Source organism: Hypomesus nipponensis, chromosome 4 (genome assembly GCF_054491055.1).
Source record: "Hypomesus nipponensis isolate SF chromosome 4, ASM5449105v1, whole genome shotgun sequence".
Lineage (NCBI taxonomy): Eukaryota > Metazoa > Chordata > Actinopteri > Osmeriformes > Osmeridae > Hypomesus > Hypomesus nipponensis.
This window is the reverse complement of record NC_140364.1, coordinates 13,252,501-13,377,500: the sequence shown is the minus strand read 5'-3', so window position 1 is coordinate 13,377,500 and position 125,000 is coordinate 13,252,501. Positions and strand designations below refer to the sequence as shown.

The window sequence follows — 125,000 nt, the reverse complement described above, 5'->3', positions numbered from 1 at the left end:
AGCAGAAAAGATCCAAATCCGCCGTGACACTGTGGTGCCAATCGATGGGAGACTTGGCTTCCTAAATGGCAGCTAATAGCATCACAATGGAGGATGGCGAGCCGCATCTATCCATCCAGCTCTGATTGATCTGTTACTCTGTGACTCTGAGACCCCTGGGACGTCTTGTCGTGTTAGCGTGCACACACACACACACACACACACACACACACACACACACACATGGAAGCAGACTACCTGGGGGATGTCCACATGCATTAGCTTCTCACCGCAGAACAGACACACATGCTGCACACACATGCTGCACACTCGCGCACACTTGAGAGGTCGATGTCTCTGACCGCGAGCACACACGGTGATCTCAGGCAGGGGTCTTTAGCTGCACAGCAGGAGCAGAGTACTGGAGGAAGAAGGAGAATGAAACATGTGTCTTTTGTGAAATATCACCCTTTTGCTAAACACCGTTAAATGATGAAGTCTAGTTTTCTAACAGTGGTGAGCAGCTATGCAGGTGAAACTCGTCTCTGTAGGACGGGATCCCTCACTGAACTGCTCCTCCCAAGGTTTCCTCCATTTTTTTCCCTCGTCTTCCTTGTGAGTTTTAGGTTGGTTCAGGTGCTTTTTAGTCGGCATCTGTGAAGCCCTCAGTGATATTGATTGTATAGAAGGGCTAGGCAAATAAATGTCTTCACACATGCGCGTGAAGCGTGTAAACACACGCAAACACTTTAACAAAACGCACCAACTTGGCAACGCAGCAGTTTGGGAGATTGATGATAAGTCAGAGGGATGTTCCCTGAAAAAGGCCTTAAAGGTAGCGGGGGTGAGAGAGAGAAAGGAGGGAAGGAATCAGCAGAAAAGAGAGTGAGCGGGGCAGGAAGTGAAACGAGCAAAAAGATACTCTGTAAAGGATTTCTGTCTTTCATCAGCACCTGGAAAAACTATCACCTCTGCTGCTGCCCCTGTCAGCACAAACATTGTGTGTGTGTGTGTGTGTCTGTGTGTGTGTGTGTTTGTCACTGTGTCTGTGAGTGTGTTAGTGTGACTGTGTGTTTGTGTGCACATGTCTTTGTGTGTGCCTTTACTTGTGTGTGTGTGTGTGTGTGTGCCTATGTGCCTATGTGCAGCTGTGTGATTGTGTGAAAAACTCTAGAAAGCAAGAGAAAGCAAAAAAAGTGAGAAAAAAAAAAAAAGATACCAGCATCCTTGCCCCTTTGACGTCTCCTCTCTCCTCAACACTTTTATCTTCACCTTCATTAATTCATCAACTGGTGAGCGAGGGAATAAAACAGAGTGAGAGAGAGATACGGAGAGAGAGAGACCCTCTCCTTCCCCTCCCGCACACCCCTCCCTCTATTCCGGGGAGAGAGATAAACAAGAGTTTCTACACCATAAATATTTCAATGTTTAATTAGAATAGGAGTCACATGAGTAGGCCCCAGAGAGTGTTGAGAAGAGGAAAGGTACAAAGTCAAATGCAAATCCATTATGTCAATAAGGAAGGAACATCTTCAGTCACAAGGCACATATGTGCCCAGCTACCAGAGCAGGCCCACATCAGCTCTATTCCACCTGGGGCTGTGCATAGAAATTGCTTACACAGATCAGGAGCACACACACTGTCCTACATAAACACACACACACACCAGCGATAACATCTATACTGTCTTCTTTACATATGTCTGAACGTCTTTCTATTTGTTTCTTTTCCCTGTTGTGTTTACTGCGTGTGCGTTTGCTTTTGGTTCCCCCGTACATTATACAAAGTCACCTGACTTGATTTTCCTGATAATAAACTTATTATTCTTATCAACATCCCTTTTTGCTCTTTTTATCCTCCATCAGTTATTTTCTTCCTCTCCCCTCCCGGTCTCTCTAAGCCCTTGTCCTGCCTTCCCTCCAGTAGTCAGAGCGTCTGTCTGTGTATCTGTCCCTGCCTTCCCAGCTTAGCCCTGATCCCTCTTCCCTAATGCCCCCAGCGCTGTGGAGATTCCCAAATGTTTCGACTGGGCAGATCTCAGTATTCCCATGAGCCAGTGGGCAGGTACAAAGGAAAGGAATGCTGGTAATACCAGATAAGCCTTTCCAAGGACAGGTAAACCCCAGCCCCTTTCCTGCTGACAAACACTGACGTGAGAAACATCCGCAAGTCTGCTCCTCTCTTCCCCTCTCATTGTCTCTTCTTTCTTTTCCAGTAGGATCAGTACCGTGGTGTGTGTGTGGTGTGTGTGTGGTGTGTGTGTGGTGTGTGTGGTGTGTGTGTGGTGTGTGTGGTGTGTGTTGTGTGTGTGTGGTGTGTGTGGTGTGTGTGTGGTGTGTGTGTGGTGTGTGTGTGGTGTGTGTGTGGTGTGTGTGGTGTGTGTGTAGACTGCCAGCAGCGTTGAGGGAGGGACAAACAGCCAGACCTGTGTACAGCAGCAGGGCAACACCATCACTCACACACTCACATAGTTTCGACCACTGTCTACAGACACACACACATGTCTGTGTGCACAGGTGTGTGTGTGTACGTGTGTGTGTGTGTGTACATGTGTATAGGGCGGATTTGTATCGACATGCTACAGTGTCGCTGATGGCTTGCTGGATTGAGACCAATGTAGAGCACAGGAAATCAATGAACTGGGTCCTATCGAATCACGGAGCAGAAGATAGAGATGAGAGGGACAGAAGGAGAGAGAAAGAGAGAGAGAGCGTGAGAGAGAGAAGGAGAGAGAGACAGCATGAGAGAGAGAAGGAGAGAGAGAGAGAGAGCGTGAGAGCGTAAGAGAGAGAGGAAGAGAGGGAGAGAGTGAGTAAGAGAAGGAGAGAGAGAAGGAGAGACAGATTAAGAGAAGGAGAGAGAGAGAAGGAGAGAGAGAGAGTAAGTGAGAGTGTGAGAGAGATAGATAGGGATGTGGGACTCTCAGAGAAACACAAGATTCCAGAGAGCATCAAGGTCCTGTGTTCCCAGACCTCTCTTCCTACTGTCATCTGGATTCTCTCTGGTGGATGAAGGAGAGCGAGGCCTTGCTGGGAAACTGGGGTGGCCAGTCGATCACAGCGCAGGTAACAAACAGCAAATCAAATCAACTCTTCTCTGATTAGATTCACCAATACGATAGGCCTGGAACTCATCGCTTGACTCCACATGTTCACTCACACATGCTAACACACACACATACACACACGCGTGCACATCCAAAAACACACGCTCACACACATGAACACCTACTCACACATGCCTGCATGCATGGTCTCGCACACACACACACAAACACAAACCTGAAACCAATCAGAATATGCAAAGTAGTAGCCCCTTTTTATTCATGCGGTGAAGTGAGGATGAGGAACACTTGCATAACACACTGGTATGTTTTTCAGAAGAACACTAATAAATTAAGATATAAAATATTCAAACCAAGAATTCTAACACTTCTCGCTAAGATATGGCGGGTGTTCGTGGGTGTATGTGTCTGTTTGTGTGCTTGTGTTGTTGTGTACGGCGTGTGTGTGTGTGCACGCGCAAGAGTGTGTTTGTGTATATGTGTAGGCGTGTTAAATGTGCCTGTGTGTATGCTGGGTTGGATTACCAGGAAATTGGATTCCTGCTCACCCTGCTGTAAGATATGCATGACTAAGAAAAGAATAAAAAGAATCGATCAGCAAAAAATGCTTTTTCAGGGTCGCTGTAGATTCCATCGAAAGATGCTCAACTTCAGTGTCTGGCCGCGCGCCAGTGTGTTTTACATATAGAGTGCATCTATTTTTCTGTCTCTAGAAAGTAATGGGAATTACAATAGTTTCTTTTCAAACCAGCAGCAACTGTTCATGCCACAGTTTTTCCTGTTTCAGCTCCATATCATTTGATTGTGGGCCTTTCTCAAACTAAATTATGATTGAATTACTAGAAATCACTCCTTACTGTCAATACGGAACAAATAAATGATCTGGGAAATAACACTAAAGAATTCATCATCACCTGCAGCGGTTATTTCTGAAACTGAACAGTGACATTAACTTCCCTTCCCTGTGTCAATCAAAGTCTGTCAAGTGATTGAATATGAATCAGTTAGGAAGGTGTGGACGGCCAATCGGCTTCAGTCACTTGTTCTGCAAGAGCGAACACTGTTCCCTCAAGTGTAATAGAGGCCCTGCCAGTCACAAGTGACATTCTCTAATAATCATCATGCTAATAAAACACCTGATTAACATTTTTAACACTAGACCCCCTCCCTCCCCCCCCCCCTCCCTCCCTCCCTGCCTCCCTCCCGCACCACCTGCCTGGCACTCTCCCCCCCCCCCCTCTCTCTCTCTCTCTCTCTCTCTCTCTCTCTCTCTCAAACCCCCCTCCACATCCCTCTGTTCTCTCCCCTTTCTGTCTGCCTCCCCCCTCCCCCCCCCTCCCTCCCTCACCAGACTGGATCTATAAGGCGCTGCTGTCAGTCGATGGTTTACATCTGCAGTGTTGCAGATGCAGGCCTCCTCCACCACTGAGGCTTCTCGTTCCTGACCAGCCCTCGTCTTGTGTTCCCGTGCGTGTTCGTCACTGCCTTCAGGGAGATTATTACACAGTGACATAGTCTCCTTCAGAACCATACATCACTTCCCACATTACAGTGAATACCCCAGTGTGAGCATGAGGTGAGCTTCTTCCCTCCCAGCCCCACAGTGCTGTCTGCAGCAGCAGTGGAGAGAAGCAGCAGGGTTGTTGGGATGGAGGCTGGAAGTGTCAGAAGAGCAGGTCTGGTGTTGGCCTTGTGGAGAAGATGGATGTGTTGTTGTGCTTTGAAAGAGTGGAACATGGCAGACGGAATAATATGCTTGTCACTGGAGGGCTTATCTCCTTGTGAAGCAGTCGGTCTTTTCGTTTTGGATCTGTCTCTGCGGTTCTGTACATCTCTGTCTCCCCTCTTGCTCTCTCTCCTTTTCTCCCTCCTCTTGTCTTGACATCTTTCTCTCTCTCTCTCTCTCTCTCTCTCTCTCTCTCTCTCTCTCTCTCTCTCTCTCTCTCTCTCTCTCTCTCTCTCTCTCTCTCTCTCTCTCTCTCTCTCTCTCTCTCTCTCTCTCTCTCTCTCTCTCTCTCTCTCTCTCTCTCTCTCTCTCTCTCTCTCTCTCTCTCTCTCTCTCTCTCTCTCTCTCTCTCTCTCTCTCTCTCTCTCTCTCTCTCTCTCTCTCTCTCTCTCTCTCTCTCTCTCTCTCTCTCTCTCTCTCTCTCTCTCTCTCTCTCTGTGTTCTGGGTGAGTGATGGTAGTGTCTCTCCATGGGTGTCATCTGAGCAGTGTGCGGTGTAACCACACAGCTGGGTCAACTTCTCCCAGAGAGCATTCTGAGACGGGACGACTCGGAGGGAAACTAGCACTGCACAGCTGACCGCTGGTGGAAAGTTCACAGACACTGTCAACAAACACACACACAAACATGGACACACACACACATTTACACACATATACTCTCACACACACACACACACACACACACACAAGCAGGCACTCACTTGATTTCTCTCCTACATGAATTGTGTTCAGCTTCTGCTCCAGAGTGCCCTGAGGGGTCAGTGTTGGGGAGCAGAAACACATTCATCATTCCCTGGTGTGCAACCCAACATTCAGTAAACATTAGCATCTAACCTCTTATCTGTCCTACAGCACACACACACACACACACACACACTCAATCCCATTCGGTGCTTGCAGCGAGGGGCTGATATTTGGTGTCGATTTCTATCACTTTTCCTGTTAAGATTCTTTTCTCCTTTATCTTTCTCATGTCCTTTTTCAGTCGTCCCATATACCTTCACACAGAAGTTCTGTTCTTCTCTCCTCATCGGTTTCACCCTTACTTTTACACACGTTAACACACACACACACACACACTCAGACAGGTATACACAGGCACACACACACACACCTGTGCACACAGACACTCGTACACAGACAGAAACACACACAGGCATGCATGCACACACACAGACACACTCCACTGCATTATCTATTAGCTGTGGGTTGTCAAGGCTTTGGTCCTGTGTAATAGGAGACAGGTGGGGCGGATAGCGTAGCATCAGATTAATTTGCCGTAGCTAACCATGGCTCGCAGGGACCGGAGGATGTGTGTGAGTGCGTGTGTGGGGTGACACATCGATTCCTGCTCCCCTCTTTGCCGCATACACATATCTCTCGGAGCTTAACAGCAGGCATGCACCCTGTGTGTATGTGTACACACACACACATACCTGTGTCAACAGATTTACCGCTATCTTTTATATATATTTAGTCTTTATATCTTTTTATATTTAGTCGTTTAGCAGACGCTCTTATCCAGAGCGACTTACAGTAAGTACAGGGACATTTCCCCCGAGGCAAGTAGGGTGAAGTGCCTTGCCCAAGGACACATCGTCAATAGGCACGGCCGGGAATCGATCTGGCAACCTTCAGATTGCCAGATCACTTACCCGATTCCCTAACCGCTCAGCCATCTAACTCCCCTACATTTGATAGCGAGTGTGTGTGGATTTGTGCGTGTGTTTATCAAGACTCGCAAAAAGTGTTTGATCAAGTCTACATCAAACACACGTGTATCTGGCTTCCACTTTGCCTTCCAAGCAACGAAGGCTTTTACATCCAAGGAACAAAAATGGAGGGCACCATTGTACGTGAGGAGACACTGGGGGAATCTCCCACTTTGAGGTTTGTGGCACAACCACATAGAACAGTTGAAATCTTATTTATATATACGTCCAAGCTTCCTCAGTTGGAGAAAGTAAGAAGAAAATAAAAATAAAAACACGTTAGAACATTGGGCCAAGGAGAAAACGGTTTGCAGTTTTCACTTGCTCTATTCTCTTTGAAGAGGATGCAGTACTTAACTTTATCATTCCCTGTAATGAAATATTCAAACGTCACTGTGGGCAAAGACTAAAAAGAGATTTCAATGACAGACTTTCAATGAGCATCTTGTTTTTCACATGATGATTAGTACATTGTTTCTTCATTGTTTATCAGGAGGGAGAGAAACTTTCCCAAACTATTTTCCAACTAATGTGTGACATGGAGTGACTATAACACATACAGTAGACCACAGGTATTTATATTATTTATATTCATAAATATCTAACAATCTGTGTAGACTGTCAACTCCGATAAGCAGTTTAGTAAAAACTTTAGTGGAAACTGATTACTTATAGTAAACAGTTTTATGTAATCTAATCTCTCATCCACATAAAAAAAGAATGGAATCACTTAGTAGATTCCGTTCTTAAGTAGATTAATAGATTGTGTAACTTATTATTCATTCAAAGAAATTGCTCCTTTTACTTGAATAGTTTGATGGGTTTTGTAAAACACTGCAGTTTTGTGACAATCTCAAAGACAGGACCATGGACAGTGTCTGGTGTTTAGACCAGCACCATGGACAGTGTCTGGTGTCTAGACCAGCACCATGGACAGCACCCATCCAGTCTTGCACTCACATCCTGACAGAATATCGACAGCCTTTTGTCCTTCTGTGTCTCTCATGCTTTCATAACTCTAAATTAGTCAGCTATGCCTGCAGAAAGGTGGGGGTGAGCAGAATCTGGCTATAAACATCAACTCTTTCTTTAAAAAGTACACACAGTTCTTCTTACCATTCATTGGCAGGTGGGATGTTGGGGGAGGGACTGTCTGCCACAAATTGCCGTGGTAACAAAGCTCAGGGCAGGAAGTGAGGCGGTAGGGGAGGAGGCGGAGACACGTCTGGAGGCTTGACAGCGAGGTTAATTAGCAACCTTCCACCGAGATTAAGATGACGAAACAAACATCTCCTTTCTCCGAATGGATTAGATAAATGTGTACACACACACTTGCACCCATGGATACACACTCACACACACTTCAGCACACTCTCACACACGTGCACGCACACACACATGCAGACACGCTTCAAAGTATGACAGTTAAACACACACAAAGGCTTCAACTTGTCCATTTGGAGCCTAGATTAAGATAGTCATTGCATTCCATTTATTTCCCTCTCAAATGGACTCCCTTCTCAATCAGCTCCTTTGACACCAGGCTAATAGCCAAGTAGGTAATGCATTCATACACATGTGTGACTTATTGCAAATACCCAGGATGCATTACTGCGAGATGGTTCTCTAATCCTCAGGAAAGCCCCTTCGGCTTCTGAAGAAGCAGCTCGTCTCTGCGTCCAACGCCCTTGAGAATCAAAATCTCGTTATGTTAAACTGCTGTTTGAATTGGCAAATTCCAGTGGACTTCTTTAAAAAATAATAAAAATTATAATAAGCGACTCATGTCCGAACATGAACAAAATCGTATAAAACGAAACCCAAAACAGATTGGTTGGGTTTCAAGCAGACATGCAGGGGAAATGGCAGGGAAAGGTCACATTCAGTGAGGAACAGGTGTGTCGGAGGCCTGGGCCTGCCCATACCTCCCTCATCTGTGATGTTGTCTGGCAGAGATCCCTCAGGAGACTCTTTGTCTCTCAGCTCGGAGGTTTGGCTGATTGGACAATGTAGACGGTACACACACAGACAAATGCACACAAGGGGACTTACATGGTTAATGCAAACGGCAAACAAACTAATTCTCTCCCCCTCTCTCCCTCTCTCTCTCTCTCTCTCTCTCTCTCTCTCTCTCTCTCTCTCTCTCTCTCTCTCTCTCTCTCTCTCTCTCTCTCCCCCTCTCTCTCCCTCTTCCACCTCCAGTTAATGTGACACCTCCCTCGCTCATTCACATGCAGTAAGTGTGGTCCCCTCCAGCCAGCTGTCCTAATGTGACTCCTTCACAAGACTCCATTTGGACGGAGAGACTGCATGAATAAAAGAATGTGCTTCTCTCTCTCTCTCTCTCTCTCTCTCTCTTTCTCCTCCTCTCAGCCTCCCCCGCCCTGACCCCAGGGTGGGGAGGGGCCTCTGAGGCTGACTGCTGTGGGGAGGATCCTGAACATCCTGCTTTCTCTTTCTATGTGTTTGCCCCAGGTGGTGGACAGAGAGGCAAGGGAGGTGTGAGAGAGAGAGAGAAAGAGAGAGAGAGAAAGATAGAGAGAAAGATAGAGAGAAAGAGAGAGAGAGACAGAGAGAGAGAGAGGAGAGAGAGAGGGAGAAAGAGAGAGCGAGAGAGGAGAGAGAGAGAGAAAGAGAGAGCGAGAGCGAGCGAGAGAGAGAGAAAAGGAGAGAGAGAGGGAGAAAGAGACAGCGAGAGAGGCGTTGTCCAAACAGCTGATAAAGTATGTTTGCTTCCCCCCAGCTTCGCAGCCCGTGTGTGTGTTTATATAAAACACAATCAATTAGCACGGCCCACGACATCCACATCCAGCAGAGGACTTCCTACTGAGACGGCACAGTGATGTACGATACCGGCCTGCAATATTTCACCAGGACCAGAGAGAGGCCGTTGAAAGGAATAATTCACGGTGGCATGTCTGCTAACAGTTTCCTACATTAGCACCACAAGAGTCTTGCCACGGTGACAGGCACCTGGAATGAAGGAGGGAAGGAGAGAGGAAGGAAGGAGGGAGGAAGGATGGAGGAAGGAGGGAGGAAGGAGGGAAGAAGGAGGGAAGACAGAGAGAGGAAAGAGGGAGGTGCACACGGAGGAGAAGGCAGAGGGGGAGTGAGGGAGTGTTGGAGAGAGAGATGGATAGGTGTCTTGGCCCAGTTTTAAAGTAGGAAAGACAAGAACCATGTAGAAAGTGACGGGAGAGAAGTTTGGTGAGAGCAATTAGACGAAATGAGGGAAAGACAAACGATTGACTAACATGAGGTAAAGAGAAACAGGAGATGTGAGGAGAGAGACAGGAGAGGGTGAGGGAAGGAAAAGGCTGAACGAGCTGGAGAGAGGAGGGAGGGGGGGTGGAGTGGCAGGGGCAGGGGCAGGGGAGAGGGTGATGACAGCAGTGTTGGGGTTGAGTGAAAGCAGGGTGGAGGAGCGAAGGAAGATGTCAGAAAGGAGGGAATTAGCAGTGAAGAAAGCCTGAAAGTTTCATGAGCGTGTCACAGAGTAAGCAACGCGGTTTTTCTCACCATCTGTGAAAAGAGCATTCCTCAGGGTAGCTGATGCTGTGTGTGTGTGTTGGCATCAAAGTGTGATTTTGTGTCAGTGCATGTGTGCGTGTTTAAATAAAAGCGTGAGTTTGTGTGTGTGTGTGTGCTGGTGCCAAAGTATACATTTGTGTCAATGCATTGTGAGAGTTTGTGTAAAAGTGTGTGTGTGTACTGGGAGCACTAAGTCGGGCCTTCGCGGAGATGCAATGTTCTCCATTATTCAGATGTCAACAGTCTGAGACTCAGTCACCCAGGAGAGACAAAGAGGAGAGAGAGAGACAGAGAGGAGAGAGAAAGGAGAGAGAGACAGAGAGGAGAGAGAGAGACAGAGAGGAGAGAGAGAGAGAGAGAGAGAGAGAGACAGAGAGGAGAGAGAGAGGAGAGAGAGACAGAGAGGAGAGAGAGAGGAGAGAGAGACAGAGAGAGACAGAGAGGAGAGAGAGAGACAGAGAGGAGAGAGAGAGAGAGAGACAGAGAGGAGAGAGAGAGGAGAGAGAGACAGAGAGGAGAGAGAGAGGAGAGAGAGACAGAGAGGAGAGAGAGAGACAGAGAGGAGAGAGAGAGACAGAGAGGAGAGAGAGAGAGACAGGGGGAGGCGTCGCTGTCAGACATCCATCCATCCCGAACCAATCACATTAGACTAACTAAGGCCGCTGTGGATCTGCCTTGTGCTCTCGAGGTGTGATCTGTTTAAGTGAACATCCCCCACCCTCTCTGTCACATCCTTAAGCCAGCCATGTTCACTTAGCTTCTCCGGGAAATGGATAGGCCCGTGGATAAGGAAGTGCTCCTGATAGGCCCGTGGATAAGGAAGTGCTCCTGATAGGCCCGTGGATAAGGAAGTGCTCTGGATAGGCCCGTGGATAAGGAAGTGCTTCTGATAGGCCCGTGGATAAGGAAGTGCTCCGTCGCAGTACGTTGTTCCAGTGCAGTTGTACATTACTGAACATGACACAGTCTTTCTCCATGAAAATCCATCCTTGTGACCGCCTTGGCAGAGATGCAACAAGGTCAGAGCTCTCGGAGAGAAGCCAGTCGATACTTTATTGAAGGAAAGATCCCTGTCTGTAGGCCAGGGTTGAAGAGGTGGAGGGGTGGAGAGATGGGAGGAGGGAGAGGGCGAGAGAGCGAGATAGTTCCTATATATAATAGAGGAGCACGAGAGAAACGCGCACAGATGGAGAGGTAGATAGACGAAGAGAGGGAGATGTCTTGGCCAGTTCTTCTGGTAAGGAAATAGAGAGAGAGTGAGGTAGGGAAGAGAGAGGAACAGAGTGATGAAGGGAGAGAGATAGAGAGAGAGAAACAAGATGGAGGTGATATCTATCATCCAGCCTCATGTGTGGATGTGTTGTGGTGGGTGTGGGCGGAAGCACAGGATCATTCTGCTTGCGGCATGATGTCCAGAGAGTGCTAGTTTCTCTCTCGCTCCCTCCCCCTCTCAGTCGTTCTCCTCCGTCTCTCTCTCCCTCACTTTCTCTCTCCCCCCTGCCACCTCCTCTCACTTGCGTATATGTGTGTGTGTGAGACAGAGACATAGTGAAAGTGAGAGCAAAATGGGCAACAGGAGACAGATATTGCCAGAGGCGCAACAGGACAGCCCAAGGGGGTGTTTGATAACACACAGCACCGCGTGTGAACGTGTGAGAGAGTGTGTGTGTGTGTGTGTGTGAGGCTGCACGCGTGTGTGTGGTGAATGCATGATCAAGACACTTGAGAGTCTCTTCTATCCCTTCAAAGCCAGCTAGCACAAACCTTCTGCTAGGCATCCTCTCTTTCTCTCTCTGGTTCTCTCCGTCCACGCCCGGGCCAGCTTGCCCTCGCTCACTCGCACACCTCCGCTGCCCAGCCCTGTGCAGCGAGAGCAGGAGAGGAGGCAGGGAGACGAAGCCAGGAGGCAGGTTGGGGGGGGTGTGTGTGCGTGTAGAGATATTGTAAGCTGTGTGTGTGTGTGTGGGGGGGAGATAAGGCGGTGCACGCTGTTTTATTCTAATGAGCGACATTGCTGCTGTCAGACGAGCTTCTGCTTCTTCATCAGCTCTTGCAGCCTGTGAAACACACCTGTGAAACACACCTGTCAACTGTCAATCCCTAGGGGACGTCCTTCAGACACACTAGCGCGCTCCGCTCTGCTCTCAGAGCAGGGGCCTGGAGCTGGGCTGGGTCCTGGGCCTGGAGCTGGGCTGGGTCCTGGGCCGGGTCCTGGGCCTGGAGCTGGGCTGGGTCCTGGGCCGGGTCCTGGGCCTGGAGCTGGGCCGGGTCCTGGGCCGGGTCCTGGGCCTGGAGCTGGGCTGGGTCCTGGGCCTGGAGCTGGGCTGGGTCCTGGGCCGGGTCCTGGGCCTGGAGCTGGGCCGGGTCCTGGGCCGGGTCTTGGGCCTGGAGCTGGGCCTGGAGCTGGGCCTGGGAACAGATACCTGATGACACGGTGAGCTGATGTTGGTCGGATCCCATTGGGAGTGCTGCGCCCGACGTTCAGGATTGTTGGGGTACGTTTTATCAGGGGTGGCTAAGTGATGGCAGAGGACTTTGATTGGTCCCCTGCACGTTTTGAGACGACCCTCATTGCCTCGAAACATTTTCTTTCTATCTTTTTGCTCATAATATATACATTTTATGTATCCCAGTCAATTTCTCCATCTCCATGTCAATCTGTAAACATCTCTCGCTCGCTCGCTCTCTCTCTCTCTCCTCTTGTCTAAATGGAGGTTAAGATCATTTTGGGTCAGAGTACACACATAAACACAAACACAAACAAACGCACACACACACACACACACACACAGTGGCCCTCTCTTGAATATGTAAATCTACATCTGCTCCAGTACCCCATCTCCAGCCCCTGCCATGTGTCTGATATGCTAATACTGCCAACAAGCTCCTCTCCCTCCCAACTTCCCTTCTCTATTCCATCTCACCCCCTCTCCCACTCTCCCTCTGTCCCTCTCTCCTTCTCCCTCCCTCCTTCTCCCTCCCTCTCTCCCGCTCCCTGAGCCTGCCAAAGATGAACAGATGAAACCGTGGAAGGAGAGGAGGGATAAACATCAAACAAAGCACTGATAATGATGTTGTTCTGTATGGGTGTTACCCCGTCCTGCTGCAGAGCCGTCTGACGAGGGGCCAGGCTTATTAGACAACAATAGCAGGAGATCCAGGAGCGGAGAGGGAGAGGCAGAGAACAGACCCCCCGTTCTCTCTCTCTCTCTCTCTCTCTCTCTCTCTCTCTCTCTCTCTCTCTCTCTCTCTCTCTCTCTCTCTCTCTCTCTCTCTCTCTCTCTCTCTCTCTCTCTCTCTCTCTCTCTCTCTCTCTCTCTCTCTCTCTCTCTCTCTCTCTCTCTCTCTCTCTCTCTCTCTCTCTCTCTCTCTCTCTCTCTCTCTCTCTCTCTCTCTCTCTCTCTCTCTCTCTCTCTCGCGGTCGCAGTCAGTCGCAGAGGGACTCGCCGAGTTTCTCGTTGTCACGCCGACGACTTATCAGCCATAATGAGCGCAGAGGTCTACGATCAACGCACACCAACACATCACACGTCTCATTTGCATCTTGACTGTTTCGCAGGTCTAAGACGGATGATGTTCCATTTTCAGAGTATTGTTCTCGATCCAAGTTTTGGACGAGGCTTTGATTTATAACGGATGAAATGGGACACGACCCGCTTTTCAGCTGCGTTCTCAGCACTCACTGTTCACACGGAGGGGTTAAGGAATACATGAATCCTAAACACCCGGGTTTGGTCATATTCGCTGGGATGCAGTTTTTTTCCGCTGTTGTCGTGTCGAGAATGGAGCCAGGATTGGATGTTTGGAAAGGGTTAGCAATCATCTCCAAAGTATGGACACGTGTTTCATTGTCGTAACAAAACAGCAAAAGATGTTCCCTAAATACAGGACAACCCCCCCAACACTATATTTTTTCAAACCATGATGCCAAAATCGACACACTGCAGCAAACAAGTCCATGAAACCTTGTGAAAATTTGATTTGTTTTACAAAAAAAAACAATTTGACGGTTCTCTCAGAAATGGAAGAAGAATAGTCTGATCTTGACAAGCTACCACGGTAAGATATGTCCCCTGTCACCTGGTGGGACTGTAATGAGAGGAACCTGGGATTGATCAGAGACAGATCATTGTCGGTATTGATTCTCCTAACGCTGGCACAGCCCTGCTGTAGCGTACAGCCCCACTCAATCACGTCAGGCCCCACAAGGAAATGCAAGATACTCCCTGCTAATTGTACTGTGGGGCTATTTTGGTGTGTGTGTGTATATGTCTGTGTGTATCTGCACGCGTGCATGTGTGTGTGTGTGTGGGAGCGTGTGTGTGTGTGGGAGCGTGTGTGTGTGTGTGTGTGTGTGGGAGCGTGTGTGTGTGTGTGTGTGTGGGAGCGTGTGTGTGTGTGTGTGTGTGTGGGAGCGTGTGTGTGTGTGTGTGTGTGTGTGGGAGCGTGCGTGTGTGGGAGCATGTGTGTGTGTGTGTGTGTGTGTGCTCTTGATGTTTGTAGGCCATTGGGCCCTGATACAGAGATCCAGTAATCAATCACTCTAATGAAGACTTCCTCCAGTCACTGGAGAGCCTGCAGACACTGTCACTCAAACTGCCAGACCTTGTCTCATTACCGTGCACTGGACGTGCGCGTGTGTGTGTGGGTGTAGGGGGGGGGGGGGTGCATGTATGTGCTGTGTATGAGCACAGCATCAACTGCCTGTCTAGAAATGTGTGTGTATAACGTGTATTTTGTGTGTCTATATATAGTGTTTGTGTGGTGTGTGTATGGTGTGAATAGTGTGCGTGTAGTGTGTATATAGTGTGCATGGCGTGTGTTCAGTGTGTGTATAGCGAGTGTGTATAAAGTGTGTGTTTGCATTCTCATAATAATAAATAGGCCCTCTTGGAAGCTGGGCTGTAGGTGGACAGCTTGCAGACAGCCTATCAACCTTTACGAAACATGCAGCCCTATCATTAGAGCTTTCGACTGGCAGAGAGAGGTGGAGAGAGGAGGGGGGAGAGGAAGGGGTGAGAGAGAGAGAGAGAGAGAGAGAGAGAGAGAGAGAGAGAGAGAGAGAGGGGGGGGGGAGGAGGAGGAGGGAGAGGAAGGGGTGAGCAAGAGAGAGAGGGAGAGGGAAAGAAGGAGGGGGAGAGAGGAGGAGGGAAAGGAAGGGGTGAGGGAGCGAGAGAGGGAGAGAGGGAGAGAGGCAGAGAGGGAGAGAGGCAGAGAGGGATGATCCACAGTTGGATCATTAGAACCAGGAGAGGAGGAAGAGAACAGACGTGGAGAGAGAGCAGGCACAGAGAAAGGACACCTGACAGACAGAACGTCAAAAAAAACTAAATAGAAAGACCTGAAAATTTTTTGCGGGAAAAAGCGAGACGGCGAGAAACGAACCGAGCTGCTGTTTCACGGTAATGTAACTGATGAACGTGCTTCAACAGACAACTGAAGGATTGTCTTGACCAACCCGTCATTAAAGAAGGCAACAAAACCTAATTAACTGCTAACCACATCAAGTCTTAGTGTTCACTGATGGTTCAATCCTGAACAGAACCCTCTGGAAAGCAGGAATGAACCAAATGGAGGGACTGACAGTTGACAGATCTGCGCTCCCAGCCCCCTGGCTTAGCCTTATCACGCTGAACGGAAAAGCCCAGAAATAGCTTCCTTGCCTGGAGTTTGATTAACTTTAATTCATTTTAATTTCCTCCCTCCCCATGACTGAAACATTCATGGCGGATCATGAATTATCCCATGAATATCTCAGATTGCGTCTTGAGCAACGGACTTTACAATTTTAAACAGAACTCAATATTTCAGGTTGGCACTCCAGGAAATGACATGTAGGATTCATCAAGAATCCGTATGTCAATTCCTAACCACGGCTGAACTTTGGAGAGGAATGATGGAGGGAGGAGGGGAAAGGTGTTGGGGAGGAATGGAGAAGTAGAAAGGGAGAGAGGGAGGAGGGGTGGAGTTGGGTGGAGTCAACTAGACCAGGCTAGTTCTGCAACCCAAAAAGTGGGTAGTCATCTCTTTAGGGTATATGCGGCATATTATACTGCACATCAATTCCATCTATGTAGAGGCAGGAGAGAACATGACAGGGTGGCATAAGGGACAAAAAGGAGGAGTTGATAGGGAAGTGATGTGTGGAGAGGAAGAAGAGGAGAGGGGAGACAGGAGGAGAGATCAGGAAGAAAAGGGTGGCGCTACTCTCAAATTATGAATTGGTAAGACATGAAAAATGTATAAATACATGTGTGTGCATGTGTGTCTAAGGGTGTGTGTGTCTGAGTGTGTGTGAGTGTGTGTGTCTGAGTGTGTGTGTGTGTGTGTGAGTGTGTGTGTGTGGCAAAGAGCTGTCAGGGACTTCTACAAGAGAGTTTCAGTAAAGTGTCAACCTAATGGCCAAAAAGTGGGGCACAGTGAATTATTCAGCAGCTTTTTAGGGAGGAGATACTTCCAATATCATCCCCTGGGACAGAGTGGGGACCTTGCCTCCACACACACCCACACATCATGTATGCACACATATAATGCAAACACACAAACTATAAATACACACAAAACCAGCAAACTTGAGAATCGCAACAAAGTTGCGACCGCAAGTGGAACTGATGTAGACACCTCAACAAGGGATTGGATTAACATTTTCTGAAGTTGACAAACTGTCAAGGTCTTCAACAGGATTATACTGGGCCTTCCACTAAAAATCAGCTGCCATTTAGAATACTGGGCTTGTGTAACATGACATTTACCACGGGGTCTCTCCCCCCCCCCCCCCCACCTCTCTCTGTCTCCTCTCTTTCTCCTTCTCTCCCTCTCACCCCCTGTCTCCTCTTTCTATTTCTCTGTCTCTCTCCTGTCAACCATGCCACACCTCCACCACCCTCTCTCTGGCTCCACTCTCTACCTCGCTCTCCCTTTTCCGCTCTCTCTACCTCCCTCATTCTCTCTCTTCCCCCCCCCCCCCCCCAGCCTCCCTCTGACATTTAATTAGGTGCTGAGTGGAGCCTGCTCTCCTCTCCGGCTCGCCAAAGTCTCTGACCTTTCCAGGCCGGGCCTCTGGGCTGTCCATCACACTCTCAAGCAGCCCAGGAGTACTCCTCCATGATCCCTCCTGCAGGAGAGGCTGGACCGCTGGAGATCTCCTCTCCTCCAACGCCTGTTCCCGTGTCGTAAGTATCGTCTGTTTACCTGCAGCTGGTTACGTCTGATCGGAGGAGACTGATTCAATGTCTTGCAACCGGGGCTGGCAGTTGTTGGTGTTGACGAAACGCGAGACGCACTGAGACAACACTTTCCTTACGGGTGATTTCGTCAGAATTACCGTCTCATCTTTAGTCAGGAGAGGGAAGTAACTGTTGGGAACCTTTCATCTTTGTCCAATGAAGATGTCCACAGCTCGCACACAACGACCTGGTACACACACACACACACCTCACCCTGGCAAACCCACACACTCCAACCCAATCAAAAGTTTCCTCTGCAGTGTGACAGATACCACACATATCAACATCAATCGCAGAGAAGGCAGAACTCGCTTCCTATCAGACCCAGTTTGTGGCCTTTTTTATCCCTGATGGAAAAAAAAGCAGTTTCCTGTCACAGAGGGAGACGCGCCCTCAATACCAACGGCGTCGAGCGGGGAGCCTGGCCGATCGCCTGGCTCAGAGCGCTACCCAGCTGGCTCCAGCTCTTCGGGCTTCGGCTCAGCGAGTTGGAATGTTCGAAAATCACCGACCACACAGATGGAGAATAGCTGAAAAATAAGCTGGTTGTCGGTGTGTTTCTGTGTGTGTGTGTGATAAAGTAAACTAAAGTGTGACGGAGGTGTCTTGAGAGACCCCGGCGTTTACGTGGTCTGTTGGCTCAGTGTTGTTTGCTTCCGCTGTTCCTCCACAGGACCGGTTCAGACGAGCCTCCCTCAGCCTCGTGTGTGATATCTCCCCCTGCCTCCTTTTCCAAGACCACGGCTGACCAGAAGCTCCAGACCTCCAGAGTCTCCAGAGGCTGCTTTGGCCCGGGTCATGCCCAGCCAGGCTGCCTGACAGACGGGCTCGTCACGCATCCCACCAGCCCTCCACGACCGGTCTGGGGTACACACCAGATCCTGTAAGCCATGAGTCACCAGACCAGCCTAGTCATCACACACACACACACACACCAGTATGTCTGAGGGGTCACAGACAGCTGAAGTTTTTCTGGAACCTTCTAAAACTCTCAGCACTTGATGTAGACAATGCCGTAAAATACGTTTTACAGTCGTTAAATTAATGGGAAACTCAAATGAAACGCTGTCAATGTTCACATTCCGAATGCGTCCGAAGAGACCTTGGTGGGATGGGTTGTTGTTTCCATACTTGGAGAAGGAGAGAGGAACCGAGGCGATGTTTGAGAGTGAAACAGAAGATTGGATTCAAACCGTCCTATTCTACTGTTCCCATGGTTCCCTTGATCCTCACAGCTACTGTCTCATGTATGGAAGATCCCCGCAAGAACTGCACACAAACACTGCACATCGCTAGCTCTCTCCACAATATGTTATGTAATCACAAATGTATACACCCTCTCTCTCCCTCTTCTTCTCTCATGCATTCTGTTTTTCACTCTCATTTCTTTCTTTTTTTCTATCCATCACTCTCTCTCCCTCTCTCATCCCAATCTCGCTCTCATTCCTCCATCCCCTTAATCTCCCTTTCCAGCTCTGTCTTTCTCTTTCCCCCCTCTACAGAGCCATTCTCTCTAGTGACTCAGTCTTCCAAAGGATGCTCTCAAAATGGCACATAAGAGAGCCTGAATTCCCTTGACTGTGGAGATGAGATCTGGGTTCTCTCTGGCGAGATAAGAGATGAGAGGAGATGAGTTGGAGGAGCTTTTTCTGGCCTCTTTGGGTCTGGCTCAGAACCACAAATTGGCCCCTAGTTGTGGCCCCCTGTGTAAATAACAGAACTCATTAAAAAGAAGAGTTATTAAAAAGTGATGGAGCAAAGGATGGTTCTGAGAGAAAAATGGATTCTGTTTGATAAGAGGGATAAAGGGGAGGGGAGAAGAACACGGCAGTGTTGAGAGAGGTGAGAGAAATAAACTGTATGAAAATCAGGACTTGGGAGATTCTATTTAAGGACAGGGTGGTTGAATTAACTCACTTTCCTGCATCTTCCTGGAATAAATGTTGACAGGAAGGTCGAATGTACTGGTTAGAAGGCTGTGAAAAGTATTGTTTTCATTTTCAACTAGGAGTTGTTTACATGATAATATGACTCCTTGATCATTCCTTAGTATATAATTAACCGTAGCTTGGGGATTGTGCAAATTGCTGGGCAGATGGGCAGACTAATAGAAGCAAACATAATCATCTTTTCTTCCACATAAAATGTGTCCATATTATGATTTTGATCTGTTGTTGATGATTAGATATTGGAATCCAAATATTATGTTTGCCACTGGACGTAGAAATCTGAGAATTGCTCAGCTGCGAATTCATGTGGTGTCTTTAAAGCTGTTAAAAAGAGAATCTCTTTTCTGTACTTTTTCTGTACTTTTTCATCCGCTAAATCAAGAACCCTGGTCTCACTCTCCTGCCCCGCTTCTGTACATCAATTATTCAGATGTGGTGATTTGGACAACATGTATGACATGAGAGAAACTGTCTCCAGGAGAGATGGGATCTAGAGATGGAGAGGCAGAGTGTAAGAAGAGGAGAGAGACAGACAGAGAGTCAGAGAGAGAGACAGAGAGAGACAGAGATTCAGAGCCAGAGAGAGAGTCAGAGCCAAAGAGAGAGTCGGAGCCAGAGAGAGAGAGAGAGAGAGAGAGACAGAGAGAGACAGAGAGTCATAGACAGAGAGAGTCAGAGCCAGAGAGCCAGAGCCAGAGAGAGAGAGAGCCAGAGAGAGAGAGAGACAGAGAGAGACAGAGAGAGAGCGTCAGAGAGCCAGAGCCAGAGAGAGAGTTCTCTCATCTGAAGGGACTGAAGCAGGGAGCTAGTGAAGAGAGAAACCCACACACATCAATATTTACCTCCTGCAAATGTACTCAAAAAACACTACACGCCTGCTCCCCTTGTCGATGTCCATCACGGTTCACTGTTGACTCACTGGCAGGCTGAACCACGCTAAAGCTACTCCCCCCCCCCCCCCCTTCGATATCCATCAAAGCTTTGAGAGACGGGGCTCAGATTTGGGTTTGTTCTGCTTTGATCATGATCCTCCGACTGCATGAGTCAGGTGGACGCTGAGAAGGGTGTGTGTGTGTGTGAACTGTGGGTGTCTATGTCTTTGTGTGTGAGTGTGTGGGTGGATGGGCACTGTGTGTGTGTGTGTGTGTGTGTGTGTGAACTGTGGGTGTCTATGTCTTTGTGTGTGGGTGGATGGGCACTGTGTGTGTGCTTATGTGTGTGAGTGTGTGGGTGGATGGGCACTGTGTGTGTGTGTGCTTATGTGTGTGAGTGTGTGTGTGTGCCAGCTGTCTGGGTGACTCTTTGCCTGCAGGAACAAGGGAAGGGAAAGACCTCATTCTGAAAGTGGAAAGTGACTCATCGCTCCTCCTTATCTCCACATCTCCTCCTCGCTGAGTCACTCTCCTGAGACACCAACAGCCTGAGACAAGGACCCCTAGCCCCCGCTAGGTGGCCAGTCTCCTGCCTGTCCAGAGAGAACATGCTTTCCTGACACCAGTCTCACCTGCATCCTGGGACCCTGTCAGACATCTTTAGGATCACTCCCAGGAAAACCAAATGTGACACGGAAAGAAAAACGACCACGTCATTTTGACCCGTTTTAGTTGCAGCTGTGAGGATGGGTGAATCTGCTGTTGACTGGACCGGGAAACAATTGCTTGTTTGTTCATTTGAAAGGGCGTACAGCTGGAGAGGCAGACGGCCTTTTTCAAACTGTATGACCGACAAACTATGGAACCATCAACACAAGGCATTACAAGACACAGCAAAAATTGTCTATTTTGGGATTGCTGTGAGGATGACAGGTTGAGGAGAGAGGGAAGTCTGTCATCGGCCCGGCAGGACTGAGAGAGGAAGGAGGGTCACTGAAGTGTGTCGCTGAGCAGACGATCTCGGAGCGCCGCGAGCGAGGAGAAGAAGAAGAGGGGTGCGCTGACCGGACGCTGAGCTACGGACGCTGGCGTGTGAGCGTGGAGCCTGGCGGCAGTGAGAGCCGCGGCCAAGCATACGCACTTAAAGAAATTAGCCTCAACAATTAGCCAGGGTTAGCACATTTTTTCCCCAAGGCTAGTTTTTTTGTTTTTGTCATCTCCCACTCATTTTCTCCCTCCCTCTCTCCCTCTCTCTCTCTCTCTCTCACTCGCTCTCTCTCTAACTTACTTCTTTCTCACTCTTTCTCTCTTCCCAGGAAGGAAATCACTGTCCTATTCTCAATGTCTTTCTATATTACTTTTAAAATATCCTTCCTTATTATCTTTCTCATCATAGAACCACTGGGAGGTTAGATGACTCAAGATGTAATAGATTGTTCTCCAGAGATAGATCTGTCCTGGGGTCAACGAGAAGAGAAATGAACAAGCAGGATGGAGAGCTGCCAGCCTCCTGTCTGGCTCTGCTTTGTATCCTGGCCTCTTCTCTGTCCTAGCCTCTCTAGTCCTGTCCTAGCCTCACTAGTTCTGTCCTAGCCTCTCTAGTCCTGTCCTAGCCTCTCTAGTTCTGTCCTAGCCTCTCTAGTCCTGTCCTAGCCTCACTAGTTCTGTCCTAGCCTCTCTAGTTCTGTCCTAGCCTCTCTAGTCCTGTCCTAGCCTCACTAGTTCTGTCCTAGCCTCTCTAGTCCTGTTCTCTCCAGTCCCAAGGTGCATCTCCATGCTTGGAGGTTATGTATGTCAGAGATTAGGATGTGCATGTCAGAGATTAGCCAGTGTGTGTAAATGAGATGAGTAGCTGTGTGTGTGTGTGTGCTTCCCTGAGGGTAGAGTGATGCTGTGTGCGTGTGTGTTTGTCTCAGAACATAAATCGGCTTTTGCCGATATGCTGTCAAGGAAAGTAATTTGTGAGAGACTGGGTTGGTGCGTGCGTGTTTGTGTGTGTGTACTGTATGTGTGTGTGTACTGTATGTGTGTGTGTGTGTGTGTGTGCTCAGTGTGGGAGAAGCAAAGAGGTAGATGACGGTAACACTGATTCCATCAGGACACACACACACACTTACACAGTCTCAGACACCGAGGTGAACGAAGATTTCTTAGAGTATCATTACTGTATAGATACAGATATACAGTTGCACCTTCAAAACCCCTAACCCTGTCAGACCCAGTTGTGAAATTACAATGTCACTTTTAGCTCTCCAAAAAAACAAACATTTGCAAATATATATTTTTGGGAAAGAGCAATTATAGAGCTAAAAGTGACATTGTAATTTTACAACCGAGGCTCTTACAGGATTAATGCGATGTGCTGCCATTCCCGGACCGTCCAGACCATCCAGATTATCTGCATCCAACCACACTGTGAGAGGTTAAGCAGCGCCACGCAAAGGTCAAGATCAAGAGGGGTTATTCATGGTATTACTGGTTATTATTGGGGGTTATTATCACCACAGTAATCCACAACCCCTGTTGTTGTTGTTGTGTGTGTTGCTGTAGCAACCCCTGCTGTTTTCTTCCCCTGTGGTTCTGTGCTCTGTCTCCTCCGTCGGGTGCCGAGGCAAAAGGTGTGGATTCAACATGGCCACCAGCCGCTCTTCTCCTCCTCCGCTCTCCCCTCCCCTCTCCTCCCTTCCTCTCTCCTCCTCTCCCCTCCCCTCTCTCCCTTCCTCTCTACTCCCCTCTGTCCTCCGCTCTCTCCCCTCCCCTCCCCTCTCTCCTCCTCTCACCTACCCTCTCTCCTCCCTTCCTCTCTCCTCCCATCTGTCCTCTGCTCTCTCCTCCCCTCTCCACTCTCTCCTCCTCTCTCCTCCCTTCCTCTCTCCTCTCCCTTCCTCTCTCCTCCCCTCTTTCCTCTCCCTCCCCTGCCATTCACCCTGCACGGCGCCAATCAACGCTCCACTCCCTCCCCGCAGAGAGGAAACGGACTCTGAATGAAAGGATGGAGAGAGCAGGAGAAGGGAGATGACAGGAGATAAAGGCGAGGAGGAGAGGGTGGAGAGAGAGAGAGCGTGCGAGAGAGGGGAGAGAGGGGGGGGGGGAGAAAGGAGAGAGACAGACAGACAGACAGACAGACAGAGGGAGTGAGAGGGAGAGAGACAAAATGGGAAAAAGCTGCTAAATATACTCCGGCTCGTACTGCTGTTGAAGCTGCCTGTGGTGTTAGACACTTTGTCAGGAGAGCCTCACCCCAGCTGAGCTGAACCACCCAGTCATGGAGCACAAACACACACACACACACACACACACACTTGCGGGCACACACACTCACACGCATACATACTCACACACACACACACACACACACACACACAAGTATACGCTGTCATCAGCACAGGGTGTATCTAATGCTTAGTTTAGCACCCAGGTCCAGTTGAAACCCTCCCTTCCCCATGCCTCTTTAGAGGACATGAGGCTGATTCTGCAAACGCCTGTACCCAGGCTGACCCCCGCAGTGACAGGCTCTAGCCCATCTCTGTCAGGCTGGGAACATGCACAGGCCACAGTGAGGACTGTCCCACACTGTCCCCACACCAGTGAAAGGAACCCAGGTGACGAGTGTTAACTGTTTTGTTCGAAGATCCTCAAGAAACTGTAACTTAAAGGTTGGTATGACGATGAAACTGTAACTTAAAGGTTGGTATGACGATGTGAATTAAGACTGCCGTGGATTGAAGACTATCCTGCCTCTCTGGAAAAACTGTTCTTCTTTATTTTCTCCTTTGGTCCCAGCTGGAGTGGGTTGCTTATGTTACTAAATAGCAAGTCATTTTATTGATTTCCGCCAGACTATCTAATTGATGCACTCGTCGAACTACACCATGCTAAATATCACATGCCCACACCAGGGTAAAACATCGAATGGATCAGACCACACTACAGGAGAAGGAAGAGAGCATTCTGTACAGTGCTCAGGAGAGAAGAAATACAGTACCCACCCCCGTCTTGCTTTCTATGTCATGTTTATTTTTACATTTACATTTAGTAGATTGTCTTATCCAGAGCGACTTACAGTAAGTACAAGGAAATTCTCCCCGAGGCAAGTAGGGTGAAGTGCCTTGCCCAAGGACACAACGTCATGTGCACCGGCCGGGAATCGAACTGGCAACCTTCAGATTACTAGCCCGATGCTCTACCCGCTCAGCGACCTGACACTTTTTATGTTACAAAGCGAGAGAGTCAAGGCTGTCCTTGGTTAGATCTGTGTTCACAGTGGGAACAGGAAGACCAAGTGTGATGCGCTGTTACCTTGAGGGCAAGGTGGGTACACATACGTGCTCCCGGAATGTTCTCTGAAAAATGGAGAAGTGGAGGGAACACGTCAAAGCTACAAAGGAGGGGAGTCAGGGAGGACGATAAGAGCAGAGAGACAGAGTGAGAGATACAGAGTTCTGAAAGAGTTCTGGACTCTTTCAGAGAACAGAACCAAACAGAAAAACGTAAACATGGACGGCAGGGGGAGAGGGTGGATCGAGGGTAAACGTTGAGCGTGAAGAAAGAAGAATTGAGACGGAAGAGAACAGAGAGAGAGGAGGCAGGGGCTGAGGGGAGATTTTGAGATGGTGAATGTGTTTTCCGGTTGTGTTGTGCTTCCCTGTGGTAAGTTATTCCAGCCTCGAGCCGTGCAGGGCCTCCGAGGAGGAACACGGAGGAGGAGGAGGCAGTTGGTCATTTCACACCACCCTGCCTCTCACCAAAACAACGTGGAGGCAATCACAGCTAATTGCGCTCTAATGTCTCCCTCTCCTCTTCGCGGCTCTAATTGGCTGAAAGGCCGTCTGGTCACATCTCACAAACCACACACACACGCTCATGGACCTTCTACCGGTTGATAAAGCCCTCTTCTCCCCAGGTCATCATTTTCTCGACTCGTTAACCCTTTCATGGGCCTGCTGGTAGCCTGTTCGGTCATCTCTGCATTCTTTCACCCCCGACATCTTTACTTCTGGACATGTGACCCTTACGACCCCCAGAATAGGGAGTGGTGTCTGAAGACGAAACGAAAACACAAAAAACGGAGAGAGAGTCGCGGAAAGTCTTCTTTCTTCGGCGTTGTTACGGGAGTGCTTTTGTTGCCATGGGAACCGCTTCTGCCCAGAATCCTCCTCACCCTCACCTACCTCTACAGCAGCCTCCCCTCCCTTCTCTGTATCTACGGTTTACAGTAACACACACGCACGCACACGCACAGACACACCTTTGCCTGACTTGGTTCACACCTCCCTCCTCTGCCATGCTGTAAGGACAGGCATTTAAAGACAGAGGCATTTGCTAAAACCTCTCTTTGTTTTGCTTATTGGCTCACACGTTTTACACCTAGCTGCTGCAGGGGGGAGAAAGGGAGAGGAGGAGGAGGAGGGAGAGGAGGAGGAGGAGGGAGAGGAGGAGGAGGTTTGAGGTCTCGACAAATACCAGATGTGTGAGTAAGCTGTGTTCCCCACAGTCTGAGAGATGAAAAAGACTGAGCGGCTTGATGGTGAACTCAAAGGCCTAGGCCCTCCCCCCTGCCTCTCTTCACCTCACCTCACCTCCCTCCACCCAACCCTACCTCACCCCCCACAACCTCGCCACCTCTCTACTCCCCTGTATCTATGAGAACCCTGTCAGAATGTTGAGGACAAAAGCTGGGTAAGCTCAGCTCACTGTTTCAGTGGAGGGCGAGAGAACAGCCTCGCGAGGCTGAGTACTGCATTGAGAACATTCATACCGTGGAAGATTTCAGAGGTGGCTCCACTCTCAGAGATCCAGCTTCATCGTTTAGCTGCTGTTCAGGGCCTTGAACGCTACTTGTCGCATCCTCATTTTAAAGGCAGATCGACAGATTCCATCTGTGCCTGCTTCTGTTCTGCTCCGTGTCGGTCGGCATGCGCCCGTCTGGTTCTGCGTCCGCGCACGAGGTCTCTGCTCGTGCGCGCGCGCCGAGCTGTCGTCTGACGTGTCGCGGCGGCGCCCTGACGCCAAGCGCAGAGACTGTGAGAGACTCAACCAGATGCTAAACCCAGAGAGCGCCCTGGGCTATCAGCCCTCCGACGATCACAGACGCACACTCTCCTTCCACGCGGGGAGCGGCTTGCGGAGGCGGAAAAACTCCACAGACCGATGAGGCCTGTTCATGCATTGTTCATCATCGTCCTGAGGTCCGCTGCGTCGCACGCTGCGATAAAGGAAAACTAGGACAGAAGTTCACGGCGGAGTTTACTTTGGGGGGGGTGGGGGGGTGGGGAGGGAGAGAGAGACAGATATCCGCCACTCCCTCCGAACGGCGTTCAGTTGACGTTGACGCCAGCGCCTGTCACAAAGGAGGCCAGCTGTCACCCTGATGGACAGGTGCAGGGGAAGATGGGTACATTCAGGAGGTAGGATTACTGAATGATGGACAGGTAGGAGTGTGTGTGTGTGTGTTACACTCGCAGGTAAACCTTGTTGAAATACTGGATCCGTATTTCCTGTTTTGGCCACTGGCAGAGGGAGGCTGTTTGGCGTGTGCTTGGCGTTGAGTTGGGGTGCGACAGCTGGGTGGGGTGCTCGCGCAGCAGACCCCGGGTTCCTGGGAGGGGACCTCGCCCTCGACGGCACCCTGGTGCAGACCTCCAGGATCAGGTGGCGTGATGCACTCTTACAGGCAGGAAACACATGTAGCCGATGGGAGTTAGACCATCTGTCTCTGTCTGTGTGGGGACAGCATCGCACACTCACACTTTTACACACACAAGCGCACACCCAGCCACACATGCACACTCACAAACTTGCAGGCATACACTCCCTGCCTCACTTTCTCTCTCTGTCTCCCGCACACACACACACACTGTCCACAAAGTGAGAGGCGAGGCTGAAGTGGCGTTGATAAACGAACCCTACAGTGCCAGAGAGAAGGCCAACAAGATGGAGTGCCTGATGGATCACAAGACCAAGCCTGCCTCCCTCCCTCCCTCCCTCCCTCCCTCCCTCCCTCCCTCGATCTCCTGCTGCTCTAGGAGCCAAAAGAATGTTTAATTCCTGGAATCACACTGATAATCACTCCAACATGGCTACAACATCTCCTCTTTCCTCTCTCTTCTCCTCTTCCAATCAAATCTTCCTCTATCTAGTGACTCTTCATTTGCTTGTTTTCCTCCCCCTTAGACTTCCCTTCCCCCTAGTCTATTCCTGGTGGGGGAGAGATGGATGGTGGGGGGGAGAGAGATAGAGCAGGTGGAGGGGAGAGAGGAGGAGGTGGATGAGATGGGGGGAGAGAGATGGAGGAGGAAGATGAGATGGGGGGAGAGAGGTGGAGGAGGAAGATGAGATGGGGGGAGAGGAGGTGGAGGAGGAACATGAGATGGGGGGAGAGAGGTGGAGGAGGAAGATGAGATGGGGGGAGAGGAGGTGGAGGAGGAAGATGAGATGGGGGGAGAGGAGGTGGAGGAGGAAGATGAGATGGGGGGAGAGGAGGTGGAGGAGGAAGATGAGATGGGGGGAGAGGAGGTGGAGGAGGAAGATGAGATGGGGGGAGAGGAGGTGGAGGAGGAAGATGAGATGGGGGGAGAGGAGGTGGAGGAGGAAGATGAGATGGGGGGAGAGGAGGTGGAGGAGGAAGATGAGATGGGGGGAGAGGAGGTGGAGGGGAGAGAGATGGAGGAGGAAGATGAGATGGGGGGAGAGAGGTGGAGGGGAGAGAGATGGAGGAGGAAGATGAGATGGGGGGAGAGAGATGGAGGGGAGAGAGGTGGAGGAGGAAGATGAGATGGGGGGAGAGGAGGTGGAGGAGGAAGATGAGATGGGGGGAGAGGAGGTGGAGGGGAGAGAGATGGAGGAGGAAGATGAGATGGGGGGAGAGAGGTGGAGGGGAGAGAGATGGAGGAGGAAGATGAGATGGGGGGAGAGAGATGGAGGGGAGAGAGGAGGAGGTGGATGAGATGGGGGGAGAGAGGTGGAGGAGGAAGATGAGATGGGGGGAGAGGAGGTGGAGGGGAGAGAGGTGGAGGAGGAAGATGAGATGGGGGGAGAGAGATGGAGGGGAGAGAGATGGAGGAGGAAGATGAGATGGGGGGAGAGAGATGGAGGAGGTGGAGGGGAGAGAGGAGGAGGTGGAAGATGAGATGGGGGGAGAGAGATGGAGGGGAGAGAGATGGAGGAGGAAGATGAGATGGGGGGAGAGAGATGGAGGAGGTGGAGGGGAGAGAGGAGGAGGTGGATGAGATGGGGGGAGAGAGGTGGAGGAGGAAGATGAGATGGGGGGAGAGAGATGGAGGGGAGAGAGATGGAGGAGGAAGATGAGATGGGGGGAGAGGAGGTGGAGGGGAGAGAGATGGAGGAGGAAGATGAGATGGGGGGAGAGAGATGGAGGAGGTGGAGATGGTGGAGGGTTCTCACCTACAGCAGGCTTCATTACAGTGCATCTGTCACTGTACCGACGGAGGTTCAGTTGCCAATGGCGATGTGGCAAGCAGTTGAATAGATCAGCATCTTGCCTTCACATATTCTCTCTCAATCCTCTTGCTTTCTCTTTCTGGCTCCCTCTCTCTTTATCTCTTGCTCTCTCTCTCATGCTCTGTTTTGCACTCTTTCTCTCTCTATGGATCTTTCTCTCTCTCTTTCTGTATCTCTGGTGCTCTCTCTCTCTCTCTCTCTCTCTCGCCCTCTCTCTCCCTGACTGAGAGGAGTTAAATATACCATGGTGTCTGTCATCACTCTGCCCTTGCAGCCTGAAGACATAGACATCGTGCAGACAAGGAAAGTCCATTATCGCTTCTCACACTGTCTATTTATCTCTCTTCTTCTATCTCCCCTTGTCACTAGCCCTCTCCCTTACCTCTCTCTCTCTCCCCATTTTTCTCTATCCCTATCTATCTGTCTCTATCCCTCTCTCTCATTCCCTTTCTCCTTCTCTCTTCTCTCTGTCTTTGTCTCTGTTTCCCGCCTGTTTCTCTGAGAAGACATCAGCAGTCACTTTCCTGCAGCTCACTCTGGGGGGGTGCTGTGCTCTGAGGGGGGTGCTGTGCTCTGAGGGGGTGCTGTGCTCTGAGGGGGGTGCTGTGCTCTGAGGGGGGTGCTGTGCTCTGAGGGGGGTGCTGTGCTCTGAGGGGGGTGCTGTGCTCTGAGGGGGTGCCGTGCTCTGAGGGGGGTGCTGTGCTCTGAGGGGGGTGCCGTGCTCTGAGGGGGGTGCCGTGCTCTGAGGGTGGTTAGAGTTTCAGAAATCACCCTGTAAAAACAAAGAAGATGTGCATGGCTCAGATTATTTGCAGATTCAATATGCAAGAGAGAAGAGTCTGATTTGACGTACGGCTTAAAAATGTATGGAAACACGAACAGAAACTCTGCGCCTCCAAAGAACCTTGACCCATGATCCCCGTTCCAGTTACAACCAAACTTTTCTTCAGGGAAAATTGTTCCCTATTGGAACACACCCAAATCTCTTCTGGCAGATAGTCTCTTGTGTGTGTGTGTGAGAGAGAGAGAGTGTGTGTTTGTGAGTGTGACAAAAAGAGTGTGTGTGTGTGTGTGTGTGAGATTGTATGGGTGTGTGTGTATGAGAGAGAGAGAGTGTGTGTTTGTGAGTGTGACAAAAAGAGTGTGTGTGTGTGTGTGTGTGTGTGTGTATGAGATTGTATGGGTGTGTGTGTATGAGAGAGAGAGAGAGTGTGTGTTTGTGAGTGTGACAAAAAGAGTGTGTGTGTGTGTGTGTGTGTGTGTATGAGATTGTATGGGTGTGTGTGTATGAGAGAGAGAGAGTGTGTGTTTGTGAGTGTGACAAAAAGAGTGTGTGTGTGTGTGGGGGGGGGGGGGGAAGTAGGGCGGTTGTTCCAGCAGAGAGTCTAAGTGGTGTAGCTGGCTGGTCAGACAGCCGGGGCGTGTTGAAAGACCCCATCAGCCTTGTAGAGACCTCTCTCTGCTCAGGCTACAGGCTACAGGCACGGGAGAGGACTACTTTTAAGACCTCTTTTAAAGGCCTTTCTTTAGAGATGCAGAAGCGTTGCACTCGCATACAAACACTTACACACAGTGATATAGAGTGGATCCTGCTGATTCACTCAGGGGGAAGTATACCATCCACCCACACAAATGCACTTGCACATAAATGCAACACACACAATGCTTTAAAGTGTATGATTCGAGGTGGGTGAGGATAAACAGTTGAGGTCTGTCGTGCGGAGCTACTGCCATTGAAGAGGAGGGAGGGAGGGGGAGAGAGAGAGAGAGAGAGAGAGAGAGAGAGAGAGAGAGAGAGAGAGAGAGAGAGAGAGAGAGAGAGCAGTTCTCTGGCAGAGAGAACTAAGAGCAACAGCAGCACACGCCAGTAAAGCAGAGAGGTCTGATCGAGAGTGTTGATGTTTCGCACCTCACGACGACACCGTGTCCTATCTAGGTTCCTCAGAGTCTCAGCCTATCATTAAACAACCCAAGTAGCTCCGTGTTGACCTGCCATTGCTCTTAATTGTTATAACTGCAATCATTCAACGTGCCCCAACTCAATCGCCAAAACAGAATCCCACAGAAGGAGGAGAGGATCCAGAAGAGATGGGGAGCGTGTGAGCTACAGGCGGGCCTGCATCCGTTCTACAGACGTTCATGAGGACCACATCTATTCCACCTGTATTCATCTCCATCAACGCCAGGTTCACACAGCTTGATTGGCAGGGTGTGAGTAATGACAGCAGTTGTCAGACAGTACAATTTAATTACGGGTGCGAAGGGGGGACGTTTTCAGACGGGAGATTCTAGAAGGGAGCAAGGAATAATGGAACGCCGTGCTCGCTGTGTTCCATCATGGCTATTTGATTTATTACTTAACTATGGTTGTTTCTTCTATTCACAAGATGCAAGATGACGCACGCACGCACACACACACACACACACACACACACACACACACACACACACACACACACACACACACACACACACACACACACACACACACACACACACACACACACACACACACACACACACACAGACAGATAACAATCCATTCGCTCCCACTGGGTGGATGTCCAGCCATGGGATTTGTTGAATCTGAAGGTCTTGAGTCATGGACTGTACTACAAATATTTTGTTTGTGACGTACGTAACACCACAGTCCCAAAAGAGTCACAGCTACACACAGAAGCCCCCCACACACAGATGACCCCACACACAAAACAAACAGAAGCCCCCCCCCCCCCCACACACACACACACACACACAGAAGACCCCCCACACACACACACACAGTGAAGACCCCCCCCCCCCACACACACACACACACACAGAAGACCCCCCCCCCACACACACACACACAGAGAAGACCCCCCCCCCCCCACACACACACACACACACACACACAGAAGACCCCCACCCCCCCCCCCACACACACACACACACACACAGAAGCCGACACATGCCACATCTGAATTAAAGACAAATAAACTTCTTGTTTGAGTGCGAGGCCAGCCTGATGTCATGTACTCTGCTTACTGTGTGTGGCTCCGTGTCGGTCTGTGAGGGCCTGAGAGAGAGACGAGTAAGAGAGCTGAAACAGGTCTCCCTTCAATCCACAGTAGCTAGACGCCCCAGGCTCGGATTACTGCCTGATCTCGCTTCAGTCCACATACTGTGACACACACACACACACACACACACACACACACACACACACACACACACACACACACACAAGCTACAATTGTCAGATGAAAGCCTGTAGATATATGAGTCATCTAGGCAGCGTACTGAAGTAGATAAGTAAATGTTATTTATAAAGACACTAACACAGCAAGGCTTACCGAGGTGCTAAACAAAAGCACAACAAAACCATCAAATACATATAAAAACAAAATACAAACAGTCAATAACAGTAAAATAAGTAACAATACAACTCAAGAGGTAGTGGGAAACACTAGTGCATATAAATACAATTGAAGTTTGGATTTAAAAACAGACAATGAATGAGCCTGCCTGAAAAGACAACGCAACTGCGACCCATATCACGATGTAACGTTTGGACTCAACCACCCCTACCTTCCAATGCCCTCCCTCCTCCAGCACACTCCGACACATATTGTATAAATATTCCTGTGTGACTACCAAGCTGCACCCCCTCCTTGTCTGAACCCATCTTGAGTCAAATCAGCAGTCTGACATGCAGGATCTGAGGTAGCCCCCAGAGACTGTGACACTCTCCAGACACCAGCAGCACCAGACACACTGTTTCCTGTTTGATCTAGGGAGAAGGGCTCTCTTTCTCACTCTCTGTGCAACTTATTTCACTTTTATTCTCCCTCTCGCACACACACCTTTCCCCCACTCTCTCCGTTTCCTGCACTTTTCATATCACATGTAGATCACACACATCACACAACACCCACTCTGTCTTTCTTAAAAGCCCTGACTTCTGAGGTTGCGTCACGTCACATTTCCAAATCGACCGTGTCATTCCCCGTGCCAAAGTCCTCATCATTCATCCTGGGTGTCCACAAACAAGGCCAGGACACAGCAGCCCATGCCATGAGGCACCTGCTGTCTCTGTTTATCTGGGAGAGAGAAGGAAAACAGGATGCCCTATCTTCAGCTTCTGTTCCCAGTGGAAATATACAACACCTTCTGAGGCTGACTTTCATGCACTATGCTCTTTCTTTCTCTCGGTTGTCTTTCCACATTCTCCAGTGGAATGGGGATGTGCCGCCGGTGGAAAGCTGAATACAGCTTTGAGTCACCTATCCATTACCATGGCCCCTAGGAAGGAACGAGAGAGGTCCTTCTCCTCTAACTCCTCCTCCTCCTTTTCCTCCAACTCCTCTTCCTCCTCCTCCAAGTTCTCTTCCTCCAAGTCCTCCTCCTTTTCCTCCAAGTTCTCTTCCTCCTCCTCCAACTCCTCTTCCAACTCCTCCTCCAACTTCTCTTCCTCCTCCTCCACATCCTCTTCCTCCAACTCCTCCTCCAAGTCCTCTTCCCCCTCCTCCAACTCCTCCTCCTCCACGTCCTCCAAGTCCTCCTCCAAGTCCTCTTCCTCCTCCTCCAACTCCTCCTCCTCCACGTCCTCTTCCTCCAAGTCCTCCTCCAAGTCCTCTTCCTCCTCCTCCAACTCCTCTTCCAACTCCTCTTCCTCCTCCTCCTGTCCCTGAGTTCACGCCCCGCTGTGCTTGATACTGCAACACAAAGCTTGTAATCCTGTCGCTGGGTTTTCTGCCCCGGTGGTTGGTTCTCCAGGGCCCCCAGGGTCTGAGGAAATGACTCGCTCCTCACTCGCACAGTCAAATGAACACGGTAAGTAAGTGAGCTACCGCACAGGCAGTTCATTTGTGAAACGTATTAGGATTTATGAGCCAATGAAGTGTAAAGGTAGTTTATTAGACGGCTGTCCGTGAAGGGGGAAAATGCCAAATGACATTTTCAAATCTTATTTGCTTTTTGTGCGCTTTATAACGACAGAGAACGGGGGGGGGAAATAGAGACCGCCGAGTCGTTGACGGCTTTACATGCTGTGTGGGGAGATTGGCTTTGGCATTTCGTGGCGCCAGTGTCAAACGCAGAAACGTTCTCCTGGAAAACATTCTCCCATTCATTCCAAACTGAGCCCCCCAAAAAAACAAAAACCACTCCACATTCATGCACGCCTCAACCACCTTTCATACAGCCTCCTATTTCATTCTGTCACACATGTCCATGCTCTGTGCCCTCATCTGAGGAGCAGAGCAGGTGTGGCGAGGAGCCAGCCAGAGTCTCTCCAGCCAGCCAGAAGGAATAGATGGGGGGGGGGGAGGGGGGAGCCCAGACTGAAGGAGGAGTTCTTTTCCCGGTTCACTGCATCCTGACTTTGCCGGGAATCAACTGTGTAGATGAGATCTCCTGGGAGGGTAATAGAGGAAAAAAGGACTGCTTGGTTGGTGCACAGTGTGTGTGTGTGTGTGAGCATGTACACGCGTGTGTGCGCACGTGTGTCTGCATACGTACGCGTGCACGTGTGTGTGTGTGTCTTGAGTCCTTGACTCTGCACGCTGCAGGGAGTCTTTCATTAGCACCTTCTGAGAAGGGCTACTCCACAACACCAGGACATCTCAAGACTGCTGGAGGACACTTGAGAACCTGCTGATCCTAACAGGCGGTAGTTAACGTGATGAGACCCTCACACAACGCTCATTCACATAAATATGTCTTAATAAGACGAGTGTTTAGAACATTTGTAAAGGTTAGGGTTGTGGTTAGGGTTAACATTAGATGAGATGAGCATTCGTTAATAAGTAATAAGGCCCTTGTAAGACGTTTATTAAGATTAATGAACGTTAACAGGCCTTACTTACTTACGAAGGGCTTATTACTTTTTAACCACGCTTATTATTAGCAGCTGGGTCTAACCTGTAACCGACAGTGGATCAAGAGAAGAGTCAGGAAGTGGACCTCTCTCTGGTCAGCCAACACGGCTGCTCCCACTACCTCCACACTTCGCTCATACAGCGAATGTAATCTCTGTCCAGTTCTCAGGGCTCATGGTGAATAACGGCGACCATTCAGCCGTAACCGCATCGTCTCTGAAAGGAAGAGAAAGGGGTGTTGTGTTCTTTTCTACTGGAGAGAGGGCAGATGAAAGGCTTCACAGGTGATTGTGGAGAACACGGCCCTTATCAGCAACACGAGTCAGAACAGTGCAGAGGCAGGGAGCAGAGCAGCTAATTATCACCCTCCTCTTAGTCTCAGCTGTAACATCAATACTCCATTACTGAGGGCTGTCTGCAGGGACCCAGAATGGCCCCTGCAGACACACACACCTAGACACACACACACCTAGACACACACACACCTAGACACACACACACCTAGACACACACACACACACACCTAGACACACACACACACAAATCGAAGAGTCAAACAGCTTGAAGTTAGGAGGCATTCAGAAATAACCCGTTCCCATGCAGCCAAGAGCAGAAGGTGCTTAACAAGATCACTTGGCCTCACGTTTCCCTGGATCCTGGTGTTCCTCCAACCAGGTTAATGACTGAGGTTACCTGCATCCCCAGTATGCATATACAGGCCTACAGGCTTACGCTGATATGCACCCACATCTCTCATGACTCAGTGCTGTAAATCTTGGGACTCAGACAGTTAAAATCTCGTCACTCATCTCCCACTCAAGTATTTCAGTCGTCGTATTCCAAACAAGCTGTACTTGAAGAGTGGGCGTGTTTCTCCTTTGATGGGGATCGAGTGGGAGAGGAAGAGAGAGGAGAGAGACAAAATGACCACACCTCAAGCACTTCCATTAGCGTGTGTAATGGCGCTGAAAGCTTTTGTACTGATAGCGATTCAGAGCTAAACACACACTCCAACCTCCCCACCATCACCCTCTCTCCCTCTACTGCGTCTCTCCCTCTCCGTCTCCTCCGCATCTGAATCTCTCTCTACTGTTATAGCTCTCCCTCCCTCTCAGCGTGCCAACATCCCCGTTTCACGAGAGAGAAAAAGACGGTGGTTCTTAGCATTTGAACTTTGGCCCCAAAATGAAATTACACTTGCTAACCTTGCTATGTGACCAAACTAGAATGTCAGGATCCCATTGCTGGCTCTCGGTCATGAACACGACATTCCTGGCTCTTATAGAATCTTTGACAAATGATGGCAACATGTCAATAATGACAGATTGGTGAAGGTAATTGTGGTTGGTTGTGCTTTTGTTCACTCACGGCTGAATTCGAGGCCCTCTGATAGCAGCAAGGGCCTCAGGCACTGCTCCCTGCTCTAATACAAGACTGAATGACACGCTAATCAATATAGGTTTACCCTGACTTAAGTCCTGTGTCAAGGCAGAATCCATGCAGGCTGTCAATTTGCTTGTCTGGTGAGAGCACTGATCTGTGACAAGTGTTCTGCTGCATTCATATTTTCGTTGTTTAATGGCCTAGGTAGATCAGGTCATCTGCCCTTGGCTGGCTGTGACCTCGGAGGTCATCTCACGCTTACGACAGTCACCGGGGAAGGTCAAAGGTGAGTTCATGGGAGTTGAGTGCCTTGTGGGCGCGACAGCCTCATATTCATAAAAGTGAGATTTATTACCCACACATCAACCAGGCAGGGGCAATCCACTGGACTCAATGTCATCTATGCACAAGGATCTAAGGCCAAGCCAATCACTGTCTTTTTATGAGGATCTCCTTTGATCTGTTGTGATCCTCTGGGGGGGATCTGGACGGAGGGCCTTGCAGAGCGAGGGTTCTGCATCCCAAACGCTGCAGCTGAGCTTGCTGCAGCTGAGCTTGCTGCAGCTGAGCTTGCTGCAGCTGAGCTTGCTGCAGCTGAGCTTGCTGCAGCTGAGCTTGCTGCAGCTGAGCTGCGGGCAGAGCGTGATGTGGAGACGTCAGATGCGCCAGCTGCAGAGACACACACTACCTGTGCAGATGAGCAGCCCAGTGTGGAGCGTGAGCCGGAGGAGAGGGCACGAGACAAAGGAAGAGGGGAAGACTGAGCGAGCGAGTGAAGAAAGAGTGGAGCCAGGGAGAGAGAGCGAGAATCTCATTAGCAAGGAAGAGTAGTCGGGGGCCTTGGCCTTTAATGTGAAGCTATGTTTCTGAATCCTTGCCAGCAGTCTGCACAAATCCCCCCTTCTCTCTTTGTCTCTGTCCTCTCTCTCTCTCTCCACCACACTCTCCCTCTTTCTGTCTTCCTTTTTTTTCTGTCTCTCTCTCTCTCTCTCTCTCTCTCTCTCTCTCTATGACCCAAACCCCCATCTCCTCCTTCTTTCATCCTCTCTCCCTGCTGTTCTCTTGAGAAGACAGGCACAACTTATTTATGGCCCTTGTATGGTCTGTGTGCGTGGGTTTAAGTAATAATGGTGGCTGCTCGGTGGATGGAACAGAGACTCACTCTCAGCCCACATTTGAAGGATGAAATGGGAGCGTTGGAACCTGCCAGAGGCTGAGACCGACCGTCACGCTGAAGATGCAAAATGCAGTCTTTTTGTTTGTGTTACCCTTTCCCTCTCCCTTCATCGCACTTCCATGTGTCTCTCTCTCTCTCCCTTTATCGCACTTCCATGTCTTTCTCTCTCTCTCTTCCTCCGCCTGGAGCTGGAGGGTGGGTGAGATGAACCCAGAGCAGACTGCGGGGCACTGAGGCAGAAGGGAGCGAGCGCAGGTTCCTCCCATGATGCATCAGGATACAACACTGGCTGACCTATCAAGCGATGGCCTGCAGGACAAGGGTTTACTGCGTTAAAGTGCAACCTTCATTAGTTCGAGTTATTTTTCTCTGCGCGTACCACTCGAGAAACCTGCCTCCGGCCGCCCATTAAGTTTTAACGCGGGTTAAGCTTGCTCCTTCAGCACACCATCCCTGGCTGGGGGGGGAGAGCGTGCAGGAACAGCCCATGTCAAGCCACGTTGTGTCGGTTCTGCATGGAAGAAGACACACGTATGCACAACAAGTCGACTCCTGAGCAGGTATCAGATCCAGTGTTCGGGAGAGTTCTTCTGCCTTCCTTCCTCCTTCCCCAGTCCCCTTCTCTCTCCAGCTCTCTGACTCTGCCAAGCAACTTCTAATGATGTCCCTGGTGACAGGTGTTGGCTTATCCGGTATCCTTACACACACACACGCGCGCACACACACACACCAGCAGCTGGTAGCTTTGCCAAATGTGTCTCCCAGACTTGAAAGGGATGAGGAGAGCAGATGTGACTCTATTCTCTCTGACAGCTCAGGGAGGAGAGAGAGAGAGAGAGAGAGAGAGAGAGAGAGAGAGAGAGAGAGAGAGAGAGAGAGAGAGAGAGAGAGAGAGAGAGAGAGAGAGAGCCATGATCCTCTCTTTATCTGTTCTGTGTGGCTGCATTGTCCATCTCTAAATTATATAAAAAGGTCCACGACTTCATCTAATCAATTAAAACACAATTGCTATTAATTCATTACAGTACACAGTCCAGCTAAAGCTATCTGAAACTCAGTCCATCAGTGAGATGTGTTGACATTGTTCAAACAAACACACAGAACAGTATGTATTGATCCACAATACCCTGCTTCCCACTGACTCAGTCACCACACCAAGGTTTTAGAAGGTGAGTGTGTGTGTGTGTGTGTGTGTGTGTGTGTGTGTGCATTTGTGTGAGATTGATGTAGATAAGCCTAATTCCAAGCCAAAGATAAGGGCATGTGTATATTTGTGATGACAGTGATGACTTAATTTAGGTCTTTATTATATCTGAACTGTATTTTCACCAAGTCAACAGGCCACTGCTCATCAGAAATGCTTTACCTTAATGGCTGGGGGTTTCAAGGGAGCCCTGTTAAATAGGCTGGGGGTTTCGAGGGAGCCCTAGGCAATACAATATAGTGGACAAAACAAGTCCTTATCACCCTTAACACCCCAAAACATCCTTAAATATCCAATATGCCTGTTTGCTCTTTCAAAAGCATGTTGACCATGTCTCCCCAGTGACAGGTGGTAATTAGGATGTTAGCGAGAGCACCATTAGGACACACACACACACTCAGTGCTCCTTTCAGATGCAGACTGAAAACGAGAACGCACCCCGAGCTGAGACAGGAGGATGAGGAAGGGGGAAAAGGAGAGTACATTTACATCCATTTAGCAGACGATATCCAGAGCGACTTACAGTAAGTACAAGGACATTCCCCCCCGAGGTAAGTAGGTTGAAGTGCCTTGCCCAAGGACACAACGTCATTGGGCATGGCCGGGAATCGAACTGGCAGCCTTCAGATTTATAGCCCGATTCCCTAACCACTCAGTCATCTGGGTCCAGCGCATGGAATATTGGGGGGGAGGGGGAGAAAGATGAAGGCAGAGACACAGAGGACAAGACGATGTAGGAGAGGTGTGCAAGAGGGGGGGAGAAAGAGAGGTGTAGAAAGAGAGGTGTAGAAAGGGAGGTGTAGAAAGGGAGGTGTAGAAAGGGAGGTGTAGAAAGGGAGGTGTAGAAAGGGAGGTGTAGAAAGGGAGGTGTAGAAAGGGAGGTGTAGAAAGGGAGGTGTAGAAAGGGAGGTGTAGAAAGGGAGGTGTAGAAAGGGAGGTGTAGAAAGGGAGGTGTAGAAAGGGAGGTGTAGAAAGGGAGGTGTAGAAAGGGAGGTGTAGAAAGGGAGGTGTAGAAAGGGAGGTGTAGAAAGGGAGGTGTAGAAAGGGAGGTGTAGAAAGGGAGGTGTAGAAAGGGAGGTGTAGAAAGGGAGGTGTAGAAAGGGAGGTGTAGAAAGGGAGGTAGGGAAGAAAAACCCTAAGACAGTGGGGGAGAGAGGGCGAGCTCAAGCCTAGCCTTGAGGGCAGGTAGAGTTAAACGGTGGTTCTCTGTAGCAACACCCTGCTCCTATCTCGCTCTCCCTCTCTCCAGCAGCTCTCTAACATGGAAATTGATTTATAGGAGGGGCAGTGATGGTACCATAGGGACGCTAGCACAGGTGCCTCTAGTCAAGAGGGGGACATGCTAATGAGAGAACAGGGACTGGTCAGCTAACAAGAAATGAACGAGAGATGGGGAGAGAGACAGAACTGGAGAATTGGAGGAAGAGACGTAGAGAGAGAGCAAGAGAGACAGAGAAAGAGAGAGAGAGACTATGAAAACCAGAGAAGGAAAAGGTCTGGAGAGAAGAGTTTTTCACTCAAACCAAAGAGTGATTTGAGGGCAGCATGCAAATTTTATACACCATGTTTCAGTGCACCATGTATTTAAGAACACGCTGGCCTGATTTTGTAAGCCCCTGGGTAATTACTGTACTTTCATGTTACCATGGTAAGGCCTCCGCGACTTTCACTTCACAGACAGGTGTAACCAATTGAAGAGAACCATCTACCAGTTCTTCGGATGACTCGAATAAAACATTTATTTATGACACAGATGAGTAATAGTCTGTACTAATCCTGGCTCACATAAAAGGTGTGAATACGCAGGGACATGAAAGAAAGTCCTCTCAAGTTGATGTGACGTTCCACTTAAAGGGAAACTTAAGTGGTAAAGTATTTGGTTCACTTTAAAAACAGCTTTCAGCAAGTAATGACTAATCCTAAATATTGAAAGAAAAAGAAAAAAAATCTAATGAAAACAATGCAATTTAGTTGAAGATAGTGTGTGAGTGTGTGTGTTTGTCTGTACATGTGCGCCGTGCATGCGGAGGTATGTTTAACTGAAATCCTAACGTAAGCCATCAAGAAACAACGATGTCATCTTCCAGCTCAGTAGCCGTTCTCTCTGGAAGCTGTGTCATCCTAGGATGACACGAGTAAGTACGACGCATCATCGTAAACTCTTGACTGAAGACCGTTATCACCTCCTGGGACACGTTTTAACACGTGGTTCTTTCAATATTCCTTCTCTAGAAATGATATATTTTCAATTGGTTGGTGGAGTGGTGTGTACGTCACGGCCTTCCCTGATCGACCCAGACAGAACTCTCAGCAGAGGGTCTTACTCTTCTGCCTTGTTGGGAGCTAAACTGTGATTTACGTTGTGGCATTTATTTATTTTTCACCCCTGAAGGCCCGACGTGCTGTTGAGGAACGCACGTACAAGCCGGTAGCTCAATATCAACAGTATTACTAAAAGGTCTGGCTGTCGGAGGCTTCAGATTGTAAACTACACTAAAAGATGGCTGTGCTGCTCTTTAAATGTGATCCAGAGATTTGATAAATGTTCTTTGGGAAACAAGACAGGTATGACATTTCCCAGTAATCCTCCTACACAGATACCCAGACACACTCTCATGCTCAACGCACGCACACACAACTCCTTGAGCTACCTCTTTAATTAGTAACACACAAACAGTTTTTGCTTCAGCACTAAACTTCCACTCGTCTACTTTTTATGGGTGGCCTACATTGGTATCAGAAGTTACCGTGGAGACAGCAATTCCTGTCTCCACGTGTTTCTCCAGTTGTTCTGGATGACTGGTGAAACCTTTTCATGAGGCTAAATCGACAGTTTGATAACTAATATTTATAGTTAAAACATGCCCTGCTTCTTCTCACAGAACTCCAATAAGGGTGTTCATAATGAATTGCAATATGAGTCGCTAGGCTAAATGCTTGAAAATATCACTAGATGGGAAAACGGACCCACCTGCAAGTGCAACCGACTCAAGCCAGCACACCCTACAATTTCCCCAGAAGTAGTTTGGCCAGTTAACGTGAGCTTTCAAAATATATATGATTGAAAATATTTCGAGATAGTAGTGCTTATTTGAATGTTGGTATGCAGTTGGCTACTACTTAAATCAACTTGAAGACAAACTCCCCTAGCAGGTTATGTGGGGGAACGATTGCTGGTTAACTCCACCATCAACCGATCTGGACGTCGGTGCAGCAACTGCGCTAGCTAACTAACGACGTAGTTTGCTAACCAGCAGCTAGCAACTAGGCTAACACCTGTTTTAGCTAGGAAGGCACACAAACGCATGCTTGTTAATTGTCTGCATGTTTAGCACATAACGGCAACAGAAAAAACATGAACATGCTCGACGATATTCCCTTTCCTAAACAGTAGGCTACAGATAAAGATATTTAACTTACCCAAAGCCGAACGTTTCACGGCTGACGACGCCGCGGTGTCAGGAATCGCTAATGATTTATGGCATGTACGCCATGAAACACGAGTCAATTGTATTTCTATTGTCGGTTGTCTTAACGGAAACGATACGTTTGTTAATAGCAGTGTCTAACTTTCTTAATATGGAAACAAAGTCAAATGTAATCAATAAACACAAATCTACATTGCGTCCCAGCTTGATCTGATTTCCGAATGCGGACCTTTTTAAGAGCACGTTCGAATTTCCAGGAATACATTTGTTTAAATGACAAGGACACATTCAAATTAAATCTTTCAAACATGTCAAACATTAAGGTGATCAGAAAATCCCCATTTTTGGTGGCCTGTCCCCGGCTGGAGCTGTCCCTGGAAATGTCCTCAGTTTTCACTGTGACCAACAACAGATCCAGGACAGAAATTTTAAAAAGTGAGAAAGAAAACAATGACCAAACGTTTAGTTAGGCCTATAACCTAGGGCAGCGACATATTGTTAATGAAAAAAGACATCTGTCATCTGGTCTCTAAAATATATAATTTAGCTTGACACATAATACTTACACAAAGTATAACAAAAAATATATGCGCTTAAAATTCTTTCGTTTCAAACACAGCTTTGTCAGGGGGAGGTAATGGCCGATTTTACAAGGTTCCCTTCGGTGATTGTAGTTTACAGGATTATATATAGCCCATTGTAAATGACTCCAGATAAATAACAATGGATTAGCTTTTTCTTCTTCTAATCTTATATCCACTTCTGTCTGGGTAACAGCATATTGGTGAATTTAACCATATAGGCCTATCCCCATGAAGATGTGGCCATCTTTATTTTGATTCGACAGTTTGGAAGAAATCGTGTTTTTTGCCCTCAGTGATGTGCGAGACTCACTGCCTACCGCGTTGGCCTAAATGTAACCTGTTAAACAGCATACAACGTTTCTGTAAAATGATTAGGCATACATTTAATTGAGTGGTAAATCTGAAACTATTCCCATCCATATATTCACAACATCCATCATTGTTGACAGGAACAAGACAACCCAGCTGCCAACTGTCACACTATTCTTTTTTGACACATCCGACGCTGGCGTCTCTTTCTCAGACACCTCTCAGCACGTTCACACGTCCGCCTCTGCTCATGGTCCACTCGCTGGTGGGCCTGATTTTCTGTCTCTCATCCATTCTCACCTTCCCACGGCTCACCCCTCCACCCACATCCTCTCTGTCCTCGAGACCGCCAGAACCAGTGTGAAACCCTACCAGACAGCTTCGCTACACGGGGAGGGGGCATGGGCTGACGGCTTCAAGCAACTCCAGCTGGATATGGTGCCGACCCAGAATCATCACACCGGAAAAACGAAACACACAGGCTATGGATGTTGCCTCCATGATTCATTTATTTAATCCATTCGGCCTGTATACATGGTATTCAATAAAGAGAGGTGATATGAAACAAAATGATTGAACTGAACACTCGTGTTCAGACTCAGAATAACAAATACATTTGACATCGTTCAGCTGACTTGATGCCGTCATCACATTTGCATGCAACCCCGTGAGGGACTAAGCTCCCTCCATTCTCGTCCCGCTAGTAAATAGGGGCTCAAGTATTGGCTAATGCTGATTAAACTCAGCATGAAAGGTCTGAGTGATTGGTGTTGTGTGTGCTGCCTGGTAATACCAGTTCAACTATGGTGGGGATGCCATTGGTCGGAAAGGTTTAAATATGGTTTATAGAGGAATGTGCTATGGACATCTCTCACCCACTGTCAAAATGTCTATCGTGCAAATACTCCTGTTCCTCATAGCCAGATTCTCATATTTGGGGGTCAGGCTTCACATTAGCATTTGATATCCACGGGACTACATTGTCTGTGTTGTGCCAAGGTTAGTGTGTGTGTGAGCGTGCACACATGCACACTTGTGAGCCGGGGTGATTTTCAACGTGCCAAAGCAGCGGTGAATTTAAGCATAACAGATTCTCTTCTAGGGCATATTTTGTTCACATGCAAAGCATGTAATGCAGCATGGCAATTATGCATGGACACAAACAAGCCGCCAACAAAACAAAACTGGGTACTTAAGAACGTAATACAAAGAACGTTTTATGCATGAATCATACGTGGAAGATACAGCTTAGCTTGCAGAAAACATGACAACATTTCATCTACCAGTACACATTCAAGTTCGCAGGCAGCAAACGAGAGAGAAACTTTAAGCTACAATTCATCAGAACATGTGTTTTGCTAAATATAAAATTGGGTGTTTCAGGGTAATATTGTCCTTTCTTGAACTAATCCACTAAGGATCGGTACACTAAAGTAAAACTTGTATGTTAAAATAAATCAAAACACAGGTATTCACTGTGTGAAAGGTCCATGGGTGATCAATCTGGAACATTCCGGCCTTTCGATTTCCATCCACATCTCTTCAACAGCGGGCTCCGACGCTTCCAAGACTCCTTTGTTCTCCAGTCATCCATACCCTTCCCTCCCCAACGAACGGTGCTCCTTTCTGGGACGGTTCCTCACTGTGGAGGGCTGACAGCTTCCCGTCCAGTCCCAGAGTGCGGGGGTGTCACTGCAGGGTGGAGGGAACAAGCGAAACATCGCAATAACGATTCATTCACGCCGTCACACAAGCGGAAGCATAAACCTGTTATAAGAAAGCCCCCAAAATGGGCTATATAGCTCCCTAGATCCAAGATGGCGCTGCGAATGGCAGCCTCGACTGGTCGGTGTACTCCGTTTTGTCTAGTAACTCAGTGTTCTGACAAGATTCCCTGAGTACTCTGACCAGGGACAAACTCCTCAACTCCAAGGAAACAACTATCCATCTTCCTGCCACAGTAAATTCCTTGTTTGTGTGAACTTACATGGCGAATAAAACAAAGTCTGATTCTGAGAGAGTGAACAAGCAACTCGTACCTGAAGCTCCAACTTGGGCGTGTCCTCATGACTGGTCTTTTCATGTCCAGTCACTCTGGTGAGCGCTAGCTCTGCCTAGAGATAAGAGAATGCACACAGTCAGTCTTCTGAGAGTCCACAACGGCTCAGTGAGGTCACAAACATGCAAATTCTACAAAAGCAGTCATGCGAGTTCTCTTGAGGGTAACTTCATAGGGAGTCGACACGTCCAATATTACAGACTGAAACGTTTACACAAATATTGCAAAGGAAAGGTAACAGCAGCTCGACTGTTCTTAAGATATTGAAATAGATTTGGCTTTGCTCAGTTTTAGCTGCATTAACACTGTTCTTATATATTTTGTTAGTACACAGAAAAAAAGTTATTTTTATTAAATAAAATCCACTACTGCATAGGTATTGGAAGTTACGTTTTTCTTCTCGGTCGAGACGTCTTTTATTAAAACTAAAACTTTTGACTGAATTGCACGCATTTACCATCAAGTTTATGTCAAATGGATAAACACACTGCCAAATTAACACATTTAGGGTTAGGGTTACCTTTACACTGGAGTGCTCTAGGTTATACCCATCCTCTCCAGTGCACTGCATTACTCTGTCACTACTAAAGGACACCGTCGCGCCACGGCAACCGCGACATGAAAACATCGTACTGTGAAACCTGCGCTAGAATAGTGGTTTGAATTCAGTTAATTTTCCAGACTAACAATAACATTTCTCATTAATTATGACCACAGGTAAGAGGATTGAAAAAGTCTTATACATACCCAGGCACTCAATGCTTTAGAACTCTATACACATTAGGAAGCTATCCAGGTTATTTTAGAGGTCTTACCTCTGGGTCCTTTTTTAAAAAGTATAGAAAGAGAGAGAAAGAATAAGTTGTGCTCTTTTAAAAAAAATCCATCAAACATCATTTAGTAAGGGTTAACGTTCTCAGGCTATAATGCATTCATTTAGATTTAAAATGTGGGAGTTTTTTTTGGAAGGAGAAACAAAGCAAAACACCTATGACTAACTGATAAAGATTGTTTAAAAAAGGGCATTTCAAATTTTACTATGACAGAAAAAGAAAATAAACAAAGTTATGTTTCATAAAAAAACAAACTAGGCTTTATTGACAAACTGCTGCAAAACATCTTTTGGACAGATTTAGTTACCTATTTAGGCAAGCTTACACATGTAGCATAATGCATTTTATGGAGAGGGTACAGATACTACTGGCAGAGTAAGTACAATTTGGACGTTTTTGAGAATATGTACAGGAGGTTGAATTAAGCTGCAGGGTCCCTTCTCCATTGTGAAAGACTCATGTGGAGATTTTTGTCCCAATCCTTCATTGCGTACTTTGTGCATGCAGGTTAAAGAGAATCAGATCATCCATTGTAAATTGCTGAACTGACTGTTTTAGCATTACAACTCGTAACGACAGTTTGACTCCTGTCTTAAAAGTTACTTTTAACACAAATTTAGGATATGAGGACAGTCCATCTCAACAGTGTCTATTAGGGCTATATTTCAAAACTCTAAAAGTACAAATGACAAATATTGTTGCTTAAATCTACATTGACCAACTTTTAAGACTATTTAAAACAAATGGGAATTTAAATCAAGAATATATTGTCATGAATCCCATTAACATTTTTTTCCTTCATTTAATTTAATATTTTTGGAGTCTATATTACATCACTTTTATGGTTCTTTTATTACGCTATATTAAGCAGAATTTTGAAATGTAGCCTAAATGGGAATCTGCAACTGTCCCTCAACAGACTTTTAAAAAAAACAATTAAATGTTTTACTTAAGACACTAAAAAGTGAACAAGGAGCCGCCAACTTCACTAGAAATGACTCGTTTCAAACATTAAAAAAGGTTTGCGTTCAACAATGCAAAAAAGCTTAAGGAAGAGATGAGGCCAGAAAGAATAAAAAGCAAAATAAACCAGAACGGAAATAAGAAAAGAAAAAGAGTAAAAGGAAGAGAGGAGAGAGATGCTCTCTTCTCCACACCATCGAAAAATCATTTTAGGATTTGACGTCACTTCTCAAACATGCTCCGGTCAGTTCTTGAAGCTATTGTACTTTTGTTTGTTTTTTTTCCTCTCCTCACGGAATAGTCCAGCGTAGAAAATAGCAAAAACAAAAAAACAAAACTAACAATTACTTTTTGTCGGGTTGCTTTAAAGCGAGATCTGCCGTGGTAGACAGGCTGTTGTCAGGGCGACGCGTTAACCGCTAGGTGCAGTCAGTTCAGTATTGTCTATAAGGGTGTTCCCGATACGTAGTCTTCACTGGTCTGGCTGGGGGCACCTTCCCTCCCGCTGGCCTGGCAGTCCCGTTCCAGTCATCTTGAGCTACACAAAAAAAAAAAAAAAAGGTCAAGACACATTTATAAAAACAACACACACATGGTTCATTCACACGATCTGATGGGAGTTTACGAGAGGCCGGTCTCTTACTGTAGGAATCATAAGTCTCCTGTGATTCCCCGTGTCCATAATCATAATATTCTGGCTCTCTGGGGGAGAAAACATGAGGAGAGGGACATCAATGGATGGATTTTCATGGGTTCATTCATGTCAAAGCAAAACAGGAAAAGTATGTGTCTTCAAATACCAAACCAAGAACGTAAAAGTTCATGGGTGGGAAAATCCTGACAAGTCATTATGGCTGAGGAACTGGTGAACCCCGGATGAGTAGGGCTGTCGGTGGGCATCACTCACGCCTGTGGCTGGCTGTAGTAGCTGTCGTAGGATTCATACTCTGGTTCTGTGTAGGTTTCATCATAGGACTGGAGAGAAAGAGAATTGGAAAAGGGAGAGAGATGACGGTAAACCAGTGAGGCGTTCATCCCGTTAAACATTTCTACATTTGAATCCTGATCCCCGGAAGGATCAAATCGCAAATAGCTTTGAGACGGAAACGAAAGCCCGGTTTGTGTTTGTGAATAAACGAGATAATCAAAGCTACCGCAATGTCGTCGTGTTAGTGTCGTCTACAGGCCTTGAGGGCAGGATACATTACATTTAGTCATTTAGCAGACGCCCTTATCCAGAGCAACATACAGTAAGTACAGGGACATTCCCCCGAGGCAATTAGGGTGAAGTGCCTTGCCAAAGGACACAACGTCATTTTGCACGGCCGGGAATCGAACCGGCAACCTTCTGATTGGTAGCCCAATTCTCTAACCGCTCAGCCACCTGACTTCCATGCTTACGTAGTCCTCGTAGGTGTCTGCCGCCTGGGGGTGCTGGTGTTGATGCTGATGGGGGGGGGGAGGGGGCATTCTCTGAGGGGGCCCGGCCCCAGGGGGCCTGGCTCGGGGGGTGGCTGCCCCTCTGGCGGGGGCCGCTGGAGGTCCTCCTCGGCCGGCCGGGGCACCCCGGGCCTGTCCGCCCCTGGTGGGGCCGCCGCGAGCCACGCCTCCGCGCGGGGGCATCCCCCTTCCCCTGGAGGAGCGGAACACAGGATGTTAGCATTCTCACCCCGAGCTGTCATTCTTACCCGAGGGCTGTTCTCAGTCGTCAAGGGGAAGTAAGTCAGGAGTGTTACATTTTTCAAATTCTGACTTCATTATGTGGGTCTACGATAAGTGTAGGAGCTCTCTACAAACACCTAACGGTATTTATCATCAAAAATATAAATGATCCATTATTGGTTTGTACAGACCGATAGGGATAGCGAAGAAGAGCAGGGCCAAATAATTCTAATGTACCAGTTACTTGTGGCAAACAAACCTGAAATTTGAACTAATGGGAAGATGTCTGTATGACATACTTGTATGCCGACTGTGTAGGTCAGTACGTGTGGTCTGTGTATTTGAGTAAGTGTGTGTGTATATATTACTGTGAAGGTGTGTGTTTACCTGGGCGCTCCTGTGGGGGGGTGTCCTCCGCGGGCCCTGGTGGGAGGCCCCCCGCGCCCCCGACCCACGTGCTCCTGGCCCCCGTTCAGGTAGCCCATCTCCATGAACTGCTCCTGACAGATATCATCCATCATGTCCTGCGCGCGCGCGCGCGCACACACACACACACATCAGAGACACAGTGAGACACACAGTGAGACACACAGTGAGACACACAGTGAGACACACAGTGAGACACACAGTGAGACACACAGTGAGACACACAGTGAGACACACAGTGAGACACACAGTGAGACACACAGTGAGACACACACACACAAATGGCGTGAGGAAGAGCAGAGGGGAGGACGGAAGGAAGAAAGAGAGAAAATAGGAGGGGAGACGGGAGGGGAGACAGGAGGGGAGAAAGAGTGAGAGGCGAGAAGTAACAAGAGAAAAAGAGAGAAGCAATTACCGAGCAGGTCAATAAACCACATTCCCCAAATGTCTAGCCGGCCCTGCCAGTTGAAAGCCCACGTCACACACATAGATGCTGTGTGAATGCTGGCTCAAACCTGCACATTCAGTAGCCAACTTAATTGTCCATTGTAGCCTTTCTCCTTATTACAGCGAGGGATGAGGAACTACAAAAGAAAAAGATACACAAGGCAGCATTCTCCTGGCTCACTAACACCAGCTTCTCAGGGGAAGGATTTTAGTGAGGCACTGTGACCCAATCAATTATTTTCATAAATCTCTCTGGGAGCAGGGCTTTGGACTGTTGTAATGATTACGAGTAGAAAAAAAAAAGAGACAAAAAAGAAAAACCCCTATTCCAGATCCACATGCGCGTGGGTCCTTCTGCAATTTGTCAGATGGCAAGACATGAGCGGGGGGTGGGGGGGGTGGAAGGGCTAGCCGTTTGTCTGATTAGGAATTAATCTATGGCCACAAGCACTGGGGTCTTTGACTCTGTCTAACAAGCCGGGCAGTTTATGCCCTGGTTGCACATTGAGCGTTTTCAGTCTGAGGAATAATGCAAACCAACCTGGGCCATTTCTACAGTGTTTTATATCGACAGCTTGATTTATTTAGCAGTCTCGAAAAACAATGAGGAAATGCCGTACCAAACATTTCAATGTTATACTACAGGGACAATAGCAAAGAGGCTACTGCAAACTTTAACTTGCCCAGTAACACAGCAGGTGCATCGACAGAACACAAAAGGTTACCAGGGAACAGAAAAATAATCCACCCACCATTTCAAACGACACTGGTCTGATCTTTGCAAAGTACACTACAGTGACAAGAGAGACAACATTGCATAACCAAAAGGATCAACTACCAGAGTTATTACATCGAATGACCCCAACAATGATATTCAACTAACCTCACCACACTACATCTGAAGCATTCTTACAAAGCCCCTGGATGAACTACATATTAACTTTCGTCAGATAGATAAGATCGTAAATTCCAATTAGGAGATTACAGTAGCAGAAGGGGGGGGGGGGGGGGGTAAAATCGTCCGTGGATGAGCGACGAACGGAAAGAAAGGTTTGTCCTGATGGTCCCTCTAACACCAGAGGGGCTTAGTGATGGGCAGACAGACAGAGATACCCTGCTGACACCGTGAAAATGACCCACTTCCTCCTGCTAAGCTGCTGAAACCTAATCACCATGACTGTCCCTTTACAGGAGCAGCCCCAGGTAAACACCCACCTTGTTCTACAAACAAGGTTCTTAACGTCTGACAAACAATTTAAAGTTAGTTTCACATGAACGTGACCACGGCATAAGTAAAGCTATTTGAAACCGTTTTCAAAAGAGAGTGCCTAGTTCTTCATTTGCATGCATCTAAATCGCTCTAGTCGCTCTGGATAAGAACGTCTGATAAATGCCTAAATGTAATGCATACAGGTTGAAGACACCCGTTCCTGAAGACCCAGAGCCACCTCATCCTGCTCCTGCTGCTCTAGTTTGGCCTGGCCTTTCTTCTCGATGGCTGTACTCACAGGAAACAGGAACTTCTTGACTTCCTCCATGGCGTGGGCCATGCGGACGTAGGCCTCGGGCACAGGAGCGAACACCTCGATGAACACGTGCAGGTCCATGGACAGGTGGGCGTACTTGGGCTCTCCTCCTTTCCTCAGACCTTCCTCCTGAAGCAGAGACAGAAACACAAGAGTCACACACACACACGCGCACAGAGACACACACACACACACACACAGAGAGACACACGCGCACACAGAGACACACACACAGATAGAGAGACACACACACACACAGCTGTTTTGGATGTGACTGACTTGCCTGGCACCGTGAGGGATAAACTGGCACCTCTCAACATGCCCTCCACACAGCATGCACGGTGTCTCACCTTGGCCTTGTCCCTCATGGAGCCCTTTCCCAGAACGGAGATCTTGGCCCCCGTCTCCTCCTGCAGACGCTTGATGGTGTTGCCCTGTGGGCCCAGGATCTTCCCCACGAAGTTGAACTGGAAAAACATGCAGCAACGTCAGGCTGGCAGTTACCATGAGAACGACTCGCCTGCCCTCGTCCAACACAACGAGACCGTGTCTATGGGTCTGGAGAGTTGTACAGGAGGCATTCCACAGAGCAACACTTGATTTATATTTTTCATTTTTAAATTATTATTATTATTATTTTTGAGACAAAACGGTGCATATTGCTACTTTCCACGGTTCAATAGATTTTGGGAGGCGTCACCATAATTAAAACGTACACAATAAATAGTCAAATTCCAGTGTATCCTGAATTACGCCTACACTTCAACACATTTGTATGCTTCTGACTCAAACATCATCTTGTTATGTTTAAACAACATCAAGCAACCCTGTTTCGTCATCCCAAATAAGAAGCCCATATTCTGCAACATGATATCCTGCTCAAGTTACGGGCTGCGTTTCCTGAACCTCTTAACACATGTAATCTGGTCAATAGGACACGACTTAATCCCACAAAACCCAAAGCCCTGGTAGAAGTCAACACAATACTCCATGTCTGTGCTATGTGAAGGAGTGTGGATGATGATCTACTTTTATAATATTGACTTTACATTCAGGATGGATTCCCACGGGTTTGAATGAGCAGAGATACGATCACCGGCCATCATAACACAGGAACAAACCCTTCCGTGTTCCTCCGAGGGACCACACACACACACCTCAAATATAGAAACGTAGGCCCCATCTACGTATATATAGTAGAATATTATTACAGAATATTGTTGAAACCTCAACATGAGGTCTTTATATATTCATCCCATTTACTGTATCGATAATAAACCGCAAACTAGCCCGACCCCTCTGCGCAGTTTGTTCTGAAAGCTGTGGAACGGTAGAAAGGTGGATGGACGAGGAGGAAGGGACGGGTTTGAGGGAGATAGGACTCACCTTTGGGTATTGTTTGACTGGGATCAGCACTCGCTCTTTCAGCTTGATGTTCTTGACTGTGAAAAGGTCCAGGTACGTTTCCCCCTCTTTCTTTGTCTCTCCTTTCTGGATTCTCTCGATTTCTAGGAAAAGGGAGAACAGGTCTTGTTGTTTTCAGCAACACGTTTCGAGCTCTGGTCGTAGGTAACCCTCTCGTGAACGACTACGGTATTTTACCACAGAGGGATACAAGGTGACACATGACAAGCCCATGGCGAGCGAGATCTCATCATACCCAACCAGTTCACTCCCCCACATCGTAATCCTCTACAGTGCCTGCCTTGACAACTTCTGAGGCTGCAATGTGCAAACCTGTCAACCACAGCACAGGGCATCTGCTGGGAGTCAAAGTTAGCAAGCTGCTGCACCTCAGGTCGTGTATGAACACATGACACACACTCCATCACAAGTAGGCTACTGTTCCATCGGTTTTGCCTGCATGCAAATACTGGTCATTTGTTTCCGTGAACAAGGTACCTGTAATCCAAAATCTAGCGGCGAACACCCTTTAGCATGGAACCCAAAAAATCTAATTCAGGAAAATAATTTGCACATTGTAGCTGGTTGCAAGTACCCAATGTACTTTTCCATCCGTCTAGAGCTTGAGATTGAAGTGCTGACTGTCTATCAAAAGGGTAGGCTACTTTTTTATAGGGCTGCAGCCATACAATTAGTGTGACGACTAAAAACGTCTGCCAAAACCAATTCCCTGCTCAGATAATGTGTCACAATGCATCTGAAAGTCCCGCAACATCCATCTGAACGGAGTAGTACACATCTGAAGTTGTCTGTACGGCAAACCTAGGTGGAACATCTGTCTGTCTGGAAAGCTACGGCAGCTGTATGCCTCCAAGGCGAACCACTGTTGCGGTGTTTACTGACGTGAAAGAAGTGACATGCCCACAATTGATTAAAACACACAATGGTGTTCAGGCCCCTACCCTGTCGTGTCGAGTTGACCTAAAGTGCTACGCTGTAACGTTAGAGCTAGCTCTAGTTCTTGCAGAGAACGTCAATGACAAATCACATAATGTCAATGACCGACATCCTTCTTACAACCTTCTACCCGCCATGTCTAAACAAAGACAAGACATAGCCGATTAAAAGTATTATGAGCTGCTTTGAATAAATTGAATTAGGTGGTAAGCTAAATTGTGTGTTTATGTGGTAGAAACGTGTTATGCACATGGACAATAATGGTTACTGTTGGTCAGAACGGAGAAAATAAGTCGTTTTCTAATGGTAATGAGACTTTTGTCAGGGAGTAGCGGTTGCAGCCCGTGAGCTAGTCGCAGTCGTCTGCTAGGCTACGCACCTCCTAGAAAATAACTTGGCTACAGACTAAAAGAGACTGTAGTACTTTCCCATTCAAACGATACATCAACAAATATCCTTTCAAATAGTTATCCTGGGAAGTTGTAATCAACTGTAACCTAACCCACCACGTGTAAACCCCCTGTACAACTGCGGTTAGCGCTTATGAAAGCGTTTATTGTTTGCGGTTAGCGGGCCAGTGTGTGCACGCCAGCTCCAATCCAAGCGCACACAATCCAACCATGGCGTGCCTTGTTCACACGACCGACAAAGAAACACTCTATCCACCAAAGGCAAATCCCCTCGTCGAAGAAGTCCAAACAGAAATTTTACCTGCAGATAAAAGTTTCATAGCGTGCGTAAACGATGTGTCCAGGCTGTCCTTCTCCGCGAGGAGCTCGGGGAGATACTTGCTTTCGTTCTCCATATTGTGTTTAAATACAGTTTCTGCAGATGGGGCGATGCAAAAGCTATAGAAAAAAAACAATAGCAAAAATAGTCCAGGTCTTTGTCTACTGGGTGGTATCCACTTTGCAGAGTTCGCTTTGCATGTGGCTGCTAAACGTTTGGTGAAGCTTCTGCCGTTTCCGTTATCAAGTTCGACCGTCGCCGCGCCTCGCGGAAAATGGAGACGCAATTTCTAGTGAGCACAGAAGGATAAAGCTGGCTGAATTGACGCCGCCCACTTTTGCCTGGTGTGTTGCTTTGACCCTACATACCAGAATATTTTTTACTAGACCCACCCACGGCATTGATTTTTACGGATTGGGATGAAAATCTTGTTCTTGTTTGTGTCTGTAATTATCTAGGGAATGTGGGGCCGTTTTGTAGTCCATAAAAGTTGGCCAAGAGACAGGCGGTCTATTATTTTAAGGGCATATCAACCATTTGTAGGAGTTACTTTTGTATATATATATATATATATATATATATATAAAAATATATTTAAATCACGATTTGGCACTATTGAAAGGACCAGCTCCAAGAACTGACTTAATTAAAATGGATTTACTGTGGATGGATTGTATTAAGTGTATCATGCTAGCTGGGAGAAAGGGATACATTAATCGGTTTTAACACTTAAGCGTATAGGGTAAGGATTTGATCAAGTGATTGACCGTGGACCGTGTGGTTACGTAGTACTCTCGATGGCAACTTCTGCCCTGAGGCGAGTGGCCAGTGGGAGAAGATGTAGTTCAGAGGTTCATTTCAGGATGTATACTGCCCCCCGGTGGTTTAAACACTAACTACACATACAATGGCCCTGGCTGCCCAAACTCCCTTCCGCTTGAGGAGTGAAAGTGTTTATACAGATTAGTCATCTGAAAATAATGTTAAATAGAGCAACTTTGTGTTTTATTATCACCTGGCTGTGTCATATTAAAAAAACCTTATTTTTTCTTTGTTTTATCTCTTTGTTATTTGTACGGTATATAAAAAAAAACACCTCGTGTAAACCAGTGTACGGACTCAGGTATGAGCCCGGCGACCAAATTGTGTGTACAGTCTGAAAAGTAAGGATGTGTGCCCGTCTGTAAAATTGTTTATATCATATTTTCGTTTTGAATAGGTGACGTTGCTTTTTGAACAAACAATAGGCTGTGAGCAATTTGTCTGTCACCTTTCACAGCGAAACCATTACAATCGACCTGATGTGTGCCCGAGCGCAAATCTATTCAAAACAAATGAAGGCAAATTCCGCGTGCCATAAATGCTTATGGGAGACCGCATCCTCCTTAGCTATCAGCTCTCAAGTTGATCTATCTCAGACCATTACAATGTTATTAGCGCTGGGGGTTGCAAGGTTGTCCTGAGTGCTCTTGTCATTGACAAAATGGATGGCCTCTGAGCTGAATATCAATTGGCTCATAAAAGGTGGAATTACTTTTCTTGGCAGGTGGTTGGGTCCCTATCAGATAGCTCTCTCTCTCTCTCTTTCTCTCTCTTCTCTATGCATACTCTTTTGACCTGACCATCCCTGAATAATCTTACAAAGGAGTCAACAAGGGCATATGGTATTGAGTGTGTGTGTGTATGTGTGTGCTTTTGAGAGACTAGAGAGAAAGAGACAGAGAGAAAAGGAGAGACAGAAAGGGGTTCTGTGTCATCCGTTGCCTTGCCCTCAGTACACGGTTTTCCTCTCCCCTGGCGAAGGAGAGCCCTCTCTGGGTTCAGAGGCAGGGTCATGCTCAGTTTAGCAGCGCTACCAGGCTACAGGAACCTTTCGGTCCTGTGGAAGCTGTCACACCTGCTTAGGTCTTTAGCATCCCCCCCCCCTCCTCCCCCAACACACACCTTTCTCCATCCTCCTTTCCTCTCTCTCCCTGTCCAACCCCCCCCCCCCCCCCCCCCCCCCGCAAGCCCTCACTCACGTTCCTTTCTCTTCCCGTCCTCGACCTTGCAGAGTAAGTGTTCCGATTAAGTGGTCCAGTCAGACAGGCAGTGGAGCGGAAAACAACAACAGGAAACAACTTCTCAATTTTGGCTCGTTAGTAGGGGTGGTAACGATACACTCAGCTCACGATTCGATACGTATCACAATACTGGGTGTGCGATATTTTGAACATTTTTTATTAAGCAAATTTAATTAACAGATTTTTTACAAAACATTAAACATTTACAATCATTTTCTTTGTTGTACATACAATTTAGTTCACTCAGTTCAAGCAATTTCTGTGAATGGAATGAATGCACGCATGACGCAGGTGCAGAGTAGGTTGGGTGCTGGTAGGTCAACCAATAGGATCAAGCGGACGTCATATTGTAAAAATATTGCCATAACTATACATATTCTAAAATGTTTGTATTGCAATATCTTTTTCCACAATATATTGTTACACCCCTACTCATTAGTGCCCCACAATTCTGTGGGTGTTGGAACTTGAGTCTTCCCAAACCAGGGTTTGGACCATCGGATCTGTGTGTGTGTGTGTGTGTGTGCGTGTGTGTGTGTGTGTGTAAAATAATATGTAATTTCTTTGTAAGACACTTAACATTTTGGGGTCTTCCTTCTCATGAAACTGTTTCTGCCCTAATCTGATGTAATTGATGCACACTGAACCATTGCATATGTATAGTTTTAACATTGCAGAAAGGTCACAAGGTCAGAAAGAGTGATTCGGTTAAAATTCCCCCCAGTACCATTCATTGCTTTGGATAAAAGTGTATGTTAAATAAATACATTACAAATGGGTTTTACTACAGGATAATCAACCATATTTACTATGCAATAAAGATGCTTTATAGACCAGTCGTGACCTTGCTTCAACAACTTGTGCAGTGCAATGGAGCATTTCAAAAGTGCACGTAACACACGTTAAACTTATCACGATTTCAGTCTCTAAAATGGTTTATGTTATTGATTGTATTGTGTTCATGTACTGGATGGAGTTTTTACACAACTTCATCATTTGCATCTGAAGTCTCACACTTGGAACCTGTAAGAAGCAGCTACAGCTACTCTGCGAGTTCAACAGTCCTGTCAGCAAATGTCAAAGATCGGGATTCTCTCTGAACCCTTTCTCCTGGAAGGGGACACTAATGACTGCCAAACCTCTTTCCAGTCTTGTTACTCTGCTCTTCCCTGAGGCCTGGAATGTTTCAAAGACATGTTTTTGAAACTTGTCACAGCTTCTGTTTTAATGATAGGCTACTGATAGACTTCGCTCAAACAACTTCAAAGATGCTGCTTCCTTACCAAGAAAAAACAAAAAGAAGGGGGATGTTTCCAGAGTGTGAGATGCTTTTCAGGTTTGTCTTTTTGATCGTGGTGTGTGTGTCTGTGTGTGTGGTACAAAACAACAAGTTCTGCTTGATGGAGCCAGGCGCGGGGGCTGAGGTTTCAACATCATGAACCTAATGACTTGGAGGTGATTGTGAATACCTTGGGGGAGAGAGAGAGAAACATAGAGAGACATAGAGAGAGAGAGACATATAGAAAGAGAAACATAGAGAGAGAGACATAGAGAGAGAGAGACATATAGAAAGAGAAACATGGAGAGAGAGAGAGAGAGAGAGAGAGAGAGAGAGAGAGAGAGAGAGAGAGAGAGAGAGAGATAACAATGTTGCTTCTGGTTTATATAGTTGAAGCTGCCTAATGACAGGCAACCCTAAACACCAATGCAGGAGAGAAAGGCATTCTGCTGTCAGCTTCTCTTTCTCACACTCATGACAAATTCACAGCATTTTTATTCATCATCTCTTTGCTCTGCATATAACTGAATATTATTCATAGAAATATACAATTATGGAGAGATGGCATTTTCCTGTTCACTTCCCAAGAACAATATTCTCTTTCAGTTGTCCCTCAGACTGTCACAGTGCCAAAGCATGACATTTGTGACATTTGGCTTCTGCATTCCACATTTAAATATCTGAATATTCAATACTAGCTAATCATTTAGTACACTTTTGGTTAGTGATTTGGTTATAAACTGCAAATCCCACAGAGAAGGTTTGTGAATAAAATGTACAACAATGCACTGTTATTACAACAGAGCAAGAATTGCATGAAAACGAACGAAATATCTCTGCATATCACAAGACACCTGTTTGTCTTACATGTTTCCGTTGACATAAAAAAAAAACATAAACGCCTTCAGGGTGAACATAGAGAACACTGAACGTCAAATAAAATCAAATCATTTCTATGCAACCTGATTGGTTGTCAGGTTTGGCCGCTCCTCTGCTTGGGTCACAAGGTCAGTCATGTGACTGTCCTGTCAGATTTGTCTAGTTTGGCCTTTAGTGAAAACACACACACGAGTGCCTCTAGGGAGATAGAGGGCTGAAGACCATGACTCACATAACACCTGTGTTAAGACAGGTACATGTGATTCAGCCTGATGCGTCATCTGCAGAGTTTTAGAATCACTCACTGAACACACGGCACATTTGTCTCTCCACATATTATCCAATAGCTGTTTTCTGTTTTTCCTACAGACACTATTGTAGTTTACACCAGACCTGAATTGAAAAAATGCAGCGACTCCATGTTTCAATATCATGTGTGTCTTCACAGCACTGTAAGCACTGAAAACACACTTGTTAAACCCTCTAACCACCACGCAATTATGGAACCATGTCTAATACACCAGTCTATCCACTATGGGAGTTCATCACAGTTCCCACCCGTATTCATATAGTTATGTATTTCATTAGAAAACTGTAGCCTGCAGTAGGTTTGTCCTAATCGTGGCCCTACTGGAGTTAATATCAGTTTTAATTATGTACCAGGCCCACTGTGGCTCTTAGAGGAGAGAGATAGAGAGAAAAAGAGAGCGAGACAGAGTAAGAGAGGGAACGAGAGAGATGGGGGCGGTCTCTCTTTATTCCTGAGTGAGACATTGGTATGTCCGGGGGTTTCAAGGTCGCTTCTTGCGCCTTCTCTCACCTCCTCTGTGGCAGTGAGTGTCCGGGGTCGCACGGTAATGAGAAAGATTACAATAAAACAAGGTTAGAGGTGGGTGTGTGTGAGGTGGGGAGGGCATGGGAGCTGGGCAGAGGGAGACAATGTTAGAATGGAAGGTTGTGAGGGAGGAATTGAAGTGGAGGGGGGAAGAACACACACACACAGACATGTACACACACAGAGACACACACACACACACACACACACACACCCACAGACACCCACACAGAGACACACACACAGAGACACACACAGACACACACACAGAGACACACACACACACACAGAAACGCATAGAGACACACATGTTCTCGACCTACCTTTTCACAGAAGGTTGGAAAGTCTGTGTTATGTTTATCAATCTGCACAGGGAGTTGAAGGGCCTTATCAGAAGCATGTCTGGTATCTCTGCAGCTGTATTCGGGACTCTGTCCTAGACGGCAGGGCTCATACCATGCCTGGGAAATGTAATGGGTTGACAAAGGGAAATAGCTGGCCTCAAGAAATGGAATGGTCCTTTTTACAGCTTCCTGTTTGTATAATAGTTGCTTGCTTGGAGCATTCAAGAGGGCAGGTGCTCATTTTGGCCACTAGGTGCCATTGACGGACCGTCCCAAACTCACAGACACACACACTTAGTGATTTGTGATTGAGTGTTTTTATAATGCCATGGGAAACAATTGTTGGTTTGCAGAATGTTATATTTAAATGTTTTATTTAAATTATATAATGTGTCATTATGTTGTGTCTCAATTATGTTATATTTTAATATAATGTAGATATAGTATGTTAGATGTTGTTTTATGTTGTCCTTCTACTGTGCACTGACAATAAAGTTTAATCTAATGTTTCAATATATTCTTATGTTTTACCTGAATTATGTCATATTTCAATGTGTTACTATATATCTCACGGAGATTATATAAATATAAAACCATACAGGTACTGTATATTGACTGTATATTGAATGAAATGCATACATTATTGGGGAAAAGACCACTGTAATCAAGCACACCCTGCAGATAGAGCAAAAGCAAATATGCATAAAGACATGCTTGTGATGTCGACAAAGTGTTCTGGCCTAACCCAGCCCAAAGATAAGAAGAAGAACATTGATCACATGTTTACTCCTTTGATTTTTGTCCCTTTTACTGTAGTATTGTATACTGTAGTACAGTGCATTGTAGGCTTGCATACTGTACAATGAACAAATTGCATGGCCCTGAACATTGTGCTTTCCATTTGTTACAGTAACAGTAAGGACTGCTCAATACATTTTGACTGGTTGCAGGTTCATATAAGAAGAACAAGAGTGAGTTGTGAGTGGTGAGATGCAGGGTACAGTACTGTACAGGGGTACAAGGAGGAGAAAGAGCAAAACAAATTGCAAAGAGCAAAGCAGAGTATTAATTTCTGATCAATTTTGAGCTACGATGATAGAACATGTTTTTGTTCATCAAAAGACAATGACGGATAAATATGAAATTAGTTTTGAGATTACGTAAAAATGTTCTCCCTGAGAACTATGTTTTGAACAATGTGTTTTCTATTTTTTGGTGTATTGTTTACTGAATGCTTGATAGTGTATATAATTTTGATCACTTTGTTTATGATTTGAGAGCAGATTTTTGATTGATTTTGAGCACGGGTAAATCTGTTTTGAGGCAAAAGATTCATTTTGCAAGAGGATTCTGAGGTTTTGTAAATAGTGCTTGAAGATAAGGTTTTGTGTTCACCCTGTTGTGAAAGTGGGTGACTGTTTCAAGAAATGTGTTTTAGCAAGCCGCACCGCACATTCCCAGACGTATTAAAATCGCCCATGCAGCCAGGAATATCTACTCCTTCTAGAAAAGAGGCCTTTTGGGTGGGGCCCTGCTCAGAGATCACATACATTTACATTTAGTCATTTAGCAGACGCTCTTATCCAGAGCGACTTACAGTTAGTACAGGGACATTCCCCCGAGGCAAGTAGGATGAAGTGCCTTGCCCAAGGACACAACATCATTGGCTCAGCTAGGAAACGAACCGGTAACCTTCTGATTACGTGCCCGAATCCCTAATCACTTAGCCACCTGGATCCCTCACATGATCTCATTGAGTTTAGCACATTGCTACTGTATAACATTTCCTCATGGAAAAAGTAGTAACCAAATCAAGGCAAAGTGAATCTGCGTAAGCATAGAACGAATGGTGGAACAACGACTTCCATCGAAATTTATTAATTTGATTTTGTCCTTGTTTTTGTTCACTGGAAACTTTTCAAAGTAAAATGGAGCAATGCAAAGATAAGACACTGAACCATCACATGGTTCATGTGGGACATACCTAGGTGCCTTTGAGTGATTATTTGAGGAAAAAGGAGGGGTATGGTTACTGAAGGTTGAAGAAAGGGGGAAGTTTAAATCTGAAGGCTTGAATAGAATCAAAGCATGAAAACCTCTCTGTGTGTGTTTACTTTTGTATGTCTGAAAGAACAGAACATGGTGAATAGGATTCTAACTAGCTTGCTTGTCAGGGCAAGGGCACATGCCTTCACCCACAAACAGACACACACACACACACACATAAACACACAGCAGGCTGGTCTGAAGGTAACCTTTTCCTCTATATTTATCTGTGTATCTCTTCTCTTCTCCCTCTCCGTGTTGCTGTGTTGGATCCTCTGTGTGCAGGACATTCTGTATCAAGATAATCGGAAACACAAATCTGTACAACAGGTGTTGCAGGCCAGGCTGAGCCAGTAGGATGGTGTGTAAGATGTGGTAGAATAGTGAAAGTAGTCTCCTGTGTAAAAGCCTGAAAAAACTCAATCTGGGCCAAGAGAAGTTCCTATACAAATGTTTATTCAATTTATACATTGATCAGTAAATAATAATGATAAACAGCCCCACTGTTTATTTGTAGGCTATTTACATCTCTTCTCACACTGTCTGAGATTCCGTTTTTCAGTGCACCCAATCATGCATCTGTTTCTGGAAGTGAAAAACTAAACAAACGGGAGGGGAAAATAAAACTGCGATAATGAGACGAGTAAAACCCCCTTGTTGCGAGTCTTGGTGTAAGTAAAGCTAGCAAGTATTCTAGCTAACTAATTAAGCGAACACATACAAGCTAAAACGTTCTAGACAAAATCAGCTAATCACAGACTTATTCAAACTCTAACCGCTGGTGAGTAGGCTAAGTAAAGTTAAAATATTCTGGGAGGCAGCGAGAGACCAGGAGTTCTCTCCTCCCATGCTACAAAACTGAACAAGGCAGTTGTTTTCAAAGCCCTGAAGCTCTGCGCCGCGTAGAATTGACACGTAGCCTTTAAACAGCAAGGAGTAATGAAGTTGAATAATCGACATATTTTCTGTTGTCTGCATGTTGCACTCTCAGGTAAAAACGTATTAATATTAAAAAGTCTTATTAGCCTACCTGTTTCAAATGTTATAACTTTGCCAATGACTTTGAAATCCACGAAAAGAATCATGGATGATTCTTGCCGCAAATTCTGCACACCTGCTATGCTTTTCACACCCGTAAATAACATTATTCGGACCCATATATTGTGTTTTATACGCGGTTAACAATATAATATGTTTTTCTTTCCTTTTACACACTGACCCTAGTTTTCACGGCTTTCATGAGAGGCACCACCAAATAACAGATGTTATTCTCAACACAAAATCCTCAAAATTCTTCATTCAATCCGTATAGTAGTGCATCTAATTAACTATGTACATATAATTCAAGATCTTGTGTATCCCTGGTAATGATCACTTTGGATCTAAAATAATTAGTTTTAAAAATATGACTCTCCCCCCAAAAGTGGTGTCTTGGCTCAACTTCCCATGACAAGGGGTAAATTGAGCCAAGGAGACACTAGGGGGGAGGGGGGGGGTGGAAAATTGTGAAAATGTAATTGTGAAAATGAAAATGTAGTGTAATTCTTTATCAAAGCAAGCCACAATCAATACCAAATACCTTCTTAAAGGTTTAATAGAACGAAGGTTACAACTTTAGACAACAACTTTCTGTGACATGTTTTTTTGTGTTTAGGGATACTTGAAATTGTGTGTATCCACTTGGTGCTGGTTCCAGACCCTTTTAACTAGGAGGGTCAAGCTGGGGCCAGTTGTACTGTTACAGGGGCCTGTTACATTAACCATAAATGTTGTCATGTAATTTTCATCATTCAGACTCAACATTTAGGGTGGACAGAAGGGGGTCCAAGCTTGGACCCTCCCCCCCCCCAGAAACGCCCCTGTATCCACCGTATGTGGGATTGTTAAAGCAATGACTGGATTCGTTCTCTTTCCAGTTGCGATTCAGGTGCGGACCCCAGAGTCCAGAGTGGTGGGTGCGTATGGTTCTCCAGTTGTACTGGGCTGTGTGTTCCCCAGCATGGAGCCGGAACTACCTGTAGACCCGGGGCTTGTGGTCACATGGCAGACACAAGGGGACTCCCGAGTGCTTCACAGTTACTACCATGGGACAGACCAACTGGACCGCCAAAGTAGGGAGTACCACAACCGAACCAGGCTGTACCATTCTGAGCTGAGAGTTGGGAATGCCTCCCTCATGCTGGAGCGAGTCGGTCTGGAAGATGAGGGCAGGTATATCTGCTCCGTGAGTACCAAGGACGGGGTTGGCAGTGCGGAAGTCCAACTAACATACGCAGGTTAAAGATGGAGGCGTCTCTTGTTGTCTTCTCTTCTCCTCACAGGTCTTCTCTTCTTCTCTACTGTGAGAGGGGGCTTTTTCTTATGACCGTTATTTTTAGCCAGAAAATTTCTGTTTTAGGCCTCTCATGTCACTGTAGCTTGTTTAGGCAAGTTGCAAGTAGAAATTCCCACAGCTGGGTTTTTTTTTTCCCTTGGCAGTTTTGGACTAAGAGCTTTTCATCAGCCTCCTCCAGACAGTGCTCACTGAGCTATACAGGGTCCATTTTGTCTCTTGCAAACAATGTTGCCTGGTACAGTATGTAATATCCAAGAAAACATGAATATTATGACTTACACATTTAGTCATTTCGCAGACGCCCTTATCCAGAGCAACTTACAGTAAGTACAGGGACATTCCCCCAAGGCAAGTAGGGTGAAGTGCCTTTGCCCAAGGACACAAAGTAATTTGCCACGGCCGATAATTGAACCGGCAATCTTCTGATTAATAGCCCCGATTCCCTAACCGCTCAGCCATCCATGACCCCCATACTATTTCTACTTTCTAAATACAACCTCTTAGCATTTTTTTCATTCTTTTAAAATGTGTTTCCTTTTTTCTTTCTCATACCCTTTCCCACGCACACCCATCCACACTGTAACTACTCTCTTCATAGCCTTCTACAATGAGCCTAGTCTAACCATCCAGGCCCACCCCAACAGTGTGACCTTTACGTATAAGAGCGAGGGTTACCCAGAACCACAGATCCAGTGGACAGACCCCATGGGTCACAGCCTAGACTTCAATACCACCGTGTCCTTCAGGCAGCAGGGTCTCCTCTCTCTGTGGACCCAGCTTGTGGTGCAGCAGGGTGGAGCAGTCAACTACACCTTCACCCTTGGAAACCCTCTCTTGAAACAGGTCCTTCAACGGCCTGTGGCTTATGGTGAGCTTGTTTTCTGATACATTATTTGTATCCTGTAAAAAAGTACATTGTTGCATATTGTCTAAGTTAGACAAGACTGACTTTAATATACTGATAGCCAAACAACATATGGCAACAAATACCAATGAATCTAAACCCTTAAATGTATTTTCTACCAAGAGGAAATAAATGATGGCTTACTCTGTGTTAAACAATTCTACAACTTCTGACAGTTCAAAAAACTGTCATCTCATCTCCAGTACCCAGTGGGAATGACATGGACCAGAACCGACATAGATTCACTGGACTGCTTCCTGTCTTTGCTGGACTGCTTCCTGTCTTTGCTGGACTGCTTTTGGTCTTCTGACTTACCGCCAGATCTTTCCAGGGGTGTCAGTTATGGTAAAATCGGACTCACAGTGAAAATTTATTCATTTCATCTCGTCATGTCCCATCGGTTATTCTCAGACCAGGAAAATAGGCAAGCTCCTGTTTTTCAATGGCTTCCATTTCTTCCATAGCGAACCCTGTGACCCTGTGCGTAGTCTTAAATTGGTACATTCCTTGACACAATGGATGCTTTGTCTGTTAACACATAACAAATAATAATGTTTCTAGGGATAAACTGAAGATTTCTGTCAGGCTTTCTCAAATAGTTATATTTCAGACACTATAGTGGCTGTAAATGACAGAAGACCGAATAAAATACTAAATTTTATAAACAAAATTCTGTCTGCCGACTGTACACCATGTTCATGTTCATTTAATAACATCCCTTGCCTAAGTTGTATTGTAATTTGAATGTTAGAAAAGTGTTTTATAGATAGTATTTCTATCGACAATCTTTGCCACATACAAAGCTGTAGTCTTACTTTAGTCACGCGAATCATAGTTTGAAGCCTTCATCTTTTAAAAAGTTTACTACTACCATATAAATCATGAGTAAAATTGGTATAGTTGAATAAATAAAATACTACTTAATTACAATTTCACTATATTTCCAGTTTGTATGATCAAGTGTCCATGAAGGGTCTCGTTCAATCTATTATTTAATAGTATATCCTTTCAGACATTGGGTAAACAATCCACTTGCTGGTTTTTATTGACATGGAAAGTAATGTAGCAAAATGTCTCCTCCTTCTGATAACCCCCTCACCCTTCAGTTGGTGCTACCCCAGAGCTTGTTTTATTTGGGGGGGGAGATAAAAAAGGTTTGAGATAGTGATGTATCGCCACCTTGTGGAGTAACTATATATCTCTCAGTATCCACTTTTAAGGGTCGGGAAACTGTCTCCAGAAAGCCTCTTTCCTTTCCCATACCTTTTAGCACGTTTATTGTTTGTCATTTTTACCCATTCAACTACACTCAGTTGGCTATAATGAAAAGAAAGTAAATTATGTTTTAAATGTATAAAGAATTAAAAACTTAAGTCTCTCCGGAGTCCGTTGGGTTCTTGATCTCGAGCCTAGAGCATGTAGGCTCTCGGTTTCTGTTCTCCCCTCGTTTTTTTGAAAGGTAAAAAACTAAAACAAATATTATTTTTTGTAAAGGTTGAAAAATATTTTCAAATACAGGTTTTGATATTTTTTTTAAGGTTCAAACAACATTTTCGAAAAAAAGGTTTTGTACGAAAAGTTTTGAAAGGTTGAAAAAAGAAAAAAAAAAAGGGTTTGCATCATTGATGAGGACTCTACCCTACTGTACTCTACTCAAAGCTGTGAATGTGAAAACGTCTCGTGTCTTTGCGAGCATTTCACAAATGTGGATGTGAGTTTTCAGTAGTATGAATTTGTGTGAAAGTTTGTTTGTGTAAGGACAGTCTGAATTATTTCCTAAACAGCCCATCATACATGGAGTTGGTATTTTACAACTATTGAGGCCACTGTACTCACCCCTTTGACCAAATAATGTCTCGCCACAATATTATTGCAAATGTCTACAGAGAAGTGATTGGAGTTCATTGCTTGGTTCTTGTCCAGACATGCAGTGCGAGTTATTGAATCAATTCGATTAGCCACAGGCTGTCAACAGTCGACTCGGAAAAATACGCTTTACACGTCATGACTTGTTTACATGTTTTATTATTTTTCCTAAGTCAAGCAAACCGAGAGCATCTTAAATCTGTAACACAAGCAGCTTTTAAAGTCCTGCCTGAGCCTTAGAACACGTCAACACGGGGTATAAGCCCATCATCATGAGCGCTACATGACACTGTTATAACCTCAACAGAGATGTCGTGAACAGTAAGAACGGCTGCTGTCGGTTCAGTTCAACTGACTCGACACGTTCACGACACGTTCCGGTTCTGAGGTAATTAAGCCGGTCGGCTAGCATTAGTGGCTGGACAACGAGCAGTTATCTGAACAGCGGTTTGCGTCGCGATAGTGTGAAGTCAGGTGTCTCGAGCAGGCGTAATGTCCCAACGGGTTTCTATCAGCACGTTGCCCTCCGGGTTGGTCTCTACCTTGGCATAGCTTTGGCATTAAGAGGTTAAAGGTGGCAGGATCAATGGGGCAGGAAAAAAGGCTTTGTTCATTTCATGACAATTTAAAGCCTTACTATAACTCAGAAGGCCTTTGGACCAATGGGGAGTGAGGAAACATTCTAACATTTAGAAAATACTTAAGTAAATACAGTTAGAATTACTGAAAGGGGCAAAACAGTTCACAGTGAACCACGCATACCCATGTATGCATCACATTGCTTGTTTTCCTTCTTTCAGTTAAAGATGATCTAAACTTGGAAGTGCATCTTCGTAATCATACAAACATATCCACTTAGAAGCTTTAGCTTATTCTATAAACGAGGAAAAGTGCTCTTTAGCAAATTAGTAAATAGGACTTTCATGATAACATTACATCAATGTCATTGTTAGAACCCAAATCTAACAGTAGACTTGCATTTAGTCTAGCTTCCCTTGCTGGGTTCAGATGATTGAACAGGAGTTCCTCAATAACAAATGAACAGATATGATAAAATACAAACAAAGATGTTAAAATGAAACATATAAGAAGCATATTCAACCCAGGATGAGGTTTGCTATATATAAAAATAAAACATAGTTCACAAAGTTTTGGCAGAACACATGATATGGAACTATGCTTTGATTGACACGGAGGGTTGTTTTTTAAAAACATTATTTTTTTTTACTTACAATTCTTCACTATCGTTATCCACTATCTTTGGGTTTACCTGAGATTCCATTCGTCCCTCAGGGCAATACTCTTAAAACACAGGCTTTCAGACTGATTGATTTGATCAATCGATTGATTAGGCATAGTCAGTTACATACGTAGCCAGACATTCAGGCGTGCAGAAGGCATCCTCGTATAGCATTATCTGATTGGACATTTCCACAAAACCATGGTTCAACCACACTCTCTGGTCTTACCTAGAATGCACCTGACCTGCAGGCTCTACCACTTTCAAACCACTCATGACCGCCACACAACCTCTCCAAACAACTTAAAGGAATTTGCTAAGAGAAAAAGAGAAGTTAGGCTTTAGCTTCACGAGAGGGAACTATCCTTATACACTCCCTCTAGGGACTGTTTGTTAAGACTGTCTTGGAATGCACTATATATATATATATATATAGGGAGAGAGAGATGGAGAGATAAATATTGCCATTACTAGAAGCATGATTACTGTTGATACATACAGTGACCTCCTTACCACTAGAGGCACCAGACCGAGATTTAGCACCTTTCTCTTCTTCATCTCTCACTAGCTCTCGGAGTGTAACTACCTCTGAAGGCCACTAGGGGGTGGAAGACACTCACAAAAGCCGTTTTCTTCTTTTTTGTCTTTTTTCTTATATTGAAATTTCAGTTTTTCCCCACGTTCCTCCAGCTCTGATCACTCCTCATCCACCGTCTCCCTTTTCGATTCGTCGGCTTTCTGTTCCAGGACCTGAGGGGCGGGGCTAGGCAGGGTCACGACCTCGGCAGCTGTTAGCAGCGTCGGATCTTGGTGATCAATGTCCTTCCTGGAGGACGAGTCATCCTGCGAAGAAAATAGGGTTTCTTTCTCCACATTTCTTCAGTTTTACAACCGAAATCTAGGTTTGGCTTGCTCATTGGATAACAAAATATAGTTTTGCGGGCTCAAACTCACCTGCTCTGCGAATCGGGGGTTCACCTGCTCCCCAAACTCCTGTGACTCCGCCTCCTCCCCGTTTGAGTGACAGCTGGGACTTGGAACCTCAATGCCGTGGCTTTCCAAAATGGCCGCCTCTGACAGAGACAGCGACGGAGGGAGGAGATGAGAGGGGAGGGGAGGAAGAGGGAGGAGATGAGAGGGGAGGGGAGGAACAGGGAGGAGATGAGAGGGGAGGGGAGGAGAGAGAAGGGGGGTGACTCCGTGTTCAGTGTGTAGTAATATATCTACTTTATAGCTACATCCTCATTGGTTGAGGACTCACCAATGTTGGCCCTTCTCTTCATCTCCTTCCGCCGGTTGGCGAACCAGTTGTAGACCTTCAAAGCCGTCACCCGCTCAAACTCGGACAGCTTGCATCCTGGGGGTTTACAAGACAAGCTCAGGCATGAGAAACAGGCACACAAGCCCACACCTAGCTATCATTTCATACATGTCCACAACTCTTTATAGAAGTGTGTATTTTTTGTGTATGATGATAAATCTTATATTATTTTATATGGCCTTTAGGTGTGTTTATATTGGAAGAAGCTTGGCATAAATTATTTGGCTATTTAATATTTTATATAATATTTTTTATTAGCATTAGGTAGAGTTGTACCTTTAGTGCAGTTAGACCACATATATAAGTTTTAGGATTCCTATATGTTTAATGTATGCACCTTCCTGCCAAAGTAAATTCCTTGTCTGTGCAAACTTTCATGGCTAATAAAACCCTTTCCGATTCTGATCACATGCAGATCTGCTATATGAGGGAATAATTAGAGATAATTACCAGGTTTTTGGATGACAGAGTTGCAGGCGTTGGCAATATCCTCTCTCTTTGCCTCATCAGGATACTGATTCTCCATGAAGAAACTGTCACATGCAACACCCAGCCTATTACAACACAGCTACGTGATCCCCAACCAATAAGAATGAGTGGAACCAAACACTTAACCAATGCGGCAGAGTAGGAATACAACATCTAGCTAATGACACCCTCCCTGACCATCATCCAATCAGAAGTTCTCTCAAAGTGGTAACACTTTAGATTAATGATCACATTAGGGTTGATTGCATTCAGTACTTTTATCACTTCAGGTTCCCTTCTCTTCTCCTAGGGTCATAAATAAGGTAGACCTTGGTGGAAACAGTCCTACTGAGAGGAGGAAACCCTGCAATACTTAGTCACTCCCTCCAGCCTGTCTAAGTCACCGAGGGTAACAGTTCCTGTGTTTTCAAAAGAACATGCCAGTCCTTTCTCTACCCTGTTGGCACCTTGCCCTATCAAGTCCCCCCATCTGGATATGAATGACCTTACTCTGCAGAGACAGAAGGATCCCTCCCTCCATCTCTCCTCATCTCACCCAATCCCACCCTGCCTCCTCTCTGTCTCTCACTCTGTCCATATCTCTCTGTCTCTCTCTCTCTCTCCGTTATCCTAACCTCTGTATTGTCCTTCAGCGCGGGTCTAAACTAGCCCATAAAGAACAGCACTGCAGCAGTACTGCGTAATCCGGGAGCGAGGTACTCTGATTCTAACCACGCACGCACGCACGCACGCACACACACACACACACACGTGCTTTACTTTGCATGTATGCACACCAAGCATGTGTGCTAAACTTTTTGCCCAAGACTGTTGCATAGTACTATATAAGGGGATTGGGATGTTCTGAGTGGCCGACCTCTCCATGATTGACTGGCACTCCTTCCTCCAGGTGAACCTGCTGCCCCGACGCAACCTCAGGGGCCCGCCCCTTTCCCCAGGTAAGATCGCCGTCCTCCAATCAGGTTCCTCCTTCACCAGAGAGCGCATAGACAGCGTGGCGCCTGTGGGGGAGTGACACAGACACAACTCACACCTTCCAGAAAACATCGAAACCTGACGACCAATCAAATCAATCCAAATGGTTGTGCAGACAATAAGAAAACCTGTCGTGACTCGTGACACGAGATGTCTAAACAGAACAGAGTTGCTGGGATGTACCTCAACAGTATAACAGTGCTTCCCTCTCGTTTTATTCCCATCAGACATTTGAATTATTCATAAAGTTCCCATTACAAGTGTAAGCAGCAGATGGTGTGTTGATTGAGATCATTGAGGTGCATCCCAAACACCACACAGAGAGCCAGTGGTCACACACAGGCATGCAGGCTATGTGATGATTAGGTATCAAGGGGGAAAGGTTCCTACACTGTCCCACAACCATAGTGTCTAGGCCCCGGCCTAGACCTGGGCTTTACCTGGTTGGGTCTGGGCCTGGGTCTGGGTCTGGGCCTGGGCCTGGGCCTGGGTCTGGGCCTGGGCGGCTGCCGCTGCAGCAGTGTACCATGGGAGCAGGTGCATCAGCAGCTCCCTCTGTCTGCCCCAGGGCGTGCTGGAGACACCGGCGGCGATGGCCCCCGCGCCTGCCGCACCCGCCGCGCCCGTCCCGTCTCTGTCCCCTCCCCTGGCCCTGGCCACGGGACCCTGGCCGTGCTGGCTTTCACTGCATCTCAGCCCTTCAGGTCAGGACAAAACCAGGGGTCAGGCAGGCCACAGCCACGGATGGGCAAACCAATAGTAGGTAGATAAGAGACAAGAGTTGGGCACACTTCTTTGGAGGGCGTTTTTCTTTTTTTTTTTTATGATCCTCATTTCTTTTCTTTTTTCTCGGTGGACCCCTGAGATCGGTGCCAGACGCAGTCCGAAAGGAGCTCTCGGTAAATCTCGTTCTATCCGAGTCAAAAGCACAAACTAGTCATGCTCAGGACACGCCCCAAGCCGAGACGACGTCAGCCGTGTCTGTCTGGACAGACGTACAGGAGACCAGAGAAAGGCTAGTTAAGCCAAAACAATTAGCAGTCCTTTGTTAGTATGGGTGTTATTGTTAGCCTGTTAGCCATGTTGGAATGAAAACCAGCACCCGAGTATCTCTGGGATCTGAAGGGAAAGCTAGTCGAAGGAGCCACAGCAGAGCTTGGGGTGGTGGAAGGGGAGGGGGTGAAGAAGGAACAGGGAATGCACTGAAGGACAGAAGATGGTCCAGGGAGGTTTGTTAGATGCAATAATAACAGAAATGAATAAGAATGACCATTACACCATTATTAATATTAATCATTTCAGTCTAAATTAACAAGAGCCAATTATCATGAGTTTTTTTTTCTTCCCGTTACATCCCCAGAGTTTACCTAGACATACTCCCAGTTGATCATGTCTAACCTCGGGTTAAGGTGGTTGGCTCAGGGCAGGTTGAAACCTGCCTGTGTAGCAGTTATACAGCCCACCAGAGGACACAGAAAGGTCGATGGTGCCAGCTGTTATCTAGGAGCATGTATGGACCACAACCACCCGCTGGAATTCCATCTGAAACATCAGATGACTTCATTATCGATTAGCATCTAGAGTGACACTTCTGTTTTTATCTTTCACGTCTTTCCACTTAGAGCGACCTGATAGGTTGTTTGCCTCCTCTGAGTCCCCCCCCCCCCCCCCCCCCACTAACTCCTCCCCCCTGGACCAGGACGGATGGAGGGGGAGGAGGGAAGGGGGGTGCACAGTGCAAGCCATTGGGACAGGGGATGGGTGAGTGAGGACGGATGGACAGGGAAAGAAGTGGCAAGCAGCACAAACAAATATCGTCCCCCCAAACACACAGCATAACCCTAACCCCATCCTTAAATATCTTAGCCCCTTAGCCGATTAACTTCCCCCTTCACCACCCCCCCCCCCCACCTCCACCCTAATCGAGCCCTTACCAGGGCTGTTCCTCTCCAGCAGATACCAGCGATAGAAAGCCCTGCGCTTGGTGTCACTCATCTCCAGGCCCTGCTGCAGCAGCCACTGGGAGATGTAGCTCTGGCTGATGCCTGGAGGAGCAAGAGGAGACAGGTGGAGGAAGAGGAAGAGGAGGAGTAGGAAGAAGAGACAGGTGGAGGAAGAGGAAGAATAGGAAGAAGAGACAGGTGGAGGAAGAGGAGGAGACAGGTGGAGGAAGAGGAAGAGGAGGAATGGGAAAAAGAGACAGGTGGAGCAAGAGGAGGAGGAGGGGGAGGAGACAGGTTGAGGAAGAGGAGGATAAAACAGGTGGATACATTTTTATAATTTAGATCGAAAAAAAGACTAGATAAATGCATAATAAACTATACTTATCCCCAATTAGGATCAGATTTGGTCCCCTATATAGTTAGTGTGGAGATAGTTAGTGTTGTACCTGTGACTTGGCCCACGATGGCTTGGGAGATCCTGCGATTGTTGAGGAACGTTTTGATCTCCTCCTTCACCAGGTTACTGTCCCTCCTGCAACACCGAGCATCACACAGTCACAACACGCACTTCCTGTTTCCTGAGAATCCCCAAGGGATTAGAACCCAAAAGGGTTCTAATGAGAGGGGAGCAGGGCTGCTGTGGTGTGTTTCAGGAAGGGAATTTTCCCCCCAAAAGGGGCCAAATCGTTTATAGCCATTTGAACCTACAAAAGTTCCGTTCTGCCCCAGCAGAATCTGACATGCTCTGTTTCCATCCTTCCCTAAACACTCGACCCACATTCGTCACGCTAACTGAGAATAACCCAGTCTCTGGGGACAGTTCCTGTCCTGTGATGTTATTATGGTCTCCATGTCTCTGCACACTTTTATGGCCCGTTTGTCTTCCTTCAGTCTAACCTGAATAACCATAATATACATCTTGTTTTTTACAAAGTGTGTATCTTGCCACATTGCAATTTGCACTGTTACACTATTTGTATATTTTATACTATTTGTATTTTTATATTGTAAATTATGGTTACTTTATATATATTTTTTAATCTGTATTTCTAAATCCCCTTAGTACTCATTTTTTGGTACTACAATTTGTACCTTTAGTATAGTTAGAACACATATTTAAGATTCCTATATGTTGAATGTTCCTGCCAAAGTCAATTCCTTGTCTGTGCAAACATTCCGATTAAAAGCCTTTCTGATCTACCGCTTTTGCTCTATCCTTCTACGGTAAGCTACCAGTTAAGGTCATTATTATATTGTAATGTTACCAGTTATTGATATTTTATTTAATTCCGTCTCCTCACCTCATGTACTCCTCCACCTTCTCCTCCAGATCCCAGTCTTCTTCTCCCATGATGTCATAGCTGAACGACCTTTGAACTCCGACCCCCGGTGGGTACTGGGGCGGGGGCGAGGCTTCGTAGCTGTTGCTAGGAGACAGCGAGGCGCCATCCAGGCCAGGGGTCTGCGTGGTGGCGGAGGCCAGAGAGAGGGAGGAGGAGGAGGAGAGGGAAGAGGAGGAGGAGGGCGCAGGGGCCGTGGCCGGGGTAGGGGTGGTGTTGGAGGGGGCTGCGTGCGGGTCAAAGTATGGAGGCCGGTGGTCTGGCTCCAAGCGCTCCAGGGACTCCAAGGCGTGGATGATCTGGGGCTTGGTCATCCCTGAGAGACGAAGGCGCTGGAGCAGATCGATCTGTTCTATGGTGTAGCGCGGCTCCACCTCACAACACTCCATCCTGGCATCTTAAGGGTTGTCATGGAAATTACGTATTACAAAAAGGCAATAAAAAAAAAATATATATATATATATATATATATATATATATAAATATATACAGTATACACACACGTTTTTTCTTCCCATTAAATTAACATACTTAATTACATAACTCTGCGATAACACTATCAAGTTACTGTCTAAAAATAACCGTAGGCTATAGATTTGTCGCAAATCTGGAAATAAAACTATACTTTGTTTTCTTTATGTAACAGTCAAGCGAGCTTGACCACACACTGCAGTGTCCTCTCCGAAGTATCGGTCATTTAAAGTCTGGGCAACTTTGGCACAAGTTATTTGGCAGTCACGTCACACTACTCAAGTGCCAAATATTCGGTCTAAATATGACAGGCAGCATATTTTAACGAAATATGTTTACTCTACTGATACAACACGAGCAAAAATGCAGGGACTGTTTTGTGTGATTTGTTGGTTGCGGTACCTGATAATGAGGGTGACAGGCGACCCGAAGGTAGCGGTTCAGTGCGTGGGGTCGCAGCCGCTTGACACCACTGTCGCATGGTTTGGCGGAGCTGTGTAGCTAGTGAGAGAGAAGTGACGTGCTGCAGTACGGTGCACTCAATAGCCTGAGAAGCTAGCTGGCTAGCTAGCTAACTATAAAAGTAACTCTGGCTAGATAAGTTAAGTTAGCTAAGCCAGTGTGCACGACAATATTATAAGCCAACGTTAGCTGGCTAGTAAACACAGCCAATGACAATGTTACAGCAGTCTAACCACCTAATCGTGGAAGCGGATGCACAATATTAGCCATCTAACTGGCTAGTAGCTAGAGTAGCTAATTTTGCTAGCTAGTCTACCTACTAGCCAGTTAGCTAGACCGTTAACGGGATGCTATCCCCCTCTGCCTTCTTACCTCCCGCTGTTGTGGTGGCAGTCTGCAGCCGGGTGTACGTGGAGCGTGGCGGGCAAAGCAGTCAGTGCACTGTCGGTAAAATACTTGTCTCTCCGATTGTGCACACCAACCCCGCCTTGGCTGCCTATTGTAGTCAATTAGCTAATGAAGGTGATCCTTGCAGGGTCACACAGTCCAGGCATGCAGCAGAGGAGAAACCGAGTCAGTACGTGGGGAGTCGGTCTCAATAATATTGACCCCTCACCCGCCACAGTACCGGTGTGGTGATCCAGGAAGTAGTTTATGAATTGCCAAGGAGGGAGACTCAAAACATCTTAAGCAACGGCTTCGATAAAAACTTTGGGTTTCTAACCATATCAAGTTTCCAAGATCTAAACCTATAGGTTTGGGGTTTTAAAACTTAGTAGCCCAAGCCCTAAATCTGCATTCTTTTTTCAGTCAATTGAAAGCCGGTTTGGTCATTGGCAACACATTATTCATCAATAGTTTTGCATGACCACACAGACACGCACTCTTGTATACACTTCATTAGTGAATCACAGCTTGTCTCAGAAGATGTTATGTAAAACAGGCTACCATTCCTATCCCTGCTATAGTGAATAAGTCTGATTACCCACTTAGAGCCACACACTGCCCCTCCCTCCCTTATAACTTTGTTGGCAGTGATCCCAAGTAAGAAAGAGAGGCTGTCCTTGACTTGGTAGTGGTTAGATACATAGAGAGGCCACACCTGACAAATAAATACTCCCTAATGCAGCGTACAAAGAGGCAGCCGACTTACTGAGTAGAAAAAGTTTTCCTAGAATGTTTTGTATTGAAGACCGAGTAATGTCTGTCACGGTTAGAGATATATAAGGGCTGAAAATACCAACACAACTGCAACATGAACTGGGCTTTCCTACAGGGTCTCCTGAGTGGGGTCAACAAGTACTCCACTGCCTTCGGCCGTATCTGGCTGTCGGTCGTGTTCATCTTCAGGCTCATGGTGTTTGTGGTGGCGGCGGAGAAAGTGTGGGGCGACGAGCAGAAAGACTTTGACTGCAACACCCGCCAGCCGGGCTGCCACAACGTGTGCTACGACCACTTCTACCCCGTCTCCCACACTCGTCTCTGGGCCCTCCAGCTCATCTTCGTCACCTGCCCCTCCCTCCTGGTGGTGCTCCACGTCGCGTACCGGGACGGACGTGAACGGAAACGCCGGCTGAAGCACGGCGAGGACTGCGTCCCCATCTACGACCACACGGGGAAGAAGCGAGGAGGGCTGTGGTGGACCTACTTTCTGAGCCTGGCTTTTAAGTTGGTGGTGGATGCCGTGTTCATCTTCCTGGTGTTCTACATCTATGAGGACCCTTTCTTTCCCCTTGTGGTCAAGTGCTCAGAGGACCCATGCCCCAACGTGGTGGACTGCTTCATCGCCAGGTGAGCTGTTGTAATCGTCAAGACGTGATTCTTTTCACATCTTCTTGTCTTGTCTTTCCTTCTTTTTGAGCGACTAGTAAGATATAACTGACAGCTTGTTATTTGTGGTGTGATATACACCGTGTATGTTTATATCTGTATGTATTGGTAATGGGTGTGTGTTCTCTCTGACTTCAGGCCCACAGAAAAGCGAGTGTTCACCGTGTTCCTGGTGGTGACCAGTGTCGTGTGCATCCTCCTCACCCTGTTGGAGATGGTGTACCTGGTGGGGAAGAGATGTGGCGAGTGCTGCAGAGGATCTCACCCTGGTCGAGGGCGATCGTCTGTCATGTCGACCGCCCCCCTGACCACAAAGGGCAGTTTGGTGTTGAACGGGCCAGGGCTGCAGAAAATGAAGCTGGCTGAGATGCATGATGGCACTGCTAAGACTCAGATCTCTGCACCGCCCTACAGCCAGGAGTTACCTCCGGAGAAAGGTGTATGCTGTTCGGAAAATCACTGACCCCTTCGTTTAAAACTGTGTGGCTATATGAATGACTTATCAGAACAAACTTTATGTTTTTGTTAAATGTATGATATGTATTGTTTACTACAGTTTTTCATTTGCATACAGGAAAATTATTTTTTCTTGTAGTTTCAAATAAAGCCTCATGTTTCTGAATTTTAAACTTTGCGAATGACCTGTTTCAAATCCCATTTCTACAACCACATATACTGCTAATAATAATAACTGAATTTAATTTCCAAACCGCCTTTCTCTGCACTCATGGACACTGTACAGAGGTTCAAAAAACATTCAAAGCAGCAGAAAAATGAAGAATACAACAACATTAAAAGCAACAGAAGGAAGCAGTGCAATTGCCATTAAGTGGACAAAGCAGTTTTACAGAGATGTGTTTTGAAATGGGGAAATTAATCAATATTTATACTGCATGTCCCCATATGCAAGTGATACGATAACATTTTACATTACATTTTACATTCAGTCATTTAGCAGAAGCTCTTATCCAGAGCGACTTACAGTAAGTACAGGGACATTCCCCCCGAGGCAAGTAGGGTGAAGAGCCTTGCGCAAGGACACAACATCATTTTCCACAGCCAGGAATCAAACCGGCAACCTTCTGATTAGTAGCCTGATACCCTAACCGCTCAGCCATCTGACTCCCCATAAGGCTCAATAAGACGGGGATGTGGATGGCTCAGAGACAAAATGTTCATGCGTTCAATAATCTGGATCATTTTCTCATTGCTCATTGAACATTTCACCAACTAGTCAGCAATCAGAATCAGAATTTGAATTTGTTCAATTACCGGATTTGTTCAATTACCATTCAACGAATGCTGAGACAAGCATGTAGGCATTTAAATGGACCTCACTGGGAAAAAGTTCACTCAACACAAGTGTACTGTACACAAAATTGAAGACAGTATTTGAATTTCCAATTCAACCAAGTCACAAATTAAATCAAGATAAGGGCACTGAAAAGCCTTGATTTATTGCACGTGGGCAGTGGAGAGCAGGGAGTGGTGATTAAGGACAAGTACAGTGCCTACTCCTAAACTGGCAATTTTAAAGTATTTCACACCCATATCTGTCCTCCCTGCAAGCCTGGGATTAGGTAACAGTGGCTGTTGATGTGAGAGAACTGGTGTGGTGAAGTACCTCCCTACCAGAGAACAGCACACTGGGATACAACACCTCACTCTGAAGAATAATGACTCAAGCATTGATAACCTCCAAATCTGCTCTCTGTTGGATTGTAATGCTGTTTCTTTATGAATCCATATCTTCGTATCTTGGCTTCCTGGGAGTTTCCTGTTTGGATTTCAGTTTAATCTTTTCATTTGGTTTAATCTCTGTTTGGAGAGAGCGAGCTCTGGGGTGCAACCGAAACCAAGCTTGTGTGTGTCGATCAGAGGTGCAAGCAGTACCGATCGACAGATACCAAACTCACCCACCGGGAAAAGCTGAAGCTCTGTTACCATAACAACCCCACCTTTGCCTGCAATTCAATCCAGACATTCATGGTTAGTCAGAGAAGGCTCACCAGGCTAGAAGTGATAGGATCCAGCCAGCCAATCACAGTTTGGCTCTGATCTGCAGGTATTTACAGATCACCGTGGTCTTAAACGGGTGACAGGAACCTCGGCTGAAGTTCTGTCTGAGGCAGGGCTAATAGGACCAGCGTGTGAGGTGTGGATCTCTGTGAGGTGTGTGGGTGTGTGGATCTCTGTGAGGTGTGTGGATCTCTGTGAGGTGTGTGGGTGTGTGGATCTCTGTGAGGTGTGTAAAGGTGTGGATCTCTGTGAGGTGTGTGGATATCTGTGAGGTGTGTGGATATCTGTGAGGTGTGTGGGTGTGTGGATCTCTGTGAGGTGTGTAAAGGTGTGGATCTCTGTGAGGTGTGTGGATATCTGTGAGGTGTGTGGATCTCTGTGAGGTGTGTGGATATCTGTGAGGTGTGTAGATATCTGTGAGGTGTGTGGATATCTGTAAGGTGTGTGGATATCTGTGAGGTGTGTTAGAAAGGTGTTGCCGAATTACGGCTATAAGAAAGCTTTGAAAAAGACAATCGTATCAGTCTATTGTGTGAACAACCAACACAAGTCATTGCGAGCTGATAAGATTCCAGTAGTATACCCATGTGCAATTTTTATTTTATCCGAACGGATGTCAAAACTTGAAAGACCACACCTTTGAATATGACCCAGAGGTCCAGTGCAAAGACAGTCACACTTGATTGGGGTGGGAGAAGTTAAGACGTAGTATATCTTGTTTCAATACGTTTTTATTTTCTTTTGGTCCACAGACATCTGAATGTGGCCAGTGGAGGACACTTGAGAGACTAAGTATGAAAACGACTGATAATCACTCATTTGCATTTTAATTCCAACACTTTTTCCCTTTGAAGCTGATTTTAACCAATGGAAAAATAAGTTTGCTTTTGAGAGTTTTTTCAAGTGTCATGTAATCATATTTCTGGAAATGTTGTCATTCGTGTAGTAGGTATGTGTTTCACAAACCGTAGTGAAGAGCACTTGATGAGGGCTCCAAGGGCAACGGTTTTGATTAAATATTAAAGGAGACTTTCTTCAAAGCAACCACCCATGAAAAACACTTCAGGAGAGTGAGTGGGTGTGAGAAGTGATTTAAAGACTAGGATCAGAGGAGAACAGCACACAAACATCTTCAGTCTAAATTCTATATTTAAAAAGAGAATGAAGTTGGCCTAAAGTAACACACAGGAGTTTATTTGATGTTAACGCATACTCCAAACTCTTTTTATGGTGCATTATTTAGGCTATACTGCAAGTTCTTGTTTTCTTTCAGTTGGAGGCGTCTGAATTTGGTTAATCACCAAAAACATGTTGTTTTATATTGCCTAGATATCTTAATTTCTCGCTGCAAATAAACAAACTATCTTTTATTTTCTTCAGGTTTCTGCAATCAAAGACTAGCATCTCATTGTTGAAACTTTAGAGGTGAACGGAGAGGATTCGGAACTGCCCTCATGGACTGGTCCAAGTTCCAGGGCCTCCTGAGTGGGGTCAACAAGTACTCCACGGGCTTTGGTCGTATCTGGCTGTCCGTCGTCTTCGTCTTCAGGGTCATGGTGTTCGTGGTGGCAGCGGAGAGGGTGTGGAGCGACGACCAGAAAGACTTTGACTGCAACACCCGCCAGCCTGGCTGCACCAACGTCTGTTACAACTACTTCTTCCCCATCTCCCACACTCGTCTCTGGGCCCTCCAGCTCATCTTCGTCACCTGCCCATCGTTCATGGTCGTTCTTCACGTGGCGTACCGGGAGGAGCGCGAACGCAAGTATCAGGCCAAACACGGCAACGACGTCCATCTCTATGACAACCCTGGGCAGAAGCACGGAGGGCTGTGGTGGACTTACCTCCTCAGTCTCTTCTTCAAAACAATTATTGAGGTGTCCTTCCTGCTCATGCTCCACCTCATCTACAACAACTTTGACATGCCGCGCCGCGTCAAGTGCAACATGCAGCCGTGTCCCAACATAGTAGACTGTTACATCGCACGGCCAACAGAGAAGCGCGTCTTCACCTACTTCATGGTAGGAGCGTCGGTCATCTGCGTGGTCCTCAACGTCAGTGAGATCTTTTACCTGATGGCCATGCGGGGTCAGAAGCTCAGTCAAAGGGGCAGGCTCCGTACCTCCAGGGTAGCGTGTTCGGAGCAAAGATCATAAGTGCTGTGAGGTGCCAAAGACTGCGATGCGTGAGGTAAACTGCAGTCAAGCCAAAAGTGCCGTAAATTATTGTAAATAATGAGTTCAAGAAGACAATGATTTGTAGCCGATGTGCGGCATGTAACCTGAATTAGCTAATAGGCCTGTCAATTATTCATGTGAATGTTTTAAAGCATAGAAGCATACAAGCAATGTTTTGAATACCCTGACAGTACCATACAGTACCATACAGCCTGCATATTGTCATGTCAAGTCATGTTCACACAATAAACAGATAAACAAATCATTTTATTCCACTCTTTTGACTCTTAACCTCAACCTATCTTTGCCATACTTGAATTGCCAATTTAAGTATAGAGCTGATTTGCAATCATTTTTCTCCAAGCGAAAATGCTAAGAATATATCCCACATCACGTTATTAGTTTATTTTTACGTGGTATTTATTATTGAAATGTTAAAAAACTATTATTTGCTTTATAGGATATTCAATATCCTATTGTTACATGTGAGCTCACCTGAGCTGGTGCGATGATCTCATTTCCCGGCGGGGGGCGCTAATGTTCCATTAAGAAAGCAGAGGATCATCCAACCACCAACTTCACTCCGGTTCCTCAGTTATTGAAATAAAGTTATTTAGATTCCAACAACTAGTATTTGTATCACTGTATCAAGGGAAACCCCACAGAATTGTTCTTTTTGACAACCAGACCTACAAAAAGCGGTTCTGCAAAGAGGAATTTGAATGAACAGGTAAACCGAAAAACGTCCTGGGGGTTGTAGGAGATAGTTAACTTGTGTTTGTAAATGAGCGCACCTGTGGGCGGTCTAGTCCACCGAAAACCAGTGCAATCTTCATTCTTCAAGAGCAAGCCAGACCAGCCACACTCCGAAGCATAGGCTACACATAACCTAATCGAAATCACTAGCTGCCTCTGTGGATGATGAATTAATCCGGAAACCAAAAGATCCATTATGGCCAAGACAGGTAAATAAAAGATGAAGGTAGCATATCGAAATTTGGACATGGATGAGGACGGGTGAATGAAATCACGAGCTGCTTACAGTTAGGTTGTGTAACTTAAGTTATGCATAGATCTGATCAAGCAATGGTATTTCTGGCAATATGATCGATATAACAAATATATATTACACACTACGGTGGAGAAGGACATCATCAACCTTGAGTCCTGGTCACTTGCATGGGTGTGGTTACGGCAGACTCTTCAGACATATTGGAACCTGGTAGATTGTGACTTAACCAGCTGTACACAGGAATGAGAAGAATGTGGAGGTTGTCTTTTGGGCCGAGAATAAAACTTCCCCTATGGGAACACACACACATGCACACAGACATACACACTAGCTTTCCATTCATTAATCATTCCATGAAACTGGTTTCAGTTGTCATCCAAACCCATAATCAAGTTTACACACATGCTTACAGTGTCTTATAATCTGAAGGGCTGTACATCATGCTAATGCTGTGCGCACACACAGCAGCTGCCTTGTGGGCCTTGCACGTGTCCTGACTCTCTGTTCAGTGTGCTCAACCCCTTGGTTGAACGATTTGTGACTGACCTGCGGGAGGTGTATTCAGCTGATAATGATTAATAACAGTGACATCTCCACCGTTGTTTTAACCCTGAGTCTGTGTATCAGGTCAGTATGACAGGAATAGTTCATTTAGAGGACTTTGATCCTTGGTGAAACATGATGTTGGGTTAGAACAACTTCCACTGAGTCAGCCGAGTGCTTTCTGCTTCCCTCACGTGGGTGCACTCATGCACGCACGCACACGGGCTGCACAGCTTCTCACCAGGGTGCATCTCTTTGATTTATCTTTGTCAGGGTGTCTTTGTTTTCATATGTGGGTGGCTTCTTTTTTTTCACAACCGAGGCTGCAGCCGTTGTATACAATTTTTCTTACGAAAAAGTCTGGAGATGGGGGGACGGGGGGGACGGACGGCAACATATTTCTTGTTTTTCAGAAAGTGAAATGCCAGCTTTTATATGAGGTAAAATGAAGCCTAGGCCCCTGCCTCCACGATACCTCTCTATTTATCGACATGTCTGTCTCCCACGCGCCCTGGCCCTCTCCTCCCCAGATGTGTGCTGCTCCAGGCTGGACGAGCCCAAGGCTCTGATGAAGATGGGTCTGAGCATGGTGCTGCTGGGTCACATCAACTTCCTGCTGGGGGCGCTTGTCCACGGGGCGGTGCTCCGACACATCAGCCTGCACAAGGCCAGCTCCCCCACCTACGCCGTGTCCAACGTGATGGCCCTCACCGCGGGCCTCGTGGTGAGACGCGCGCCGCGGCGCTACGCAGGATACATGTCCTGGGTTTTCGGATGTTTGTTTCGTGTAGTTGCGCTGCGTGATGTATGTGTTTGTTGGTAAAGCCTGACAGATGGTAGATGAGGGGGTGCGGTTCTGACTAGAAAACAGTGTGGTTGATCTCTGCTTGTGTCGTCGCTTTAGGGAGTGGTTGTCGGGATTCTGGCTGTTATCCTGTCTAAAAACACCAAGAGCAGAATGTTGGTGAGTGTTCCTCTTCTTCCTCTCCATCCATCTGTCCGTCTTAGTACATTTACATGTAGTCATTTAGCAGACGCTCTTATCCAGAGCAACTTACAGTAAGACAGGGATATTCCCCCCGAGGCAAGTAGGGTGAAGTGCCTTGCCCAAGGACACAACGTCATTTTTTCACGGCCGGGAATCGAACCAGCAACTTTCTGATTACTAGCCCGATTCCCTAACCGCTCAGCCATCTGACCAATGTAAATATCTTCAGAGCGGGAGTTTGTGGCACAGAACCTAAAGACACATTAAAAGCACATAACATTTACAAAACAACAGTAATCCTGAATAATCATTAAGGTCATCTCTGTCTGCTTTGTTGTCTCTGTCTGCTTTGTTGTCTCTGTCCTTGTCTCCAGTTAGTCTTTTATTTCTTCATACTTTGAACTCCAGAAACGGACTCCAGGTTTCTAAGCTCTGTGTCTGGGAATCCAGGCTGAGCACAAGGGATGCAATAGGCTGTTCTTTCTCTCTCTCTCTTTTATTTCTTTCTTTCTTTGTCGTAATTATTCCCTAGTTCTTTCTTACGTCAGAGCTGTATAGCAGCTCAGACCACCAGACCAGTGATTTCACTGAGACTAGACAAACTCAAGCTGTACAGCATGAAGCCTCTCCCAGACTGGTAAATAAAGGAAACGTCAAAGTAAACACGACACAGCGAGAATAGGCATGACAGCGCCTCCACTAACTGACATTTATATGTAACCTTCTTTGCAAGACGCGAGTACGTACTGACAGACACCTGTCTGTTTGTGTTTGTGTGTCTCTCTCTCTCTCTCTCTCTCTCTCTCTCTCTCTCTCTCTCTCTCTCTCCTTAGATGTGGTCGTTGTTCACCGTTAGCCTTGCCGCTGGTCTCCTAGCTGCGGCCTCTGCCGTGGGCCTCACCGTCTCTGTTGCGAGGACTGTACTTCAGGGTGGGCGGAGCTTGCTGACTCAATGCCGGTTCCCCGATACCATTGGCTACTCCAGCATCACCAACGAGTGCCCCTTCGACCCCACGCGCATCTATGTAAGTCAAGGGGCGTGGGTTGGACATGTGTGAAGAGACCCTCTCGCCCCGACAGCCCTGAGGCTGGGGCTGTCACATCCACCTGACTGACACACGCCCACGTCGCAGTCAGCACCACCTGTCACACGCACGCACCGTGCGGATGCGTCGTGTGTTCCATACCGCCACGGCTTTATGGAAGGGATGTTCTGGGCCAGGCCTGGGCCTGCTGCCCGGTGGCCAAGTCGCCGACCTGGCCTTGTATTTCACCTGAGGGTGTCCCCTGCTGTAACCGTGGATGACAGGACTGGCTGTCACCTCCGTTTAGCCTCTCTGACTTCGAAACGCCTGCCTCAGCTTTTAAGCCGGGGCGCCGTGACGCAAGCTCTCGTTTCTCTCTGTCGGTGTTATTCTGTTGTCGATACTGTAACCCGGCGCAGGAGTCGCGTAGAGATCATTCAAGAGGAGCTGAGGTCCTTTTTTTTTTTTTTTTTTTTGACACAGTTTGGATTCTGAGGGCAGTTATATCTAAGATACGTTCTTGCAGAACTCTGTGGTTTCCAGGGTGTTTCATCATGTATGCCAGAGAAAAATCCAGAAAACAGACAACATTTTCTTCTAAAATGCATTTGTGTGTGTTCTGAACCAGCAGCTTTTTGTGAATCATGTGCCCCACACTCTTCAATAGGGCCCCCTCCCCTTCCAACTCTGAAAATGACAGCTCTACAACAACCAGACTGGTCTGAAACTCTAAATGGCTCTAAAACCCTACCCATGTACTCCTCCTCCTCTCCCCCTACCATCTCCAGAGCACCACTCTGATCCTCTGGTTTCCTCTCATCGCCACCTGTGTGGTCCAGCTGGTGTTTGCGTCTCGCTGCCTGGCCGTGTGCATCTCCTTCCTGGGACTGGCCCGTTGGCCTCGTGAGGCCAGACCCCAAGCGGGCCCCGGAGCCTCTAAAACGGTGAGGCTGGGCCCCCTCACAGGTCTCCCACTCTGTCAGTACACGCGGGCCGCGTCTCAATCCTGTGTGTGTGTGTTTTTCAGATCTTGGTGGAGCCTATTGAGGCGTCCCCCATCCCTCACACCGTTCCCCGGCAGCACCGTATTCGCCCGCCTCTTCCTCACTTCCTGTCGGAGCGGCAGCCTCTTCGTGCCCAGCAGCCCCGGCCGGGCCCCAGGGAGGCCTGGGAGGAGGCCAGTGCGCCAGAGCAGCACGAGCTGCTGGACAGAGCTTCTCTCCAGAGGTCCAGCTTCTGGGTCTGAGGGAGGGAGGGGGGGGGGGGGTCGACGACCTGTTTGGTTGAACCCTCAACCCCGGGGGAAGCCGTACCTGGTCATCCACTTCCTCCTCAAGCACTTCTCATACAAGCTGTGAACTGACCGTACATTATTTTGTTTGTTGTTGTTGTTGCTGTTGATCGTACTCTTGCTGCCTTACTTTGTGACAGTTACTCACTGTGTCATGACTCAAAGCTGTTTGTTTACATGCAGGATTGTTTCTGCAGTGCGTGTGTTGTTCTGTGTTGTCATAAATCTGTGCTCAGCTGGTTCTGTCTGACTGGTTGAAACTGAACCAGCCCAGTCTGTTTGTCTGAGGACCTGCTGTCTTAAATAGGCCCTGGCTACACATGGTAGTGACTGCTGCGGGACTGTGACGCAGCATGTCTTAGAGACGTTTGGAAAGAAGTGATAAAAACAGACATGGCTGAATTGTATTTATTGTTCCTAAATAAAAGTTGGTATCTCAACAGCTCGTCTGTAAGAATCAGGGGGCTTCAGACTGAAAGCATCAGAGTGGATCCTGACTTCCGATAGTAAAGACCTGACAAGATTTTCCACAAACACTCCAGGCTGTCGGTCTGTCCTTTATATACAAAACGACATCAATACGCAACATCGTGGCACTTTAGAACAGAAAGTTGCTGAGAGGGAAAGAATACGACAGACACTGTTTTGAAACACAGAAGGTATATTTGTCACCAAATTCGGATCCAACGGAACACACATGACGTCCTCGCACGAGGTTTTCATGCAACAGAAAAAAGGAAGAAAAAAAAGAAAAAAACTGGTCATTTTATTTTATACCAACACAGGGTGCCGTTAACTGAGGCAGGCAAAGAACAGGTTTGGTGAGCGGTGGGTCAGCAGATGTTTCATCCAGCCACTAGAGGGCAGTGAAAGCACTAGTGCGGCACAGCTGCAGAACACTACCGGTGGAAGTTGCTTATTTGGTACAGATCTCAGATCAGACCACGGTTCCCTCCCCTAGTGGCTAGAGGACATACTGAGGCAAGGTTAAACTGATGTGGACCTGTGGTTGGACTAAAGTCCGAATCTGTCAAAGATTTAAACCACTGGAGGAAGGAACCAAACCAACCAATCAGCGCCTAGAAGCAGATTCTGCCTAAAAATGCATTTCTGCTTATAAACTACAACCGAAGATAGAAAAGCATTCGGATAGAGTGATGAACAAGCCCTTAGTGTGTTCCCTTGTTTACTGAAAGAGGGTGGGGGCTCTGTCCCAAAGTGTGTGTGAGACACACACACATGTACACACTCACACACACACACACTGAGACAACATCCGCCATTGTCTTTTGTGCCCAGTCTCCTTTGGTACAGGTGAGTGTTGAAGATATTGGAGGTACAAAGCAATACAGAGGTGTGTGTGTTTGTTCAGTTGTCTGCCATGCAGTGTAATCTGACTACCTGTGACAAGTTCTGCTCTGAAACGTTAAAAGAAAATAAATTCAAAATACAGAAACGATATGAAAAAACAAAATGATAATACTGAAAAGTTAGCCAGGACTTAAGCCTACAGTGCACAAAAAGCGCACCCTCATATTCGTCACACACACACACACGCGCACAACTATACACACTCAAGGCGGCTCAAATGATATGTCCAACTACATCATGGAATTATCGATGAACATGTTTTTTTTTTTTCTAGATTTCAATCCCTGCACATGTGGAATCTTAGAAATCCCATCTAAGACAAGCAGATAATTATGGAATCTTCAAAAGAACAAGTATCTCAAACTCTCATTTACACACACATACACACACTCCATAAAACCCACTTGGGAAATGGTCATCTTCAATGATATCAGTGTATTGAATCAAAACCACATGAACGAAAAAGAATATAAATAAAAACGACATGATGAAAAAAACAGCTATGTACAAAAAATAAAAAACAAACAAAAAAAAAGATAAAATATCAATCAAACATCGATTAAAATCACACTTGGATCTTCCATAAGCCTTCTTCTCCTTGGTAAGAAAGATCATATAGCAGGAAAATCCCAACTTCATCTCTCCCTGTGGTCGGATGTCCCCTCCTCGGTTAACAGCTACGGAGAACTACAACACGCTACATAATACTGCCTTCCAATGCAAGAGTTTACGTTATATAAAGACAAATACACTTGCCTATTCATCTGATGGTGTCATATACATATATATGCATTATATATACACATAACCATGGATATAAAAGTGGAAGAGGTGAGCCGTTTCCAGGAGAAACCGATGAGAACACACAGGGCCATGCACGGTTCTCAACACGGTACGGTTCCTTCTCTCATTAACAATCCGGGCGATTCCCGTCAAAAATGGCCGACCGTCGGACTTGCGTCGGACTTGCGTGAGAGAGAGAGACACGCGGGAAGGTGGAGCAGAACGCTATGGCAACCGTTGTTGTGTTTTGCTTCTCAGTTGATCTTTGTTTAATAACGTATACATGTCCCCCTTCCATTTTGTTTTTTCTTAAATTAAAATGATGCCACTTTTCTTTTTTTTTTTCTTCCTCTTTTCTCTTAAAATTCTCCATCTCCTCCATCTTGTACACAAAAAAAGACATGAGACGAGAACCATCATGCGTTGATTTTGAGTGACTGTTTCCATAGCAACGGGGAGTGGGAGGGGGGGCTGTGGGTTCAGAACTGGGAGGCGGAGCTTGGGTCACACTGGAGTAGCCGCACAATGGAGGGGTCACTTTTGGCACCTTTGATGAACTCCTCCAGAGACAGTTTGCCTGAGAGAGAGAGAGAGAGACAGAGACAGAGACAGAGACAGAGACAGAGAGAGAGAGAGAGACAGAGAGAGACACAGACAGAGACAGAGAGAGACACGGAGAGAGAGAGCCAGAGAGAGAGCGAGAGGGGAGAGAGAGAGAGAGACAACACATGACACAGAGAGAGCGTGTAAGAGAGAGATGTTGGTGGGAGGAGGGGGAAGACAGACAGTAAATATCAAAGAGCTCTGTGTTCATTAGTTTCTTTCTTATTGTGATCCCCCCCCCACCCCCTCCATCTCAAACACACTCTCTTTTCATATCCTGTTCTCCGTTTCCTCTCACCATCGTTGTTTAAGTCCATCTGCCTGAAGATCTTGTCTGTCCTCTTCTCTGGCGTCGACTCGTCCTCTGGCATCTTCATCACCGATGACACCATCTTGTAGATAGCCTGAAGATGGACAGAGAAGAGATGGGGAGGAGAAGAAATGGGGAAGGGAGGATGTATAAAAGAAAGGAGGATAAAACGGAAAAAATTGGTCACTGGGAAACGACTCGCACAAAACTGACAACCGTAGAAAAAAGAAGCTGGGATATTACGAGCGTCGTGAGGGTGATTAAGAGGAAGCGACACTCGACGACGACTTCTTCTTCTTCTTCTTTTTCTAGCGAGCAGAACAATAACCTTCCTGGCTCTTCTTTCTAAGACGAGGCGTCCATCACCTGCGAGGTGGTGTTCCGCCCCTGGCACGTACGCTCTGGAGAACCTGCTAGCCTCTGCTTGCTAACGATGACACGCAGGGCATCATTACTGCAGAGCACTCCCATCTCTCCCTCTCCATCTCTCTCTCCCCCCTACCCCCTCTCCCTCTCCATCTCTCTCTCCCCCCCTACCCCCCCCCCAACTTCCATCTCCCTCTCCATCTATCACTCTAGCTCCCTCTATCTCCCTACCCCCCTTCCCTCTCCATCTCTCTCTCTCTCCCCCTCTGCCCCACCCCCCATCTTCCATCTCCCTCTCCATCTCTCACTCTCTCTGACAATGAAACAGGTATCCCCTCCTGCCCTCAATGGTGCCTAACCTCCCTGAGCCAGAGGGTAATCCCAATATTCTGCACACTCAGGGATAAACGCCGGTTAAATTTAACTTGCTAATCCGGGAGAGCACACACACACACACATCGACCGAGGGACACGAGTAAACCCCCTTCCCCCCCTTCCCCTTTCCTCAGTCCCGGGCGCTCCTCTCCAACCCTCGTACTGTTTCTTCAGCTGGTGCAACACCGGCGGCACGACTCTGGTTTCACGTCACGTCCCGAACCTCGCTCCTCTTTTGTCTCGAAACGTGATTTCTTGTTTTGTTTCGTCTTCCATCGTGTATGCCCCCCCCCCCTCTCCCTCACATCTCTGCCCCCCTCCCTCTCCCCACTGTTGGCTCAGTGACTCTGGAAGCTGCACAACCACGCGACACCCGATGACACATCCACCGCGACCACAATGCACCAGCTTGCTGCTATGAAAGCATCGGAGCTGGGTGCCAAGAACACTCATGTCACCAGAAAATATGCTGGCAACATGTGGGAGGATGTTATGCAAGCAAGCAACAATTCTCCATCAAAAAAACAAAAAAAACATTATTGTTCTCAGTTTTCGTTATTGCTGTAAAATTATTACTCTTGAGATGCATCTAACAAGGCGTTCATAGCCTCTGTCCAGATATGTCCTCCACCCCAAAGAAACATGCATGTTTAAGAAAAGAGGCATCAATGGCTAGCTACGTAGCATTAGCATGAGCAATGCTAAAGGTTGTGACTGAATTGCGAGGGTACTGTGGGGAGAAAAGCCCAGGATTCACCCTTCATTCTGCCCTTTCTGACTAACAGCTGCCCTCTTGTTGAACTACTGACCAACCAGAACCAGAAGGTTCTCACATCCTAATTGCGTGACATCGTCTGGTTTGATTGGCTGACCCTGCGGTGCCCAGCTGTGAATCATGTTAGCGCCGCTTTTGAGAAATTACATAGGTCCAGGGTCGTATCAAGTGTACGACAACGAGCTAATATTAAACCTGCTGTCACGGGAATATAAATCAACCTCTAAAATTAAACCTTTTAAAAACTGTGACGTGTGAATTTGGGAGTTGTATTCCTATGAAACAGGAAAAGATAATTGCAATGTGCAATCTGGTGGTGCGAGCGTTTGGGGAATTAAATTGCTTGGTGATTCTGCCTGCCAGCCCAAACCGAGATAGCGTTCGTGTTACTGTAACTCTTAAGCTGGTCATGCAACATTCTGGACATTCTAAAAATAGGATTTTCAAAACCGTAAGCTCTGAACCAGCTTTTGTTTTCAACGGCATAAACAAAGTCTGCCAATCTTTCATAAGTTAAGTGTTAAGTGTTTTATATCTCAGCATTTACAGAGATACCGGATGAGAATGTTTCATGGACTGCAGTGAGTGCCACCTGCCGTTCTGTCCAAAACCTCCTTCATGAGACTTGGATCACAGAAAGGCAGTTGAGGATGGAAGCAATAGAATCTAGGGATGCCCTGACACCTGTGACAATAGCACTGCCACTGAATAACTATCCAGGAAGTGATCTCAGGAAGTGTCGTCACCTTTCTACAGTGCGTTTGCAGGTGATGTGCTACTATTCTCTTCCTCTGGTCTAGGAACAACTGCTCACAACTCACACCTATTCAAAAAATCCACGGTCTCACCAGCTGGAGGGCCTCAACCTTCACCCCACCACGAGAGACAAAAACAAACCCATCACTACATCGACGTTTCTGACTAAGCACCTGTCAAAAAGAAAACCAACAATTTCCCTACATCTCCAAGTGGAATTCCATAACGCTCTGGCCCGTTTCATCAATAAACCAAAACGCCACCACCGGCGATATTCTTACGACTTTTGAAATTCCTAAAAAAACACCCATCTCTCTCGAACCATCAACTACATTACCCAGAACCCCCCTCTCTTCCCACCTGTACAATCTCCAGCATCTCGTCACGGCTGATGTAGCCGTTGCCGTCCAGGTCGTACATGCTGAAGGCCCACTTGAGCTTCTGCTCCAGCTTGCCCCGCGACGTCACGCTCAGGGCGATGATGAACTCCCGGAAGTCGATGGTGCCGTCGTTGTTGGTGTCGAACGTGCGGAAGACGTGCTCGGCAAACTTGGAGGCGTCGCCGTAGGGGAAGAAGTTGGCGTAGATCTTCTTGAACTCCTCTACGTTGAGGTTGCCACTGGGACAGTCCTTCAGGAAGCCCTGAGAGACAGAGAGAGAGGGCGAAAGAGACAGAGACAGTCAGACAGAGACAGAGAGAGCTAAAAAACCCTGTCCTGACTAGGGGAGATCGGGGAGTCCATCTCCTGGTTGAGATCGAGGAGAGGTTGGAGGAGATGAGAAAGTGGAAAGGGTTACATAGGAAGTCATCTTCAGATTTGACTCATTTCACACGCGTTTCCTCATCTCTTTTCCGACAGCCGGCTCCTGGACAGGTGTGGAAAAGGCGGACAGGTCAGAGAGGTGGCGTCTCAAGCTTCACATTTCCCCTCCATATGGGAGATAAGTCTGGAGGCCTTTCTGATTCCCTGCATCTGCCTGGCCAGAGCTACCCCTCGCGTTTACGTTTCCTGTCCATGAGATCCCTCTGTAGACTTTGTGTAATCTGTGTGAAGTGGATGCCATTAACACCACTTTGGCTCTGTAAACCCCCTCGACCTCTCAGGCTGAACCCAGGGGTCAGCATGGAGCTCTGGAGAGGTGCACCGCAAGCAGGATGAAAAGACTCTCATCCACCATGAGTCACCGGGCTACTAATGCAGATTTCATCCACACACACACACACACACACACACACACACACACACACACACACACACACACACACACACACACACACACACACACACACACACACACACACACACACACACACACACACACACACACACACACACACACACACACACACACACACACACACACACACACACACACACACACACACACACACACACACACACACACACACACACACACACACACACACACACACACACACACACACACACACACACGGCCTCTTCATCACAGAGAGAGACCATCATAGAACGGGGCAGGACGCAGGTCAGAAGTGGATTGCTGGCCAGCGTGGGTCAGAGAGATGCAGACCAGCTGCAGGGCAGACCCACCGGGAGAGAGAGAGAGCTCTGCTACCTTAGCACAGAGATAAACTCCTGATTAAAGACAGTCGTAATGTTGTCAGAGATTAATGCCCAAACATAAACCCCTCCTATAAAAACAGAGGGATAGAACAAGGAAAATATAGAGAGTGTTCCTGTGTGTGTGTGTGTGTGTTCCTGTGTGTGTGTGTGTTCCTGTGTGTGTGTGTTCCTGTGTGTGTGTTCTTGTGTGTGTGTAGGCGAAAGGACAGAAATATATAACCAACAGATGGGAAGTGTGAAGAAAGGATTTATCTATTTGTGTGGTTTATGAGTTCTTCCTGATAGGAGTTCCGGCATCCTATTTGACAAACCATCACCGAAGACTGTGCCAAACGTGGTACTTGTATTGCATCGATGACGACTTTGTATAGACACACTTTAGCCTATTAACAACCAGGCAGCTCTGCGTTATGCTAAGAGCTCATTTAAGGCCTGGATGTCGATTAGGAATTTGATCCAAAGACGACAGAAGCTGGAGGGTAGGTTTCATTATACACAGGTAGGACACTTTTTCAATGAAGGCAAATCTGTATTCCACTTTTTATTAAGAAAATGATATTTTACGGACGCATCCTCGGTTAATAAAAGCTGTCTAGTCCACATCTGAAAACAAACCTACACTCCTGGATGTAAGTGTGTGTGTGTGTGTTAGTTTGAAATAGTGTGTGTGGCCCGTGTGTATATAAGTGTTTGTGTGTATGTCTATAGGTGTGTGTGTGTGTATACATGTCTGTAGGAGTGTGTGTGTATACAAGTGTGTGTGTGTGTGTGTTAGTTTGTAATAGTGTGTGTGGCCCGTGTGTATATAACTGTTTGTGTGTATTTCTATAGGTGTGTGTGTGTGTATACAAGTGTGTGTGTGTTAGTTTGTAATAGTGTGTATACATGTCTGTAGGAGTGTGTGTGTGTGTGTGTGTATACATGTCTGTAGGAGTGTGTGTGTGTGTATACATGTCTGTAGGAGTGTGTGTGTGTGTGTGTGTGTGTGTGTGTGTACCTTGTACCACTCCTGTAGCTCATGATCAGAGAACTCGGTGTTCTCCCGGAGGTCCTGCAGCATCTCTGGTCGCAGCTTGCTGTTCTGTTTCCCCATGGCAACGCGGCGACTCGACACCTGGTCTCCTCGACAACAGCAGCGACTACAGCAGGGACTACACCAGCCAGGCTGCTTCTCAGATCTGCCAATCAGAGGGAGAGAAGTCGGGGGTCAGCAACCAATCAGAAGTGGGGGGAGGGTACGTCCATGGTAATCAGCCAATGACACACAAGAGAAAAGGGTCAGTAACCAGGAAAATATTAGGAAGAAAAAAAAGGTTATTGACCAATGATATACTGGTGTGTCTTGGCATGAGATTGAGCACACAATCAGTGTAATTTAACTTTGCTCAGGCCAGAAACAGCATATGTACTCTAATGGTATTCCAAGGATACCTTTAAGACCAAGAGATCCTGTTTCCATCCTGCCTGCCAGATTCGGCCAAGGCACTGTAAAAGTAACGACAAACCAAGAGAAACTAAAACAGGCTTTCTCCCTCGGGAGCATTACATAACACCATGTCTCTGTCTGAATGGCAAACATTAACATTCCATTTAAGACTGTTCGTAAACGTTCCAGAATCCTCTACACAGTGACGTCAAGAGCTCGACAACTGATCACATTTGGAGGGCTTATCTCTCCAGCTGTGTGGATGTGTGTCATACCAGCCAGAGGAAAGATCTAGCACTCTTCTAATCTGAACCACAACACAACCACACCAGAACACATTCAACACATGTCATACACCGCTTTAAGCATTCCAGATGCATTAATCACCATCACATAACAAGACCTTTAGAAACAACCTTGTGTCACATTGCAGCTCCTGTGTAGTTCCATTTTATTACAGTTTAGCAGAATGCATTACAGTGACAGTTGGTATGGGGAGGTTGGGCGTTCAAGGATGTCAACATTGATCTTTGACAACTTTGAACTGGCTCTTTGCAACAATTTTGTAGTAAGCATGTAAAGATAAACAGATATCAATACCCTTTGTCTAAACTGAGCATGTAACTTTCACTCCATATACAGAAAACCGGTTCGACCTCACTCATGCAACTCTAGGGGTAAAGGGAACCCTTAGTTCCAAGATTTAGACAACTCTGGACCGCCATAGACTTGTCTTCTTGCTGCAAGAAATAAACTTTCTTGACTCCATCGACTCTGTGCACTACTTGACAAAACATTTTCCTAACAGTCTTCCAAAGAAAGCCTTATAATATGATTTTAATATGAAATATTCAGCAGCGGAAAGTTAATCTAATAGACAAAGACTAATTACAGTAGCATTACAGATAATATGACAGACCATTGAAATATTAGGCAATCTGTATGCATCTACAATGGTTGTATTATGGTCAATGGTCTCTCTTAAAGTTACCTAAACAGTGTTGTCTCTTTATATTCCAACTGTAGCTGTGAGATTTACTGTACTGGGCCTCGAAATAGCTGGGACATACATAGCTCCTATACCAACGACAACACAAGAAATCTGGTTCTTATGACGGAACAGTGCAGTATGTATGCAGTATGCAGTATGCAGTATGCACGTTTCCTGTTGCTCTGTTCAGGTGTTTGCCAGACTCTGTGTTCCGTTTCAAACAGAGATAGAGCTGATTCTCATTAGGAACTGTATTGTGTGAGAGACTCATGTTATCTAGTAACTTACAGTATCGGGCTCTTCCTAGACTGAGTAATTAACCCGAGGGGTGTGTGTGTGTGTGTGTGTGAGAGAAGGAAGGAGTGTCTCAGTCTCGGCTTTTAGCTCACCAACCCCTCCTTCCCTCTACTTGGCTGCGGATCAAGAGGCTGCTGCACTCAGACCAAACCCGAGACAAACAAATCGTGAGCCCCGATAACAAGCTCAGGTTTACATTCAGCACTCCAGACAGTGAGGACGTGCTTCCAGAAAAACAGGAGATTGCTTGTTGATCACGAGGAAGAGAACGGACCAGCTAGCTCCAGAACACGGCCAGGATCTGCCCGCCGCCAGGGTAGAGCAGGTTAGAACCAGGACGACGTGAACCAAACGCCATCAACCACACCCTTCACTTAATGAACTAGTTATCAACCAATGAGAGACGGTCGTATTTATAAAAAGGATGCAGGATCCAGTACCCAGTCATGGAGGGTCAATTCAGGGGATTTCGTCATCTGGATTTTGAGACAAACACTTTTCCTAGGGTAAACGGCAAAAATGGCTTAAGACCATGGTCTCCCCTGGTTGAAATGAGGACTGGGACCACGGTCCTTGAGGGCTTTGTAGCTCGATTTCCAGTTCCAGTGTTGCTTTCTCTATCAGCATTAAAAAGGTGATTACATAGCCATGGGGGGTTCAGATTTGTAAGTATTCTGTCTCCGGGGATGTAATGACATCCAGTAATCCTTCAGGTCCTCTTGAGAGAGGCCAACCAGCGTCACCACAGGCCCCTGCTTGGTGATGAGACCCCCTGCAGACATGTTGAGAAGCAATGAGACCCAATCAGTAGGTCTCTCTAAACTGGTCATTTATTCGTCGTATATGAAAGGAGCTCCTTATCAGCAAAGTCACAAAAAACAGAATGTGTACATGAGCGCACACACACACACACACACACAGACAGAGGAAAGTCACGCTGCAGTACCTGCAGTAATTAATAACTCCCACCTTCCAAGTCAAGCCACAGAACAAACAATGTCTGTGTGTGTGAGAGGTGTTTGTGCGCGCGTGTGTGCGTGTGTGTGCTTAGGAAGTGAATCCATACATCTCCTGAAATCAGATGCAACCACACACACACACTTCCATTTACACGGCATGCTCACGTGCGCACTGAGATAAGCAACCGTTGTTCATTTCCTGAAGTCTCCACTTTGTCAACATCAAAAGGTTGCCCTTTTCAATACACTCTTGATTTATTTTCCTTTCACCCCCCCCCCCCCCCTCTCCCCCATCTTCCAGCCTGAGAACTGAACAGTCACTTCAAAAGACCTGCCAGCGCTTCTCAGACCAGCAGAAATGCCACGCTATCCCTGCTAGCCAAACTTGTTTTAATTCCCACCAACTCGTCCCAATCCCTCCAACTCTCCCATCAGTCTGTCGTGAGGCTTATAAACCCACTAATTCACCCCTCCAGTCCAAGTGTCCGTGCTTGTTGATTTACTTCCATTCATGTCAGAGGGCAGCCTGAGAGCACACACACACACACACACACACACACAAACACACACACTCCCCAGAACAGCTGTTCCAGCCCCTAACTGGGTCACCAACATCTGGAGTGATGATCCTCGTGCAGGGAGGGATAAACAGAGAGACGGGTGGGGGGGACAGAAAGAGGGACAGACGGAGAGAGACAGAAGAGGAGAGAGAACTGGTGGGAGAGTGGGGAGCTTTAGAGAGACAGGAGGAGGGAGAGAAAACAGGAAGGGTGGGGGGGGAGGGATACTGGGAGAGAGGCGGGCCTTTGGAGCTGAACGTGAGTGAAAAATAACGAGAGAGAGACAGAGAGAGAGACAGAGAGAGAGCACTGCTGGGTGTGGGACGGGATCTGAAGAGTCTTGGACGGGAATACAAGCCCTGCTCAGCCTGGGGACCTGAGTGTGACGGGAACACGAACACACGGTTCATTAGGACATCAGGGAGAGAGACATGGATGGAGAGATGAGATAGAGAGATGGAGAGTGAGACACACGCACACACACACACCCCTTTAGAAATAGCAGGTATTTCCCCTCCTACTCCACGGGTAAACGTGCTAATGAGACAAAATGCCTCCCTAACTATGCCCTCATCCTAGGCCAAGCCATTAGCACACACACACACACACACAGAGAGAGAGCGAGAGAGCTAAAAGCAAACAAGCCAAGAGCTGGCACCAACATGCGAGACAGATCAAAAAGATGAATGCATTGATCCCCTCCACCCCCACCTCACTTCATCCCTTTCTCTCCTCTCCTTTATTAGGTCCCAGTAATCTGAGTGGCCACCTGAGACTGTCATTCATCCTTCCATCTTTTTATTTTGAACACAAGACTCTTTTCTGTACCACTTACTCGCTCTCCCCGTCCCAAAAAAATAAAATAATAATTCAATTCCTCATGCCAATTTCCTGTGATTACATAACAAACCTCATCTTCTGTTGCTTTACAACACTCCTCCGGGTTCTAGACCCTTCTATTATTATCTCCATTCCATCTCTTCCTTTCCACCCCTCTTCCCCTTCAGGAGGGTGTCACCTGTCGTCCTCTCTCCATCCTTACTACATCCCTCTTCTCTTTCTTTTGTGATCCCTCACTTGGAGAGAAAAACACTGGAAGAAGAAGTGTCAGAGAATCCAGATATATATCTATCCATCTGAGACAGAGAAAGAGAGAGATAGAGGTATGGAGAGCAGTCGAGATATATGTAGAGAACGTGTATATATATATATATATATATATATATATATAGAGGGAGAGAGGCAGAGTTAATGGAGGTGTTAAAATAAGAATGAGGCCTGGTCCTTGGTGTGACTGTCCTCCAATTTTCATTAGAATAGAAACTCTACATTCAACAGCTACTCTCTGTGAAACAACAACCACACCAACACACACAGACACACACAGACACACACCCACAGTGGATGGTGCCAGTTTGTGAGGTGTGTTGCCAAAAAATATTTGATGTACATCAGATAAGACCAAGTGTAGACAGCGGTGCTCTCTGTCATTCGAGAGAGGCCCGGTCCACAGCTGGCAGCAAAAGAGTTTATGAACGTCTGCAGTTGGACGGGCGGGGCTCTAGGAAGAGCGAGAATGAGAATTGAATTTGGTCAACTACAGACCAAGGGTTTAGGGTCAATCTGTTGACGAAAGACAAATAGAGAGAAAGAGATAAAAGACAGGGTCAAGTAAGGATAGATATGATGCAAGAAAGGGAAAGAGAGAGAGAGAGAGAGAGAGATAGATAGAGAGAGAGAGAGAGAGAGAGAGAGAGAGAGAGAGAGAGAGAGAGAGAGAGAGAGAGAGAGAGAGAGAGAGAGAGAGAGAGAGAGAGAAAGAGCGATGGAGGGAAATTAAAGTCCAGTAGATTATCGAACTGCAGGGAACAGGATAATTCACTTTACATCTACATGTCTGGCCTGTGGAAAAAGTACAGTATTATTTCAAACTAGTTTAACCTAACTGATGGGATTTACAACAAAAGGGTTGTACGTACCACACACACTTTTTAGGAACCTAGACCTCCTTTACAGAAAGCCCTGTTGGGGGGGGCACATAGAGCTGGGACTTCATTTTAGGAACACCACCTGAGAGTCATGCTATTTCGATCTGGGTCAACCAGACGGGGAATTAGGTGGTCTGGCTCCAACCAGAAGTGACTGTTCTCTGTTACATCCCTGAATGACACAATTGAAATAACCTCAATGTCGACTTGCATAATAAACCAGGATGGAGTTTTCTTCTACAGGAACTAAGACAGCGCCAAAAAACACGCGATGTGTAGGCAAGTACACGCACCAGCCCACACACTTATTCCTTTGTGAGAAAGGCTTGTCTTTTTTTTCTACAAAGAAACCTGAACACACTCAACCAGCAGGATGGAAGAGCATCTACCTTCAAAAGAACACGAATGGAAAATATGTATACGCTAAAGTGATTTCACCAGCCAGATTCTCTCCCCCCCTCCCCTCCTTCCAGCACTTAAACACTTACTCAATAAAACGTATTGATTAAATGAGAGCCTTCATATGCTAATTAATAAACGCAGACTTCCCTACGGTGACAACTCATTCAGCTTTCATACAGTTTCAAAGCTGCACACGAATTTAGAGAAGTCACACACACACACCATGAAATTAGAGTGCACATTGTTTAGTGCGTGTATGGTCACGTTTTCATGTCGGCTAATGAAATATGTAGAAATATACACAGAGAGAAACGCAGAAAGACAGGGACGGAAAAAGTGAAAGATAGAGCTACAGAGACAGGGAGAAAAGGAAGATGGAGCGAGAGAGAAAGAAAAGAAAACTGAGGAGGAGAGAGAGAGATGAGACTGACAGGGAACAAAACAATGGCTCTGTAAATGTAAACTGCGGCTGTAATAATAAGAATATTAATATCACCACTCGGCGGTCATTTGGCTCATGCTTCGATAACCATCGGGCTTAAAACGGCAAAACGTGATGGAAGCCAGCAACATTTGGGGCCGTGTCTTGACCGTTCTGTTCGGAGGCTTTAGAACAGTGCGTGGGCGCAACTGACAGTCTGTTATGGCCCATACGGCCGAGGTCGACTCTACAGCTGGCTATACGACGGTACACTGTGTGTGTGTATGGGGGGGAGGTTAACTATTCCATTCCAACTAGGAACAGTTGGTTGATCAGAAAGAAAGCATTTTGGTATGACACATTGTTAATTAGGCCTACACGTTCTGGTCCGAAGAAGGGTCAAAAATAAAGTAGCCTAACAAAATGTAGTAGCCTATTATTATTATTATTATGAGGCTTAAGGAGGTATCAACTGTAATGATAATGAAGACCATCTGCTCCATCTCCTTCCACGTCCTCCCTATACGCTCAGTTTGGTCACTGTATCGGATGTTCGAAACACAGTGACCTTTACAGTCGGTGTAACTCTAGCTCAGGGACCTGTGCGTAATGATAAAAATGAAGAAAAAAATCCATATAATCTGCTGGCTGCTAGTCTGGCAGGAGACTGGCTGCTTAGGTGGCTGTTCACCTCGCAGCTCACGTCTCCATTTGCTGCAAATTCCCCGTTCGTATCTCCACACCACGCATGGCGTTACCTTTATAAGGCGACTATGAACATTTAGATCTCCGTCCTCATGGAAAAGGTTAAATCTCGCGAGTCAATGTCGCTTTTCACGCGGCTTCTCATTTCGCCAACAGCGTGAATTCTTACCCAGGGCGATTATTCTACTCATTTTGCCATCTCTCAAGAGGCATACATTACTGTCCAACTGCACTTTCATGAAAGGGAAAATGACATAGCTATTATGTCTATGCTGCTCATGTTAAATTGACCTGGTAAAGTGAGAACATCACTTAAAAGGCTGGATATGTAAATTGCCTGACATCAAGGCCTGTATTTGGATAGCGACAGAGAAGCCCTCAGCATGGTTACGTTGGAGGCACGGAACTTTCCAAAACGAGTGCAGCGTTGTTTATATTATTTGTAAAATTGTTTACATTCTTTGGGGGATTTATCTGACCCCATCTGTAGGCCTACGTGGTTTATATATATATGACAAAATGCCGATCGAATGGCTGTAGACATTTTAACGGCAACGTTATCTCTCCGCTCCAGCTGGGGTCAATGAGGGGCATACAAACTCGGACACAGGATGTATGGTGGCGGGATTATCCCAGGGATGGACAAGGATTATATAGGCTACACAAATTATTAAACCACTTCTCACCACCAAACACGCAGACAACTGCACGACACACACACACACACACACACACACACACACACACACACACACACACACACACACACACACACACACACACACACACACACACACACACACACACACACACACACACACACACACACACACACACACACACACACACACACACACACACACACACACACACTTTGTTGAAGTGGAGGGAAAAGGCGAATAGGCCTTTCATTTCACAGACCATTTGGCTAGCATTGTGTTCGGAAAAAACTATGTTTGGCCGCTCTGCCGGCTGCGAAGGACTACGGTGGTAAAGAGGCGTTCCACTTTTAGCAGTCATCCATCTGCTGTAATACAAAACCACTCGTCCCCATCATCTCCTGTAGCCTCTTCCCTCCATCCCTGCTCTTCCTGCAGTCTCTTGTGTCGGCTTGTCGTTTTTGAAACAGCGTCGATCTGTGCTAAATGCTGCTGGTCCTCTGGCCCTCCGTGCGGGCTAGAACCTTCCCTTGGTAGCTCCGCGTCTTTCCAACAGCCAAAAACAGCCATCCTACTCAGCCCCTACACCCCCCCCCCCCCCTCTCCTAAAAACACTTGCGGTTTTTCAAACCGTATTTCTCTCTCCCTCCAACTTCTCAATAGACATACGATAAATATATGTAATACACATATATTTAAGAAACTAAAAACAAAATATAGCCTATACATGTATTAAAACGTTTTTCTTAAAGTTTATCAATCAGCAGTCAGTTCCAACAGCTAGTTTGCTCCGGGCGTTCAGTTTGAAGTCCTCTGCGGATTCTAAAAATGGGGGCATCGCTCGTTACGACACTCGAGGGCCACAGGCTTTCGAGGCACAGGGGTGTATTTCAGCTCCTGTCCCAAGGTGTCCGCACGCCACGGCACTGTGGTGAGGGCCCAAAAGACACACACACGCACCACACACTAAAACCACACACTTCCCCAGATGACGATGGTAATTATTCTCCCAGCGTCAACTTGGTTGCCGGGGGCGATTCAGTTATTCGGGTCAAGGAGAACTGCGATGACGCCTCCTGGTGGTGGGGAGGGGGGAGGGACGGAGGGACAGAGAGAAACAGATGACAGAACGCAGGGTTGGCAGGCTGGCAGGGATGGAGGGCAGAGAGGGAGGTGTGAAGGGCAGGGGGGCGTCTTCCTCAGCTTGCCCTGCATGTGATCTCTGGCACAGGAAATGACGACAAGGTTATCACCCACCCCCCGTCCTCAACTAATCCCTCTTCCACCCGCCTTGCCCTCTCACTCTTCCTCCATCCTGTCTTCCATTCTCATCTGCATCTTTCACAGCCACTAGTCTATTTATACCGCTACAAAAAAAACAACTATTTTTTCCCCCTTCCAAATCAGACATGACCTCCCTCTCACCCCCACCCCAATATCACACACACACACACACACACACACCCTCATTCCCAAGTGTGTGACTCATCTATTACTGCCTCATGGCATTGTGGGAAAATCCAACAAGGAAGAAGTATGTGTGTTACTGTGGTTGTTTGTCTACGTGTGTGTGTGTTTTGGTGGTGTATGCAGCAGACACAGAGTGACTGGAGGGGATGTAGTCTGACTAGGGTGGAGGGGGGTGGGGTGACAAAGCCATCACACTAATGTGGGAGAGAGAGGACATTGCTCTTTAATATACTTACATAAAGAGGATTTAGCAGTCACTGTGTGTTACTACAAAGTCGAAGCCTGACTCAGGTCCTCATGAGATATTTTACTGTCTGCAACTTCTTAATTTTTTTACGATAAAAATCGAATCAAACCTCTACTAGTAATTTAACTGTGCATGTCCATTTTACATATAACATGCTTTGGGAATGGAAACTTTTAAAGAAGAAAATGTCCAAAGCAGGATTTTGGGAGAACATTCTGTGACAAGCGAGACGGTGGACGTCCTCTGTCATGAGAGGCTGGTGTCGTGAGAGGCTGGTGTCACGAGAGGCTGGTGCCGTGACAAGGGCTGCATTAGGGACTGGTAGCATAGGTCAAACACAACCAAAGAGTCAGATCAGTGAGTAAGACTTGCATTCATGACCAGAGGGCAAAGAATTCCCCAAATAAGGTTGAAGCATCCAGTTTATTTGGAAGGGTGGAGGGATGTGTGTGCGGGGGGTGGTGGGGGTGGTGGTGGGGGGGGGGGGTTGGAAGCCTTGGGAAACAACTCCCATGACAGGCTCCAAGAAAAAAAAAGGAGGAATAATTGGAAAAGAATGCTAGGCTAACCTCGCAGCATCATACACGTCTTGCTATCCCCATTTCCTGTGGTCACGAGAGAGAGAGAGAGAGAGAGAGAGAGAGAGAGAGAGAGAGAGAGAGAGAGAGAGAGAGAGAGAGAGAGAGAGAGACAGAGAGGGGTCTAAAAATACACCCTAACCCGCCTACTTCCGTCACAAACACAAACGGCCAGCTCAGCCAGAATTTCCCCTTCATCGGCGATCATGTTGCGCCCACAGTGTGGGCCCCAAGCCGGGAGATGACTTCCCACAATCCCCCGCTTCAACTTGGACGGAGGTTGGTGGGCTCTCCTCCAGGCTCAGCACGGAAAAAAACAAAAATAAAAAGTTTTAGCAGACACGTCTCTCTCTCTCTCTCTTTCCCCTCCTCATCCCTCTCCATCATCCCCCACTTCCTCCAACGTCCTCTAACAGAGAAAACTCCCGACAGGCATTCGTTAAAAGATCCCACATCGGCTTAACATGCACTGCCGTCCAAATAGCCCACATGTCACCCTCCCTCTCGTTCTCTCCGTCTCTCTCCTCTTCAACGCCTCCTCCAATTTCTTTCCTTCTCTCAATTTCCAGTCCCACAAGTCTGGCTTCTTTCCCTTATCTGTATTCCCCCCTCTCCATTCCGTAAGTTGCTGCCAACACAGTCCTAACTCATCACTCTGTCTGTGCAGGGACAGAGTAGCAGCAGACGAACACAACAAGTCCTAGTCACAACGACCCGAACGGCTACACATGCCGACTGAAGCCAGAAACATAAGACGCAAATGTTGACAAAAAAGGACATGTTTGGATTCCTGTGATAAAACCAAAAAGCTATTAACGCCATCTGCCTCTCTTCAACGGAAATGGGAAGCGAGAATATAGAGCAACCAATTGAGATCGCTGCTGCTGTTGTTGTTGTTTTTTTTTACTGGATTTTGACAGTAGGGCCGCAGGCTACTCCTTCCCCCGGAGAGACTGGATGACTTGCGAGGAGAAATGACTGCAGGCCCTTATTGAGACTGCTTGTAAATGCTCCCAATCCATTGGGCGCCACATTGATTTTTTTCCCCCCACCCTTTCTGATTGGTCTCTTTTTAATGACCAGAAAGTGCCCTGAGCTGCCTTGCGAATGCACCAGGCGCCTTCATTGAGGCGTTGGCGGCGGCAACACAACCCTCTGCAGCTTTATTACAGAACATTCTTTCTCATCATCTCCTGCGTGCTTGACTCAATATGTTGTCCTTTTTTTTTCATCAGCGCAGTCAGGTCCTTCACTTCTGTTAGGATAAAAAGCGGTCCACATAGACGCAGCTGCAGGGCACTTCAGCATGAAATTTCCCCACATTCTGTTCAGGCATATGAGAGTCATCTATATTGAAAGGACCCTTGAGGACAGACAACCGAGGGGAAATCATTCCGTTCCTGCAGGGGGCCGTGGGCCTCAGATCGAGGCCTCGTTACATCTCTCTTCCCTTCTTTATTTACCAGATAGCCCCGGTGAAAATGAAAGGGGGGAAGGTTGAGGCCTTTCCAGAAGAATAGGAAGATGAAGAGGAGGAAGTTCATTCTGAAAACAGGGCTCTTGCAGGGGGCTTCTGTCGGAGATGGACAGATGAAAGGGGAGGGAAAAAGGAGGAGGGGAGAGGGAGGAAGAAAGGGGGGGGGGAAGAGATCTTGAAGTGTGATCTTAGCCAAGGCAGACGGGCTCAGGTGAGACACTTGCACGCCTTCTCTTCACTGACTGCTGTCAGCTCACTATGACACACAAAGCTACTGATGGTGCATTCATAATGTGCCACTTGCTGTCACACAGACACACTGTTCCGTTTCCACACACGCGCACTCCCTTTGGAGTTCATTAACACACACCAGGAACGTGGAGTAATTGGCTGCCCTTTCATATAATGGATGGAGGTGGCGTGGAGAGGAGAATAGTCTCGGAACCTTCGTGTTCACATTCCATCTCAAGCGCCTCGATATGCACTCCACTACCAGCAGCACACGGGTGTGTGTGGGGGGGGGGAGAGAGAGAGAGAGACTGCACACACAGCAGCACACACCAACGGTCAACAAACACAGCCCTCATGTCCATCCATGTTGATGCAGGTCCAAGCTCTGGGAACAGCAGCCCGACCACGTGAACAGAGGGGATAAGGAGAGAGGGATGATATAGGGCAGAGATGAAAGATTGTAAGTCGATATCCGTTGATATGCCGGCGTAAGTTCCAACCATCAGTTAAAAGATTGAGACACAAGTGGTCATTTAGGACGCTTCCGAGACCGGCTTCTGTCTCCTATCTGAGTCTGTTTCTGAATCAAGACCAGTCACTTGTCATACTAACAGACAGGCGCTTATACTACTTGGATGTATTTACATAGTCAGAGGGTAAGGCATCTAATATCTCCCTCACAACATACTAAACCAGGGAACATCCCATAACACAAATATACCGACGAGTTACGTCTTTTCTCGTGATCTTGTTCCATCCCGTTTTGGTTTAGTCTCTGCCTTGGTGGACTGACTGATGGAGCTTAAAGACCCCCAGGATGAAGACAATCACATGACAACTAGCGGGTGCGCACACAGGTTTTTCTGTCTCTGACCTGCCTGCTATCACAGTACATTGCCTAAAGGTGTTCTTTCCAAGAAACTCATGTACTACAGTAGTGGATGTGTGTGTGTGTGTTTCAGAGAATGTCCTTTATCTCTTTATGCAACAGTCCAGCAGTGACACCAATGCCTCCATATGCACAACAAACAACAGCAATAACAACATCTGGTCGACGCTAACACCAAAGAGCATCGACGTTCACCAATAATTATTTCTCCTCATTTGTGGACCTTTATCCAATTTAATGTACTCAGGCGCCATAGTCTGTGAACAATAGACTCCATTTACTTTAGAATACAAAGCAAAAAAAAGGGGTTACTAAACTAATATTCTATTGGAAGAATCAAAGAAAGTCGATTTTTAGTGGGGGTAGTTCCTTATCCAGCCAAAACATTAACCCCGGGGTCACAGGGCCTAGTTATTGACATTCTCATTCGTCTTTTCTTGATTGGGTCTCACGGGGTAGGTTACTAGATTGGCATTTTGAAAATGTCAATAACTGCTATGCAACGTCCATGACTGCAGAACCAGGTGTCTGACGACAATCATATAAATCATCTCTCTTTCATACAGGCACCGCGTTTAAGTACTTGACATGATATGTTGTGGGGTAATCCTTTGGTTTTGTCCAGTGTACTTGGTAGGTGAGATGTGGTTAGTAAAAACAGACTGTTCTTTTGATCACTGAATTATTGTGTGACTATGCACTTCTAATCCTCTTTTGTCATACTTTCCCTGCGCTACTTGTATGTCACTTTGGACAAAAGCGTACTAAAAGAACACTATGTAAATTGCAATGTAAACAGTAAAGCAGAAGGCTAGCTCTTACAAAGTAGTAGGATTGTATACAATATATTGCATGTGACGTTGAGTCCTCAATGGTTTTCATGAAGTTTCTCACAACTTAATTCCACTGCCGTCATAAAAACAGGTGCCAACAGTAGCACGTGATCATAAGAAAATACCAAACTTCTTCGATATTAGGAAACAAAAAAACGAGAAAGTGGAGTAAAATCTTTCTCCATCTGCCCTTAGTGACGGTTCTATAAATCCCACACCACTCAGATCCCGATATCTTGAGTATGGATTAAATGATAAATTCGTGATTTTACGTGGCACATACATTGTAAAATATTATAGAGACGCGTTTATGAGCGTAGAGACGCCTGAAGGGACGACTCTTGGATGCAAAAGAAAGTGATGCTACGTCATTACCAGCTGTTACTCCCCCAAAGTAAGAAACTAAAACCGTTTTTTTTTTTTTTTTTTTTCACCAACACATTACTGACTGAACAACGTGAAATATGAAACACCGATTTTAACATGAAGCTCCTAATTTGCAAATGGGCTACTAATTATGCTGCACAAATACAAAAGTATGAATAATAGATGCCAATTCTTAGGCCTACTTCCCAACAATAGCATCTCGTGATAGGCAGGGTCAGGGGGAGAAAGAGGGAGAGAGGAGAGTTGAATAGAGGAAGTAGGGGGAGGGAGTAAAAACGAGAAAAGGAAATATGCAGAAAGGGACAAACCACTTTTGAGCACACCGCGCAATGCCCATATATCAGAAGGCTCACGTAAGGAAGGAATGCGTTTATTTCTTAAACGTGTTCAAATACAAGTAACCTATTTTTGGTATAGGCTACACTTTAGAATGCATCTTCCCCAACATTCTTTAACACGAGGATAGCACATGTGCAGGCAACAGTCAAATTATAAGCTATCCATTTGCGTAAAATACTTCCAGTTAGAACTATGTACAGAGGAGGAGGGCATAACGTTCTTTTACGAGACCGTTCCAAGACACACTGAGAAACAAAAGCCGCCTACGTGTCGTGTAGACAACGTCGCTGTCAAAAGCCATCCGCGGGCCCTTACAAATTTAATGTTGATGAAAACAGACTACTTTCAGCATTTCCTCTAAATTTAGATATAACCGAAACAGCGTAAGTTCTTACCCGATTCAACAGAGTTCCTTGCTCTTGGTATATGAGCGATGCGGACGAAGGAGACGTTTAGAGATGAAGAGATGCTGTCTGGATTCCGTCTGCGTTCCCCGGTTGCGAATAGCAGGCTTCTGACTGGCTGCTCTTCACACTGTCAAGCCTACTGCGCGGTAGCTGCTACTGCGGACAAACCCCGAAAACCATGTTATCTTGCCTTCACACACGCCCCGCGAGACAACGAGCAGGCTGAGGTCTGAGAGCGGTAACGGGCAGCGCGTGCTTTTACTGGACAGAGATAGGAGAGTGTCGGTTCTAGCTGGGAACTGTGCTGGTGTAGCGCATTTAAGGAGGGGGATGGTGTTGGTATTACGTGGGACCGGTTTAATTAGAAAGCGCTTCGCCTATTGGCACGATTGTATGTTTGTCAGAACAGTTCCCTCCGTCTTTCCCTCCCTCCCTCTCTTCCTCCTCCCTCTCGTGCTCGGTCTCTTGAATCAGATGCACGCCTTCCAGTAAAAGAGGTTGCTTTAGAACGAGATTTTTCATTTAGTTTGGGTTGTTGTACTCACAACATACTAAACCAGGCAACATCCCATAATACAAATAGGGTTTTAAATAACCTTTTTAAGAGGGTTATTGTATCATTAATGGATTTTGTTTATTCAAAATGTTTTTTACCCGATTAACTTTATACAGTATTAGAGAAACGTACTGGCTGTGTAGTTTTTAAATGGATGATAACACAAGCGCACAGATATACGCACACACACACACACACACCAGAACGAACACCAGGACACAATCCAGTCAGATCCAGTTCACCTCAAATTATACAACTTCCAACTTCAGGAGTGTTCAAGCCAGAATGATGGGTCCACATTATCTCCACAAAGGTCAGTGATGACTCACAGCTCTCTGTGACCTGACAGACTGCAGATGGAACTTGGAACCTTTATATCAACTGGTAGTTTCCACCAACTAAAAATCGAAAATGACGCGTCCCTAGGTACACAGGTAAACTACTGAATCCTTCCGCTTTGGACTCCCAACGGAGATGTGATGAAAGGGGGCAGGGCTGTCGAAAGAGGTATAGAAAGAGACGTGAAAGAGAGAGAGAGAGAGGTTGGGGACTCCTAATGACCATGTGCACTGATCATTACGGCACGGGCCTTTTATCCATCAAAGACCATTCAGAACCCATTACTCAGCGGTCCTGACCAGACATTAACATGACCATCCCACACACACACCTACTAGCCTGGGCTTTAACCCCCAGAGCGGCGCAATCTTGAGTGAGCGACGACTTAATAGTTTCCCAGGTGTCATCGATGAAACCTCGCGGTTTGGCCAGTCTATGATCGGTTGTTAGTGATCGGCGACTCGCACAGATGAACAGAAACACATCCATTGGCCTACAGGGAGACGTGTTTGGAGCGCCGGTGGGGGGGAGGGGGGGGTGTGATTGTGAGGCAGTTGAAAGATAACCGCAGAGAGACAGAGAGGAGATGACTGAAGGCTGAAACAGCTTCATGGCAGGATAAATACGGTGTAATGTGAGTGCATGGTGAGGCTAATGGGAAGAATGGCGGTGCATTGTGTTTGCCCTGCATGAAATCACACACACAAATACACACACACACACACACACTCACACACAGGGATAGTGGCTGGAGTCAAAGCTATCAAGGGTCTCTCCATTGTTAATAGCAGGATCATGATATCGGAAATCGGTAACATTTAGTCATTTAGCAGATGCTTTTATCCAAAGCGACTTACAAGATTGACCAAAAGGTGCATAGGTCAATGATCATAAACAACCAGATAGCCTCAAAACAATATGGTTAGCCAAAACATGAAGCACACATTGTGAAAAGCAAATAAGAGCCAACGGGTAGAAACATAAGAGCATGTAGTTAAACAAATGACAATGAAACAACATGATCCTCGAAAGTGCTAGAGTGTACCTAGAGGAAAGCAAGGGACAATAATATAAATCACAGCGAGTACAAGTAGTTAAGTCAGTTACAACGAACAACAAATTCATTGAAGCTCTCTACACTAGTCCTCTGCTCTGTACTCTAAGTGGACACAACGATGCAGCCCAACCAGACCATCCCAGTAGCCTGGGACAGTGACTGCTGTTTAGTTTGGTCCAAATCTCTTGATCGTAAGCTGGGTGTCCGTTACATCTCATTAGAGTTTGTTAGAGCTCGTCCTGTCGTTAGTGTTTGTTAGCACTGGTCGGTGTTCGTCCTGTCGTTAGTGTTTGTTAGCACTGGTCGGTGTTCGTCCTGTCGTTAGCGCTGGGGACGTAGCTGGAGGTGGCTCAGCGTTTTCCAAGCCAGGAGACGGAGGCCAAGATTAGTCCACAGGGCTGATGACCATGGAAGTGTCAAAGGAGGAGGAACAGTTGGCTGGAAGTTGGACGCCCTTGAGTTCCCTTGCACACATTGTGTGTGTGTGTGTGTGTGTGTGTGTGTGTGTGTGTAGTGAATGAGGGATAGCATGGGAGAGAGTGTTTCCAAATTCTTTGCCTCTGTGACCTCTTGACCTCAGCTGAGAGAGCAGGAGGGTCTGCAGCCAAACACACAGACACACGCACGCACACACACACACACACGCACGCACACACACACACACACACACACACACACACACACACTGTCAACATTATCGTCTCCCTCTGCCATCGCTCATCTCCTCTCTTTCTTCCACTCTGCTCTATTCCTTTTCTCTCTCCTCCCTCTTACCTCTCTCCTCCTTCTCTCACCTCTCTCCTCTCCCCTACTGAGAGAGACAGGGACAAAGTCTGACTCAGCAATTGCTTATTTCATTAGTTGTCCATTTGTGTGTCTCTCTCTCTCTCTCTCTCTCTCTCTCTCTCTCTCTTTCTCTCTCTTTCTCTCCCTCCCCATCCCTCTCTCTGTGTCCTGCAAATGAGGACACTAACATGATTGAATTACCCTCTCCTCCTCTCCCTCTTCCCTGTATTCCCCCTCTCTGGCTCCGCAGCGTGCAGTGTTCTCCCTCTTCGTCCCGGCCAGGGTTCAGTGCTGGGGTTGCACTTTCCCCTGGTCTTGTGTAACACCCCACAGCGGTTGTGTTGTCCTGCTTGCTCTTCTTACAGTGAGAAACACTGCCCCAGATAGCTGCAGGGCAAGGCTCGGTTACCTAAAGAGACTTCTCGCCTTTTTTCTTTTCTCCTGCCCTTGACGCAAACCCTGTACCTTTCTGGCAGACGCTTTCGTCAAGAGTGACGTAGAAATACTGCGCTTCGAAAGTACAGTAGAAGATCACGGATCGGATGTGCAGTGTTCGAACAGTATTTAGGTATCCAGAGCCACGGATCGGTCTGTATTCACTGGCCACGACGTGAAGTAACCACATCTCAGCTTCCAGGCACAGCGAGCCATAACAATACTACAGCGCAGCAACAGTAACTCGATTTCAGTAGCGCAATGTTGACACACACTGTGCCATGGGACGTGAGGTGACGTGCTTGCTTACTTAATCAGACTTTTAGGGGATCGAGATCTTTTTTCAGGTGTTGTTGTTTTCCATCCCTGAAGGCTACAACAAACACAGCCATGTTTTCAGGCGTTCCAGGTTGGTAGAGAAGGCCGACGCCCTGGAGGATACAACTCCCCCCCCCCCCCCCCTCCCTTGTGTGTTTGACTGCTGTACATGTTGTTGGTTTCATCATCGCTAACTCTGAACAGACTGTATATCTGTCAGTCTATCCAGCCTGACAGTGTCACCCTGAGTAGCTGAGCAGCAGCTGTCACATGCCGTGCGATCGCAGACAAACATCGTGGTCATTTTTGAATCTGGTGGTCAGTTGGAACGATCGGTCATTTCCATTTTGGCTATGTTAAGTTCGTCACCATGGAAACACAGAGAGAGTGGCGACCTGTTCTGCGGATTGACTTTGACCTGATCGTAGATAGAATGCTTTCATCGTTCTGTCTCTCATTTCTCTGTCATTCTTATTCAGTTATATTTTATTAACAAATTGGTACAGCTTGTTCTGAAGCTGTAATTTCCTGCTTAGCTGTCAAAACAGAGAAGGTGTCTGTCATTGCTGAGATTATATGCGGTCCCATCGACTCCACCTCCCTGTAATCTCCTCTACTTTGGGAAGAGGATGTCCTTGCGTGGCTGAAGGTGCTTAACAGTGTCAGCGTGCACGCGCGGGGGGTGGGGGTGGGGTGGGGTGGGGGGGTTCAGGGAGGGAGGGATTTCTGAACGTAAAGGAGACCGTGAATGAGTTACAAAGGCACACACGTGGTCAGGCATGTACTTTCATCAGAGAGAAACTGATTGGGTCGGCGTGTATATGTATATACACACATATACATGCACACACACATGTACACACACACAGAGACACACACATACACACGCACACATACAGTAAACAAGAGTCACTTTCACATCCTCCTGCATCACAATCTAATCATGGAGTTGGCAGGTTGGAGCCCAGATCAGGCCCGAGGTGACAAGCCTCTCCTACCTTCACTCATCTAATGAAAAGATGGAGGAGAGAGGGGAAGAGAGAGAGAGCAAGAGAGAGAGAGAGAGGAAGAGAGAGAAAGAGAAAGAGAGAGAGAGTGAGAGGAAGAGAGAGAGAGAGAGGAAGAGAGAGTGAGGAAGAGAGAGAGAGAAAGAGAGGAAGAGAGAGAGAGGAAGAGAGAGAGAGGAAGAGAGAGAGAGAGAGAGAGAGAGAGAGAAAGAGAGAGAGAGAGAGAGAGAGAGAGGAAGAGAGAGTTAGGAAGAGAGAGAGGAAGAGAGAGAGAGGAAGAGGAAGAGAGAGAGAGGAAGAGAGAGAGGAGAGAGAGAGAGAGAGAGAGAGAGAGAGAGAGAGAGAGGAAACGGGTGAGAGAGGAAGAGGGTGAGAGAGGAAGAGAGAGAGAGAGAGAGAGGAAGAGAGAGAGGACGAGAGAGAGAGGAAGAGAGAGAGAGGAAGAGAGTGAGGAAGAGAGAGAGAGAGGAAGAGAGTGAGAGCAAGAGAGAGAAAGAGGAAAAGAGAGAGAGGAAGAGAAGAAGAGAGAGGGAGCGAGGAATGGAGATGGCGTGAGTCGAAAGCTTTTCTTCCTCCTAGTCTTGTGATGTCGATGCATTGTAGAAAAAGATGAGAGAAGGAGGTCCCTGTGTGAGAAACCAAGCCTCTAGTTTTGCACCCGAAGCCAATGAATACAGCGTGGATGAAGGGAACTCAGCCTTTTCATTCAAGCTATGAAATTACCTTCCAGTCTCTGCATGAAGACCTTTCCTCATGATGTATTTCTGTCTTCGCGTGCCTTTTAGTTTCATACCGATTCTCAGGTTAATCAACGTAATGCCAGGGAACTGATTCGGGTAACCTCCAGCATGGTTATCAGTGCTATCAGATCGAGCTGAGGCCCAGTTGTAGTGCCAGTGAACCCCAGAGCCGGTGACTGGATCAGCGGTGAGGCTTGGCTCGCTTCCCAGGAAGCAGGAACAGCGCAGAGCACTGAGACAACATTCAAGTTACGTAACATTAACTCACACACTCACAGCCCTCCCCTCCTCACTTCCTTACTGTATCTGCAAGGGCACACGTAACACACACACACACAGAAATATACCTTGCTCCCCTTTCAAAAGATCAATCATTCACATTTTGCCAATAGTGTAGTGTTGATTTCTTCACCAGGGTAACACTGAGAGAGTGAGGTGTGTTTCCCCTGTATGTGTCAAGGGTATGTGCATCGATATCCAATAGAAGCCATGCAGTCTATACCAGATAAGACGAATGAGAAACAGGAAGGTTGTTGCTGGGCACGACCTAATGCATCGGTTAAGAGACAGAATTACATTCTGTCCACAGACTTTCATCCTCTGAGTCACAGGGGGGAGTTGTTCGAGTCTACCCGGGTTGAGTCCACCAGATGGTGACCAGGGGCTGGGGGGCTGGGGGGCTGGGGGGCTGGGGGGCGTGGGGGGCTAGAGAGAGGGATGGAAAGTGTCTGTCCACTGCTACAGATTCAACCCTCCTTACAAGAGGAGGCAGTGAACAGGAGATGCAACACGCACCAGCAGAGAGCAGAAGAAGAAAAACAGGAAAAACATTATAAATTAGTCATGTCGATCCGGAGCCCACTGACACAAGAAAGATATGTTGCAGTATTAATGAATCCAGAGCGGGGGGGGGGGGGGGGGGGGACTCAACAGAGATCTAGTCAGAGTATAAGAACACAACAAGACCTCACCCTCCGCTGTTTCCCCCGTAATCCTCCCAACAGCGTCACTCCTTACAGTAATTAGCTTTTGTGTTTCACTGCAGCTGCGCTCGCTTTAAAGGCTGCGAACATCTTGACGACGACCTGACGCCACATGACCCCGGGTGGCTGAGCGGGTAGAGCATCGGGCTAGTAATCTGAAGGTTGCCAGTTCAATTCCCGGCCGGTGCACATGACGTTGTGTCCTTGGGCAAGGCACTTCACCCTACTTGCCTTGGAAGGAATGTCCCTGTACTTACTGTAATTCGCTCTGGATAAGAGCGTCTGATAAATGACTAGATGGCGTGGCTCCGGGCGATCAGCGAGGTGATCGACTGTGGAGGAAGAAGGTTTCGGCAGCCGAGCCGTCTGCGACACACACAGGACTTACCCTAACGCACACAAATAGGCCACAGCTGCATGTCTCAGCGTGTGGTTCATAAGGCTGACGCATCGTAACGCTTTTCTTTTTAACCCTACCGTAAAATATATATCAGGCCAGTCACCTGTAGTTATTGTTGAGCTTTTTTTCTGAGAGAAGAATTACCCTGTGTGAGTATCTTTAGAGAGCCCCGTTATGTTTTTCCAATCGTTTTGATCAGTTTTTATTCTTTTTGTGTGTTGCTGATCGTTTGCGATGATTCACAACGTCTTTTTTATCTCCTTTTTAAATCCTTTGTCTATTTACCGAACCTGCATCTGCTACGAGGTGTCACGTACACACACACGCACACACACACATACATTCCTGCCACACCAAGTCACACAAGCAACACATTACACATATGCCACAAAATGCACAACTGTAATATTTTGTGACTAAACCCAGAGTGTATCCGGCCTGGTAATGTGATTCCCTGTGTGTGAGTCACATTATTAATGTGCCGTTAGAAATCTGTTTGTTGAGCACACTGTGCAAGCAACACCTTCTCTCAGGATTATGAATACAGAAAGATTCATTTAGGGTTCCGGTCACATTAGTCTCCAGAGAACTTTCTATAAATATAAGAAATATTTTTTTGTACAAATATTATAAAGTCCCTGAACCTGTAATTCTGCCTGTAAGGGTGTCCGTGTGTCAGTATGTGTGTGAGCGAAAGGCCTGTGTGTGTGTGTAGGGGTGTGTTTTTGTCTGTGTGAGTGTTTACATACATACTCCTTCCCATCGACCCAAAAATATTGAATTCACACTTCATTAGCACGCCAAAGCAAGGCGGCCATTTTGCGTTTCTCCCAGGCATTCTGTAAGCCAAGAGGAGTCAATAGCTTGTACTTTGTTCCGTGATGTCAGTTATCTAGATACAGTGCTTTCTGCTAGAGATGGTTTTTACCGTCTTTCAACAGATACATTTTTACAAGACAAAGTCCCCTCCCAGTTTTTTTTTTTAAACAGGGAGGCTCCTTTCGATGAGCAAATGAACAGGTTCTGTCACCACGAGTGAACAAACACACAGACACAAGCACACACACACGCAAACCACACGCACACAGATGGGAGGAAAATCCATTTCCTGAAACAGAGAATAAAGTAATGCCAGTGTCTGAACACTCTCCAAAAGGCTTGAAGAGGGGGGGGGGGGTGAGAGGGAGGAGGTGAAACGTTGCCTAGACAACAAGCGCTACATGTATGCTATCCTACACAGTCTCTAATGACAGATATTTATTATCAGTGCATTGTAGAAGGGGGATATCACACACACACACACACACACATGCACGCACACACACACACACTCAGAAACAATGTAATTATCTTTGTCATTTAGCATAAAAATACTTGGATGCTGAACTTTATAGTGGCTATGTGTTGTATTTAAGTTGGTTGATCTTTTTCCATATGTACACACACACACACCGCGCGACACAAAAGACCTCCAGCAGAAAGGTGACCAGTGCACCAATCGATGTGAGAGGTCACATGACCCGTCTGTGACCTCACCCATGCAGCATGCCTGGAGAGGTCACATGACCCCTCTGTGACCTCACCCATGCAGCATGCCTGTACGTTCAGTCGACGGAGTGTTCTCCGTCCACCGTATGGCCTGCCAGTCTTTGTGGATGAAGCCTTATCCTGTTGTCCTTGAGGATAATTACCTTCTATTGTTTGGTGCTGCTGTGTGGCCAGGGCCACTCAAACCCCACCCTTGTTTACCTTCCCACGTCACCATGACAAATAAAGACGCTTTTTAAAATGTTTTTCATCGCTCACAGTGTAGGCGCACGTATTGTTTTAAAGCTCCATTGAAGTGTGTGCGTGTGCGTGTGGATGTATGTTCGTGTGTGCGCTTGCGTGATTATGTGTGTGGGTGCTAGTGTGGGCGTGTGTTCATGTGCGCTTGTGTGTGTTTTGTGGGTGTGTGCTCGTCTGGAGTTGTGTGTGTGTGTGTTTGTGTGTAGCTGTGTGGGTGTTTGTGTGTAGTTGTGTGGGTGTGTGTGTGTAGTCGTGTGGGTGTGTATGTGTGTCAGAGAGACGGAATAGCAACAAAGGAGAGGTTGAAGGATAACTTGTTGGAAAGAGAGAGATGGAGAGTCAGTAAACGAGAGAGAAAGAGATGGAGAGAGATGGAGAGATAGCGAGAGAGAGAGAGATCCAGAGAGAGATGGAGAGATGGTAAACGACAGAGAGACCCAAACAAGGGCTGCGCGAGAGGGATGTTAATTATACTTCTGCATGTCTGTTTGTGTGTGCCTTGGTACACACCGTGTGTGTGTGTGTGTGCGCAGGCTTCCCAGCCTGTGGCCAAACTCCGAGCGTATCTCTTTACACACTCCGGGCCACCAGGGCCGTGAGGACTGGAGCACGACCCATTCATTATGCATGGGCAGTAATGCACACTTTGCCTGAGCATGCGGCAGAGTGGCACTATTAAAAATGAAAACGCTCTCTGCCGCTCCGCTCCCCGGAACATGAATTAATTACTCGTCCTCTCCGCCGCACGGCCCAAAACAAGTTTTCCAAAGTTTCCACTTCCCTTCTTTGTCCAGGCTAGGAGTGACGGTTTTCTTTCTTTCTCTCTCTCTCTCTCTCTCTCTCTCTCTCTCTCTCTCTCTCTCTCTCTCTCTCTCTCTCTCTCTCTCTCTCTCTCTCTCTCTCTCTCTCTCTCTCTCTCTCTCTCTCTCTCTGTCTCTCTCTCTCCCTCTCCGTCTCCCTCTCTCTCTCTCTCTCTCTCTCTCTCTCTCTCTCTCTCTCTCTCTCTCTCTCTCTCTCTCCCTCTCTCCCTCTCAGTCTCCCTCTTCGTCTCTCTCTCTCTCTCTCTCTCTCTCTGTCTCTCTCTCTCTCCGGGGGAGTTGGGACTGTTGCTCGGAATGTTATCGGAATGTTGATGATGAACGAGTGGAGAGGAAATGCAGCCTGGAGGTCGATGTCCCTGCCAGGGAGCTGGAGGAGGATCGATGTCTCTTTCTCTCTATCTCTGTCTCACTCTCTCTCTTTCTCTCTATCTCTGTCTCACTCCCTTTCTCCTTCTCTCTGATTTTCTCTCTTTCTCTGCCTTTTTTTCACTGGCTCTCTTTCTTTGCCCTTTCTTTGATACCCCTCTTTGTCCTTCGCTCTCTCTTCCTTTCCCTCTCCATCCTCCTTTCTCTCTCTCCCTTTCCCTCTTCATCCTCCTTTCTCTCTCTCCCTTTCCCTCTTCATCCTCCTCTCTCTCTCTCCCTTTCCCTCTCCATCCTCCTCTCTCTCTCCCTTTCCCTCGCCATCCTCCTCTCTCTCTTCCTTTCCCTCTTCATCCTCCTCTCTCTCTCTCCCTTTCCCTCTCCATCCTCCTCTCTCTCTCCCTTTCCCTCTCCATCCTCCTCTCTCTCTTCCTTTCCCTCTTCATCCTCCTCTCTCTCTCTCCCTTTCCCTCTCCATCCTCCTCTCTCTCTCCCTCTCCCTCTCCATCCTCCTCTCTCTCTCTCCCTTTCCCTCTCCATCCTCCTCTCTCTCTCCCTCTCCCTCTCCATCCTCCTCTCTCTTTCTCCCTTTCCCTCTCCATCCTCCTCTCTCTTTCTCCCTTTCCCTCTCCATCTCTATCTTTCCCCCTCTCTTTAAAGAGCTTGTCACCTTCTGTTGTTCTTCCTTATCCTCTACTGGTGTTTTCGCTCCCCCTCCCCCCTTCCCCCTCCCTTCCCCTCCACTTCTCACTCCTCATCCTCTCCCTCTCATCCAACTTCTCCTTTCTCCGCCGCTCCTTCTCTTCCTCTTGTCTGTTTTTCTTCATCGTCCTTCACTCATGCTGTCATAAACCACACAGAGAGAAATAGATGTCTGTTGTCACAAGCCACTTGCGGAGTCTCTGTTATCGATCACAGACTCTCTTTATGCCCCCCCCTCTCTCTCTCTGCCCTCTCTCTCTGTCCTCTAACTTCTCTCTCTCTCTCCCTCCCCTCTTTGAACTGTTCTTCGCTTGCCTCCACTTCTGTGGATTCAGATTGCATTGTGTTCAATGTGTTCAGAGGTAATTTGATTGGAAATGGCTAAATTGACATTTCCTAAAGCCATAGTTACCCACCCTTAAGAGATTTCCACTGAATATTGAGAGTATTTGCTTTACTGGAAACTATTTGGCTCACGTAGCGTAAATGGAGGGAAATGGTTTGTGGGTTTGTTTTGGGTTTTGACCAGTAAACTACAGGATAATTGAAAAAGTTCAAGATGAGGGTTTGTAATTAGAGGATGGATTGCTCTGCATCAACACCAGACACAGATCCTCTTCCACCAACTGACCACAGAACTTCTGTCATTGTACTTTCACACGGTCACATGGTATCTCAGAGAACCAATGAGGAACTGATGTCAGATTATTTTCAGAAAAATCTAAAGAATTCTCATTCATTCTCACACGTGTGCTTTACATCAAATTAATAATTTTGACCCTCTCTTCTACAAGCACAGATTATGATTGGCTGGGGGGCCTTCCTGAAGATATGGAGGTGATCTGCATAACTTCAAGCTCAGGTAGCACACACACACACACACACACACACACACACACACACACACACACACATACACACACTACTGAGTAGGACAAAAACCAGATCATCTTTCTTCCTCCCAGAAGTCAATACTAAGCAGTTTGCCATGACAACCATTCTTAATTCCTGACCACAGCTAGTCTCTACCATCCTTTCTTCTTTTTTTTCCCTTCTTTCTTTCTTTCTTTCTTTCTTTCTTTCTTTCTCTGTCTCTGTCTCTGTCTCTGTCTGTCTGTCTCTCTCTCTCTCTCTCTCTCTCTCTCTCTCTCTCTCTCTCTCTCTCTCTCTTTTCTGTCTCTCTCTCTCTCTCTTTCTCTCTCTCTCTCTCTCTCTCTCTCTTTTTTCTGTCTCTCTCTCTCTCTCTCTCTCTCTCTCTCTCTCTCTCTTTTCTGTCTCTCACTCTTTCCCTCTTTCCCTTTCGTGCTCTCTCTTTTCATCACACAGCCAGACTGTAGTATTGAAATATGCCCCACTTTACCTGTAAATGAATACGTTGATCTGATTAAGGACAGTGAGAAATATGGCCCTGAACCAAATGAGAGGAAGAAATGACACCCTTACCGTAATGTGACTGCATTTGGGGAAGGCCTATTCTGAACCAAGGTTGAGCATAGGGACATCATCTCTTCAGTATTCACTGCAGCCAGCCCCATTATAAATCCAGTGCAGGGATTTTTTATTAGAATCTTTCTAAAGCAGACCCAGATCATTCTGGGGTTGTTGCGTAATGATTTCTACGTGTCTCTCTCAGGAAGCCACTAGGTCACTTGGCTTCCTCTAGAGCAGGCCTAGTTAGAGTCCTCATCAGATGGGAGCCATTTTAATGAATTCATCTACATTGGCCCAATTAGCCTTGGTATTATTGCAGTAATTATTAGAACACACACACACACACACACACACACACATACACTCACACAACGGGAACATCCCAGTGCGTATCGCCCACAGCCCAGAGGATTCTGGGGGCTTATTTTTATGCAGGAAGAGGTCAAGTGTTTCAGATTTGTTCTCCCTGTGCGTTCGTTAGCGGGAACCGGCATGCGTGAAGGATAAGGTGCGACAGATCTGCGGTTGCCTATCAGATCCTTCAAAACTCTTCCCCGGGGATCACGCTACAGCAACAGCGTTTAAGGCCCAGCTTGTGGGTGCCATAATTGACACGACACAATTTGCATATTGATGCTGGCAGTGCGGTTGTTTGTCAGCGAGGTGTGACAGATTCATGGCCTGTTTCCTTTGATGAAATATTCAACAGGTGGGAGGAGCTTTCCTGGGTCTCTTCTGTGATTGCATGAGAGGCAGGAAAGGAATGACAGACAGGGACAGAGAACTTGATGGACAGGAAGAGTGAAAGGGGGTGAGAACAAATTGTGAATGATAAAGAGAAAATGAGAGAGAGAGAATTAGAAAGAGGAAGATAAATAAGGGAGAGAGAGAAACGGAAGAAAGAGAGACGGTGAAAATGTGAACGTCAGAGAGGAGAGAGAGAGGAGAAGGAGAGAGAGAAGGAGGAAGAAGGAGAAAGAAATGGAGAGAGAGACAGAAGGAGAGAGGGTGAAGGTAGAGGACGGGTGTGGTAGAGTAGCGGTTGGTGGGGTAGAGGGTTGACATGTCTCTGAGTCAAAGCAAACATGACATGACAGAGAGAGAGAGAGAGACAGAGAGAGAACGCAAACACTCGGAACGCAGGCCCGACTGCCTTTGGCATCTTACACACAGAGAGAGGGAGAGAAAGAGTGATAGAGAGAGAGTGATAGAGAGAGAGAAGGAAGAAAGAGCGAGTGAACAGAGAACAGAGAGGGAGAAGGGTATAGGGAGAGATTGGCGGGGAAAGTTACCATGGAAACTAAGTTTGGATAGATCAAGATCTTGGACTGCAGCTGTACAGCATGTGTGTGTGTGTGAGTGTGTGTGAGAGAGTCTGCCTCTCTCTTAAGGATGAACAAGGGGGGTGACCAGTAGGTCATATCAGTTGATAAAGACCCGGTCGTCATCACAGACACTCCAGACCCCCCCGGAGTGACCCAGAAGGAGAACTGAAGTGGTGTATCCAGCACACAGAGGGGGGTGGGAGGAGCCAATTGCCTGAGCTGGCACCATGCAGCCTCAATAGAGAGAGAAGCACTATTTAGCTTCGAGGAGACCAGACAGAGAGAGAGGAGGAGGAGGAGGAGGAGGAGGAGGAGGAGGAGGAGGAGGAAGAGGGGAGGGGAGGAAGAGGAGGGGAGGAGGAGGAGGAGGAAGAGGAGGAGGAGGAGGAGCGGGAGGAGGAGGAGGGGGAGGAGGCAGGGAAGGTAGAGGAGGAGGAGGAGGAGGAGGAGGAGGAGGAGGAGGAGGAGGAGGAGCGGGAGGAGGAGGAGGGGGAGGAGGCAGGGAAGGTAGAGGAGGAGGAGGAGGGGGAGGGGGAGGACGCAGGGAAGGTAGAGGAGGAGGAGGAGGAGGAGGAGGAGGAGGAGGAGGAGGAGGAGGAGGAGGAGGAGGAGGAGGAGGAGGAGGAGGGCTGGAGGCTGACATGTGTGACAAGAAGCCACAGACAGACAGCTGGGTGATTGATCCAGAATCACACAAAGATACAATGTTGGACATTCGTGTAGGGTCACACACACACACACACGCACACACTCATTTATTTCTAAGATGCTGTTTGTTCTGACTCATGCATGGACAGTGGGCGTTTTATAAATAGCCCAGCTGCTGATTGGCTCAGACACACAGACACTTGGCTAAGGCCACAACTGTCAGAGTATTGTCCATTAGTGTCCTTCAGCCATCACTGTTTCTGAGAGCACACATGAGTACATATCCCTGAATCAGCTTCCCATCTAATTGTCCAGGTGCTTTTCTCAGCGGGAGTTCCTCACTTCAGACGGCTCGGTGTGTGTCTGGATGAAAGGCCTGGCGGGGCCCTGTGATTCAGGGAAGCAGTGTTGGTCAACACACAAAGGGAAAGACTAAGGCAGCAGCTGCAGAGATCTCTTGAAGAGAAAGATGAAGCTTTTCCCCCTGCCCCCTAATTTAATGAGAGTTGTATTTCGCATCATCCCACCCTCCCCCTCTTCTCACTCCCTGGCAACCCCCCCCCCCCCCCCCCCCCCCAAATCTAATCTCATCTCCCCACTCTCTCGCCACCCCGCCACCCCCCTTCCCGTTCCATTCTCTCTCTCTCTCTCTCTCTCTCTCTCTCTCTCTCTCTCTCTCTCTCTCTCTCTCTCTCTCTCTCTCTCCTCCTTCTTCTTCTTCTTTGAATGAAACTTCACGCCCCAAGAGGCCAGAACACCACTCGTCCAGACGGTTGCCATGGCGAGAGGAATGGAGTGTGTCCACATATACACTGCTCAAGGCGTTGGATGTGTGAGTGCACCACTTTGCAGGTGAGCCCTTCTCACTGGGAAGTGAGTCACTGTGGAAGAGCAATGTCACACCTGACCTCGCCGTACTGTAGAAGGGTAACTACAGTACAAACTACTTTATTTCATCTCAAAGACCGGCCTTAGAGAGGGACAGAGAGAGACCTGGGATGGGAAGTAACAAAGTACAAATACTTTGTTTTTTGGTATCAGTACTTTACTTCACTATTTATTTTTCAGACCACTTTTAACTTTTACGCCTTACATTTTTTCACACACATATCTGTACTTTCTAGTTCTTATCTGTTCAAGCCAGGCTTGTTACTTTAGTTTCTATCTGTATTTAGCATGATCTCTCTCTCCTCGCACTATGGAAAAAAAACGTTTTGGTAAAAATGTATTTTACAGTAACATGTACAGTAACAGACTTCTCAAACATTCCCCAGGTATTAAACAGTGAGAAACCAGGTATTGACCACCAGCCTATTAATCTGAGTCTGTGTGAGAGATAGCAATGTCTGCTCGGTTGTCTGGGTGTGTTAAAGTGTGTGTGTGTGTCCTACGCTCTAGATTGCGGTAGAGTGGGATTAGACTGATAAGAGGACGGGACGTCAACACTGTAGACTTGAGGCGAGCGTTCTAATCACTCTCTTGAGTTCCTGGCGTCAGCCATGAAAGCCTCCTACGGTCATCTGGAGATGTATATCGTTGTCACGTCCTTCTCTGCATCTCACACAAGGAGTCTTGGAGAAAGAGAGGGGGAGAGAGGAGGGATAGGAGAGAGAGAGGGAGAGAGAGGAGGGATAGGAGAGAGAGAGGGAGAGAGAGGATGGATAGGAGAGAGAGAGGGAGAGAGAGGAGCGCTCGTTCTGCTGGCAGACCACACTCTGTAAGGTCATTTTCAGCAGGCTTGTTTCAGCTCCGACACACTCAGTGACTGTACTAGTGTGTCTCCAGGTCTCAGCACAGCGTCACCACTCAGACCCCCATCCTGCCCTGGGCTACACGCGCCCCCTCTAGCCCTTACCCCGCCCTGGCCTCCGCAGATCTAGGGAGGGATGAGTCAGGGAAGACGGCCACACAACCAGCCCTGCAGGGGGTCAGTTGTCCTCTCTCTGGAGATACCATCTAATCTGAGGATGGATTTGAGGAGATTGGAGGATCAAACCGTCTCCTATCAAACCACTCTACTCACCCCCCCCAACGCCTCCGTAACCCCCCCCCCTCTCCCCCACATGAGAGGGATTCAACGATGGCAATGGATAAGACCCAGCTAACCTCATGCAGAGAGACAGATGATGATGGTGTGTGTGTGTGTATTGTAAGTGTGTGAATGTAGATGTGCGCGAGTGCGTGTGTGTGTGCTTCTGCTTGTGCATGTTAGTGTGTGTGTGTGTGTGTGTGTGTGAGAGAGAGCGAGCTGGTGGAGCTCATACATCTGGTCATTTGTCATGCATGTGTTGTCATGCGTGTGACAGCTCATCTTTCATGAGGAGAGAGAGAGCTGGGTCTGTTCTGGAGCACAGGAGAGCAGCCGGGGCCCCCACGAGGAGAGCAGCTCCATCACATCAATAACCATAGGAGTGTGTGTGTGTCTTGTCTCTGTTCTTGTGTTAGTGTGTGTTTTGTGTTTGTTTTTGTGTGTTTCGTTTCTGTGTGGGATGTGACAAGGTGGTCCAGCGAGGGAGGGTTAAGTGACAGCATGCTGGCTGGCTGGTGGGAGCTGACCCGACAGGGGGAGCCCAGGGGCTTGTGACCAGGGTCCAGGGACCACCACAGCAGGACAGCAGGAACATCAGTCACTCCCCAAGACTGAAGCGCCATTCTCCCTAACCTCTCTCTCTCTCTCTCTCTCTCTCCTTCTCAGTTTCTTTCACTTGTCTTTCTCTCTCTCCATCTCTCATTCATTCTCAATTTCTTCTATCTACTGTTCCTTCTACTCTGAAAATAACAAGTTGTTTTTTTTCTTAATTGATTTCTAACAGATGATTCACCTTTATTGGGCGAGCCCAAAGCTGGGTTCCAGTCTACAGTCTGCTAAGAGACCGGTGTATTTCTGATTTGTTTACATCTCAAAGTCTGCTGATGACTCAGGCCTTTTTCATTATTTATGCATTGATCCCCACCTGCAGAGTAATACGTGTGCCTGCGTGTGTAGTTTGGTTGTGTGTGTGTGTGTGTGCGATGGAGTGTGTGTGTGTGTGCGAGGGAGTGAGTGTGTGTGTGCGAGGGAGTGAGTGTGCGTGTGTGTGCGAGGGAGTGAGTGTGTGTGTGCGCAAACAGATGGGATCTAACCACTCCCTTCCTTGACATAATCAATGAGTTCTGTCAATCTCCTAAATAATTGGGCACTGCTTTAAAAATAAAACGCGCCCCCCCCCCACACCCCCCACACACACACCCTCCCCCCAACACACATACAGAGAGAGAGAGAGAGAGAGAGAGAGAGAGAGAGAGAGAGAGAGAGAGAGAGAGAGAGAGAGAGAAAGGGGGAGGGTTAGAGGTGTAAGGCTCTTAGTATTCAGTCATGTATATTGGCTCTCCTTCAGTTCTACTGCAGGCTCAGTCCTCATGTCTAATTCAGCTCTGCTCAGGGTTGGTTTGGCTCTCTGATAGACGGTTCCGAGCGGAGGTTCTGGGGAGGTGGAGAAGCCTTGCCAGCGATGAAGAACCAAGTGATAGAACGGCTACACTGCACCCCTGAGATCTTAAAATCTCCCAACCAGCCAGCCAGCCACCCACCAGCATGCCTCCATCCATCCAAACCCATCCCTCGCTCCGTCCTTACCTCCCCCTCCTCCTCCGTCTCTCTGTCCACCCACGGGACGTCTGATTCTGCACACGCCGCGCTCCGTGACAACCTCGCTGTCTGTTGCTGCACATGCACCTTCTGTGTGTGTGTGTGTGCAGGAGTACGTGTGGGCGTGTTGTATGTGTGTGTGTGAGCGTGCATGTGTGCGTTTATGTGCGGTGTGCATGTGTGTGCCACCGTGCATGCGCGTGGGTGTTGTTCTCTCTTGGAAACGTGGGTTTCTGCAACAGTCACGACACAGCAGTATCTCAGTTCACGACACAGCAGTATCTCAGTTCACGACACAGCAGTATCTCAGTTC

General features: G+C 47.0%; 7 protein-coding genes and 2 long non-coding RNA genes across 15 annotated transcripts; 4 read left to right on the top strand and 5 right to left on the bottom strand.

Moving 5' to 3' along the window:
* Window positions 1-24,058: 24,058 nt before the first annotated feature.
* LOC146295695 (uncharacterized) lies at window positions 24,059-26,287 on the bottom strand. Its single transcript, XR_014753285.1, has 2 exons — window positions 25,821-26,287; window positions 24,059-24,405 (listed from the first exon to the last, which is right to left on the bottom strand). It is a non-coding gene; the product is annotated as an uncharacterized LOC146295695 (long non-coding RNA).
* A 6,820-nt stretch (window positions 26,288-33,107) lies between these two features.
* LOC146295694 (uncharacterized) lies at window positions 33,108-41,855 on the bottom strand. Its single transcript, XR_014753304.1, has 4 exons — window positions 41,568-41,855; window positions 34,427-34,599; window positions 34,025-34,165; window positions 33,108-33,919 (listed from the first exon to the last, which is right to left on the bottom strand). It is a non-coding gene; the product is annotated as an uncharacterized LOC146295694 (long non-coding RNA).
* A 1,100-nt stretch (window positions 41,856-42,955) lies between these two features.
* On the bottom strand, window positions 42,956-53,767 carry khdrbs1b (KH domain containing, RNA binding, signal transduction associated 1b). Of its 4 annotated transcripts, none has more exons than XM_084696768.1 (12): window positions 53,457-53,767; window positions 51,771-51,892; window positions 50,735-50,851; window positions 50,367-50,513; window positions 48,373-48,509; window positions 47,725-47,956; window positions 47,231-47,298; window positions 46,967-47,025; window positions 45,275-46,861; window positions 45,048-45,173; window positions 44,508-44,582; window positions 43,670-44,160 (listed from the first exon to the last, which is right to left on the bottom strand). In XM_084696768.1, the coding sequence occupies exons 1-9, from the start codon at window positions 53,548-53,550 to the stop codon at window positions 46,758-46,760; spliced, it is 1,080 nt and encodes a 359-aa protein (XP_084552894.1). In that variant the 5' UTR covers window positions 53,551-53,767; the 3' UTR covers window positions 43,670-44,160; window positions 44,508-44,582; window positions 45,048-45,173; window positions 45,275-46,757. The 4 variants fall into 4 exon arrangements, with proteins under 4 accessions (XP_084552896.1, XP_084552894.1, XP_084552895.1 ...); XM_084696769.1 differs by having other exon boundaries at window positions 45,343-46,861; XM_084696770.1 differs by lacking the exon at window positions 45,048-45,173 and having other exon boundaries at window positions 42,956-44,160; window positions 46,672-46,861.
* Window positions 53,768-61,691: 7,924 nt separating this feature from the next.
* Window positions 61,692-65,537, top strand: LOC146295692 (CD276 antigen-like). 2 transcript variants are annotated; one of them, XM_084695418.1, is made up of 4 exons: window positions 61,692-61,911; window positions 62,837-63,196; window positions 63,854-64,123; window positions 64,336-65,537. In XM_084695418.1, the coding sequence occupies exons 1-4, from the start codon at window positions 61,860-61,862 to the stop codon at window positions 64,467-64,469; spliced, it is 816 nt and encodes a 271-aa protein (XP_084551544.1). In that variant the 5' UTR covers window positions 61,692-61,859; the 3' UTR covers window positions 64,470-65,537. The 2 variants fall into 2 exon arrangements, with proteins under 2 accessions (XP_084551544.1, XP_084551545.1); XM_084695419.1 differs by having other exon boundaries at window positions 61,694-61,911; window positions 64,363-65,537.
* A 629-nt stretch (window positions 65,538-66,166) lies between these two features.
* On the bottom strand, window positions 66,167-74,855 carry LOC146295691 (homeobox-containing protein 1). Of its 2 annotated transcripts, XM_084696764.1 has the most exons (11): window positions 74,639-74,855; window positions 74,207-74,305; window positions 73,295-73,730; window positions 72,440-72,525; window positions 71,985-72,095; window positions 70,491-70,748; window positions 69,932-70,076; window positions 69,037-69,119; window positions 68,527-68,622; window positions 68,220-68,338; window positions 66,167-68,108 (listed from the first exon to the last, which is right to left on the bottom strand). In XM_084696764.1, exons 2-11 carry the CDS (start codon window positions 74,283-74,285, stop codon window positions 67,962-67,964), a joined length of 1,560 nt encoding a protein of 519 aa, XP_084552890.1. In that variant the 5' UTR covers window positions 74,286-74,305; window positions 74,639-74,855; the 3' UTR covers window positions 66,167-67,961. The 2 variants fall into 2 exon arrangements, with proteins under 2 accessions (XP_084552890.1, XP_084552891.1); XM_084696765.1 differs by lacking the exon at window positions 70,491-70,748 and having other exon boundaries at window positions 74,639-74,852.
* A 666-nt stretch (window positions 74,856-75,521) lies between these two features.
* Window positions 75,522-76,697, top strand: LOC146295690 (gap junction beta-4 protein-like). Its single transcript, XM_084696766.1, has 2 exons — window positions 75,522-76,057; window positions 76,235-76,697. The coding sequence occupies exons 1-2, from the start codon at window positions 75,522-75,524 to the stop codon at window positions 76,557-76,559; spliced, it is 861 nt and encodes a 286-aa protein (XP_084552892.1). The 3' UTR covers window positions 76,560-76,697.
* Window positions 76,698-79,569: 2,872 nt separating this feature from the next.
* LOC146295689 (gap junction beta-3 protein-like) lies at window positions 79,570-80,330 on the top strand. Its single transcript, XM_084696761.1, has one exon. It carries the CDS (start codon window positions 79,570-79,572, stop codon window positions 80,269-80,271), a length of 702 nt encoding a protein of 233 aa, XP_084552887.1. The 3' UTR covers window positions 80,272-80,330.
* Window positions 80,331-81,061: 731 nt separating this feature from the next.
* On the top strand, window positions 81,062-85,591 carry tmem54b (transmembrane protein 54b). 2 transcript variants are annotated; one of them, XM_084696759.1, is made up of 7 exons: window positions 81,062-81,257; window positions 82,378-82,571; window positions 82,752-82,811; window positions 83,368-83,472; window positions 83,669-83,860; window positions 84,649-84,804; window positions 84,888-85,591. In XM_084696759.1, the coding sequence occupies exons 1-7, from the start codon at window positions 81,245-81,247 to the stop codon at window positions 85,104-85,106; spliced, it is 939 nt and encodes a 312-aa protein (XP_084552885.1). In that variant the 5' UTR covers window positions 81,062-81,244; the 3' UTR covers window positions 85,107-85,591. The 2 variants fall into 2 exon arrangements, with proteins under 2 accessions (XP_084552885.1, XP_084552886.1); XM_084696760.1 differs by lacking the exon at window positions 83,368-83,472 and having other exon boundaries at window positions 81,066-81,257.
* Window positions 85,592-85,794: 203 nt separating this feature from the next.
* On the bottom strand, window positions 85,795-107,657 carry hpca (hippocalcin). Its single transcript, XM_084696762.1, has 5 exons — window positions 107,349-107,657; window positions 93,092-93,272; window positions 90,851-91,132; window positions 88,207-88,312; window positions 85,795-87,882 (listed from the first exon to the last, which is right to left on the bottom strand). Exons 2-5 carry the CDS (start codon window positions 93,185-93,187, stop codon window positions 87,785-87,787), a joined length of 582 nt encoding a protein of 193 aa, XP_084552888.1. The 5' UTR covers window positions 93,188-93,272; window positions 107,349-107,657; the 3' UTR covers window positions 85,795-87,784.
* Between the last annotated feature and the right edge of the window lie 17,343 nt (window positions 107,658-125,000).

What these genes read in the sequence shown, in the direction of transcription:
- LOC146295689 (XM_084696761.1), top strand. Translation starts at nt 79,570, where the DNA reads ATGGACTGGTCCAAGTTCCAGGGCCTCCTGAGTGGGGTCAACAAGTAC.
- LOC146295690 (XM_084696766.1), top strand. Translation starts at nt 75,522, where the DNA reads ATGAACTGGGCTTTCCTACAGGGTCTCCTGAGTGGGGTCAACAAGTAC. An exon ending in GTGGACTGCTTCATCGCCAG is followed by an intron (nt 76,058 to 76,234) that starts GTGAGCTGTTGT and finishes CTCTGACTTCAG; the next exon opens with GCCCACAGAAAAGCGAGTGT.
- LOC146295692 (XM_084695418.1), top strand. Translation starts at nt 61,860, where the DNA reads ATGAAGTTGAATAATCGACATATTTTCTGTTGTCTGCATGTTGCACTC. An exon ending in AGTCCAACTAACATACGCAG is followed by an intron (nt 63,197 to 63,853) that starts GTTAAAGATGGA and finishes CTCTCTTCATAG; the next exon opens with CCTTCTACAATGAGCCTAGT. An exon ending in TCAACGGCCTGTGGCTTATG is followed by an intron (nt 64,124 to 64,335) that starts GTGAGCTTGTTT and finishes AACTTCTGACAG; the next exon opens with TTCAAAAAACTGTCATCTCA.
- tmem54b (XM_084696759.1), top strand. An exon ending in ACACCAAGAGCAGAATGTTG is followed by an intron (nt 82,812 to 83,367) that starts GTGAGTGTTCCT and finishes ATTATTCCCTAG; the next exon opens with TTCTTTCTTACGTCAGAGCT. An exon ending in TCGACCCCACGCGCATCTAT is followed by an intron (nt 83,861 to 84,648) that starts GTAAGTCAAGGG and finishes TACCATCTCCAG; the next exon opens with AGCACCACTCTGATCCTCTG.
- hpca (XM_084696762.1), bottom strand. Translation starts at nt 93,187, where the DNA reads ATGGGGAAACAGAACAGCAAGCTGCGACCAGAGATGCTGCAGGACCTC. An exon ending in AGATGCTGGAGATTGTACAG is followed by an intron (nt 88,313 to 90,850) that starts GTGGGAAGAGAG and finishes GTCCATCTTCAG; the next exon opens with GCTATCTACAAGATGGTGTC. An exon ending in GATGGACTTAAACAACGATG is followed by an intron (nt 87,883 to 88,206) that starts GTGAGAGGAAAC and finishes TCTCTCTCTCAG; the next exon opens with GCAAACTGTCTCTGGAGGAG.
- khdrbs1b (XM_084696770.1), bottom strand. Translation starts at nt 53,550, where the DNA reads ATGGAGAACGAAAGCAAGTATCTCCCCGAGCTCCTCGCGGAGAAGGAC. An exon ending in CAGTCAAACAATACCCAAAG is followed by an intron (nt 50,852 to 51,770) that starts GTGAGTCCTATC and finishes ATGTTTTTCCAG; the next exon opens with TTCAACTTCGTGGGGAAGAT. An exon ending in CCATGAGGGACAAGGCCAAG is followed by an intron (nt 50,514 to 50,734) that starts GTGAGACACCGT and finishes TCTCTGCTTCAG; the next exon opens with GAGGAAGGTCTGAGGAAAGG.
- LOC146295691 (XM_084696764.1), bottom strand. Translation starts at nt 74,285, where the DNA reads ATGCGACAGTGGTGTCAAGCGGCTGCGACCCCACGCACTGAACCGCTA. An exon ending in CTCTGTCATCCAAAAACCTG is followed by an intron (nt 68,623 to 69,036) that starts GTAATTATCTCT and finishes GTAAACCCCCAG; the next exon opens with GATGCAAGCTGTCCGAGTTT. An exon ending in GAAGAGAAGGGCCAACATTG is followed by an intron (nt 68,339 to 68,526) that starts GTGAGTCCTCAA and finishes TGTCTCTGTCAG; the next exon opens with AGGCGGCCATTTTGGAAAGC.